At 49.0% G+C, this 136355-nt stretch overlaps 10 protein-coding genes across 20 annotated transcripts in view; 7 read left to right on the top strand and 3 right to left on the bottom strand.

Annotated features, from left to right (window-relative positions):
- The window catches only part of BCORL1 (BCL6 corepressor like 1), a 30219-nt gene extending 21136 nt beyond the window's left edge, over positions 1-9083 (top strand). The window contains exons 12-14 of the mRNA XM_029997092.2: positions 864-941; positions 5642-5795; positions 7476-9083. Coding sequence (XP_029852952.1) covers positions 864-941; positions 5642-5795; positions 7476-7752 — 509 coding nt within the window. The 3' untranslated portion in view covers positions 7753-9083. The remainder of the gene's footprint in view (positions 1-863; positions 942-5641; positions 5796-7475) is intronic.
- Positions 9084-13036: 3953 nt separating this feature from the next.
- On the bottom strand, positions 13037-14968 carry LOC115333746 (cytochrome c1-like). Its single transcript, XM_029997112.2, has 3 exons — positions 13955-14968; positions 13727-13796; positions 13037-13542 (listed from the first exon to the last, which is right to left on the bottom strand). The coding sequence occupies exons 1-3, from the start codon at positions 14954-14956 to the stop codon at positions 13421-13423; spliced, it is 1194 nt and encodes a 397-aa protein (XP_029852972.1). The 5' UTR covers positions 14957-14968; the 3' UTR covers positions 13037-13420.
- Positions 14969-15441: 473 nt separating this feature from the next.
- Positions 15442-18068, bottom strand: LOC115333900 (uncharacterized protein KIAA0754-like). The gene is made up of 3 exons (XM_029997474.2): positions 17604-18068; positions 17349-17477; positions 15442-17154 (listed from the first exon to the last, which is right to left on the bottom strand). Exons 1-3 carry the CDS (start codon positions 17706-17708, stop codon positions 15442-15444), a joined length of 1947 nt encoding a protein of 648 aa, XP_029853334.1. The 5' UTR covers positions 17709-18068.
- A 2252-nt stretch (positions 18069-20320) lies between these two features.
- On the bottom strand, positions 20321-39668 carry AIFM1 (apoptosis inducing factor mitochondria associated 1). Of its 4 annotated transcripts, none has more exons than XM_029997098.2 (17): positions 39267-39668; positions 37497-37639; positions 34336-34429; positions 33344-33373; positions 32101-32213; positions 31839-31969; positions 30350-30440; positions 29497-29581; positions 28742-28818; positions 27362-27470; positions 26554-26661; positions 25418-25506; positions 25197-25337; positions 24507-24649; positions 22512-22636; positions 21739-21935; positions 20321-20556 (listed from the first exon to the last, which is right to left on the bottom strand). In XM_029997098.2, the coding sequence occupies exons 1-17, from the start codon at positions 39634-39636 to the stop codon at positions 20485-20487; spliced, it is 2118 nt and encodes a 705-aa protein (XP_029852958.1). In that variant the 5' UTR covers positions 39637-39668; the 3' UTR covers positions 20321-20484. The 4 variants fall into 4 exon arrangements, with proteins under 4 accessions (XP_029852958.1, XP_029852960.1, XP_029852961.1 ...); XM_029997100.2 differs by lacking the exon at positions 37497-37639 and adding an exon at positions 36507-36637; XM_029997101.2 differs by lacking the exon at positions 37497-37639 and adding an exon at positions 36510-36637.
- A 114-nt stretch (positions 39669-39782) lies between these two features.
- Positions 39783-45617, top strand: MARS2 (methionyl-tRNA synthetase 2, mitochondrial; the record flags this gene model as incomplete). The annotated part of the gene is given in 4 exon segments (XM_029997473.2): positions 39783-40286; positions 44387-44764; positions 44766-45528; positions 45531-45617. Coding segments are annotated over 4 exon segments (1704 nt in total), but the record flags the coding sequence as incomplete, so codon positions are not given.
- Positions 45618-47835: 2218 nt separating this feature from the next.
- On the top strand, positions 47836-51984 carry RAB33A (RAB33A, member RAS oncogene family). Its single transcript, XM_029997121.2, has 2 exons — positions 47836-48326; positions 51473-51984. The coding sequence occupies exons 1-2, from the start codon at positions 48105-48107 to the stop codon at positions 51926-51928; spliced, it is 678 nt and encodes a 225-aa protein (XP_029852981.1). The 5' UTR covers positions 47836-48104; the 3' UTR covers positions 51929-51984.
- Positions 51985-52072: 88 nt separating this feature from the next.
- Positions 52073-55784, top strand: RBMX2 (RNA binding motif protein X-linked 2). The gene is made up of 6 exons (XM_029997119.2): positions 52073-52169; positions 52258-52373; positions 52463-52514; positions 52594-52723; positions 52883-53063; positions 54853-55784. The coding sequence occupies exons 1-6, from the start codon at positions 52165-52167 to the stop codon at positions 55287-55289; spliced, it is 921 nt and encodes a 306-aa protein (XP_029852979.1). The 5' UTR covers positions 52073-52164; the 3' UTR covers positions 55290-55784.
- A 363-nt stretch (positions 55785-56147) lies between these two features.
- SLC25A14 (solute carrier family 25 member 14) lies at positions 56148-64670 on the top strand. 2 transcript variants are annotated; one of them, XM_029997120.2, is made up of 9 exons: positions 56212-56377; positions 56451-56598; positions 57028-57122; positions 58492-58577; positions 59342-59437; positions 61582-61706; positions 62801-62936; positions 63334-63414; positions 64200-64670. In XM_029997120.2, the coding sequence occupies exons 1-9, from the start codon at positions 56314-56316 to the stop codon at positions 64239-64241; spliced, it is 873 nt and encodes a 290-aa protein (XP_029852980.1). In that variant the 5' UTR covers positions 56212-56313; the 3' UTR covers positions 64242-64670. The 2 variants fall into 2 exon arrangements, 1 of the variants encoding a protein (XP_029852980.1); XR_003920911.2 differs by lacking the exons at positions 63334-63414; positions 64200-64670 and adding an exon at positions 62270-62475 and having other exon boundaries at positions 56148-56377.
- A 5049-nt stretch (positions 64671-69719) lies between these two features.
- Positions 69720-73657, top strand: GPR119 (G protein-coupled receptor 119). The gene has a single exon (XM_029997118.2). It carries the CDS (start codon positions 69761-69763, stop codon positions 70739-70741), a length of 981 nt encoding a protein of 326 aa, XP_029852978.1. The 5' UTR covers positions 69720-69760; the 3' UTR covers positions 70742-73657.
- Positions 73658-73775: 118 nt separating this feature from the next.
- On the top strand, positions 73776-132954 carry ENOX2 (ecto-NOX disulfide-thiol exchanger 2). Of its 7 annotated transcripts, none has more exons than XM_029997108.1 (15): positions 73776-73818; positions 90865-91008; positions 96237-96371; positions 100917-101072; positions 109439-109645; positions 111471-111704; positions 112339-112551; positions 114156-114262; positions 120708-120822; positions 122401-122582; positions 124584-124691; positions 125528-125584; positions 126808-126916; positions 128446-128531; positions 132570-132954. In XM_029997108.1, exons 3-15 carry the CDS (start codon positions 96275-96277, stop codon positions 132699-132701), a joined length of 1803 nt encoding a protein of 600 aa, XP_029852968.1. In that variant the 5' UTR covers positions 73776-73818; positions 90865-91008; positions 96237-96274; the 3' UTR covers positions 132702-132954. The 7 variants fall into 7 exon arrangements, with proteins under 7 accessions (XP_029852968.1, XP_029852967.1, XP_040974996.1 ...); XM_029997107.2 differs by lacking the exon at positions 73776-73818 and adding an exon at positions 73848-73960; XM_041119062.1 differs by lacking the exon at positions 73776-73818 and adding an exon at positions 74277-74402.
- Positions 132955-136355: the final 3401 nt, after the last annotated feature.

Raw genomic sequence — 136355 nt, 5'->3', positions numbered from 1 at the left:
GGTTTAGAAGTGCTTGAGCAGCAGGTGACTGAATAATTTTGCTCTGTCCTGACGTGTGTGTGTGTGTTTACCACCAAAACTTTAATTATAGAATTGTATACTGTTTTCCACATAAGATACAAGTCACTTTTCAGTCTTTAATGTGCAAGGAGATGGTAATGCTGCGGTCACACAACTAAAGACAGTGCTGTGCATGAGGCTTGGAGGCACTGTTCCACAGTTCCCGGTTCTACTGCATAACCAAAGTGAACATATTTTTGCTGCCAAGTAATGATGCCTTCTACTCAAAAACAGCTCTGCCCAAATGCTGCCTGCCTGACATTGTTAGAAAGGACCATTTTGGATCCCTGTGGCCGAGAGTGAAGCATGCCTGCTCTCCGCACTGTTTGTGTAAAAGCAAGATGAGTGTTGTGGCTTCTACACAACAGCAAGGAAGAGACAGCTAGAGTAGCGGTGGTTCCCAGGTAGATACAAGGCAGAAAATCTCCAGTGTTGAAAAAATCTTGTTTGCCAGCTGTCTGTCTGAGCTCCTCCAGGCTTAACTATACATGCAGGTGTTGGAGATGTAATTTTGAACTCAAGACAACCCTAAGAACCTTTCTTTCCAACCCACTTAGTGTTGTCAGTTGTTTTCCCTTTTTAGCTTCTATTTCATGTTCTCAGGCCCAGGGTCATGTTGTCCCCCTCCCGAGTGTGGGTACCCTTCTTGCAAGTTATAGTTCAGCTTTTGCCACAACACCTAACTGCAAAGTGGGGAAAAGCAGCAGAGGTGAAGTGGCTTACCCAGGATCAATGGATATGCATGCCAGGATCATGCTTTGGCCAGTAGATAAGCATTAACCCTCTCAATTTTTTCTCTTTAGATTACCTTTCAGATCTCCAGGGGCGCACTGATGGAGATCCTCGAACAGCATGGGACTTCTACAGCAGCTCTGTGCTAGGTGAGTTCAGTCTATGCCATTTCATTTAAAGCAGCAGACAGAGAGAAGTAATGCTAGGTAATGACACATCATTCACTCGGGTCTGCGTCCCTCCCAACTCACGTCTTGGATAGAGATCTTGCTGTAATGTTACATGCTAGGAGTTGCTCCTGAAAGGGGCTTTTTGCAGGGGAAGCTGCACGTATGGATCCCTCCAAGCAGCCTGAACACAGCGTGCAAGACTAGACTCCAAGTGCTGCTGGCGATTCCTGAGTGTCTTTGGGTATCAATCCCAGAGCATGTTATTCTTGTAGCAGTTCCCTGCTAACCAGTCATCAAGATAAAACCAAGGAAGGCAGAGGACATACTTATTCCTTCAAGGTATAGAAGTCTTGAACTTCCAGGTTCCCAGAGCTGCCCGTCCCTCTCCTCTTCTTTGGAGGGGAGGCATTCATCCGGAGGAAGTCCTCTTCTTACAATGCCAGGCATTTCCCAGTGAAGGCATGACTTGTACCTTTTACTGTCACTTCCTGAAAATTGTGGTTACCAGATTAGAAGTTTTCTTGAAATGATACAGGGACAAGGTCCACAAATAGTTCACTGTCTTGTTCCAGTTCCCCTAGGGTCCGTGAATGAAGATGTTCTGGATCTAGCTGTGGGCCCGTGGCAGACTGCAGAGTCCCTCCCAACCAATTCTGAGGCAGTGGATCAGCACTGTCAAGCCCTTCATAAAGACTTGGATTATTTATGCTGGCAAGCTAAAAGGCTGTTGATTTTAGTTGGTCACCTCCGTCATTTCCGACATCCTTCTAGAAATGAAAAAAATCAGATACATATGGGAGGGTGCTTTTGGTAGAGGACTTATCCTTGGAGGACCCTGATGTCTCTTCATTTCAGAATAGAAGAAATTCTGTACTCCTAAGAACGCTTTGTTCATAGGCTTTTGCACCTCAGACATGCCAAGGAAACTGTTCAAACCACAGCCTCCTTCCTCTAGATTTCTTACATTGAAGCTATCACAATCCTTTAAGAAGCAGCCTCTTTACCAGAAGAAAAATAGCTATTCTTTGACTGTAATATTTTTAAAGTAAAGATATTATCCCTTTTGATTTATCACTGATTCCCACTTGGATTTCTCTGATAAACAAGGAAGGAAAATTCTGTGTGGTTTTGTGGGTAGGAGAGTTTGGCTCTCTTTGGTTACTGCAGCATGCTGAGTTCTTGGTTACCCAGCGACTTTATGTGCTTGAGTTCTAGTATCTGCTTATGTCCCGTTCATCAGTGTCCTTTCCTCTTGAAGATCTTGGCATGGGATTGTAGACTGCCAATTCTCATACCCTCTAGGAGACCCACTGCCACATGCATGTAATTTAGAAATGTGCCATCTTGTTTTTCCTTATACCCTAATGCCTGAAATGAAACCGGTGGATCTTGGAAAAGCAAGCTGATTGTGTTTTGTTCAAATTAGCTGCTTGTTTCAGTTCTTTCATTTCCATAGCCCTCAGCTTGTCTTGAAAAATCTTGTCTTGCATCATGTCTTCCCACATTTCTGTCCTCCACCCCTGTAGGCAAAAAGAAGGATTATTTTTTTCAGTAAGCAAACCACCACCGACTCTTTTGGTATTTCTTGGGGGAATGGAGGGGTATTGGGATGCCATCAGTGATGGCAGTTCACTACTCACAAGGGCCTTACTTAGACACTTGGCTAATACATGGAAAATCTCCACAGGGAGTGCTGGGGACTGCACTTCTTTTCCTTCCTGTGGACCTTAGTTGAGCTTTACAGAGTATTTCTTTATTTGAGGGTGGAAGAAGACTACCTTCTCTGTTAAACATGTCCTACCTCTTCCAGTCGGACTTCACACTAAATCCTAGCCACTGTGGATGTGTCTCTACTGGGTCTCTGTCATTCACATGATACCATCTGTCAGGTTTTGTCTTCCTTCTCTCCTGCGCTACCTGAAGTTTGTTAACAAGACAGACAAATCCTGCATTGATCTGCCTGTACCCTTCCCTAGAAACATCATTTCATCCTTGCTGCAGTGGAAAGATCCTTCCAGTGTTGGTTGTGCTAATGCTCGCATCTCAAGTGCTTCAGACTTTAACAGGTACCTCTGCACAGCGCTTGGGAGAACATACGTTCCTCCTAGACATGAGAGTGATGAGCCCTGGAGTAATGGCAGCCACACAAAATGTTCTGAAAGTCCATGGCTTTGGTGTTGCTTGTGGGATATTTCTTTCTGGCTCTGAGAGAGGACAGCAGAGATCCCAAGCTGAAGCACCACCACACTGCTGTCAGAGGGTCAGTCACGCTGCCCCTCCTTTTGCCCCTCTGCATGGAGCATTCCCTGTGCTGCTCTTGATGCTGCCTTTGGGAGGCTGCGTGGCAAGTTGCGGCAAGGAACTAACCCAGCTGGGAAGTAATCCTTTATCCTGCCAGGTCTGTTTTCAGTAGGCACAGAAAGGGACCTTCCTTTTCATCCACACCTAGGTCAGCTTACAGCAATAGTGAAACGGGAGTTTTAGAGCATTGTCACCTGTGCTTTGCCAGGCAGTACTGCAGGACGCTGTGTGAGTCGGCAAGGAAGAGCAAGATGCCTGAGCCTGAGACAAGGGCCTGGTTTCTTTACAGTGATTTTACTGAGTGTAAAAATCAGTTGGCTCAGTTACCTTCAGCAGTCGCCTCGGGTTACCAAGAGCAGATACTCCCCAGGGCAGGGAAGTACCTGGTTCTGCTCTGGAGTAACTGAGCTGCTCCTAGCTGTCACAGGCAGCAAACCAGCTCAGCAGAAAACAGTTCTCCTCCTTCAGTGATTCAGTCCTTCAAAGTTTCCCTTTCCATCAGATCCACCAGCTGAAGTACAAAACATTGCATGTCCCTCAGGGTGGAGGAGAAATCCCAGGCCCCTGCTTGATCTATTTCTATTCTTTGAGGCAGGAATGTTGTCCACATTTTCCTTTAGGTCTACAAATCTCTGGGGACCAAAAGATAATGAGGGAAGCCAGGGTGTGGGATCTCTGAGGTCTGAGTATGGTAAAGTCATCAGCATCTTGCACTTCATGCTAGTGTAGTTCCAGATACAAAGTCCCACTCCAGGGTTTTGTTCTACACCTGGGACTAGCATTGTTGTGCCTGATTGTCTCCCCGTTACTCTGCAGTGGTACAGGATGTTCCTGTTCTTGTTGCAGCCTTCACTTGGGCTAATGAACAGGACTGAGTGAGAAGGTTTTCAGGATAGACGTTGGACCATATTGTTGCCACATTGAATGCATTTAATTCTTTTTTCCTGGGTTGCTCAAGAAATTTCAGTTTTTTCAGTGATGGCATCTGAGCTTTGCCTAGCAGTGATATCAGGCCAATATTCATGTCGCTTATTTTTGTCCTATTCTGCAATAAGTTTTGAAGATTTAAGCACCCTGTTTTTCTGTTTCTTAGGGAATTTTTTTTCCTTGGCAGGATTAAGAAATTGTTTCATTTTTTTCTCCGAGACCCTGGTTGAGCCTATGTCTCCTGTCATCTGCTGTTGTTTCTCTATTAAAATAACATTCTTGCCGAGTGCTGCGTTTATTCGTAGAGCAGTATGGTGCGTGGAGCTTTCTCATGCAGCACACCATAAGATTATTTTTTTTTGCAGCCTTTTCTCTCGTGCGTAGTGTTGAACTTTTGCATGATTGGTTTATTTGCCTACAAGCACATTTGGTCTGACTTCTCTCTGTAGAATCTAAACTCTATTTTCTGGAAGTTTTTGGAGTTACATTGTATTATCTCAGCAGGTCAAAAACACTCTGCAAACCCAAGACTATTCATACCTCTTAATAATAAAATCCAGGCAGCAAGCTATTTTTCAACAGATGCTTTTCAGATTGGTGAATAGTAAATTTAACTGTCTTTAAATGGTTTATGGATCAAGTGTGCTACTCTCCATCTCCTACAGAAGCAAATCCTGCTGGAGCTTAGATACCTCCTGGGACAGCCAGTTTTAAGCCAGAAATCTGTGGGGCTGGTTCTCTGAAGTCATGCTTATTGTTGTTTGGTTGTATTAGTCTCTAGATCTGCTGCACAGTTTGGTGGCATAGCCTTGCAGTCCTTATTTAGACACAGTTGCTGGCATGCACCTCTGGATAACCTGCTGACAGTTGTCAAGAGCGGGATCTGCGTGGGAAAGTACTCAACGAGCAGAGCGCAGTGCCTTCCTTTATAGGTCCTGTGCAGACAAAGCATCTCATGCATCCACCTCCTTCCTCTCTGGCGCAGGTTATTCCAGGCTGAGGACAGCTGTGCTGGCAAAGGAGAGGGGGGTGAGGCTGTTTCAGGGACAGTCTGGGGGGTCAGTGTGTGGTTGACCCAAGAAAAGACTGCCAGTTGAAGTGGCTCATTTTGCAAGCAGGCAGTGCCTCGTCTCGCATGCGGAATCAGTGTAAACCTGAATGTTGCTGCTGTGACATAAGATTTTCTTTCTACCTAACCCAGTCATTGAGTGGAGTCTCTGTGTGCAGAGCAGCCAGTGCTTGCTCAGAGTTTCTCTGAGATGAGGGGCTGGAAGGACAGCAGGAGAAGCCCCTGGGACTTGGCTCTTACAGTTGCTGTGACACTGTGGGAAGGTGCACATGAGATTGTGGTGGCAGCCGGTTCAGCTGGGCAGAGCTGTTCCCCAGGGAGTGATAAGCACTGGCTGGTGTGAAATTGTGAGCAATACCAACGTCTGTTTTGCTTGTTGCAGAGGGGAAAGATAGCATTGGATGCGATCTTCTGCTCAACCCTCCAGGAAGTTCAGACCAGGAGGAAGAGGAGCAAGAAGCAGACAACTTCATGTTTGAGTTTTCAGACAAGCCACTGCTTCCCAGCTATAACCTCCAAGTGTCAGTCTCTCGGGGGTGAGTATCTTTTCCTGGAGCAGAGAGCATTTGGGTGACATTAATGCTGGGGTGGAGGGAGAGCTCACAGAACAAAGCCCTTGAACTCATGAGGATAGCAGCAGTACAACAAAGCCTTAGGCTGCCCTCCAGGTGAGGGGTAATGCGAGATGTTCACATGTCTGCCTAAAAGCCCAAGCTGACTGCGTGCTAAGGAGACAGGCCGCACAGAGTTGCACTTGTGTCCTGTAGATCTCAAAGCACTCCTCCAAAGGGGGAGATATGTTTATCCTTGTTCTCCAGGTAGACACAACAAAGGAATGGAGCTACTACATCTTCCCCAGGAGGAGCAAATTGCTGCTGGTGAGGCAGTAACATGCCTCTTGTGGCACACTACCTCATAATGAAGCATTGCATAGACTCTTTTTTTAGAAAAATGTGAGGGTAGAAACCACACTTTGTAAGCCCCAAGTCAGAGAAGCAAGTGGAAGATGCATGGTAAGATGGAATTTGTTTGACTAATTCTCAGAGGTCTACCTCTGAGGTGGTCACCTTGGTCTCTTGTTGCAGTCAGCAATGACTTGACAGCAGGATTTATCCAAACAAGGGCAGGAGTGAATGTCAGGCTGAGATGAACCACTGGGTGTGACTGATCAGCTCTCCAGTGATTGTGGAGGAACCTGGGGGGGATGCTCACTTGGATGGGCACTCCCATGGCTTAGAGAGGTCCCAGCCTGGGATTCGTTGGCTGATGGCTGGCACAGCAAAAAGCCTGTGAAATCCTTCAGTCCCTGTTTTAGTCTCCCTGGTCTTGTCCCCCAGAGTTAATAAAAAGAGGAGAAAGACTGAGGGGACTATAGGTGAGGAAGACCTATATGTGGGGGAAGCAAGCAAGGGAAGATCCCTTTGGTTTAAGAAAGGACAGGTTTAAGAAAGGACTTGTTTTAAAACAAAACCAAGAAGCAGCAGAGGTAAAGCCAAAAAGATAGTGGTTTTTGTGTTGGTTGTCTGGTGCCTGCTGTTCTGTACCATGGGTGGTCACAGCCCCAGCATCCCATTCACAGTTGGCAGCATGTCAGTCATTTCAGCTCCTTGAGGTTAAGAGCAGCTTGTGTGTCTTAGGCAGTTATTTTCCTTCAAATGTGGATGAGAGATCCTGGGCTGAAGGCAGAGCCTTGCAGGAACACCATCAGTGTCTGGAGATGTGCAGCTCTCCGGGTCCCACTCCTCGCGTCCCTGTAGAGCTCTGGCTGTGCGACGGCAGGGGAAGCACGGCTGCGTCGCTTGGGACAGACCTGGCCGTCCTCAGTGAGCAGGAGGGTGTAGTCAGGGCTCTCGCCGAGCAATCCTGCTGCATGGCCAGATGCGTTCTGCTGCCGCGTGGTGTCTCTGTGCCGTGCCTGCCAGGCAGCCTCCCTCTCTCCTCCCTCTGATGTTGCTCCTAGCCCCATTTTTCTCCGGCGATGGTCAGCAGCAACTTGCACTGATGGGGCCAAGTAGATTGTTTGCCCTCCGTCATGGGGAGGGCTAAGTCGGGTCACAGCGCTGGAGCAGTCCTCTCTTCTCCACCTCCTGTGACGCCACGGCTATTGCGTTGGCTTGGACTGCGGGGGGGGCGGGGAGAAAGGCGACTTGGAAGAGGCAGCAACAAAAGTGCTACTTTTCCGTTTAGTGAGTTTCCTCCTCTTGCCGTCCTCGCAGGCCCTGCAACTGGTTCCTCTTCTCCGATGTGCTCAAGCGGCTGAAGCTGTCCTCCCGCATCTTCCAGGCCCGCTTCCCGCACTTCGAGATCGCCACGCTGCCCAAGGCGGAGTTCCAGCGCCAGGTCTCTCTCAGCCAGGTGCTGGCACAGGAGGAGGTGCCGGAGAGCCCCGAGCCAGCGCCGGGCGCTGCAGAGACAGTGGAGCTGGTGCACTACGAGCCCGAGCTGCTGCAGCTGCTGGGTTCAGCGGTGGAGTACCAGGCCTGGAGCAGCTGACGGGGACGGATCGCTCCCTGCATCATGAGGCAATAATAAGGACCAACGGGAAGCGGCCCTCTCAGTGCCAGCAGCAGGGACCCGAGTCTTTGGCCAGCCAGCCCTCCTCTCCTCAGGGTCTTCTCCAGCTGGGGAGAGAGGACCCTCGCCTCCAAGGACTTCCCAGGGTCCCTTCGCAACGAGCGGTGGCGGTTGCAGCCGTCGGCCCCATCCGGCTATGGCGGGCGCTGAAGCCCCCTCCGCGGGGCTGCGTGAGCCGGAGCTTGTGGGGCAGTGGCGGCTCCGGCTCCGCCGAAGCGAGGGGTGGTGGGTGCCACTGCCCCTCCCCGCCTGACCCCATGGAACTGCGCCTCTCTGTTTGCCCCCCCTCCCCCTCCCAACGTCTTCCATAGTATTTATTTAATTAGTATTTAATTTGTAATGTTTCCTTTGTTGTTGCTGAGTCTGTATCACTGTGATGGTGAGCTCCGGGCTAGGGGACAAGGGCTTCCTCCGGCCCCTCTCCAGCACTCCCCGAGGCCGGCGCTCCCCCTGGACCAGCCAGCCCCTGAGCCGCGGACCCGGGGGGGGTCACGGCCCTCGAGGGTTGGGCTCTGGCACCTCGGCTGGGAGCCTGGGGACGGTCACTTCCCTTAGCTTTGGAGCTGGCTTCTGCTGAAGGCGCTCACCTGCCAGCCGAGAGCCAGCCCCGCTGCTCCATCCTCTCACCGGGCTCCTTCCCGCATCTCATTCGTGCTGCTGCTCCCACTCCCCGGCGGCCATCACACGGGCAGGCGCAGCCCGTGGACCCCAAGCGCACCCCATGCTTCCTGGCAGCTTGTCCCCCCGCCCCGGGGTCTCTCGCCCCCTCCTTGCCCTGCGCAGTGTCTGCTCGGCCTCCCCCCGCTCCCCGCGCCCCTCCTGTGTCACCAGGAGCAGTTCTCTGGGAGAGAGCGGGCACGGTGCCCGCCGCCCGGGTGCGGGGCAGGGCTGCTCCGCTCCCAGGAGATGGTACAGTTTTATTGTACAGGTGCTAACGGGACCGAGGATGGGACAATCTTGGTTTTTCTGGCTCTCCCCTGCTCTGCAGCGGGAGCGTTGGGTGGGTTTTTTTGTTGGTTCGTTTTTCCTTTGTGTTGTGTTTCTTCCCAGCCCGGGCAGGTGTTACCCCTTCCCCTTGGACTCCCAGCTGTCAGCCTCCCCTCTGGGGGCCGGGCAGCGCCTTGTTTAAGCCGAGGGTTTTTTGCCTTTGGGTGTGTATTCTGGTTGCTCTTTCTGATTTCTGTTTTATTATAAGCAGCAACAGGCTGTGGTGTCAAAAACACTGATGTACAGAAAAAACCTGCATCAGGCCCCCCGTCTCCTGCCTTTTCTTCCTTGTTCCGTGTCTGATGCCTGTTGCGGGCAGATTTCCTTGCGTGATGGCCCGAGCCTGTGGGTCAGCAAGGGGAGACAGCAAGGTCGCCTGCCCAGAGCTGCCCACAGCCTCAGCTGGCAGCGACGCCTTTGTGCACCCTGCAGCCATGGAGCAGGGGGATGTCGTTGTGTCAGAAAAGCTGTTGGGGAGACCCTGCTGCTCCTCCCGGCACACGGACACTCACTTCTGGACTCAAGCTGGCAATGGAAGCTCTGTGGCTGAGCCCAGCTGCACCCAAACACCACCAGTGATGGTCGGTGAGCTGTATCCAGCCCCGGTGCCCAGCAGCCCTAGCTGTGGGGCAGCCGTTCGCTGCCGGGCTTCACCCCCATGGGAGCAGAGGGGGCTTGTGGGGCACTGCTGGGATTTTATTTTTTTTTTCTTTTTTTTCTTGGAAACCATGCCTTTGAAAGAGCCATTTTAAACCTGTTTCCCCCCCTTCCCCAGCCCAGGGGCCCTTGAAGGGCGCAGGGATGGCTCAGCCTCTCCACGTGCCCACGATGCACCTGAACCCCAAAACAGCTCCCGAAGCGTCAGCAGTGAAGGGGTGCGCGGGAGCACGCGCTGCAGCTGGGGGCACGCGCGCGGCCACGGCACTGGTGGGGGGTGTGGGGGGGTGGGTGCGTGCCTGTGGGCAGCGGTGGGGGGGGGGGTGTGCTGGCAGTGTGAAAAACACGCACACACAGAGACACACACAAAACTGTTCTGCAAAGCAGCCGTGATTCTATGGCGTCATCATCCATCTGCGCCTTTCTTGATCATGCTGGCGTGATCCGGGTAGTCCAGGGGTGTCCTTTATTCTTCGTGGATGGCTTTAAGCTTCCAAGAAACAAAGGTCCTTAACTTCAGGGTGGGTGGGGGCTGTCCTTCTCCTCCTTGCAATGAGCTGGGGTCCTTTAGTCATGCTGACGGAACCCTGACTGCGCAGAACACAACGTACACTGTCTGCATCTTCAGCCAGTTCATACGATTTTGTACGATAAAGACTAATTGGTACAAGAGTGAGGGAACGGGATTTCCTTAACCCTGGCACCCAGCTGGCTGTGGCTGGGCTGTGTGTAGGTGTGCCCACGGGCAGGCTGGACAGTAGGGGGGGTGAGTGTTCACGGGGGCGTTATGGTGGTGGTGGTGGGGGGGGGTGGGTGTACGCGCACACAGGCAGCAGTAGCAGTGATGGGGGGATGCACAAGCACATCTGGCTGTGGCAGCGATGTCCACACGCAGAGCTGGCCCCTACGGCAGTGGGAGTCTGCGTGTGTGTGCACGTGCACTTTTGTGTGCACAGCCAGCCACTGCAGCAGCACGTGCGTGAATGCCTGTCTGTGTGTCCCCGGGCTCTGCAGCCCAGATTCACCCCAGCCCTTTGGGGGGGTCCCCGGTGTGCCAGGCCCCCGGGTTCCGCAAGGGCTCCGCTTGCACCCCCTCCCTTGCAGCACCCATGCTGGGGTTGGCGCTGCTGTGGGGCCACGCTGGAGCTGGAGCGGCTGCATCTGCCTTCCCAGGGCTTGCTGGGGTGGCAGGAGGGAGATGCAGCTGCAGCCCGGGTGTAGGTCAGACCCCCCCTCGCCCGAGACAGCGGCTGGACAGCTTTGCTTGCCAGCTATGCTTTCTCACCAGACCTCTCTGTACCAAACCAACGACTCCGGGGAGAAGTGAATATATTCTGTCAACAAGCCCAGCCTGGAGAACCACAGTGCTGCTCGCTCTGCTTTTGGACCAGCTGACCTGAAATAAAGCACCACAGCTACATGCTGCGGTTCAGCCTTGGCCTCTCCCAGGCTGCAGCTCTCATGCTGGAGCAGGCAGTGATCCCCTCCCCGAGGCCCTGCCACGGCCGCACCCAGCTCAGCACTAGTGGAAATACTGGCAGGAGATGCCAAAACCCGGCTGGCTGCCATGGCCAAGCCCTGCCCTGCTCCTCTGCTTCTCCTGGTTGCTGTTCCCAGGTGATGCTGGTGGTGCATGGGGCTAGCCCCGCCGTGGGACCCTTGCAGAAGCCCAGCTTTTCTGTAGGACTGGGTCCGTGCATGCACGGAAAGCAAGCTCGGTCTGTGGCAGAACATGCACTGGTTTTGGGTAAAGGGGATTTTCCTACAAGTGCCCGTGAAAGATCAGAGTATTTGCATGCCAGACCCAGGAGGTAAAGTGGAAAGGAGCGCTTGCTGTTTGTGGCAGTAGCCACGCAGCAGGTAAGTAGCAGTTCCTCATCCAGCCCTTGTATCTGCAAGCATTGTGTTTTAACAGCACAATTAAATTTCTGCCCAGCTTCAAAAAGCAAGCTTGAGGCAAATGGCCATCAAACAGTTCAGAGCCAAGATCAAAGGCAGAAGCAACTGCCAACAGGAGTGGTGAAGCAGAGAGCATCGGAGGCTTCCCAGGGATGATGAGGATAACATAGCTGGGGTTGCGTGCGGAGGAGTGTGCAACACCCAGGAACTGTCAGCTGGGGTGCAAGCCAGTGCAGTGAGGGCTGCAGGATCTGGGGCGGCCACAAAAGGGCAGGGCTGCCGCCAGAATGCAAGCTGTTCTAAGTGTCTGCAGGAGGTCACACCCATCTGCACAAACAGGTCATTTAAGGAGAGCTAAGGTTAAACCACGGACACTTTTCCATGCCAACTCCCTGCCTGTTCTGCAGCCCAAGCGCAGGGGCACAACAGCCAGCTGTACCCTCATCTCCCGCCAGCAACTGCTAGCTAGCTTCTCCAGCATGGAGACCACAGCAAACATCATCAGGTGCATCAGGTTTACCCCAGGGTGCTGAATTTTAGGAAGGAAAGATCTTAGAAGTGAATTGCTGCAGAAAGCCATCGAGGCCAAAAAAGTTCAAGTCCTTATAAACGATGCAGAGAGGCTTTAAGGAGAAGGGAGCAAAGAATGGGAAGGGAAGTTGGAGGGCAAGAAACAAGCCAGGGGTTTACAACAAGGTCCACGAGGGTGTTGGCACCAATCAATCAGAGCCACTTTAGAAAACTGGAGTGCAAAGATAGCAACAGAAGACTAAAGGAGAAAAGACAGAGGCAAAACTGAGTAGAAAATGGCCCAAGGTGTTGGCTGGTGAGAGCAGAAAGCCTTAAAACCAGAGACTAGATATCCAAGTCAGCAGAATAGATATCCAAGACAGCAGCATTCAGCAAGGAGAAAGAGCACGGCTGAGCAACTCGGTCATTACCTTGACCATAGCAGTGTGGAGGATGCCAGCTCAGCTTTTTGCAACACTGGAGGCAAGGTGGTGCCAGAGCATGGCAAAGGCGAGGAGGAGGAAGGGCTGACCCAGAACCCCACAGCAGAGATGGCAAGCTTTGATAGACCTGCAGGACACTGCCGGGCTGGTACATAAATGTGCTCCAGTCTGATGGAAAATAGCTGCTGGTCCAGGAACACAAAACCTGCCTTAATCTCTGCAATGAAAGCCTTAGCTGGGCATATATTCAGAATGAGAGGCTCAAGGCATGTGGTGGCTTCTGGCAGGTCACTGGCATGGCTGTAAAAGAAGAGACCAAGGGCGGCAGGAATGCCCTGACACCAGGACTGGAAAGAAAGTCTTGATAATGCACTGCCAGGGCAGGACTCACCAACGGGGCGCAGCGCTGCACTCACTGCTGTTGATGGGAGAGCACCAGAGCCATGGAGAAGGGTCTTAAAACTGGAGGGGCATGTGGCTCATATAGGTGCTCCTACATGCCCCTGCAATGGGGAGGTTCCTCATGAGACCAAGGTGAGGCAGTGCAGCGCGAGCAGTAGATAAACCAGACCAAATTTACAATAGATCTGAAATGTTCAAAGTCCTTGACTTGAATCGGAGACAGGCAGATGGGAAGGATCCAGCCAGACTGCCAGCTTCCTGACAGCACCAGCCCATGCCCCAAACAATGCCGAGACACCGTGACAACACAAATTGCCTCAAAATACTAGCACCGTGGAGCGAGGCCGGTGGAGGCCCCAGCCGGGCGGGAGCCGGAGCGCCGAAGAGGGAGCACAGGGTCTCTCCAGCTCTGCCTGTGGGCACAGGCCTTGCCTGCACCTGTCTTTCTTCCAAGACTGACCAGGCACAGACGAGCACTGGGGGAAGATCGTCAGCTGTTATTGGGCGCAGAAAGTGTCCACAGCCGAGCGGTGGCTGGCAGCATCATGTCCTCAGGGCAGCTGAGTGCCTGGGGTGCTGTCCATGCCCCCATCCCTCGCGTGCCTCCCCATGCCGCACCCTCGGGACGCTGTGCAGGCTCAGGGCCAGCTGCCTTCTCCGGGGACCCGCCTGGCGCTGGCAGCGGGGCACTACTGCTCTTGCTCTCCCGCCATGCAGGTAGAGCAGAACGCCCTGCGCAGAGCCCTGAGCGCCCTCCTGAAGAGGGAGGGCTGTCGCCGTCGAGCTGGGGCGTGCGGGAGGGCGGCGATGCCTGCGGGGAAAGGAAAGGAGAACTGTAGGCGAGAGGCTGGGGAGGCTGGGCGGCCGACGGCCAAGCTGCTGCCTGCCCCCCCTGCCACCGAGGGCTTTCCGCAGGGAGGGGTGGCCGGGGCACGGCCAGCCCCCGTGTGCGTAGTGCTGCCCTCGCCGGGGCGGCACTCGACTCGGGAACGGACCTGAGTCATCCTCGGGCACGTCGCTGCGGCCGGAGGATCGCTGCGCGTCGCCTCTGTGCTCGGAGGCCACCTGCACGGGGAGAGCAAGCGCACGGGTGAGGGAGGGAGGAGATGTCGGTGGGATGACACGGAGAGCACCAGCCATCTCCCCGCGGCACGCAGCCCGGGCGCTGCGCCTGCCTCCTGTGCCTTGGGATGCCCGGTGCCGGCCACGCGCGCCTGGCTCACCTGGTGCTGAGGGTCCCGAGCCAAGGGAGAAGCCGCTGCCTCTCCTTCCTCATCCACTGCTGGGGCAAGGTGGGGCGCGCCAGCATCTGCCGGAGGGTTTGGAGGCAATGAAGCAGCCACTTTGTCCTTGTGCACTGCCTGGGAGACAACAGTGGTGCTGGCCTCTTCTTGGTGCCCTCCAGACATGGGAAAAGCTGTGTCTTCTCCATCGTCGCGTGCCGCTGGCACGAGCGGGGCTGTGCTGGCCTCTGCCTGAGGTTCTCGAGCCAAGGGAGACTCCGGGTCCTGAGGTCCTGCAGGTGTTTGCGGTGCCATCACCGCATCCATGCTTTGTGCCAGGTCCCGCTGTTCTGTCGGCTGCTGGCTGGCTATCTCCTGTGCAGCCAGAGCCTCCATCAGGACCCCCCTCACAATGCGGTCGGCAACGTCCTGCAGAGCCGCGGTGAATGCTGCGGAGCTGTGCGGGGCTGGTGCCTGGCTCTCTGCCGCCGCTGCTGTGTCCTGCTCGCCAAAGACAGGAGAAGCCGGTGACTTCTTGGCTTCGTCCTGCGCTGCGGGAGCGAGAGGCGCGTGGTGCCCCTCTTCCTCAGGGGCACCGTCCAGAGCAGAACCTGCTGGCTCAGCACCCGTGAGCCCCGCTGGAGCAGGAGAGGCACTCTGCAGCTCGCCAGCCGCCTCTGCTGCCACCTCTGTGCCCTTGCTGCTGCGCCCCTCCTGGGGACCAGCGTGGGGGTCCTGGAAGAGCTCCGGGACCAAGGGGTTGACCCAGATGGTGGTGGTGGTGGTGGTGGTGAAGTCTTCCCCTTGGGACAGCTCTTTGTCGCTGTCCTCTTCCCACTCCTCCTCCTCGGCCAAGGCGGGCTGAGCCGTAGGGGCCGCGCCGCTGTCAGTTGCCCGGACCTCGTGTGTTGTTTCTGTCGTTGCGACAGCCACGCTGTGTACCCGGTCCTGCTGTTCCGCCGGCTGCTGGCTGGCTATCTCCTGTGCAGCCAGAGCCTCCATCAGGACCCCCCCTCACAATGCGGTCGGCAACGTCCTGCAGAGCCGCGGTGAATGCTGCGGAGCTGTGCGGGGCTGGTGCCTGGCTCTCTGCCGCCGCTGCTGTGTCCTGCTCGCCAAAGACAGGAGAAGCCGGTGACTTCTTGGCTTCGTCCTGCGCTGCGGGAGCGAGAGGCGCGTGGTGCCCCTCTTCCTCAGGGGCACCGTCCAGAGCAGAACCTGCTGGCTCAGCACCCGTGAGCCCCGCTGGAGCAGGAGAGGCACTCTGCAGCTCGCCAGCCGCCCCTGCTGCCACCTCTGTGCCCTTGCTGCTGCGCCCCTCCTGGGGACGAGCGTGGGTGTCCTGGAAGAGCTCTGGGACCAAGGTGGTGACCCAGATGGTGGTGGTGGTGGTGAAGTCTTCCCCTTGGGACAGCTCTTTGTAGCTGTCCTCTTCCCAGTCCTCCTCCTCGGCCAAGGCGGGCTGAGCCATAGGGGCCGCGCCGCTGTCAGTTGCCCGGACCTCGTGTGTTGTTTCTGTCGTTGCGACAGCCACGCTGTGTACCCGGTCCTGCTTTTCCGCCAGCTGCTGGCTGGCTATCTCCTGTGTAGCCAGAGCCTCCATCAGGACCCCCCCTCACAATGCGGTCGGCAACGTCCTGCAGAGCCGCGGTGAATGCTGCGGAGCTGTGCGGGGCTGGTGCCTGGCTCTCTGCCGCCGCTGCTGTGTCCTGCTCGCCAAAGACAGGAGAAGCCGGTGACTTCTTGGCTTCGTCCTGCGCTGCGGGAGCGAGAGGCGCGTGGTGCCCCTCTTCCTCAGGGGCACCGTCCAGAGCAGAACCTGCTGGCTCAGCACCCGTGAGCCCCGCTGGAGCAGGAGAGGCACTCTGCAGCTCGCCAGCCGCCTCTGCTGCCGCCTCTGCGCCCTTGCTGCTGGGCCCCTCCTGGGGACCAGCGTGGGGGTCCTGGAAGACCTCCAGGACCAAGGGGTTGACCCAGATGGTGGTGGTGGTGGTGGTGGTGGTGAAGCCTTTCCCTTGGGACAGCTCTTTGTCGCTGTCATCTTCCCTCTCCTCCTCCTCAGCCAAGGCAGGCAGAGCTGCAGGGGCCTCGCCGCTGTTGGTTGCCCAGACCTCGTGTGTTGTTTCTGTCATCGCCACAGCCACGCTGTGTACCCGGTCCTGCTGTTCCGCCGGCTGCTGGCTGGCTATCTCCTGTGCAGCCAGAGCCTCCATCAGGACCCCCCTCACAATGCGGTCGGCAACGTCCTGCAGAGCCGCGGTGAATGCTGCGGAGCTGTGCGGGGCTGGTGCCTGGCTCTCTGCCGCCGCTGCTGTGTCCTGCTCGCCAAAGACAGGAGAAGCCGGTGACTTCTTGGCTTCGTCCTGCGCTGCGGGAGCGAGAGGCGCGTGGTGCCCCTCTTCCTCAGGGGCACCGTCCAGAGCAGAACCTGCTGGCTCAGCACCCGTGAGCCCCGCTGGAGCAGGAGAGGCACTCTGCAGCTCGCCAGCCGCCCCTGCTGCCGCCTCTGCGCCCTTGCCGCTGGGCCCCTCCCGGGGACCAGCGTGGGGGTCCTGGAAGAGCTCCGGGACCAAGGGGTTGACCCAGATGGTGGTGGTGGTGGTGAAGTCTTCCCCTTGGGACAGCTCTTTGTCGCTGTCATCTTCCCTCTCCTCCTCCTCGGCCAAGGCGGGCTGAGCCGTAGGGGCCGCGCCGCCGTCGGCTGCCCCAACCTCATCCGTTCTTGCGGTCGTTGCGACAGCCGTGCTGCGCGCCCCGTCTCGCCGTGCCTCCGGCTGCTGGCTGGGTCTCCGGCTTGCAGCTGCAACCTTGCGCGGGACCTCACTCCTGAGGCACTGGGCTGTCCCCTTCACAGCTGCGGCACGGGCTGTGGGGCTGAGCGGGGCAGGCCTCTGGACCCGCGCCCTCGCGGCTGTGCCCGGGTCACCGCGGACGCCCCGAGCAGATGGGACGATTCGTCGGTGGCCGCTGGCTGCCGTGCCGGTGCTGGTTTCCCTGCCCCTGGCAGAAGACGCAGCGGGTGCTGCCGGCAGAGGCGGCAGCTTGCAGCAGGGGCTGGCAGCGCCCGGCGGCCGAGCCGCGGGTGCGTGCCTGGCTGCCGCCGCCGGCCTGGGGAGAGGCGTCAAGGCTGGCAGACGGGTTGTCTCCTCCCGCGTCGCCCCGCTGCGGGGCAGTGCCACCCTGCGCGCCAGACTGGCCGTCTGCAAGAGAAGCCGAGGAGAGAGGCTGCGTGACTGCGGCCCTTGCCCCCCTCGCCCCCACATCCCGGCTGGAAGAGGGGCTCCGCTTCCTCCGGGGGCCGGGCCCGCCTGTGCCCTCCCGCACCTCCCGCCTGCCTGGCGGCAGCTCCTGGGGTCGGGAAGACGTTCGGCCCCGTCTCCCTCGGGCTCCCTACCTGTGCGTGGCGGCTCCCTGTGGCCTGCGAGCGCTCTGGGCAGGGCAGCCGTGGCAGCCTGTTCCCACGGAGGGACGAGGCCTGCCTCTGGCTGCCCTGTGGCGCTGCCTCTGGCTGCCTGTGGCCCACCTGTAGGCAGGAGGAGGAGGAAGATGAGGAATGCGATGGAGGCGGCTGCCTTGGCACAGCGGCCCCCACAGTGCCGGCAAGCCCGGCCCCGGCACCAAGGCAGCCCCGTGTGGCCCCGTCCCTCACCTGGCGCCTCTTCTGCAGGCTCGGCAGCCCGTTGGCGGGCTGGGAGCGGGCGTTCGCCTCCTCGTCCATGGGCATCTTCGGCGTCCTCTGCCGCAGACCTGCCATGGGCACCCAGGGGAGATGCTGCCTCCTGAGGGAGGTGCTCTCCTGGGAGTGGGCGCCCCAGGGCTCTCGCTCCTTAAATACCCCCACGGGGACCCGTGTCACAATGGCCTCTGGGCACGATGAGGCCCCCGCATCACAAAGCCCTGGCGGTCACTGTGGAGAGGACCGGGACCGGGACCGGGACCGGGACCGGGACCGGGACCGGCTGTGCCAGCAAGTGTTCGGGCAGCACCGCAGGGAAGGGGTTCCTCTGGGCCCAGGGGAGGCCGTGCCTGGGCACCGGCTGCCCGGGGCCAGGCAGACATGGGCACCGTGGAGCGAGGCTGGTGGAGGCCCCAGCCGGGCGGGAGCCGGAGCGACGGGGGCATGGGCAGAGGCTGGAGAGCACGGGGGTTTTTTCTGGTGCCTGCAGGTGCCCCCAGGACAGGGAGGATGGGGAGAGGATTGTGCCAGACCCTTGGCGGAGGTATCTGTCTGGGCATGAAGCAATTTCTGTTAGCATTTAAGGAGAGTATCTTCCTCGTGTTGGTGGTTCAAGCACTGCTAGAGGGGCCCAGGCAGGCTGTGGGATCACCGTGGTTGCATTTATTCATACTGATGGGAGACATTCCTAAGTCTGGTCAAAGGGTTTTGTTAAACTCCATATGAAATGGGCAGCGTAGATCCCTCTTTCACATGCCTTCTCATTTGAGACACCTGCAGCACACGCTGTCACATCCTTTCCACCCAGGGCTGAGGAGTTTCTCTGCCTTCGCAGCCATGGACCCCGACCTAGGAAGTAGCTGGGCCCATGGGGACCAGGAGGGAAGCCAAGGCTGTGCTTGGCTCATGCTACACTACAGCTTCAGAGAGCTGGCTTCCAGCAAGGTTCAGTTGTTCTCCCTCTGCTCCATTTTTAGTCAGAAGCTTCGCATGCCAGCCGTACACAGAATAGGCAGGAGCACAAGGTGATTTCCCATCCCCAAAGATGAATCAAGAGCTCTGTCCATATTCCAGCTCAACTAGATGTTCCAAACCCCAGGCCCACCTCCCTGTCCTTCCTCTGCTGCAGCTCTGGGGACATGAGGCCATCACTTGGGGCAGCTGCAAGAACCCCAGTGCTCAGTGGCTCGGAGGCTGCAGGATGGGTAGGGGACCATTAAGCAGCATCACTTACTTCCCACTTCCAATTCTGCTTCTGGAAACACTGTCAGCTTCTCACTCAATTCCTCCAGTGCCTACATACACAAGAGGAGCAGGAGCATCAGAATCTCATGCAAGTGACCACTGCCGCTGGGGTCAGTGTTTTCCCCACAACAGGGTATGTTCCTCAAGAGAGATGAGAAATTTTCATAGCAGCCAGGGGACAGTCAACTCCCTGGCTCCAGGGAGATGGGTCACCCAGCACAGCCGTCGGCAGCCTTTTATACTAGAAGGACCATGCAGATGGAGCATGACCTGCTACAGCACCAGCTGGGCTTTGGCACAGTGCAGCTGGGATTAAGACTCTGCCACTGGGGCAAGATCCCAGGCTCGCCTCCCAACACATCCAATGGAAGCACACACTCCCACAAGCTCCGAACCCAGACCGTGATTCCTGCAGTCCAAGCTCAGTCGTGATTCTCTAATGGATTCTCCCTCCCTGCAGCAGCAATCCTGGACCCCTTCTCACAATTTACACTTGCAGCTCATCCTGAAACAGAGCAAGGCTGGAGGCTGGCGTCCTCTCCCGTGTCAGTGTCCAGGCCCTGCGAGGATGTGAGCTGGACCTCTTGGCCTGTGGCACTCACCTTCCCTGCAGCTGACATATCAGTTTCTCAGGCTGAGGAACAGCTCCAGCCTAAGCAGAAACAGTCGCAGACCACAGGATGAGCTTTCTGGTAACGCTGGAGCACTCCTTGTGGCAGGGCAAGCAGGGCAGCCTACAAATCCTCAACTGCACACCCTTCCCCTCACATGCCAAAGGGATCAACCTGTTTCCAAGTGCACAGTGAAATGCTACGTCTCCCTCCGACTCCCACCCTACTGTGAGCATTGCGGCCCGTTCCTGCATCCCTTTTACCTCACACGCACAGCTGAGAGCTCAGTGTTAAGAGAAAGCACCCAAATTCCCACATGGTGGCTGTAGACCTGATAACATGCTCCTGACATCATCACACACCCTGGGTCCAGCATCACCAGTGACTGCTTCTCCCCACCCACTTCAGCCTTCACTCTCCAATCCTACATTAGTACACCTCCTCCACTGCTCCCATAATTTAGTCCCTTATCTCCTGCCTTAGCAACTCTTAAGCCTCTCCTTCTTCTTCCCATTCCTATACCCCATCTTATACCAGTCACCAGGCTGGAGCATGCACCTGGCTTCAGATGCAAGATTACACAGGAGCCACTGCATCACATGCTATTTTCATCCCATCTGGATGTACTTTTCCTGCACAGGCAGTACTTGCTGCCAAGAGCACAGCTCTCCATGCAGCTAGCCAGTGGGACTGCAGCTCACCAGCTGGGAGGCGCTGCAAGAAAAGAGGTAGTTCTGCAGGCTCCTCCGTTGTTGATACAAGGGAAAAACTCACAACAGCAGGCAGTGTACTCCCCTTTCAAAACTAGCAACGCACAGGCACAGGAAGAAGGCATTTAACTTAGAACAATCTGATTTTATTGGTGCAAACATTAGAACTCTATGTGACTGGAAATATTCACAAGTACTCAGAGGAAGCTGTCCGAGATGAAGGGATGCAAACAGCCAACGGCCCCCACTGCCTTACTCACTCCTACTGCGGTGTTCCCATTCTGGAGTTTACTCTTCGTGGATGTTGAAAAGCTTTGCTACTTCATTGAGATCATCATGCTCCTCCCCATCTTTGATGATCTGAAGGAAGGAAGACGACACACTTTAAAACCTGCACATATTACAAACAACCAGTGCTGCAAGACTGTACACAGTCACCAGCCAATGTGATGAATTTCTTAACTCCTCTCTGCAGCTCTGCTGATGACAACTCACCAACTTAGGCAGTCCACGACATGACAACAGTACTTACTACAGCCAAATTTATATGGGAGTCTCAAACGTAGCATTATCTGCCTACAGGAATGGCTGGAGTTAAAACCAGCCTCCCTGTCCCTGTAGGATTTGTTTGTGATGTCTGGGTTTCCCTTTACAGCTGGGGAGAACGAGTATCTTGAAAAAGTGATTCATCTCAACTCTGAGAAGATGAGCCAGTCTCTCTGCACTGACTTAGAGGAGCCAGTATAAGTGGCTTAAACTTGCAAACCTATCTTTTAGACAATGAGACTAAGAGGCCAAGGATCCTGTACACACTTGGCACTCTGATTTAGAGGAAAGGTTGCTAAAAGAAGGAAGGAAAGGATCTCTCTTTCATGGGGATGGGAGAAGTAACAGGTTTAAACTGCATCATGAAAGTTTCAGATTAGATACCAGGAAACTTCCAACATTAAGAATAGTTCATTTTGGGACAGATCACCTGGGGATAGTGTGGAATCACTTTCATAGTTTAAACTACTGAAATTCTCCAAAGATATTAAAAAATAACCTAAGTATAGCTGATCTTACCTTGGAGGATGGAAACAGGCTATGGGGGATGAAGACAGACTAAGCACCTACTCAAGGCTGCCTCTAACCCTGACTTTTTGTGGCTGTGTATCTAGGATGATAGATGTTTAAGACTGTTTTAGACTCTTGTACATTAGACAAAGTAGCACAAAAATAGGACATTTCACTCTGATGCTCAGCCGCATGTGCCTGTACTTATTACAGACCTGAAATTTCAGCCATGCAAAGGCAAGGCTTGAAGCATAAATCTGATTCAAGTTGTTTCTGTAAGAACTTTGAACAAACATGCAGAAAAGCACAAGGACATCTCCCATAATTCACCCGAGACAGGGCTACCATTGGACATTGCACAGTTCTGCTCCAGACAGAACATCTGCATTTATTTATCCTCATTGTAAATTGGTAGATTGATTTTTCCACAAGAAAATCCCCAATCTAAGCAAGACTCACTGTTCAGCATACTAGTCCTGTACTGACCTTTCGAGCAATAGGCATCCTGTTGAAGATGTTCCATAATACGATTCCTACCACAACTTTATCCCTGAGGTAGAAAATGACACCTTTGCCATAATCTTCTCCTTGCTTTGGAACTTGAGGCGTTGGTGAAAAGCTTGGAGAAATGTGAACTTCTGAGGCTTCTGCTTCTGTTTCGCTCTCTGATCGAATACCTGTCCCTAATGCAAAGATATGAGATATCAAACATCCAGTGCAGAAAAAAGCAGCAGCTGTTTTCTGTGATGGTGAAAGCAGACTACACAGCAGGGTTCTGCAAGAGACTGAGGTGTTTTTCTTTAAGTTGTGTCCAGCAAAAGTTAAGTTTCAATAACACGAGAACGAAGCAATCCTAACATGAAGCACAACACTGACAATTCCCAATTTCCATCACCAAATGCAAAGGACAGAGCAGTCTACTTCTTCCAGGCAGCATATACAAAATAAATACACTTAGATCCACACAATCTCTTTTGTGCAAAAACTGATCACTTTATTGCTATGGAGGAAATTAAGCTTCACTGGCAAAAAGTTTTAATTTTGGTAAATGAGTTACATGATGTCTTCTTGGAGGAACGTTATGTTTTAATCACATTTTAATATCAAAACCAGCCTTTAAAGCTTTGTCTAGAAAAAGCAGCAGATTGACGTCTCCTAGTGCTCTACAGTGAGATCAGACTGATTCTGTGGCCACTACACAGAGCGAGACACAAAAACCTTCATGCACAGACAGCTCCCAAGCATTACTACAACCCTACCTGATTGCTCCGTTGCACTTTTCGGTGTATCTTTTGCTGTTGCTTTAGCAAAGACTCCTACTGTTGGCAAACTACTGTCAACAAGGCCAATGGCTTCATACCCTACGTTAGGACCTAGATCGCTCCTAGGAATGAAGTGGGAGGGGGGGAAATCATTTGTAGCGTTAGTGAGACAAATACAAGGCAATTCCATCCAGCCCCAAATCCCTTAATGACAGCATTGTGAGAGAGAGGTCATGGTACACAGGCTGACTGACACACTTTAGTCTTCTCTGCATACGTTAGGGGGGAACAAGGAGTCAAGACACAGCAAATCTAAGGCCATCCACCTGTTTCAGAAGAAACCAGTTCAATGAACAAAAAATACTTAAGGCCTTCTCCCTTGAAGGAAGCTGGGTGGCTTCCACGAGCTGCACGTATCTCAACCCTTTAGAAAGTCACACATCTGACCTCAGCATTCAAATGTGAGCATCAGGACACACTTAGTAGGTACTTGCAAAAATCTTCTATGTTGCTTGGTCAGTACAAATGTGACTAGGAGACAGAGTTGGGGTAGAAGCAAGTGTTCCTCCAGGTCCCAATAAGACCATTTGACCCAACTTCTGGCAATGCTGAGTTATAAGCACTACATTGTGCAGCACAGAATTATTTAGTGCGTACTTCACAGAGAGCATTTAAAGAAGATTAAAGAGAAGAACACACTGCTGTAACACCTCCTTGAACTGGGCACCTGCTGAATTTGAACTGGGGTGCTTATAGGAGACAAAGCAGCTGTGGTTTGGGACCCAGTAGTACAATGTGTCAAAAGTGTTCCCAACCATGCTGCAGAAATAGATGCATCACAAAAAACAATTTGGATATCTCTGTATGTACATCACTACCTTCCTGGCCAGAATCCTCCAGCATGGACTGCGGTTACTGAAAGGAATACCAACAAAATGCCAGTTAACATGAGTAGGCACCCAGCCACAGGTAAGTCAGAGCTCAGGAGGTGACCTGAACACCCTGAAAAAAATGTAAGAGGAGCTCCTGCCATTTCCCAGCTTTTTAGCGCAGGAGAAGGAACTCTCTCTCAGTGAGGGCTGGCAAATCCTCAGAGTTAACAACTGTCAACAAAACACAAGACTGCAACTCACAGTCCCCCAATTGCCTGCATCCGTGTCATGGTCAGAGTATCCTGAAGAAATACACACAATTGAAATGGATGCTTCTGTGTCCTTGTTTAAAAGTGAAGTGAGAAACTCTTCTGAGTCCAGAGTCCATGCAGTATAGACCAAGTGTTCAGGGAAATGACAGCAAGCCATAAATAACTATTTTTGAGGGGATTTCTCTAACAAAAGTAAAACTCTTTTCCCCGTATTTAAATTCCCACTAACTTTAACTTTCTGATCTTGAGCTAACAGGCTTTGGGATTTTTTTCTTTGTGGGTTGTTTTTTGTCTGTTTGTTTGTTTGGTTTGTTTTTAAAAGAACATCAAAAAGATACAGCAGAACTGCTTTTTTTCTCAATACCTCTCTCTGGAAAACAACAAACTTTCACATACACTCCTAGATGGAGCAATGCATTGCTACTAAAGCATCAATTCAGCTCAATTCAGCTGACCAGCAAAGGTGCAAGACAACAGAAACCAACAGATTGTGCTGGGGTACTTCAGATAACTGTAACAGAAAAGCTGCTGCTAAGTTCAACCTGTAAACTAGTCTGCTCTGAGGAAAGGGGCTGGTCTTTATTGCTACTTGCTTTGCTGAATGGGACTCATTCAGGGAGAAACTGGGATCTGCAGGAAGGAAAAACATTTCAGAGAGGTCAGGGCAGAACAGCAAATGCTCAAATGCCTTCCCATCACCTGAGCTTCTGGGAACAAGAAACTGTACAAGGTATTTGCTGAAGTAGTTTCACTACATTTGGGAAACAGAAGCCTTTACGAGATATATCTTGTCATAGCTCCTGCAACGTGGCCAAATAAGAAATACCAAAAGAAGAAATCAACGTTACCAGAACATGGACTGATGCCAGTAGGGTTTCGCAGCTCCTGTCATGTTTTCTCCAGCTAGTCTTCCACTCACAACAGCATGATCATGGTGCTCTACACGTCTCCTACCTAGTTTGATATCATAGAAGCAGGCAGCATCCCCTGCCTTAAAAAGAATCATTCAGTGAGGACTGAACATTGACATCAAAAGCTTAAATTAATGCACAAACAAAAAAGCACTGGGAAGAGAACAAAGTGAAACTATGACCTGAGTTCTTCTGACAAACCCAAAACACCACCACTTCCTCATACCACTCCCCAGGCTACACAAGTCCCAATTTCTTGGCATTTTTTACCAATCTTCAGAAAAATAAGACAGCATCAGGTACATTTTCCCAGAGGAATCAAAGTCTCGACTCCCACCAAAGGGACTCTTACGCAATAGAGTAATCCGTGCTATCTTTAGGTTACCCCAGCTCCTCTTACACAGCATAAATATTCAAACACTCGCACAGTCGTTACCACAGCAACAAAGTGTGCTGTGGTGCATGAACAGACTCCATGGCTGCCGACAGGATCTGCACTACGATTGGTCTCATTACTTGCTATTTTTTGACCCATTCACCTAATCGAGGTACACCAGCCCCCATAACTGTGTATTCTGATTGCATCAGCATAACCAGCAGACAGAAAACTCCTCTGCACATACTCACCACCCAGATATTGGAGCGTGCCTGCAGCTCTGCATTCACCCTGAACCCTCCAAAGTCAGAGTCCACCTCCAGCCCAGCTGACTTTGCTAATTCCACATTAGGCTCCAGCCCTACTGCAGCCACAATATGATCAGTCTCCACCTGTTTGGGAATTCATAATTATTATCTTAATTCTCTCAATGCCCCTGCAAACTTTACCCTCTCCCTGCTTTTAAATTTACCTTTCGGCCATCTTTCAGTTTAATCATCAGCCGATTGCCACAGACAGAGACAGACTTGACCACAGCGTTAGGCATGACATTAACACCCTCTGGAAACAAACATAGGAAACATAACTGCTTGCTCAGGGGTAGACAGAGTTCAGCTGAAGCAGGCATCTTTGATGCAAACAGATGCAGGCAGAGCAGGGGCCAGGTAAGGAACTGAGGGGGAGACCACCTTATCTTTGCTGCATGTGCCAGTACAGTTTTGAGTGAAGCATGAGGAGAAAGAAACCCCGCTAAAAAATTTGGAAGAGCTACTGAAATGACAATCAGAAGTACATGTCTTGTATGATGACAAGGTCATATCCAAAAGAACTCCCCAAGACAGGTTTTCAGGCACTAAGGACATTCAACTACCTATTGCTCTGTGACAGCCAGACCCAGAGGTCCAACAAGGCAGCTTCCATAAACAAAGTAACTCAGACCTGCGGGTTATCAGGCCCTGCCATCTGCAGCGCCAACTATATCCCTCCTCCCTCTATCCCCACTTCACTTACCAATGCACTGGAATATATTCTGCACTTAATATAACAAATGGAAAACAGGTATCTTGGATCTTACCAACTTTATCAGCTAAACACTACAGCAGCTGGCCTTACAAAGGTATATGCATAAGGCATAGGGCTACACAACCCTTCTCTCAAAGTGACTCTAGGATGACCACATTAGGCTGCAAGAAGTAAAATTATTCAAGGCTAGAGCAATTCAGAAGAGAACAGGCAGTTATTGTACGACAACTTTAGTTCCAGATTACAGAGGCCATTAAAGTAACTCGCAAGTATGGTAGCAGGGATCATTCTGTGCAGGAACAGCCAGAGGGAAAAATCTCACTGGCATCAGCATGCATATTTGCTTGGCTTTCCCAGAGGAACTGCTAAGAAGCCACAGCAGCTCTGTGTTACCCAAGCTGCCTGAACTGCAACTCGTTCTGTTCTGCACCTGGGCCACCCTGCAAGGGACCCAGTCTTCCTGAGGCTCCACTGACAAAACAAGCAGAGAGCTGTATTTCACAAGAAAGAGCTACACAACAGCCACTGGCCTGAACACCACAGCTCTGCCACTCGCAGAGGAAGAACAATGAAGTGCAGCTTCACCTCTTCTGACTTTCTCTGTGGTCCAGTTGCTCAGATATTCAGGCAAGACTTTGCCCATATTGCCGTTCTCTGGAAACAGCTGAATCACCTCCAGGCCTCTGGTTCGTGCTGAAAGGAAAGCAAAGAGCAGGCTTCTTACAACCCATGGATAAAGAGCAGCAGCACAGACTTCAGGACACAAGCATATGCTTTACTTTACACAAGGAACTTGACAGAAGTTTCCAGAACCAGGAGTTCTGGCTCCCAGGTTTTCCACAGGAGTCGCAAAGTGACTGACCACTGCTTCACATACACCTGCAAACTCTAGGATAACAGACAGCAGACTTCTAAGTAAAATGCTTAGTATTTTGGAGAAAACTTCCTTTATTAGAAAAACTACCATAAAGACACTGCTCAAAAAGCTGCATGCGCTTGAAAGTAAGAATCCAGCTGTTCACAACCTCTTTGAAATAATAGTTTTAGGGTGGCTTTTAGCACTGAGAGAGCAAATATAACTTTTTACAGGGTGGAATGACTTTACAACGTGCACTGGCCTGCAGAGCTTCCAGGAAGCCCAACTTACAAAAATCTTTGTGGTCAGGGGCTGGTTGACAGCTAGCTAGAAGGAAAATGGAAAACCAGGTCAGGCCGTATAGCCAACAAAGTACACATGCATTAAGGTTATTTCAGGCAAGCCACAAGTCTGTGCAAAAACAAAGCAGTCAGGGAATGAAAAAGAAGTTTATAATGTCAAGCTGCTTACATTCAATGTCTATCACTTCTGTCAAGGTGCACACTGAAGACAAGCTGCCTGCAGAAGCACACTTACCTCTTCTTCCCAGAGCACAGGCCAGCTCACTGCCGAGAAAACCACCACCAATAATTGTGATGGACTTGACTTCTCTTGAAATCTTCTCCAGACTTTTGAAGTCCTCAATCTGTAAGATTTATTCTCATTTCAAATAGCCTCAAACAGGAACGGCAGCAGAAGATATTTTTCTCCCTTTGAAATAAGAGCAACTCTCTCCCCAACTTAGAAAGGGAAACAGGTTTCCCCTTCCTCCTGTTTGCCTATTGCACAGAAAAAACTCTCTGGCTTTCTAATATTTGTGCAAGCTTTTCCCTGTCCAGGCAATCTCAGATTCCTGCACTTTCCCCTAACTTTGAAGAGCAACTACAATAAAGGTTCTAGACACAAATGCACTACAGCACATACAGTACTATAAGGATGCCACAGCTCACATCATCCGTCTTTCCCCTCCCACAGTTGAGCAGAGCAGACCTTAGGGGAAGTCCAGCACAGAGCAGAAAGTTCCCACGTGGCTTCTTATTCCTGATTCATTCCCTGAACTAGACTAAGGAGAAGGTTGCATGCCTGTTCTAAATCCCATGTTTTCAAGAAAACTGGAGCTTGTCAACAAAAACCAGCTCTACAGCAAAAACCAGAAGACCACTGACCAACTTCCATGTCTTTTATTCACTTTGTCCCAAGGTACAGGATGAAGGTGAAGTGCCACAAAGAAGGCATAGATATCAGTTTATTAGTTCATCAGAAAACGATCTAAGCCAGCCCAAGAGCTAACATGAACACTCAACTTCATATTCAGCTAAAATTTCAGAGCATGAGAGTGGTCTCTGTCCTGTCTCAGACCAAAGAGAGACCAAAGGCCAACCTCTTGCCTGTGTGCTGCAGAACTGTGGCACACACTTATTTGAGAGGGGTGTCAGGCTGGAGTACTAAGCTAGCTTCCTGTGTCTACTCATGGTCCCGAAGGCACACACTGCTTACAGTCCAAACTGACTTGCAGAGCTTACATTGCTTGTGTTTTTAAAAGGCCTGGAAGGTGCAGCAAAGTCATACAGGAGGGAAACTAAAAAAAAAAAAAAAAACCCAAGCCAAAAACCCAAAACAAAACAGAAAACCCAAACAAACAAAAAAAACAATCAAAAGAAAATTTAAAAACCCACACATTATTACAGCTCTCAGGCCTGAGGCAAGCAGATGAGTGGTCTAGTAGACTCTACCCTGTTTACCTGCCTGGGGAAAAGGAATAAATAGCAAATGGACTCGTGGTTACCAGCTGAGGAAAACAGCTGCCATGGTAAGGCTGTCCTGGATCCAAACCAGAAGAGTTAAAAAGCTGAAAATAGTGGTAGTGACTCTGTTTTTTTCAACCTCACTCCAGGACTAGCAGCACTTGGAGATTACCTTTCGGAACAGTGTCAGCCTTTGTTGTACATCTTTTCCTGCTCTTTCAATGGCGGGTAGGTTCCTTGGGGAACCACCTGAGAACAAGGGCGGGGGGAGGGAGGGGAGGGAGAGAGAGGGGGCGGGGGGAGAGAGAGAGACTAATGAGACTGTGGCCATGTCACTGGCTATCCAGATAATGCAAAGCTATCTTTAATCTGGACTGTGCTTTCCAGACTGCTACAATATGCTCTATTCCCTGTTGCTGTCTGGGTTTTTAACATGAAAGACCTTCTGTGTGGGCAGTAGGTGACCTAACAGTCACGCAGGGGAAAAAGATCTAATGCTATCCATACACCTCGCTCCACTGACTGGAGACAACCAGTTCCACTTTAACCACAGACGGCTGTAGGGTTAGATGCTGGAGCAGTGCTCTGCCCAAGCAAGAGCTGGTTGTTCTGCTTGCTACTGCTACAGGCAGGATTTGAAGAGGCTGGCCTGTACAGCAGTTCCTTTACTGAGCTGCTAGGGCAGTCACCTTTTCCTCCTTCCCTGCTGATTTTCACAGGGCGAAACCCTGAACATCCCAAAGAAGCTGGCTGACACGAGGCAAGTGAAAAACCCAATGGCATGGTTGTCTGTATGACTGTTCTTCACGTGACTGCTCTGCCAAGTGTTTGACACATACTGCAGAAACTTCCTTATCAGATAAATGCCACTGAAATAAAAAGCCTGGCACAAGACAAAGAACAAAGAGAAAAAACTCAACAACTCACCAGTGGCAATTAGACATTTGTCATAGGATATCTGGGTACCATCACTGAGTTTCACTATGTTTCCTCTAACATCCATATGCACAACCTGCAAAATTAAACAAGCAGGAGAGCTCAAGTTTCCATGCACTGTAGGCTATTCAAGTTAAACTGCACAGACTATTGATCAGAGAAGCAAACTTGGATGTAACATTCTCCCACCTTTAAGTTTAGGGGAGTGGGAGGGGGGAAGGGAGAAGACTGAAAGTAGGAATTGAGACAACTGCTTTGGCAGCCATCATAGATCAGGCTGATCTTCCCGGGATCTGAGTCTAAGAAATGGACTCAGACACCTAGTGTAGCTCAGCAGTAAGAGGAGTCACTGAAATCTTATTTTAGCAACATATAAAAAACTGAGGAAGCAAATATATTAGAAGCCTCACCATAAACTTTTCCACCTTCCTGCTGCCTCTGCACAATGCTCTTCCTCACATTATAACCCACTAACTACTCAGATGACTCTATTCTCCTTACCTCACCCTCTGATCAATATATAGCCATTTTGTCACACCCTGTCTCCAAGATCTACATATTCTTGTCCCATGCCCAAACTCTAGGTTTATCCTTCCCTCTTCATCTTCCCTCAGCTCACTACTATTCCTCATAGCTTCTCCCGTTTTCAGACTTCACTCATGCTGTCCTTAAGATTAGCGTAGTCCCTGCATCATCATACACACTGTTCCCAAACTTGTACACATTCTCTGCCTCAGCCAACCCTCCACACCACCATCTACAGTTGTTTAGTTTCAGCTTAGAGCACAGGCTCTGCTTGGGAAGAACTATATGATGCTAGAACAAGAGCTAGTGCTGTACCTACCTTCTTGCCACAGAGAACTGCTACTCCACCATTTTCTACAAAAGGCAGATCACGAACAGGCACATAGAATGACGGCGGCTGGAAATATATACTGAAAAAAGCTCCATTATCAAATGGGTTCCGCTTTCTCTGTGATACCAACTATTCAGCAATTACCAATGATACAAAGACAACTCTATGCATCCATAACAAGCTCCAGAATTCTTATTTATCTATTTGTAAGAATTAGGGTCTTCACACTGTTGAAGTTCAAGGGTTTAGATCAGTAAGGCTTTATAACAAAAGTCACAAGAATCAAATGTGAGCCAGGGTCCTTGAAGCTCTGCTCTAAACTGTGAAGCTACACCCTCACCTTTACTATTAACTTATTTCACAGGATTTCTGCCAGTGGTGGTGTATGTCTAAGAGAATCACAGCAAAATTCAAGAGGTATTAAGTACTGAGCTAACCCTCATGTGTGAAGCAGCACTCCTCTTGACAACTGCCAGCACTGCCACACCTTTCAATCTGCTCCTTAGCACTCGACTGACTTGCTTGTAACATCTCGGCATCTCTGGGAAGCCGCGCTCCATGAGTCTGCAGCCTACATCCTGGAGTCTCATGGACTCCACAGGGCAGTCAGTCAGCTACTCCAGTGCAAAACAACACACAAGCTCTGCACACAGCATGCAATGCCTGTCCCTTCTTCCCTCAGCCTAGTGACAATGCACACAGACACACGCACACCCCAGGACCCTCTTCATAGCAGACACAAACACAGAAATCTACCCAGTGATTTGTCCACACAGCACTCTGGGGTCCTTCAGAGCTCTGCAGTGGCTCTCTCACAAGAACAGTTTAATCACTGTCAGCTTTTCATTAAACACTCTCCTTTGCCCTTGTGTCCTGGTTTCAGTTGCGATAGAGTTAATTGTTTTCCTAGCAGTTGGTATAGTGTTATGTTTTGGGTTCAGTATGAGAAGAATGTTGATAACACACTGATGTTTTCAGTTGTTGCTGAGTAGTGTTTATACTAAGTCAAGAATTTTTCAGCTTCTCACGCCCAGCCAGCAAGAAGGCTGGAGCGGCACAAGAAGTTGGCAGGGGACACAGCCAGGACAGCTGACCCAAACTGGCCAAAGATGTATTCCATACCATGTGACGTCATGTCTAGTATAAAAACTGGGGGGAGGTGGCCTGGGGGGAGGATCACCACATGGGAACTAACTGGGTATCAGTCAGCAGGTGGTGAGCATTGTGCATCACTTGTATATTCCAATTCTTTTATTATCATTACTGTCATTTTATTATTGTTATCACTATTAGTTTCTTCTCTTCTGTTCTATTAAGCTGTTCTTATCTCAACCCATGAGTTTGACTTTTTTTTTTTTTTTCCCAATTCTCTCCCCCATCCAACTGGATGTGGGGGGAGTGAGTGAGAGGCTGCGTGGTGCTTATTTGCTGGCTGGGGTTAAACCACGACACCTTGCTACCCATAAGTGACACATACCTCCTCTCCTTGCCATTCCACTGTTTGAATCGCAGCGTCTCTGTCACATTTGGATCATCTGAAAACCATAGTTCTTTGGAAAGAGGTGGACGCATATAGGGCAGGGCAGGATCTTCAGACACAATCAGCACCTTTAATTGGTCATTAAACATATCAGCTGTACCGATGCCAGGCAAATGCCAACACACACTACAGAGGCTCTGAAGCAAGCACAGTATTCAGTCATCCCCACAAGTCTCCTCTAGAACAGGGCATCCCTTACCCGGGCACCAGGGTCACGAGCCCGAATGGATCTGGCAGCAGCAAAAGCAGCAGTTCCTCCACCAATCAGCAGGAAAGGAACATGAGATGGGACCTCAGGGCGAGCTCCCGGAGCTGCAGGTGACAGATTGGACAGCTTACTGCAAACACAGCAGGGAATATGGCCCAGCCCCAACAAATAGATTATGTCACCAGATGCCTTTCACATAGAGACTTCCTTTGGCAAATTGCCCTTCAAATACCTTCTCCTCCCCTTCCCTTCCACCCCAATATACTTCCCGAGAACAATGCTGCTGCTTCACTCAAAGCTGGCTCCCTGCATAAATCAAACTGTCAGATTTCAGCAAATTATTTTTTTTAAGCTAGATCTGCATAGCTGAGCTCAATGGCAACCTTAGAGTTTTGGAATAGGCCAGCAGCACAGCTTTTATCACATGGCTTTAGCTCCTCTATCACAGACCTGCTTTTCTCTGGTTTAAGATGTTAAGAACAAGAATGATCTACATAACAAGCTTGAAATACCACTATTTGGACAGGCTGTTAACAGGTTTCAACCCTTACTCTGAACAGGTGCTACTTGTCCAGCAGACTCTCAAAGAGCTTAATTTTATAAATTGATCTATTTAAGAATGCTGCTTACATTTGCGCAGCTGGGTGAAGTGGTTGCAAAGTCAAAGACCCACAAAGTTAATTTCCAGCATTAAATACACAATTTCAGAAGCTTCATATAAGATCAGGACATTCTCTGTACAGTAGATTTAGGATGGCAAAAACATGCTTGGCCTCTACTCTGGCCAAACACCACACTAGAGATCCAACATTCAGGTTTTACAGTGACAGTCTGCCGAGTTAGCAAGAGGGACATAGCCAAAAGATTATTCAAAACACCAGAAGAGATATGGCCTGGGCATCATTCAAATCAGAAAACAATTTTCAAAATTATTTGGAAAATACGAACGGCAAATTGTTCAATCTAGCTGCATGTCTTCTTTAAGAACACAAATCAACTTGTGAGCAAGACCAAAACTCTGCACTGGTCATTCAGTGAACAGTTTATAAGAAAAGTAAAGTTCCCTAAAATACCAAGGCATATTTTTCTGTAATTGTATTCTGAAAGGAGACCAACTTTTGAGTTCCTACCAGAACGCACTTCTTCCCACATGCAGGTGCTGTTTCTAAGCAACATGCAGTTAAACCATATGTAGGAATAAAACAGTCAGTTAAATATTACTATCAAGACTCACCTGCTGTGCCCTGAGAAGCAGCATCTGTATCTGAAAGAGAAGACACCAACTCAATTCAGTGAAGCACAGGCTATCAAGGATACTGCTGTTAGGAAGCTGCAGTTCAGGGCTGACTCAAGGAGACCATAGGCTCTCCACTACAAAGGGACAGAGTCTCCAGAAATGTAGACTTTCTAATACCTCTGCTTTCAGCATTTAGGCTCTCGCTTTCTGTCCTCCAGCCTCAACCCTGACAAATGCATTTTATCCTCTCCCTCAAAACAAAGCAATCAGTTTTCTGTCCTGTCTGCAGGATATTCTTTCTGTTGGTTTCCTAGTAAAGTGATGTAACACACCCTATCTTCTATGACCTAAAGCCACTGTTATAACAAAATATATCATCCTTTGGCTCAGTAGTTCAGACGCTGCAGTTTTGAGGACTCGTAAATTAAGAGAGACCTTCAACGAGCAACCTGTGGTCCACAAACAGCCTGCAAGGCATCAAGAGCCTCACCAATTGTCCCGATTTCTCCCGCTACACATGGCCCAAGCATGATACTTCTCGCGTGCCCAGCCCGCTATGTACAGGACAGGCATGTGGCACAGCACAGAGGATTCTGTGCTGGCAGACCACATTATCCCTTTGGAATCACGGTGTCTTTGCCAGACTGCGTAAGTGTAAAAGCCAAAAGCAGGGCTAACTCTTTTCTCCTTTTATCACAGAAGGCATAAATAGCAGAAAGGAGCCCCGAGAGACAACCTACTTAATCCTCATGATTATCTGTAAAACAGACCCTTGTTCTGGGTCATGGAAAGCTATCACCATCTTCTATGCTAGGAAGACATGGGAATTCACAAACAACAGAATGCACTGAGAAGTGACAATGCTGTGAAAGCTCAGCTTACGCTAATCTGTGATTTCAGAAGGGCTCTGTTCCATTTGTTTTAGAGGTCTCAAGTTAGCAGCTTATGAAAAACAGACCCAAACGTAGAACTAGCAGGCTAGTACCCACCAGAAGGAGACAATTCTTTTTCTTGAGATCGTGTAGTTATCGTTGTGACACGGCTGGTAAAACGCTCTTTGTTTTCTTTCAATGTTCTGTATACCTGGAGACAGACAAGGAGGTATTTACCTTGTATATCTTTCAGCATGAAGGCACCGTTCTGCTTCTACCCCCCGACAGGCTTTTGTCTATCCTGTTTGTTCAGAAAAGCCATCTGCTTTCAATTAAAGCACACGAATCAAAATATACCTCACTGAAAAAAGTGCCCATAAAGGTATATATATATATATATATATATAGCTACAAGATGAATGCACTCAGAAAACGATCTGCTCCACACACGATGTGATGAATCTCAGTTGTCTGGTTGCTTTCCATAAGCAAGCAATCAACCTTTCTGCAGATGTTTGGCCTTTGGGCTGCAGACCTGTTTCAAGAGGAACCAGATACAACAAAGGAAATGTAGTCAAACAGACCCCAAGGCTATCTGCAAGCTAGGCCATGGCACACGGCACAACACAAGACTGCAGAAAAGGAAGACAAATTCAAGGCAAAAAGCAACTCCCAGCTTCAAAAGCCGAGAGCAGCTGGACAGAACAAGCCAACAACCTTACTGGCTTTCTTTAGGCCAGATGTTACAGGCACAATGTTAGCAGTGGTAACATCACTGACGTTAGCAGTGCTCTTCAGACACAAGAGCATGGCTGTTCTAGGTAACAGCCTTCAGCGGGAAGACGTTCTTGTGTTTGAATGCTGACCTTCTGTTTATTTGTCTGTTAAACTCAGGATACAGTATGAGTATAGCCTGCATGTTGTAGGGATACAATTTAGTGGTACAGACAAGGAGGGAACATCACTTAAGACATCATGTTAACTTCCAAGAAAAAACTGGTAATGTAGAGAAGCAAAAGACAATGAGACTGCTGGAAGCAGGTCACAGTATGACATTTGCCCCCGCAGTTAACAAATTAGAGGGAAGCAAACAATTTTTTTAAGGCAAAACCTAGCCTTGCTAATAATCCATATCACATGTGCACGACATTAGCTTTCATTTTGCATTGCTCATAAAAGAGAAAAAAAACTATAAAGACAGTCTGAAACACAACCATCTATCCAATTACTGTATTTTGAATTGTGAAAGAATATTAAAACTGGAACATTTCCAGCAAGAAATAAAAGCCTCCTAAATGTGAAGGCATGACAGCTGCAGCTGATGCCAAACCACTTACTGTTTGTTAGCTAACCAAGTGTTATGACATCCAAACTATGAACAGAAGTTAATTCCTTTGGGGAATTGGAATCTCTTTTACTCCCTAGACATTTTGCATTTTACCAATCTCCACAATTAGGCGTTTTGTAACACAGCAAATAGTCTCAAACAAGAACTGAGGAATTTAATGACAGGCAGACAAAAGCATATCCAGGGAACTGAAACAATGTCAAAAATACCAGAAAACAAGAACTCGTCAGTGTTGAAAAGAATTAAGATAAAGATATTTTAAAAGCCTTTTGCTTAAACATATAAAAGTCAAGATTAACAAAACTACCTCTGCTTTTGCAAGCAGAACCATGAAGTTTTTAAGCAAGTCTGAAGGGCAGCATAAAGCAAATTAAATCTGATCCCTTAGGAGAAAAATGACTATTATAGACAAGCAAAATATCAAATCAGGTCTTCAGGATAAATTTTTCCAAAGGGACAATGCCAAGTTCTTTCTAGTCAGAAACATAGCTGTGTACTTTGCCAGCTAACAGAGTGGTATTTCAGTGCTATTCTCTGAAGAAATCACAAAGTTAGACAAGTTTTCTTTTCTTTCCTCTAGATACCTATATTTAGTTATTTCCTTTTTTTGCATGCCAACATTACTGATATCAGAATAGATGCATTAATTAATTTGTGCCTTTCTGATGGTTACAAATCAAAGATGGCCAGTTTTGGGTTTAGATTTATTTAATGTGGAAAAGTTAATACTGAGGCCATTTTCCCCACTAAAAACTACACTGAGAGTATCAAATCTGTAAACTTAAATTATTTGACAATGTCCCTTGAAATTAAACATCTGAGGCCAGGGAGCACAAAGACAGTTTAGTTAAAGTAAATGGCTAACTTGGTATGACACACAGAAAGGTACCCTCCCTCCACCCTCTCACCCAATTAAAACACATTTATTTAAGCATCTTACATAATAAGCTCCTGTCCCAGTGACTGTTCCTCCTACAATTAAGTATAACAATAGGTTGCTGCCAGCTTTGCCAGGAACACCTGAAGACGTCAGTGATCTAGAAGGGCATCTTAGATGATGACATTGCAAAACTGTAGGTGAGGACAGGCAATGAAAGAGAAGAGAGGGAAAGAGCCAAATATTAAGAAGGACTCTTGATTAAACAGATCTTGGGAAAAGCAGAATGTGCTTTGTAATTTCAGTTACCTTGTTTGCCAAAAAAAGTATAGCAGGGCACAGTAAAGAATATTTAAAGGGAATAGGAAAAGACTTCTCCTCCGTGCGCTGTTTTGAATTTTTTTTTATTTCTCGGGAGCCTTCTGCATGTCAAGTTTCATTAGGAGAAAATCAGGACTCAGAACTTTTAAGGACTATGATCCTCTAAGAGAAAGAATTTTGAAACAAAACTTAGGACCCATCCACTCCTAGGCAATGCTGCTGGGATTCAGCTGTCTGGGAATGTGATTTACTCTAAGTCAGGCTGACAAGCTTTATTCTTTTGAATCTTTTGAGTAGGAGATAAATGTATGTTCACCAATTTGGGGTTGATCTGGTATACTTACACAAGCTAAACACTGACGTTCTGAATTGAGATTTGGCAAAGAATGGTTTACTTTGGTATTAAAAGCATATGCCATCCAACTCTCCCTGAACTACATGCTACTATCACATACAAGACAACAGACAGAGCTGTGGTTGGTCACAGTATGTAAAAAAAAAAAAGAGTGCTTTTATAGTAAGGAAACCTAAAAGGTAACTGAAATTACAGTTAAAAAAAATAATTATCATAAGTAGTTAATTTCCAGCCAGCTCAGTTAGCTCCCCTTGAAGTTTTCTGAAGGAGCAAATAGCTACAGAGATAAGAAGCTAAGTAAAGTTAGCTGAAATACAGCAAATACTTGACAGGAGAGACGTATTGCAGCTTCTTCCGTGAACTACCTTTCTACTTACATAGGCACCCGCTCCTAATGTTGATAAGCCCACAATAAGGACAAAAACAGAACTATCGCCTTTGCCCCCAGGCACACCAGAGCTAGCCACTTGTCTGCTCATCTGCAGTTTTATGGGAACATTCCAGCGCTGCAACAAGTTGCCTGAGGAATACAATTTATTAGAGAAAAACACAAAAAAACTGTCAATACAAAGTTATGGGTTTAAATTTAGAGATCAAGTAATTTCTGAAACCAAGTAAACAAGCTACTTGTTTGAAAAGCCCAGTACCACATCTGAGTGACTGTAGTGAATTATTCTCTGCCACAACAAACAGCTCCAGGCAGTTGTGGATACCAAAACCATCTGTAAGATCAAAGGGTAACTGAACAAATTAATAGCAGGAACATCTACTAGGAAGCTAGAAAGACTATCTTCAGCTGCAGGAGCCTTCAAGCCACATATTGCTGGGAGAGTACATCGGAGATGCACGTGTTTGCTGCGCGTTTGCTGTTCTTACACCCTTCTCCAGGCCTCTCCTGTCCGAGGCAGGTGTCGGTCTAAAGATGTGTTTTGCTCCACCACGTGCGAGCAGAGGTTAACGTAACCTCGTTAGGACAAGCAGCAGGCATGGTTATACCAGCAAAAAATCCCTTTGCCAACACAGTTTATTCCACTGAGACAAACTACCAGCAGAAAGAGGCTTCTGCTGACAAAAAGGGCATCCCAAATGAAAAGGAGTAGCAAGGCTCGCCAATCCAGACGAAGGCACCTACCAGCACGCAAGCAAGACAAAGAGCCCAGCTAGCTGAACAGCTATATAACACTTTATTTTACTGTAGTTTAACCGCAGACTCCCGCCTGTCCCAATCAGGTCTCTAAACGGAGCAACCGCGGCGATGGCTCTGCGCGCTGTGTGTTTATAACGCAGCCGGCCAGCTGAAGCTTGCAGAAGTGGTTGGGCTTTTCTGCCGAATGGATTCCCCCCTGACGCAGAAAACACCCTCCTCCTCCGCTCAGGCGGCATGCAGGCTGCCATACCCCTTTGATCTCTTTCCCTAAAGGCACGTTGTTGCGATGCAAACCCGCAGCAACATCACACGCATCCAAATGGATAAAAAAATACGCTAAACAGCTCCACCTAACTTAGAGTTTCCCAAAACACACAAGTTTTCACTCCCGTTCCCGGGAGCCGAGCATCTGCACTTCCACCCCCCAGCACCCCGGGTCCATTCCGCCACCACACCATTTTCCACCCCCAAACCTCCTCCGACGGGGCTGCCGGCGGAGCCGAGCACCCCGTCCTGCCGCTGCACCGAGGGCAGACAGGTGCCCGGCGCCGATTTCGCCGCCAAAAGCGGCGTTTTGTCAAATTACCTCCTAATTCGGCAGCGCCCAACGCCGCCGCCGCCGCCGGAAAGGCGGTCCGGGTGCCCTCAGCCCAGCTAACGGGAACCGAGAGCCCCCGAGCAAGCTGCAGCTTTAGAAAACCGCGGTTCCCGACCGCGACCGGTTCCCCCGGGCAGCGGCCCAGCGGGGAGGGAGGGAGCGCCGCGCCGGGCCGGGCCGCCGCTCCGCGGGAAAGGACGCCCGAACCCGCGTATGGGGAAGAAACCAGCGGCAGCGACGACGCCCGCCACCCTCACCCAGCCCCGGGCACGCCGCCGCCCCACGCGAGACGCCCAGATCCGGGCCTGCCGCACCGGCAGGGCCCCGCCGCTCCGCCCGCCCGCGTGCCGGGGGAGACCGGTCCCGGTCCCGGTCCCGGTCCCGGTCCCGGTCCCGGCCCACCTGCGGCGGCGCGTCCCCGCGGCGCGGGGCTGAGAGGTCTCAGGGCTCGCACCAGGCCCCCCGCGGCGGCAGCAGCCACGCGGCAGCGGAACATGTCGCCGGTCTCTTCACGCCGCTCCCGGCCCCGCCGGCCCGACCCCGCCGACAGCACGGCGCATGCGCCGCCCGCCCGCCTGTTTCCCCCCCCCCATTGGCCGCTGCTGCCGCGCCTTCGCCGACCCTTCCGGGCGGTCTTTCTGCCCCGCCGTCTCTGTGGTGGCGCCGCCGCCGCCGCCATGTTGCGGCCGCCTCGCCGCCTTCCCCGGCCGCCCCGCCGCGCCGCCACCGCCGCCACCGGGCCCGGCCGCCGCCTCCTGCTCTCCACGCCCATCTTCTACGCTAACGGGCCGCCGCACATCGGGCACCTCTACTCTGCCCTGCTGGCCGACGCCCTGCACCGCCACCGCGGCCTCCGCGGCGCCGGCCCGGGCCGCCTCTCCACGGGTGAGCGTGGGCCCGCCGCGGCCCCGCGCCTGACACGCACCCTCCGGCTCATCCCCGGGACTGACCCGCCTCCCCCGGGGGCTGTCCCCGTTCCCCGTGTCCCCAGGCTCGTCCCGAGGCCCCCGTGTCCCCACGGGGGTGTGGGGGGAGGCCGGTCCCCGCGCCCCCTCCCCACGTCCCCCCGGCCTCTCTGCCGTTTCAGGGACCGACGAGCACGGGCTGAAGATCCAGCAGGCCGCGGCTGCAGCGGGGACGTCACCCCCGGAGCTCTGCCAGCGGGTTTCGGGCCTCTTCCGCCAGGCCTTGACCCAGGCCGCCGTCTCCTTCACTGACTTCACCCGCACCAGCGAGCCCCGCCATCAGCGAGCCGTGCGTCATTTTTGGGGTGCCCTCCGGGACGGCGGGTCACTCTACAAAGGGTCTTACGAGGGCTGGTACTGCACTCCCGAGGAGTGCTTCCTGCCTGAGAGCCAACTCACAGAGCGCAGGGACGCCCAGGGACGCCCGTGCAAGGTGTCGTTGGAGAGCGGCCATCAGGTAATGGCACCGGCACCGGCCCGGTCAAGGGCGGCCACTCCTGCGGAAGCACTGCACGCTCATCTGTGGCTCCGGTCTGGCCGAATTTGGGGGTGTTTAATGCTTCCCATAGCCGTTTGTAATTCATGTCAGCTGAGACTCGCCTGTGTTTCATAGGACGTCTCTTCTGTGTTTGTAGCGGTGTGTGGCTATGCAAGGGAGAGCGGCCAAAATCCCAACCAGCAGATGCAAATTTCAGCCATGTGCCATGGGAAGGATTCAGCTGCTGCTGGGTTCCGCAGGCTGCTGGCCTGGAAACAGTGTTTTAAAGCGGTGATGAAAGAAGTTCGCTGCGCGGAAGGATAAAGGTGTTTATAACTGAGGTGTTCATTGGGTGTCCGGAGTTTCAGACCTATTTTGTGAGGCAATTCAGTTTGGCCTGGGGATGCTTTTCATCAATCTTGTTACATGGATTTTGGCCCTGTGTAGAACACCGTGACGTCATCTGCCTGTGGTCTAGTCTGATGACTGAATCGCAGTGCAACCAGGAGTGTGGTACCTGACTGAGAGTCTCTGCCACTGTGTTTTCTGTAAGGTGTCAGGAGTTACATGATTTAATCCAGCAGTTGCAGATAATTGTGCTTCAGAGCTAAGCAGAGGTTATGTTCTTGTGATATTTGTACAAGGCTAGGGCATAGGAGTGTTGGTTCACACAGAAAGGGGTATGTTAGTAAATAATATCTCATGATAAAGTACCTAATGTAGGTGGGGAAAAGATAAGTTTCCAGGCAAAGAAATCATTCTTTATATCTAAAGTAGAGTCAGCAGGCTTCAAAGTCAAATATACACTGAGAACAGTTACTTGCCTTAGCTGCGTATCAAACTGTCCAAGAGAAACGGTAGCGTGCATGGTGCAGAGATGATCTTGCAAGGTGGTGGAAAGAGATGGTAGGTGTTTGTCTCCAACCAGAAAGAGACAGTTGGGTAGTTTGTTGGTTGAGGGTTTTGTGAAGGAAAAGGGGGAGTTTACAACATGCCATAAAACCCGTACTTCTGGTGAGTCTCTGATTTTTGGTATCCAGTAGAGCCTGGGGGTGAAAATGTATAGCTCATCTTTGAATGATGCTCTTCAGGTCTTCCTTGAACGCTGAGAGATCAGAGTCTGTTCTGTAGGAAATGATCCTGCTTCTTCACTCTGTTCCTGTGCTTTTGTGTCATTTAATGTGCAGGGAAGCTGGAGAGGAGCCACCAGAGGCTCCCAGTGTGGTCTGGGTACGGAGAACAGGCCTACAGGAGGTAGAGGGAACTGGGCCAGTTTGGCAAACAGGATGCGAAGGGACAAGCTAACAGCAGCCTACACCTACTTGCAGGGCAGTTACAAAGAGCACAGAGCCATATGCTTCTCAGGCGTGCCAGGTGCTAGACCAAGGGGTAATGATGCCACAAGCTGTGCTGCGGCATCAGGCTGGGCGTTAGGATAAGCTCTTTCCCCAGGAGGGCGGTGCAATCCTGGGGCAGGTCCCCAGCGAGGTGGGGGAGCCCCATCCTTGGGGTGTTCCAGCCTTGGCCGGCTAAAGCTCCAGTCACCCTTGGCTGGTGCCAGCTCTGCTGTGAGCAGGCTGTGGGGCTGGAGGGCCCATCCCATGTCCGCTGTTCTCATTTTACAGCTTTGTTCTGGTGTTGGCTGGTGCATTAGTTTACCTGTAGAGTGAGGATATGTTCCATTGCAGGACCAGGAACTGCACTGTTCTGTATTCGCTGTGAGGGGAGCTGCATTTATTGAAGTATTGCATTCATCGCTCAGGTCCAGTGGGGCGACAGTTAGTGCATGTCGGGCTGCAGGGATTCTCTTTCTGATGAGGAAATGAGCTGGAGCTGGGAACTGCCTGTCCATGGAGCACACTGAAAAAGCCCTGAGTGGGCTGGTAAACCACAAGCTGAACGTGAGCCAGCAGTGTGCCCTGGCAGCAAAGGCAGTCAACGGGATTATCTCAGGGTATACCAACAGGAGCAATGCCCGTTGGAGGGACGTGATTATCCCCCTCTGCTCGGCACTCTAATGACCGCATCTAGGTACTGCACCCAGTTTTCCATCCCCCAATACAGGAAACACAATTTAGAAACTGGAAGAATTTCAGTGGAGGGCCACCAAGATGGTTAGGATGCTGGAGCACTTGCCATTTGAGGAGAGGCTAAGGGAGCTGGCTTCTTCAACCTTAGAGAAGACAGATTTTGGGAGGGCCTAGTGGCAGAAGCTCCCCAATAGCTACAAAGAGGTCATCAAGAAGATGGAGCCAGGTCCTTCTAATCGTACATGGCAGGAGGGAGGATGAGAGAATGGGCATAAGTTCAAACAAGAGAGGTTCATACTGGCTTACAGTGAAACTTTTTCCCCATGAGGACAGCCAAGCAGCAGAACAGGCTGCCTGGGGAAGTTCTGTGGTCTCCATCTTTAGAAGTTTTCAAGATGTGCCAGGCTAAAGCTCTGAGTAACCTGTTCTGACCCCATAGGTGACCCTGCTGTGAGCAGGAGGCTGGACTAGAGACTTTCTGAATTATCCTGTGCTCCCAAGGTCAGGGCTGTTTGAAGGTCAGGAGAGACAGCACACAGACTTCTCTGCAGGGCAAATAGTCCAGTAACTGTTCACAGGCAAGCCTTGAGCAGAGACACCGGTTTTGTGGGTTGTTAAAATTACTCTGCCCTTTCTCAACCTCTCTGTGTGCTCCAGGCTCTGAGTTAGCACTTCTCAGGAGACAAGCCTGTTCCTAATCTCTTTTCCTCTTCCCACTGAACTACTTTCTACTCAGCTGTTAACCACCATTTCTGCAGATGGCTGGCTGGTAGGTAGCTCAGCTCTTAGCACTTGATGATGTGAGGTGGGCTCCTCAGAGCCAAACACCGGACTTGGTCAGCGTTTCAGAAAAAATGATTGCAGGTCCCCCTTTGAGATGACTTTTGCATCCTGAGTTGTTGCCAAAAGGATCACTGGATTGTGTAAAAGGGGATATTGGATGGAGGACATGGCATCAGCTCTGTGTGAACTGTTACTCCTGGACAGAGTGCTGAGAGCTGGTACCCATAAACTGAAAAAGATTATGGAAAAACATAAAGATTTGGGGGGGGGGGGGGGGGGGGAGAACCAAAACATTTTTGTGTAACTGGTTTATGATTTGTGTAGGGAAGAATATTTCTTTTGGGGTGACCTTATAATCAAGTAAGCAAAGGTAGTATTTGCTACTGGCTGCTACTGAAATTAGATAAATTCAACTACATCATAAAGCAGTTAGGGTATGTCAGCTTGAGGTGTGGTAGGCTCTTTACTGCTTGTATTGAGAGTGAGGCACTTTCTGGCTCACTCAGAAGTCGTCGGGTTCAGTGCTAGAAACTGAAACTCTCCTGCATGATGCCAAAGCCTATGCTTTCTTATCTTAGAGCCTTATTTAGAGCTGTAAAAGAATTCTTGACCTAGCCATAGATCTCTTGAGTGCCTTTACACAGCTCACTCATACTGTATCTACCCACAAAGTTTTCATTGATTTAGGTAAATATGTCATTTAAATGTGTGGGAGAAGTGCCGTCAGTACTTTAACATGATCATAGACTAAGAAAGTTAGCAACTAAGATGCACTAATGCTTAAACTGGGGAAAAAGAGGAACATAGCACCTAGGAGAAAAGCAAAGGCATGCACCAGGATTGTTAGTAAGGCAGTAATTAACAACGTCATTGTGTCTTTTCATAATTTTCTACTATTATTGCAAAACTACGTTTTTAAGAAAGTGTATTCTCATCTCCCTAATTCTTGCCTGATGACACATGAATCTGGCAGGTAGAAAGGTATTCCTTCCCTGGGGGCACGAACATCTTTAAAAGCAGAGTGTTGAGCCATCCCAAGTGCCTAAGTCCTTACGTGTTGCCTTGGGGAACCCAGGGAGGCGGTGTCTTAGCAGAGGAGATTCCCACCACTCATAGAAAGATACCAGGGGCTTCACACTCGGTGGGGAGCACACCCAAACGCAGAGGGAGTGTGCGACAAGCTCCACACTGAGAATGCTGTGTGCAGATTGTAAAACTGTTTGCAGAGCGTTTGGGCCGTAATTCTTTTCTCTCCTGCCTTCTCAGGTGCACTGGACCAAAGAGGAGAATTACATGTTCAAGCTCTCGGCGTTCCGGGATCCGTTGCAGAAGTGGCTCCAGGACAACCCACACGCCATTTCCCCTGACCCTTTCTACCAGTGCGTGCTCCGCTGGCTGGAAGAGGACTTGCCAGACTTGTCCGTCTCTCGTGAGAGAAGCCGGCTGCCATGGGGTATCCCTGTCCCCAGTGACTCAACACAAACTATTTATGTATGGGTAGATGCCTTGGTGAACTATCTGAGCGTGGTGGGCTACCCCGAGACACACGGTGAGTGGTGGCCTGCTGCACACCATGTTGTGGGCAAGGACATCCTCAAGTTTCATGCTGTCTACTGGCCAGCTCTGCTGATGGCAGCAGGGCTGGCCCCCCCCCGAGCGAATCTTTGTGCACTCCCACTGGACTGTCCATGGGCAGAAGATGTCCAAAAGCCTGGGCAATGTGATTGACCCCTTTGCTTGTATTGGACAGTACACATTAGATGGATTTCGGTACTTCCTGCTAAGGCAGGGTGTACCTGAGCGGGATTGTGACTATTATGATGAGAAGGTTGTTAAGCTAGTGAATTCAGAACTGGCAGATGCGCTTGGGGGGCTTCTGAATCGGTCGACAGCCCTCAGCATTAACCCCAGCAACACTTACCCTTGTTTCTCAGAGTCTTGTTTTCCAAAGGTCTTGGATTACAGGGGGACAAAAGGCATGGGTAGGGCTTCTGCTGAAGACTATGAGTTTGTGGCATCTGTGGCTTCTCTGCCTCTGCAGGTGGCTAGTTACTTTGAAGGTTTCCAGATCTACAAGGCTTTAGAGTGCATTGCCCTGTGCGTAAGGCAGACCAACGGTTTCTTCCAGAGACACAGGCCTTGGAAACTTGACCGAAAGGACCCCGCAGAGCAGCTCTGGCTTGACACCATCATCCACGTTACGCTGGAATGCCTGCGTGTCTATGGGACTCTCCTGCAGCCTGTGATCCCACACACTGCAGACAAGTTGCTTTCCAGGCTGGCTGTTGAGCCAGAAGAGAGAGGTCTCTCAAGTTTGACATTTCTGCCACGCTACCATGGGAAGCCATGTCCCTTTGAAGGGAGACAGCTTGGGCCTGACACTGGCATCTTATTTCACAGACTAGAGAAGTCAGGACGCCATCAGATAGAAACGAAGAAGCTCTAGTCTCTGATAAAGAGCTTCTGTAAATAAAAGCCTCCGGGAAGTCCCAGAAAATGTCGTCTTTGTTAAAAGCATGTTCCCCCTGTCTCTTGGTGGTGGTATGAAGTGGATGAGTGGAAAACCGGGCTGAGCAGGGCTATGCTGTCCTGCCTAGGTGGCTGGCATAGGTCTCTGCCCGATGGAAGCAGACACACTCAGGCAGATTGGTTGCATGAGCGGGGCCAAGAGCTAGGAAGGCTTCTTGGGTAACACCCTTGAAGGAGCACCTAATTAGCCAAGTTAGTAACAGAATGAGCTGAAGATACAGCCTAGGGTTTGAATGTTGCTGCTTTTTTTTCCCTGATGTATTTTATGGGACATAAAAAGCGGCTGAGGCAAATATTTATCCCCTTACAATAGGGAACTCTTCCTATACAGTCTTGGGGCTCCACTAGAGAGCCTTCTTGCCTATGTCTCATATCTTTACTTCCTGGCCCCTTTACCTTTTCTTTTCTGATGTGAGGAGTGGGTCAGGTGCTCTGCTGAGGACATTTTAAAGATGAATGTGGCAGCTGATGTGCTCAGGAATCTTTTCCAGAGACATCAACTCCCCAATTTGCTCACTCCGTCGCTCGCTCCAGGAACCCCTCCTGAGGCTAGCATTCAGGCTCACTCTCCAGGAGGATCGAACTACCCCTGAGGAAAGAAAGGGTCTTTCCTGGGGCCTTCTCGGTGTTGTCTCTACTCACACAGGGAGAGGGGCTGAGCAGCAGTTCTGCAGCTAGTGTCCTCGTCTCAACTTTGCCCCGCAGGTTTTTGGCCAGGCCAGAAGTAGCTGGGGGTAGTCAGAAATGGTTTCCTGGTAACATCTATGGGATGTAAGTCCAAATGGGTCTGTTGGGTCCATCAGCTGAGCTTCCTTTATGGGCCAAAACCTCAGTTCAGCTGATGTCTACGTCAGCCTTAATGGGGAGGATCCCTTCTGTGTGACTGCTCTTTATACAGCAGGCAGTCCAGTGAGACAGGATGGTTCAGTGGTCAAATGTGTGGTCTCGCTCAGCTGCATAGACCTGCAGACATCCTTCCAAAGTTGGAAAGGAGGGATGTATTTCAGCCCCAGTCTCAACTTTATGAGGATTTTCCGCCTGCTGCGTTGTTTATTGCACCTTCTTCGTTTCATTTCAGTGCTGCTGGAAGCAGGCAGCTGAGCACTGATACCCTGGGGCAGTTGTGACCACTTGGGGACCTCTGGGAAATCCTTCCCAGCCTTTGGCTCTTCCAGTTCCCACCAACTGCCTGCCCTGCAGGAGTCTTCTTGTATCGGGGGCCAATCTTAGGAGGCCGTGATCTCTTTTGGAGCTGCCTGGGCTGTGTTACCAGCCCCCTTGGAGCACTGTGGGTCTCTGCGGTCACAGGAGAGGGAAGGGCACACCACACCGCTTGTCCCTCCTATTGCCCTCACAGTTCTCCATGATGCCCTCCCTGTGCTGCAGCACGCTGTCCAGCCTATTTCGGATTACCTGTGAGAAGAAAGCGAGGTCCCCTCAGCCCCCTCCTGTGGCGGTAATCCTCTTCCCCTGTGCAGTTTTACCTGGTACCCCTTGCTCCTGCCATCCCTGCATGCACGCTTCGGGCTGCTGCCCTCCATGCCCTTGCGCTGTGAGTGCTGGCTCCCGGCGCAGGCAGAGGTGCCTGCTGCCCCACTCCACCCACGAAGGATGGGGGCAAGAGAGACCCCATCCCGTTCCCCATCATCTCTGATCCTGACGGCGGCCGTTGGGAGTGCCATCGCAGCCCTAGGAAGCCAGGGAGAAGGGCCAGAGGCCTGACTTGTCTCTAGCAGGAGCTGCCGCGTGTCCCCCTGCCAGCACCGGTGTGGGCAGCTCCATCCGCGCCGGAGCATCCGTGTGCTGCCTGCGTGAGGCTCTTCTGTAGACCTCAAACCCGAGGGTGGCAGCCCCGGTGGCTGTGGCCACAGGCTTTTTCTGGCATCGCCGGCCGTGGTGGGAGCAAGCGAGCGCCTTGGCATCTCTCGGCTTTTGAAGCGTGTGGGGGCTTCTGTCCCCCAGTTTCTGGTCCTGCCCCCACCCTCTTCCCACCACTGGCCTTGGACTGGTCTCCCTCCCTCCCAGGAGGTGACCTGTGTCGCTGCCTGCTGCCCTGCCGGTCCCCAGCCTGCCCGGGAAGGCAGCCGGTGCGGTTCCCGGGATGCCGAGGCAGTTTGTCCCCGCCTCCGTCGCTTGGCCCGGGGAGGCGGGGGCTCTGAGCCCGGCGCCGGTCGCCCTCACCCGCCGAGGGGACGCCGGCCGGGTCCCCGAGCCCAGGCGAGTCCCCGCAGCCTCGGGCCTGGCGGGGACGGCAGGTGGCTCGGTGCCGGTACCGGTGCGTGGGGCGCGGCCGTGCCGGTGCGTGGGGCGGGGCCGTGCGGTGCCGGTACGCGGGGCCGTGCCGGTGCGTGGGGCGGGGCCGTGCGGTGCCGGTACGCGGGGCGGGGCCGTGCCGTAGCCGGTGCGTGGGGCGGTGCGGCCCCATGAGACGGTGAGGCGGCGGCGGCGGCGCGGGATGGCGGCGGGCGGCGGCGGGCGGCCGCCGGGCCCCGACTCCTCGCTGGAGCCCTACGTGCAGACCCGCATCTTTAAGATCATCGTGATCGGAGACTCTAACGTGGGCAAGACGTGCCTGACCTTCCGCTTCTGCGGGGGCACCTTCCCCGACAAGACCGAGGCCACCATCGGCGTGGACTTTCGCGAGAAGACGGTGGAGATCGAAGGGGAGCGCATCAAGGTGGGCCACGGCGGCACCGGCACCGAGCCCGGGGCTGGCCGGCAGCGGCCCGGGCGGCAAAGGCAGCCCGTCCCTGCCCCAACCCCTGCCCCTGCCCCGGGTCTTTGCCCCCCAAACGCCCCTCGGGGGCTTTTCTGTTCTCGGTCCGACTCGAGGGAGGGGAAGAGGGGGAGGTTTCTCATCCCCGTGTTGCAGAGATGCTTTCTGAACCCGTCACTGCGCTGCGTTGTCACTATTTATGCGGTTTGCTCGAGTCTGCAGGCGGTCTGAAACCATAGCTTTGGGGTGAAACGCTGCTGTCCTGCTCTCCCGACACCCAGCGTAACCGGGTCCTCGAAGCGTCAGGGTGGCCTTCGGCTTCAGCAGCTGGACCAAAAGAGAGGCGAAGCTGCGGGGAGCTGGGGGAAGGAGCTGTATGCAGAAACCAATGTGTTTTCGGGGGAGCAGATGGTTGTAGGCTGGCAGTGGCTGCGCTGGAAGGCCAGGAGCTTGCACGAGCTGGTTGCAGTGGGCTTGGCAGCTGTGAGAGTAATGCTGAAGACTGCTGTCAGCGAGCACTGGGAGGGTGCAATTTCAGCAGAACTAGAATAGGACGGATTTGCTGTATGAAGGCCAGGGTGATACCTGGAAGAAATGCATCAGCCCAAACCTGAAGAGCTCTGGCTGATGTGCTGGAGCAGATCTGTAGATCTACAGCAACTAGTAGGAAACAGCCTGGGGAGCACAGCTTGCAGCTGAGCTTGGCCTGCCCGGTTAGGTGGATGAGCACCAACAGCCGTCTGTGTGTAAGACTGACTGCCGGAAGAAGCAAATCTTGCTATTTTGCTGACAGATGGGTGATCGAAAGTTGAGGGACTAATCACAATGAAATCAGAGCTACTATTGTTGGGTAAGAACTTTAGGTGTGCTTTTAATGTCCATGAACATTTTTGTCTCTCCTTTAAGAGGAGAGGTGCTCATTTTTCCCCTCGCCTTCCCCAGCTCTATCCAACACCACATAGCTGTGCTGTTGTAAGCTGTAGTGCAGGCTGGCATGAAGCCTGTCTTATTGCCACTAGTCAGAAAACATTGCCAGGCTTTCTACCTTTGGATATTATTTGTGCTTCAGCAGGCAGGAGTGGGAGGCAGTGCAGCAAATTGGCCCTTTCCTGGGGCCAGGAGAACTCAGAGAGTCACAGTCTAACAGCAAAGTGTGGGTTGGAAGGGACCTCTGGAGGTCATCTGCTCCAGCTCCCCTGCTGAAGCCAGGCAACCCAGAGCCGATTGGCCAGGACCACGGCCAGGTGGCTTTTGAGTATCTCTAAGGATGGAGGCTCCACAACCATCCTGGGCAACCTGTGCCAGTGCTCAGGCTCCCTCACGGTGAAAGGTGTTTTCTGATGTTCAGAGGGAACCTCCTGTGTTTCAGTGTGTGCCCACTGCCTCTGCTCTTGGCACTGGGCACCAGTGAAAAGAGCTGGGCTCTGTCCTCTTTGTAGTCTCCCTTCAGGTACCTATACACATTGGTAAGATTCCCCCCTGAGCCTTCTCTTCTCCAGGCTAAACAGTCCCGGCTCTCTCAGACTTTCCTCGTAGGAGAAACACTCCAGTCCCTTCAACATCGTTGTGGCCCTTTGCTGGACTCTCTCCAGTCCATGCCTCTCCTCTACTGGGGAGCCCAGAACTGAACACAGCACTCCAGCACTGAATAAAGGGGATGAATCACCTCCTTCAGCCTGCTGGCAATACTTTGTTTAATGCAGCCCAGAATACCATTCACCGCCTTTGCTGCAAGGGCATACTGTTGGCTCATGTCAACCTGGTGTCCCTCAGGACCCTAAGTCCTGTTCTGTACAGCTGCTTTCCAGCTGAGTGGTCCCCAGCAGGTACTGGTGCCTGGAGTTGTTCCTCCCCAGGGACAGGAATTGGCACTTCTATTTGTTGAACTTCATTAAGTTCTTGTTAGTGCATTTCTCCAGCCTGTTGAGGTCCCTCTGGAAGGCAGCACAACTATCTCACATCCTAGCTATGCTCCTCCCAGTTTGGTGTCATCTGCACACTTGCTGAGGGTGCTGAGGGCAATCTGGATGGTGACGCAGATCATTAATGAAGATGTTGAACAGGGCTGGGCCCAGTATTGACCGCTGGGGTACACTGCTAGTCACCAGTGTTCAACTAGACTTTGTGTCACTGATCACCACCTTCTAGGCCCAGATGTTCAGCCAGTTTCCAATCCATCTCACTGCTCAACCAGCCCACGAGCTTGTTGGCTTCTGTCACTTGGGTCAGGAAGTTGTCATCAGTGCCGTCCAGGAACCTCCTGGATTGCTCATGCCCTGCTGTGTTTCCTTCCAGCAGCTGTTGGGGTGGTTGAAGTCCTCCGTGAGGACCAGGGCCTGCCAACATGAGGCTGCTCCTATCTGTCTCTAGAGCACCTCAGCCTGCTGGTCAGGTGGCCTATAGCAGACAACCCTTACAATGTTGCCTGTGCCGGTCTGCTTTTTAATCCTCACCCACAAGCTCTCGGTTGGCTCCTCACCCATCCCCACGCAGAGTTCCATGCCCTCCTGCTGCTCTGTCACACAAAGGGTGGCTCCCCCTCCTCATCTTCTCCTTGCCCTGACTCCTCTGTACCTACCACCATGTAATTGTTGGGGTTCTCTTTTATGGCATAGGATTAGGTGGACAAATGTCCTGATCTGGTGCAAGAATGTCTGTGAAATGAGAAGTGCTTTGTGTGCTTCGTTTCTGTGGTGGGGATGGTGGTCAAGGTGGCATCGCGAAAAGGTTGAGAAAAAGGGAGCAGTGCTCCCTGAATGAAAGTGCTGATGTGATCTCTCTTATTAGATGAGCTGGGCTTGCCTGGTTGAATTACACAAGCACGTGCGCTGTCATAAACAGCCTTGGGCACTGTCAGGGTAGGCCCAAAAGCTTGTATAACTCATCCATTGATCCTGGTTCGTCTAATAAGAGGTTGCCTCTCCCTGTGAGGCTCGCCTGGCCTGCCTCCTGCCTCAGGGCTGTCAAAGATGGACCCACGGGAAGCCCTCCTGCATCTTCCTGCAGGGAGTTCAACGAGCCGGCCTGCGCCCGAAGCAGCAGGCCTTGGCCCGGGGCGGACGCTCGGCGCTCCTGTAGTCTTCTTTCTTGTCTGCTTTGCTTCCTAGGTGCAAGTGTGGGACACGGCTGGCCAGGAGAGGTTTCGGAAGAGCATGGTAGAGCATTACTACCGCAACGTGCATGCCGTCGTCTTTGTTTACGACGTCACAAAGATGACCTCCTTCACCAACCTCAAGACGTGGATCGAGGAGTGCAACGGGCACGCAGTGCCCCCCCTCGTCCCCAGGGTGCTCGTGGGGAACAAGTGTGACTTGAAAGACCTGATCCAAGTGCCATCCAGCATGGCTCTGAAGTTCGCCGACGCTCACAACATGCTTTTGTTTGAGACCTCGGCCAAGGACCCTAAGGAGAGCCAGAACGTGGACGCCATTTTCATGTGCCTGGCCTGCCGGCTGAAGGCGCAGCGGTCGCTTCTCTGCCGGGACCTGGAGGGGCGGCCGGGCCAGGCTCGCAGGCTGGAGCCAACACACGATGCCAACGGTAAAAACTCCTGCCCGTGCTGAGCACGGCTCCCGCCGCCATCTGTCACGGTCACCCCAATAAAGTCTCTGCGGCTCCAGTCAGCTCTGGGTGTTGCTTTGCGCGGCTCGGCTCCGCTCGGCTCGGTCCGGCTCCGCTCGGCTCGGTCCGACCCCGCTCGGCTCGATTCGGCTCGGTCCGCCCCGCCTCGGCTCGGGCGGAGGGCGGCGCGCATGCGCGGCGTCGGGAAGGCGCATGCGCAGTGTGCGGCGGCGCCACCATGAAGTAGGTCGGCGGGGCGCGGAGGGAGGGAGGGAAGGTCTGGGCCCGCTCCCGTTCCTGTTCTCGGTGCTGACGGTGCCCTCGTCCTCAGCCCCCTGACGAAGGTGAAGCTGATCAACGAGCTGAACGCGCGGGAGGCGGAGCTGGGCGTGCAGGAGGCGGTCTCGTGGCACGCGGAGTACAAGGACAGCGCCTGGATCTTCGTCGGTATGGGCTGGGGACCGGGGAGGGGTGGTGGGCCTGGGCCCGGCCGGGCCTGCGCGGTACGGGTGCCCCCTTCCCTCCTCTCCCCGCAGGCGGGCTGCACTACGAGCTGACGGAAGGGGATGTCATCTGCGTGTTTTCGCAGTAAGTGCCGCAGCCCCCCCCCGCCCCGCGCCCCCGCCGTGCCCCTGCCGCTGCCTGGGGTGCTGAGAGTGTGTTGCAGGTATGGGGAGGTCGTCAATATTAACCTGGTGCGGGACAAGAAGACCGGCAAGTCAAAAGGGTTTTGCTTTCTGTGCTATGAGGACCAGAGGAGCACCATTCTCGCTGTTGACAACTTCAATGGGATCAAGGTGAGTGAAGCAGCCTGGGATGCTGTCCTGCCTGCCTGCCGTGACTCCCGAGGTGCTGCTTCACATCATATGGGAGCCCTGACAGCCCGGGTCACTGGCGACCCGCAGCGCCTGGGGAGCTGGTCTGTGCCCTCGCCAACAGCGTGACTCCTCTTGTAGATCAAAGGAAGGACGATTCGAGTGGACCACGTGGCCAACTATCGGCCCCCCAAAGACTCCGATGACTTAGATGAGGTGACAAAAGCCCTCCATGCAAAGGGTTGTGGAGTTAAAACGCCACCTCATACGTCATCCGATTCCCTGTCGGAAGATGATGATGTGCCCGTAAAAAAGCAAAAAGGTGAGGTGTGTTCCTGCCAGTCTTGACCCCAGGTGGGAGTCTCTGCGCAGAGACCTCAGCCTCACAAGGGCCCTTTCCTCGGGGGAACACCAAGGACAGGTGTGCTCCTGAAAAGAGCCACAGCCCTAATGTCCAGGCTTTGTGTTGTGATCCCCTGAGGGGTATCAGAGTGCCTGTATTTAGCCCTTATCTGAGTGCCTGTATTTAGCCCTTATCTGAGTGTCCTCCCCCTGCCTCTGAAGAGCTGTATCTTGCAAACAATAACAGCGCTTTTCCTGGAAAAAGGCCTGCCAGGCTGCAGGGTTACTGCATGGGGGAGCAGTGCTGTGGGGAAAAGGGAGAGGGAAGGCTTAGGAAAAGCACCGCTTAATCTTAAAATCTGGGTGCTGCTACTGTAGGACTGGAGTGCTGTAGATGTATGGAAGGACCACTGTGTGGCCTATGCAGGATAACTGGATTGAATAGAACATAAAACCAGCAGATGTAGGTGAGATTCTGTGGCTGGAAACTGAAGCCAAAGAAAGTAGGGGGGGAGTTGGACTAGGTGACCTTTAAAGGTCCCTTCCAACTCCAACTATTCTTTGATTCTATGAAAGTAAACCTAAAAATGCAGTGTAAGTTAAACCATCCGAGTGCTTGTATACCTCCTGTTCTCAGTGGTTGCAGCAGGACTTGTTGCTCTATGTCTTTCAGAAGAAAAGGGAAAGGTGTAAAGTACATCCAAATTGAACTTGAATGAACGTGCCTCATAAAGAACCAGCCTGCGCAACTATACTGATGGATTTTTTTAAGCAGCCGTTAGGATTTTTTCCATCTGTGTGGCAGAGATCTTGAAAAGTTAGGCTTGTCAGAGCCAGCGGAGTGCTAGAAGCAGTGACTTGCAGTAGGAGCTGCTTACTGTGGCTTGCCAGCCACTTCCAGGCAGCATCCACCCGTGCTGGGTTGTAGCTCCCAGGACAAGCTGGTTAGGTGCGGTGACGGTGGGGTGGGGGTGTCTGTTGTTCTGAAATTGGCTTGGAGCTCACAGCATGGCGTGCAGAGGATCCTTCTCTCCCACAGCCAGGCTCTGCCGGTGGCAGACGGGTGTTAGCAGCAGGTATTTGGGGCCATCTTGTAGCTACAGCTGAGCCCTTCCGCTGTCGGGGTTTGAGACCTGTCTTTGCTGCGCTGCCGCCCCCCCATCAAGATTGGAGCTCAGCGCTGTGTTGCATGGAGGAGGACACGGGATAGATGGGGCCTTAGCATGGGGCGGAGGGGCATGTCGGTCAGGCGAGAGTCCTAGTTTGAGAGAAGGCTTGGAGGAAAGAAAATAGGCAACAAAACTAAGGGTGGGGATAAGATGTTGCTCCAGAGTGTCGAGGAAATGCACAAAAGTGAGAGGGGCAAAGGAGAGCGAAGAGGGAAAAGAATCGTTGGGTGGGGAGAAGAGAATTTCCACAGAGCAGATCACTATGTTCTTATTGCATGGACGTTACTGGGGAAAGAGAATGAAAGGAAGGTGCTTGATACCCCAAGCTGTGTTGAAGTGCCCGAGGGCAGCCTTGCTGGGAGGAACATGATGTGGCAAGTGTTAAAGAAGGAAGGAGGATGGCTCAGGCTGGAGGAGAGAAGTGTCGGGGTTGAAAGTGGAATAGGATCTCTCTGAGGGGGGAAACAGGCTGTGAAGCTTGGGTGGAGGGGGACAGAGCCTAAAATGGGAGGGGAGTTGGAAAGGTGGTAGGCAGAGCCTGGGGAGCTGAGGTGATGCTTGCAGGACCGTCTGTCCCAAAAGGTGAACCTTTTATTTCAGAAAAGGAGAAAAGTAGACAGGAGCGGCAAAAGCAGAGCTCACAGGCTGTGAAGAGGGCAGCGGCCGCAGAGGAGGCACACCCCAGGATCAAGATTAAGAAGGAGAAGGAGGACCCGGCCTACGACCGCTATGCCAGCGGGAGCCAGCAGCCCTGGAAGGGCTCCGAGGGGAAGCCTGTGAGCAGGACGCAGCGAGACGAGGAAGAGCGGAGGCACCAGAGGCCTTTGGAGAGAAGAGGGGAAAAGAGCTGCCAGGACCAGAGGGGACAAAGCGGTTTGTGGGAAGAGAGGGAGAAGAGAGAGGAGGCTGGCAGGAAGGGTGACGGACACAGTGCCCGGCGAGAAGAGTGCCCCGAGGGAGGCAGATCCCGGGAGCGCTGGGAGGCCCATCCCAGGCACAGGGAGCGGGGCTCCGCGAGAGGCTCCAGCCGCTGCTGAGCTCTGGGGCCAGCGCTCGGGAGGACCAAAAGCCTGCCCAAAAACCTGCTCCAAGCCTCCTCGGGGCAGAGCTGGGGGGCACCGCGGCTGGACTGTTCACCTCCAACAGCTTCCACTTGGTTCCTCATCCCATCCTCGGACGGGGCTCTCCTTGCTGCCTGTGCTGCGGACCGGGACGCGAGGGTTTTTTTGCCTCCTCCAGCCCTTTTTGCGGTGTTGGACTCGCACTGCCACGTGAAGATGGTCGCTGGGAGTGGCAGGATGCTCTCCTTCCCAAAATTGCCCAGTTCCGTCAGTCCTGGTGGAGGGTTTCCCCGCTCTTGGGCCGCAAGGAGAGAGCGGTGGGCGTTTTGTCGGCTCCACGCGCCGGCTTTGGGCCCTGAGCCCACCCAGCGCCTCTCCGGGCTGCTGGGCTGGATCCCCAGAGCCGCACTGCTGCCTGGGGGCCACTTACTGTTGAAATGCCTCTGAATAAAAGTTACCTGTGAACCAGAAGGCAGCTCTCTTTCCCACTGACCGGCGAAGGCGTGCGTTTTTCTGATTTGACCTGAAAATTGCGAGTGAGGGATAAGGGGCGGGGGGTGGGGGTGGCTGGAGGGGTGTTTTTTGGCCGGATCTCCTTGCTAGGAGAAATAACGGATCCTGTCGGGGGGTTATTACGGTTTGAGATAGTTGTCCAGCTCCGGGAGTGGAGGGATTTTTGCCCCCGCCCCGAGCAGCCGGGACTGGGCCCTGGAGGCTGAAAACGGGGTGGCGGTGGGGATCGGGGGGGGGGGGCTGTGTGTGTGCTCTGTGCCGGTGTCTGTGTCCGCTGTCCCCAGGGGCCGGGCACAGCGACCGTCCCGCTGCGGCGCTGGCGGCGACCGGCGCCCGGTTGCGGCGGGTTACCGGGTTGAGGTGGTTCCGGCGGGGCGGGGCCGGCAGGGGGCGCTCGTCACCGCCCTACGTTTCCGGTTCCGGGTAGTTGCGCGGCGGCGAGGCAGGTGTCCGGCCCGGTCCGCCGCCGGCCCCGTTCCGCCATGCCATGTCCGCGCTGAACTGGAAACCCTTCGTGTACGGCGGGCTTGCCTCCATCGTGGCCGAGTTCGGTGAGGCGGAGGGAGGGAGGGAAGAAGGGACGGAGCGGGGCCGGCGGGGCGCTGACGGCCGCTCTCCCCGCAGGCACCTTCCCCGTGGACCTCACCAAGACGCGCCTGCAGGTGCAGGGCCAGAGCGCCGATGCCCGGTTCCGCGAGGTCCGGTACCGCGGCATGTTCCACGCCCTCTTCCGTATCTGCCGTGAGGAGGGCGGCCGCGCTCTCTACTCGGGGTAAGCACCGGGAGGGACCGACACCGCCCCCCCCCCCCCCCCCCGGCCACTGCCCGCCGAACCGCTCCGCCGCCCCCCCCCCCGGGAGGCCAGCCGTCCCCCGAGCCGAGCAGGGGGCCGGGGCAGCGGTGCTGCTCTGCAGCCTTGGAGACTCCCGGTTTTCCCGAGGTGGGGAGCGAGGAGTTGCGTGGGTGCCGGCCTCCCGCGCTGGAGGGTGCGTGGGGGCGATTACCAGGTGCTTCTCGGGCGGCTGGGGTTGTTATCGTGGGCGCTTGATAAGAACTGCGCTTCTCGGCAGCGTCTGAGCCGCGGCAGGAGCATGCCTGGCCCGGGCTCTGCCCCTTGGAGTTTGGGGGCTGCTGGGGAGTGACTGGGAGAAGGACCACCGCGCTGGTGGGGCTCAACGGGTTTTTTTGTTCCCCCGCTCAGGATCGCCCCTGCGCTGCTGAGACAGGCGTCTTACGGCACCATAAAGATCGGCATTTACCAGAGTTTGAAGCGGCTGTTTGTAGATCGCATGGAAGGTCAGTGTCAGTAAATGCGTCAGTACAGGCACCTCTCGTCTCGCCAGAGGACTGGTGCAAAATCTCGTGCTCTCTGTGCTGTGCGGTTTTGCTCCTTCCTTTCTCTGCCCTTCCCGGCTATAGATTCCCAAAGAAATGGAGTTCTTGTTACTTCGCGCTGTGGTTTTGTTTGTACAGTAACAGTAAGGATGGGTTTCAACACAGATGTGAATCTCGCTGTGTCTGGCACTGCCCACAGTCCCTAGCCAGACACCTCCCTCCAGCCAGGCCTTTCCTTTCCCCAGCCTTTATCTCTGTCTGACTTAGGGATGGGATACTGTGAATGCTTTTGATCTCAGTGCTCTGGTAATGAGGGCCTCTGCGCTCCTGCCTAGAGAGCGGAGCAGCAGAAGTCTGCTACGTGTTCGCTGAAGGAGCACCAAGATCTGCGTGAGCTGTTTTAAACCCTGGTGTGACATGAGTGAATATTGTAATGCTAGTGCTAGCTGGGAAAGTGAGATGGGCAGTGCGGGCCAGTCAGCAGGGCAGCAAGAGGACCGGGAAGCGCAGCGCGCTACAGCTTCTTTCCAGGGCCTGCTCTATTCTCCAGTAACACATCTCCCTGCGCGTGGTTCTGTGCGAGTACACCGGGCCGCACGTCTCTCCTCGCTTGCTGTTTGCAGCATTTCCAGTTGTGAGTACCGTTGTCTGAATGTTTGTCTCCCTACAGGCCTGGGGCAGCCAGTGGCCTGGTCTCCTCTGGGAAGTGCTGTGGTCAGTACCAGCAAAGGGCTGTGCCTTTTCCCAACGTAACCATCACCCTAATACTGGGCCTGGAAGTCTTGGATTATTCCACCCGCCCCCCCGGAACTAATTGCATCTAACTTTCTCTGCCTGGGTTGCCTATTCTCTGTTTTCTCAAGGTGGCTGCCTATTCTGAGTGCGGCCAGCTGGGGCTCCAGATCAAAGCAAATTGGTATCAGGTTGCCTTGAGAAGTGTTGGGTTGTCCCTCTCTGTCTCCCTCTGTCTCATCTTGTCTCCATCATGAGAAGTGCATCACTGGACACTGAAATCTCAGATAATTGTTCAAAATTTTCACGTATCACAGTCTTTTCCTTGTCTGATCAACTAGACTCGTCAGTAAGACCCGCTTCTCTCTGAGAACATGTTTGCTGAGTGTTTCAGCTGCTGCTTTCTGTCTCTGGCAGGTGTGGGGACAGATCTGCCATGAGCTGATGGTAGCTGGCCAACCTCTGTGCTTGTGCAACTTCACCATGTGATTTGCAAAATGAGCTTCCCTGCTCTTCCCAGAGCTTCTCACTTGTTCAGTACAATCTCTGCACCTTCTCTTTTGATCTTTAGGATCTGACTTTCTCTTCTTGATTGCAGATGAAACGTTGCTAATCAATGTAATCTGCGGAGTGGTTTCAGGAGTGATCTCCTCTGCAATTGCCAATCCGACAGATGTGCTGAAGGTAAGAAGTGTGCATGGCCAGAGAGAGCTCCTGGCTGGCTGTGGTTTGACATGTAGAAGCTGCTGCTTTCCCGTGAAGATGCATCTCTCCCAGCTGCAGTGAGGTGCTCTCTGAGCCACTGCTGGCATCGGTTCTGCTAATCCGGGTTTTTAATGAATGGGAATAGAAGCCCGGAGCAATAAACAGATTTTTTTTTTTTAAAAGTGCAGCTCTTAAAGATCATGAAATCTGTTATGGCAAGGGGTGGAGGCTGTGTTATCTTAAGTGGGTGAGTGGGGTGGTAGCCAGCTATTTATCAGACCTTCTTGGCTCCTTTCCCTTTGGTCACTGTGCTGTGCTTTGCTGATGGTGCCGCAAAGTCCTGCCTGTTACGTGGAGTGACCAGAGTCCAGTGGGGACTGCCTGGTCCCCTCCATTCCCTACTGTGGGGTTACTGGGGTCAAGGTAGCTCTGAGCCTGGGGAACTTTCCCACGCTACTCCCTGTGTAGATCAGCCTTTCTCGGACTGCTTTCAGAGTGGGAAGGCCTTCCCCACCACTTCTCTGTCTCGTCTGAGTTGCACTGTGCTTCCACCCTGTTGCTGTCCCTGCTCCTTGCCTGCCATCATCATTTTCTGCGTGGTTTGCAGGGAGAGGGCACGTGGATAGCAGTGTCTGCTCCGAGTTGCTCTGTTGTCCTTTCTACCAGGAGGTCCATGGAGCTGGTATCTCTGCCCTCCTGGGCAGGCGCTGATGTCATCCTGCTGACTCTTGCATTTCTTTCAGATTCGAATGCAGGCTCAAGGCAGTTTATTCCAGGGTGGCATGATTGGCAGCTTCATCGACATCTACCAGCAGGAGGGTACCAGAGGCCTCTGGAGGGTAAGCACCAGCTGTTGGAACTCCCCTGACTAGCAGCAGAGCTAACAGCTTCCTCAACTCATTTGTTACACCCAGGCGCAGCCCTTGAAGAGAACTGTGAACCAAGGGTAGTAGCAAAGTTCTGGTTCTAGTTACCGGACAAGCAGAAGCATGTCTGTGGTGGAGATTGGGTCTGTGCTATGGCAGCATCAGCGCTGGGCCAGGCAGACCTGGTTTCCAGGACTGAAGCTGGTGTGCATAAAGTTTCAGATACATGAGTGTCCCTTGCACGGACCAGCATTTGGGGCTGAATCCTCTCCATGGTCTGCCTTAGGAAGGATGCGCAGCCTGTTGTATCTTGGAGTCAGTGGGAAGTAACCCTGCACGCAGTGAGCAGGGCAATTTACCTGCCTCTGGATACGAGCAGCTCAGCACCTCCTCATGTGGAGGAAGAGGAATCCTTCCAAGTAACCTGAGAGGCACTAATGACATACGGTAACTTTCTCAAGTTCCAAAAGGACAAATCTGCCCTGTGTCCCTGCCTACCCAGTCTTAGACCCCTTGAAACTTGCCCTCTGAGCATGCAAATAGTAGGAGACAGTGGTGGCTTTTGGGGAAGCTGGTGATGTAAGGCTCTTGGCATTGAAGACAGATGAGAGTTACCAGTGCTCAAGCCCTACTGCTTGGATTTTAGCAGTGGTTCTTTGGCTTTTGTTAGAGAACCTCACTTTGTCCTCCATTACAAGTCTTCCATACGCTCAGTTATCCAGCAGTCTGCCGAGTCGTGAAGTCAGGTGTGGTAACTACAGAATCCCAATGCTTTTTTCCAGGCAACAGTCCGATTTCTCACTGTGATGGTCACTGAAGTCTTTTACAGAAAGATAGCTGTTGCAGTGTCCTGTGTGGGAAGGGGAGGAGGAGTCAATCAGCTGCCAGTGTTGACACAATATTTACTTTGAGATTATTTCTGCTCTCTGGACAAAGACACACAAGAGGGGAAGAGAGACTAGAAAAGAAATTAAACCCTCTGTGTTGCTGATGTGTGCTGCAGAGAGCAGTCTTGAGGTGGATTCCAGTGATCAAGCTAGTCTTTCTGCTCTCTGGTCTGGGACAACCACTGTCTCCTCCCTCCAGTCTTCCCTCACATTGAGGCAAAGATGTTTGTGCTTACCAGTCTCACCAGTTCTGGCATTCATCTTGTGGGGATTTGAGCTGGCTGTGCCAGGACTGGATTAGGCAGGAACCCAAGAGGAGACTGTCAGGCGCTGCATTAGCGCAGCAGAGTGGGGACAGCAGGAGCCATAAACCTGAAAAGTACTTCTACTTCTCAGAGTTGCTTTGCTTTTGTGTGGTGAGAAAGCTGGCTGTCCTGATGGGCTGGCTCATAATGTGGCCACACTGAAGGGTCGCTCCCAGTCCCGGCAACCAGGGGGCTCTCTCATGACACTGTGGGTCTCCCTGAATTACTTGGATGGTGTTAACAGTTCCTGTGAAATGGCCCAACTCCGCATTGCTGCCAAGTTCTCCTTGTTCTGCAAGCCAGTAGAAATTTGCACGTATTTTTATCTGGTTCCTGATGAGGGGTTTGCTGGGATATTTCTCAGACAGAAGGTAGCTGGTTCCTCTTACCTAAGCTCATAGTTTTTCCAGTAATTCTCTTGCTGGTTCCCAGATCAATGTTCTGTCAGCAGCAACTCTTGTAATATGTGAAAATCTCCAAAGTCAAAAACCTTAACAAAGCAGACTCTCACTGCTGTTATGTAGCAAGGAGGACCTGGAGTCCCACCTGGCTCCCTAAGTAGCTGCTTTTCTTGTGGTGCAGAATCTTTTCTGGTATTGAAATTGGTGGGTACTGTTCAGTTAGGGAAGATGAGTGGATTATAGCCCAATTCCTGTGCGCTAGTGGCTGGGAGGAGGGAAGCAGTGTGTGGTTAATCTAGCTGGAGTAACGCTGCCAGAGTGGAGGAATCCTCCTTAGCTTTGGCGTAAAGTTGCGAGATGGTGAGCTAGTCTGCTTGAAGATATACAGCTGCAAGATACGGCAAGGAGGATACAAGGTAGATTGTCAGCAAAAGGCCCCTGGGAGGAAGCTGGGGGGAGATGTTATACTAACTGCAGTCCCCAGACAGCAGTTTGCACTTGTGACTGATGTTTGTGCTCTGCAGGGTGTTGTGCCGACAGCTCAGAGAGCCGCCATCGTGGTTGGGGTGGAACTGCCAGTCTACGACATCACCAAGAAGCACTTAATTATGTCAGGCCTGATGGGTGACACCATCTTTGCCCACTTTGTGTGAGTATTTGCTGCAGCTGCTGCACTCTCCAGGCTTGGTAGGGGCGTGTGAAGCAGAGGAGTAAGGTGGGATGTGGGGTGAGACCTCTTTATAGAGCAAGTGCTCTGGAGCTGCAGAGAACAGGCTTGGTACTCTGAGGGATCTGCTATGTCGACTGGAGCAGCTCAGAATGATCACGTATACCCAGAGACCTCCCTGGAGAAGGAGCCTGGCAGAAATCCTTTGGTGATGTGAAATGTCAGCTTGATTTCAGCTCGCTGATGACCAGAAATGCTGTTGCTCCATGTCTGTGCCCTGGTATGAACAAGGCGGGACTTCAGGTGTGTGACTACCTGTAGCAATCAGTTGAAAGAGCTGCTCCAGTCCTAGGTCCTCATCTGTACAGGCATTGTCAGCTTGTAGCCATTGCTGTAAGGGCTTTGTGAGATGAACAGAGACTTGCAAAGCTGACAAGACCCTGAGCAATCTGACCAAGTTTTGAAGTCAGCCTGCTCTGAGCAGGGGGTGGGTTAGAGACCTCCCAAAGTCTTTTTTCACCTACATTTTCCTATTCTTCTGGCAGACACTTTAGCTGGAGGTGCTGCAGTGCTTCTGTTGGGTTTGCCTGCTGGGGGCTGAAGGTGACAAGCACTAGACCATACGTGGAGGGAGGAGACTAGCAGCTGCATGCTCCCTCTTGCTGCCTTTGGTCCTCCTCCCTCCTTCCCTGCCCCGAAGAAATGTTTGCTCTGGTGAGAAGGATGTGCGCTTCCAAGAGGCTGCCTTCAGGTCTGTGTCACCTTGACAGCACCCAGAGACCCTTGCTGGACTGCAGGCTGCCCCTGTGGAGACCCAGCAGTGGGCTCTGACGAGGGTCTTGATTAGACAAAGCTGAGCATTTCCCTTCCCCTAGCTCTCTGGGGTCCTGAGGTGGTATGGTTCCTGCCTCTGCCTGTTTGCTGGGTGGGAACAGGTAGTGCAGCTAATGTTTATGGCTAAATGCCTTTCATAAAATCCAGGGAACGATATTCTCTTGTGCTTATGTCAAGGCCTGTCTGAGCCGGAATGGCCATCTTCAGAGCTGTTCCTCTCTCCTGTTTTGGTGTGTGTATAGTTCCAGCTTTACATGTGGGCTGGCTGGGGCCATTGCCTCCAACCCTGTGGATGTGGTGCGGACACGGATGATGAACCAGCGGGCAATAGTGGGCAGCACGGAGCTCTATAAGGGCACTCTGGATGGCCTTGTGAAGGTAAGGAGATTAGAGAGGTGGGCAAATCCCTGTCTTTAGGAGGCTGGCCAGAGTCCAGCACTGCACACCACTGATATGAGCAGTTAAATTTTATAGCAACAGGCTGTGCTTGTCAGTGAGTGTTTCAGACAAACCAGAGAAGGGCCTAGAGTCACTTTCCTGAGGTCACCGTCAGCTTGAGCACCCTCCCAACCTCCTGGGACAAAGCTTTGTCAGTGATGCAGTTCGATTAGGTTCATGTACTGTAAGTGACACTTCACACAACTTAACTGCATCTCCACTGGCCTGTCCGCTTACTGCAGCAGCTGTAAAGGTCCATTATATCACACATGTTACTAGGGAGCTGGGCATGGGCCTGGTGTGTCTCATAATTGATCTGTCTCTTCTCTCCTCCCAGACATGGAAGAGCGAGGGCTTCTTTGCACTCTATAAAGGTTTCTGGCCCAATTGGCTTCGGCTCGGTCCCTGGAACATCATCGTATCCTTCAGTGTGCTGCTGGGAGGTCATGGGTATGGACAGGCAGGGGAGAACCAAGCTGTAAAGGGAAGCGCAGAGCAGACACCTGATGGGACACCTCTTTGTCTTCCCTGTGGCAGCCCAAAGCTGACTCCCTGTCCTACTTGGACAGACATAAAGCTGTGATGTGGCTGCTGCTGGGTCAAGTGCCAAAAAATGCCACTGGTTGTGACTGCTGCTTCTAACAGCTCTGTAGGTGGCCAGTGCAGGGGCTTCCAGTGCAGCAGCACGGGTGGTTTCCTGCAGAGTGAGTGCTTTCAAGTGCTTGGTGTGAGACTTTCCCTTTGGCCTGAGCTCCTAGAGGTTCTGCGGTTTCTGGATCGGCTCCTGTTTCATGAGGGAAGCCTGGGGAATGTTCTGCTGCTCTGTGATGGGTGCTGACCTGCTCTGCAGAACCAGCGCTGCTGTGTTGCTGTGCTAGATCCCTCTTGCCCTCTGAAATTGTACGCATAATTTATTTTAAAGAAGTCCCAGTCTGGGATTAGAGCCACCTCACTTTCTCAATGGTCTAGGCAGGCCTGGGCCACTTTGCTTCTGGGTCAATCTCTTCCCTCTCCTGGTAGCTCTTGTCCCACAGCTCTCTCTTCTACCTGTGCAGATCTGTTTATGCTGCCTGGAAGAGGGTCTTCAGCTGTACTGTGCTGTTGCTGTACCTGCCTTGCTTTGCCAGGCATGGCCCCGTCCTGTCAGGAGGCCAGGTACAGCTGCCTTATGTATTTGGCCCAATTCCTTGACGTTCCCTTCAGTTTTTTATCACATACGAGCAGTTGAAGCGACTTCCATTCTGACAGCTGGCTTCATTTCACGAGAGTCATCTTCAAGACTTGCAGCAGAGAGCTTTGCTGCAGCCTTCCTCTTCATTTCGCCATCTCCATGTTTTGATGTTTTGGTACATGTGGGTGTGGGCTCTCCCCCTCCCCCAAATGCATGGTCCCTGGAGCATGATCTGGCTGAAGTGTAACTGGGAGGCTGATGGCAGGTGCTGCATGTTTTTTCACACGGAGGCAAGTATTAATGGTGTATAAGTGTCTGGGCCTGAAGCAATATCTTCTGTGAAGATCTGTGCATTCCAGTGGCCTTTTGGTGCAGCTGTGGTTTGTTGTTTGGCTTGTGTGCATTATTCTGCCATGCCTGCGGGGTGAGGCTGGAGGCTGGGAAGGGGTGCTGTCATGTTTTCTTGCAGAACTGTAACCTCATTAAATTATTTATTGACTGGATGGCTTGAGTTTGTGTTTGTGCAGATTTACTGCAGGTATATTCCAGAGCAGATGGTGTGTCTGCCTGCAGAGAGAACAGAAGCTATTTTTTCAGCACACTATACATATCTTTTTTTCCCCAGACTTATATATAGATATAAAACAATCTTTAGGATTCATTACAATAGAAATGTTTCTAAAACAAAGTTTAATTGTTAGTGTCAGAGAATTATGGTGTTGCACTCATAGCTCAGTTTTGCAAAACCTCAGTCTCTTCACCTTATTGCTTGTATTATTTTTGCTTATATAATTTTTAAAGCAAGGTAATGTGATTTAAAGCTGAACTCAGATGTCTCACTACTTTAAAGTGGTGGCTCTAACATTGCTAGTGCTAAGCAGAACATCAAGCAAGATATTTTGGTCATCCTCTTCTGTTTTTTTTTTTTTTTCTTTAATGTGTATGGCTACAAAAGCAAACAAGTCTTATGTTCCTACTCCCTTTCCTCTTTATGGGGTGACTTTAGTTTGAATGAAGGTCCCTTGTGGACCCTGTCTGGGGGCACTGTAAGTTGAGATTCTCTCTCTGTGCAAATTGCACAAGGGATGTTCAGCCAAATCCAACCCGGACCAATGAGAGAATTGTTTGCTGTAGTTTTGCAAAGGCATAGCTGCCTTGTACCAGCTGCGTACATAAGGAAGGTGACTCCAATAAGCTCTTGGACTTAAATCATGCCTTGAACAGAGGTATTACTGCAGGGCCGCAGCTCAGTAGGCTGGGAGGACCGTTTTCACGAGTTAAACTACACTTACGAGCTACCAGAAACGGGGAATGGTGGATTGAAAGTCGACAAGGTTGGTATGCCTCACCTGGCTTTACTCTTCAAGAGGATTTCTAAATATTACAAAGTAAATAAATACTTATGTAGTCTATGAATACAAGTCTATTTGAGAGATGTATTTTAACTGCAGTTCATTACATTCTTTTGGTTTTCTTCAGTGTTTCTGTAACTTTAGTTCTGGAGCCACTTCTTCTGTGCAGCTCCATGGGATGTTGCTGCTGCTGTTGATTTTTGGACTGATCCTCTGACAGTTCTTCGGTATTTGCAGTTACTGTCCTGCCCGTGTTCTTCAGGCTGCTACAAGGAGCTCCTCAGCAATGCCAGAAGAGCATCCCCATGGCCACTTTGCTGTTTGTGTTTCTCAGCTGTAAGGTGCTGGCGAGAGGCTCTTCTTTCCCCTCTTCTTCCTCCCATTGGATCAGCTCCCCTGGATGGCTTTGGAGATACTCCTTCCAGTTTGCCTGTCCCCAGCCCCTGGAGGTGTCCCTTATCTGAGCTCTGATTGCACCGGCTGTCGTAAATGTGCCACATGTCACTCTGCCTCACTTTGTCAATAGTAACTGCAGGTAAATGTACGGCGGTGGCGATCTCTGCGAACGTGACGGTGAGGTGGCGGCTGGTTGTGAGCATGCCTCAGCACCATGCCAGGTGTTTCCTGAAGGTGGTCATAAAGCCCTTTGTCCCTAAAGTATCTTGCCTTTGCAGCCAACAGGGAGGAAAAGCTGAGCTGCTTCACATTTCTCAGTTGGTAGATTAGTATTTTGCTAGGTGTTTTGAAAACAAAAATCCCAACCTGTAAATGGCATTGTAACCACTTGTGCAAGGGGGTAGCGCTGCTGGAGACCTGGCATTTTCTAAGGTTCGTTGCCTTAGGATGTCCTTCCTAGAAGCACTCCCTAAACATCTGGTTGTCTTATGTGCTCAAGCTTACATGTTTCTCTTTCTAACCTTTTCTGTGGCACGCCAAGTAACGTGTGAGAGCATAGCTGAGCAGTCTGTGTACCTACTTCTGTCAAGCACATGTTGATTCAGATCCTGCTACCACCCAGGAGGCAGCAGTACCTGAGCTTCTGCAGCCAGTGCTGCCCCACAGTCAGTGGCGTGGGCTGTGTTTGTGCCCTGAAGCCCTTAACATCTTCCTACCTTCAGTGGCTGAAGAATGATTGCAAGCACTGTGAAGACAGCGTAGGCATTAGTGTTAGTCTGCAGTACATAGGGTATGTATATATTCCAGCAAAGATGGACGCTGGAAGGGACCTTCCCCATGCACCTACAGAAAGGTCCAGGTGGTTTAACTCTGACATGGAGGTGGTATTCAAGGCACCCTGGAAAGCAAAGTCCTACCCAAATGTGGAAAGTAGAAATATTTCATGGTCCCTGCTATGTTAAATATAAAAATGGCAGTAAACCAGGTCAAAACCAAAAGAGGGACCATAGGCATCCACTTACCAAGGTAAAACCCCAAATCTGAGGGTGTTTCCTCTTTCAGATAGAAGGCAGAAGCCTTCCAGGGAGTCCCTGGGGCTGGTGGGCAATTGAGGAATGAAAGGACCACTCAAAAAAGCAAAGACTAGTAGACAAGCTGAAGATTGTCTGGTTTTACTTGGAAGAGCTTAAAGGGATTTCTGTGTTGGAGACTTCTGATGGGGAAGCTTGGGGGTAGGTCTCAAGCTGAAACATTGGCAGAGGAGGTGGGTAGGACAGGGTGTTCAGTGAACGTGAGCAGGGGGCTGGGCCTGCACCCCAAATTGTCAGGGTATCTGAGGATAAAAAGGCTTGTAGCCTCTCATTTAAAGTTCTCACATTAGGGAAGTGTCAAAAGCGTGGATGGGGTTCAAAAGAAGTTTTGTTTTCAGAGAACTACCAGCCAGTGACCACGATGTCTTTGCCACACTGGTAGAAACTCTAATGAAGACTTGCAACATAAATGACCAGGATGTGCTGGCAGTGCCAAGGGCTGGTGGATGAGGAAGAGGAGGAATCCAGACTTCAAATCTGCTGGGAGGTTTCTGAAGGAGTCAGCAAGTGTGTGGACCAGGACACTGGAGTTAATCTGGTCTGTCTGGGTTTCCAAAAGGCTTTTAAGTCCTTTATGAAAGCCATCAAAGCAGGTAGACTGTTGCAGGATAAAAGGGAAATGCCTGCTGGGGTCTAATAAAGGTCATGATTTGAAGTATTTAGGGTTGTAACTGGGAAAGCAGGCGGTGTTGAGCTGCAGAGGAGCACGGTGAAGTAGAAACACAAAGCGGCATGGCGGCGAGGAGGAATCGCTGCCAGTGATGGCTGGTGAACCAGCTGTGGTCTCACAACTTGGACATCCTTGCTGCTGAGCAATGGTCCTGTGAAAATACCTGTTCTGTCCTGGTGAGGTGGGATGGAGGAGCCCCTGCAGAGCAGGACTGTCCTGTCACGGTGAGCTACTGCAGCGCTACATACGGGACAGGGCAAGGATGTGCTCACGGGGAGGCACTGGCTCCAGTTTGTATTTGTGCTTTCTCCCCAGCTGTCCTGCCACTTCTCTGTCTGTCTAACCTCCCCTCCACCTTGATTTCATCCTGTGGGATTTGGACCCTCTCCCCCATCAGGGCTAAGGATCCCCAAATGTCTCCCTGGGCAAACAAAAGAGGAGGAGGTGTAAGGGTATAAGGACACCAGAGCCCTTCCCGCAGCCACCTGTGGTGCAGACCCAGGGTGTTCCAAAAGGGCTTCCCTGCTCCACAGCTCCATCCATAGTGGCCATAATTCGTACACCTGCTGCATCTTCCCTCCCCGTCACAGCACCCATGTCCTGCCCCTTGGCCACATCCTGCCCTGGACCCCGCTCTCAGCCTCTCCCTGTCCGCCTGCGCTCCTCAGGTTACTGTTTGACAGAGGAAGGCTTGAACCTGCCCTGTTTCCTGGCAGCTCGGATTTTTTCCGGCTCATGAGGCAGGAGAGGTGGCTTGTGGCACTTTGTTTAAAGGGATGGAGCAGTCCTGGTCACAGCCTGTGAGGGTTATCTACCCAGCGGGAGCGTAAAGGATGTGACAGTGGGTTCGTAGGATTCAGTAATACGCAAGGATGCAGAGGCTTTGTTTCTGTTTCTGAATTTCTTTGTTACAAGTTACTATTAGTAAGGTAAATACACTTATGACAAGTAAAGCAAGTGTGTGTATGTATGATTTTTTCTTTTTATTAGTAGCAAGTATATATATATTTAATTCAAAGTATTATGGTACAGTTAATTAAGCTGCTCCCAGGAGTGATGTCAATCAATGACAGATGAAGTCTCTCTCTGGAGATGATCCGTGTCACAGAGCCTGGAGTCAGCCAGGCGTCCCCGGTGGGTCTGAAGGATCACACAGAGGGAGGTCTCAGAGAGAGAGGGGCTCATTTTGGGTAGGTAGCCAGTTATTTTTATGTGGATCCATAAGTGGACAGAGGACACCAGCTCCTGGAAGAGCTGTTGCTGACTTCTGCTTGCTTAGAAGGCCCCTTTGTAGGTTATGGCAGTTTCTTTGCCCTGTAGGTTATTGCAGTTAGTTTTGGGCTTATCAAGGATGCCCTGGGCTCCTAGCTGTGCTTATTGAGGGCGTTGCAGTCTCCCACCTGCGCCTGCCAAGGATGCGCCGGGTTCCCAGGCTGGCAGACATTTTCTCCACCTGTATTAGCAGACATCTCTTGTCAGTACTTTTCCCCATTATAACCAGGTTGCCTTTGTGATTGCTGCTCTGACAAGGGATCAGTATTGTTCCCTTGGTCCCTGCAGGAAGAGGGTGCCCTGGGTCTGGCAGTGACCCCGCAGGAGCCCCACAAGCTGTGCCACCTACACGTACCAGTGGGGCTGCGCGCTGGAAACTCGCTTTGCTTGTTCCCTGTTACCAGCACCCGTGTCAAAGCAGGGCACTCACTCTGGTCCCTGGTGCTTGGCTGGGGGACGTCCACCATCCCGTGTGCCATCGTGGCAGCTTTCTGCCCAGGCGCTCGCTGCTCACTGCCCTGCTCCAGGGTTGTCTGGAAACGTGGCTGGAGGGGAGGGACCTCCGTGGGCACAGCGGGTGCTCTGAGTGCACCGGTTCCTTCCGCCAGGCAGCTGCTCGGCAGAGCTCTGCTTCCCAGCCTGAGAGACGCCACTGCAGCCAGGGCTTTCGCTGCACCACCCGGAGAGAGAGGGGCTGCACCCACTGCTGCCTGACTGCTGAGCTGTACGTACCGAGAAGCCTCAGGTGAGGGACGCCCTAGAATCGTGCTGGGGACGTGCCGTCCTTGGGCTGTGGCCCACAGGGGACAGCCATGGCTAGCTCAGCCCTGGGAGCCACCCTCGCTGTGCTGGCCTCGCTCATTATCACTGCCAACACGCTGGTGGCCATCGCTCTCCTTCGCCTCATCCAGAAGAGCAGCTCCAAGGGGCTCTATTTTGTCCTTAATCTCGCCGTTGCGGATGCCATGGTTGGCTTCACGGTCATGGGTCTGGTCATGGATGAATTTTCCCAGCCCTTTTATCCTCCCCAGATCTTCTGCGTTTTGAGAATGGCTTTCGTGACCTCCTCTTCTGCTGCCTCTATCCTATCCCTGATTATGGTTGCGTGTGACCGGCACCTGGCAATCAGGAAGCCTTTCCACTATTTCCAGCTGGTGACAGGCTTGCGGGTCGGGGTGCGCTTGGTGGGGCTCTGGCTGGTTGCTGCCATCATCGGCTTCCTCCCAGTCCTCAGTCCGAGCCTTCAGAAGATCTCCACCGATGAGAAGTGCTCCTTCTTCGGGGTCTTCCACCCTGCCTACATGCTCACCGTCTTCTGCGTCGGCTTCTTCCCAGCGCTCTTTCTCTTCATTTATCTCTACTGTGACATGCTGAAAATTGCCTCTGTGCATGTGCAGCATATCCAGAAAGTGGAGCACGCAGGGCTGGCGGGGGGCTGCCCCCCATCCCGCACCACCAGCGACATGAAGGCCATGCGCACTGTTGCCATGCTCATCGGGTGCTTCACACTGTCCTGGCTGCCGTTCTTCATTGCCAGCATCGTGCAAACTGTCTGTCTCGAGTGCTTCCCCTACAGAGTCATTGAGAACTACCTCTGGCTGCTGGGACTGTGCAACTCCCTCCTGAACCCCCTGCTCTACTCCTACTGGCAGAAGGATGTGCGGCTGCAGCTCTCCCAGCTGGCTGCAGGCATGAAGAGGAGAGTCCTCCTCCACCTGGGGAACGGCCGCCGTTTCCCTGGTAGAGGCACCAAGTCTCTCCCCACTGTGTCCTGTCTGCGGCTCCAGGACTGACACGTTAAGGAGTGGCTGTCACCAGCTTTCCAGCTCATCTCCTGCATCTTGACCAGGAACCCGGGGCCCGCCAGCTGTGGAGGAGATCACAGACGGGGTGGGACCAATCTGGATGCTAATTCCCAGACAGCAGCATGGCCAAATTCCAGCCTGCCCACAGAGCCACATCTCGGCCTGTTTTGCACCAGCCCCAGGCACCCCAAATTGCAGGTGCGTGGCACACATTAGATTTTGCCTGGAGAGCCTCAGCAAGAGCAGCCTTGTGTTTCCTGGGACCAAGCCCTCAGCATTCGCTCTGCAGGCTAAGATCCTTCACCCATCGCTGCCCAGATTCCCCTGTCCAGACCTGGGATCCACCTGCCCTCCCCTCTGCCTGCAGCACCAGCTCTCTGGGCAGCGAGCCCCAGGCACTCGGGGCAGGGCTGCTCACACAGCGGTGGCTCTGTCGCCTTTGGCTCTTGGCCCAGGCAGCAGAGGCTGGGAGGTGCGTGCTTGTCCTAAATCTGTCCTGGACCGCAAGCGCTCCCAGTCGCTGCCCCTCCTAAACCGAACTCACAATCCTACAGCTGCAGCCTAGGCAGTCCCCCAAACCTGTCCGCTGCTGCAATCAAACCTGCAGCCAGAGAGGTGGCAGGGTCATCCCTGCTCCAGGCTGTGCCCACCCGAGGAAGAGGTGAGGGGTATGGGTCTGGGCTCCCGTCCGTGGCACTGGGGGCACAGAGAGGGCTCCCGCTGTTCCTCGGCAGCAGCTGTTATCTGCATGGGAGCTAGCATGGTGAGCGAGGAGCAGCCCCAGGCGCTGCATGCCTGGCAGAGGTGCAGAGCAGCATGGGCTGTGCTGTTGCTGTTTGGCTTGGGCTGTAAAGTGAGTTAATGAGTAACTGGCTGAACGCTGAGCTGTGGCAAGGGAGCGGGAGGAACGGCTGCCCTGGAGCCAGGGAAAACCCCATACAGGTGGGCTGCTTCATCCCACCAGGGCTATAGGGCTGGATTTGGGACTGCAAGGGTCCCTGTACGCTGACTCATCCCATGGGAGCACTGCTGCATGCCCTGCCACACTGCAGTGGTGGCCAGACTGCTGACCCTGCCAGAGCCTATGATGATATTTAATAGCTTCTCATAAAATCATGTCCATTAAACCATTTCTTAGCTAAGAACGTACCCTGATCTGAAAATGAGGGTGCTATGCATAAAATAGCAGTTGTTTCCACCTCTGTCATTTGCTCTACCTGTTGACATGAAGGCTCAAGGCCATATCCAGAACCCGCCTTGGTCCTGCGGCCTTCTCCATCCTAGAGTAAGAGGCAAAAATAAAAGTGCCTTTAAAGAAACTCAGACCACCAGGCCCTCTGTGGCATTCACCTCCTCCTGGGAAAGGCCTGAGACCAAATATCAGATGGTGGATCCTGTTCCTAGCTGTACAACACGGCATGAGCCTGAGAGAAGGCCTCTGTAGAGCAGTCCTGGCTCTGTGGGTGGACTGATGCCTCGTAGGTGGATCTAGTAGGTGGATCCAGTCTGATTCAGTTCTGGGGATTAACACATCATCTGTCTGTACAATGTGTTTGCTGTCTGTACGATGTGTTTGAAGCCTGAGCTCCACCGGCTGTTGCTTTGCAAAGCTGACCCATCCTCGCTGAGCCTCCAGTAATGCCGAAGCCATCCTCTGCCTCCCTCCAACGTGCTTCCTGCAGCGAGCGTCGTGGGTGGGTACCCAGTGTGAACGGAGACACTTTGCACGTGGGCTTGTGTTGCTGACTGCTGCCTCTGCTGCAGTTTTGCTGCCCACGGCCCTGCAGCAGGGCCAGCCATCGGCAGTGTTTGTGCCTGGGCACAGAACCAGATGAGACTGCAGATCTGGAACAGCGTGAGCGACCGGAGCAGGAGCCCTTGCTGTGCAGGACTGTTGTGATCACAGCGTCCCCATCCACAGCAGGGATCGTGGCTCAGGCAGCCTCCTTGGTGCCACAGAGACACAGGGCTGTGGCTCGGATGGGAGAGGAGACACTTTTGCCAAGCTCTTGTGTGGGTGGAGGACACAGTACAGCTGGAGACCGAGCACTTCCCTGCAGTGGAGGACGCCTTGCTAGGCATCTGCACTCCGGCGCTGACCTGCGTCTCCTCTCTCTCTAAGCCTTGTGCCGGAGGGGTTGCTCCGCAGGCTGGAGTAGCTGGGGCTCTATTCCTGGCAGACACCTCCAGATCCTGCTGGGACAGCACGGACCGGCAGCCGTTCCTCGTGAGGCCATGCCTGCTTTCATCTCTTGTCCCAGAGAGCATCTGCCCCCCTGCTCCGCCGCTGCTGCCCCAGCCGCGCCGTGACCCCGCGGGCGCCCAGTGCCGCCCATCGCCCAGCCGCTCTGGGGAGGCCGCCGGAGCGCGGCCGGACAGGGGTGGGTGCACCTGAGGCCGTGGGGTGAGGAGGGACGGTTAAATCCTGCCCCAAGGGAAAAGAAACAAGAGGGAAAGGCGAAGAGCACTTCCCCTGCTTGCTGACCTTCAGCTGAATAAACCGCATTTCTGCCAGCCTGCTCTCTATTCCTAGTAACCGGGGGAAGTCGGGGCTGCTTCTCCGGGGTGGGCGGCCAGCGGCCCGCTCTGCCTGCGGCCGGTGAAGCCGGGGAGCAGCAGCACCGTTGCCAGACCCCTCACCGGTCCGCACCAGCCCCTCTGCTTCGGGGCTCTCCGTCCCGCTGCTCGCTCCTCGTCCGCCCGGGGACGCGGGGGTGCAAAGCCGTGCCCGGGGCGAGGGGCAGGCGGGCCCCAGCTCGCCGGGAGACGACGGCGGGCGGGCGGGGCCGTTGGTGTCCCGAGAGCGCTGGGGGCTGCGGGGGTGGGAGAAACGGCGCTGCCGGGGACGCGGGGGAACGACCCGGAGCCGGGGGACGGCCGGTACCCGCCGCCCTGACACACCGCAGCCCTTCGCCTCAGCGGCGGCGGAGACCGCCACCGTCCCGGCGTGCTGTGCGCGCAGCACCCCGCCCCCTCGGCGTAGCGGCAGCCAATAGGCGGCCGCGGCGGGGCGAGCGGGGAGGGCGGCCGCGGCGGGGCCGGGCCGGGCCGGGCGGTGAGGGGAGGTGAGTGAGCGCGGAGCGGGTTCCGGGCCTCGCTGTGTCCGGGCGGGTCGGTCCGGTCCCGTCCCGGGAGAACTCCCGGTAGGAGCGAGCAGGGCCCGGCCCGGCCTGCTCGCTGCGCCCGCGGCCCGGGGCTGCCCGCCGGGTGAGACCGTGGGTCTTGACGGGTTGGGCCTTGGAGCGCTTCAGCGGGCCGGGGCCGGCGTGCCGCTCCGTGTCTGCGGGTCTCTGCTGCCGCGTTCCCCGCGTTTGTGAGGAGGAGGGTCGGCGGCGGGTCCCGGCCTCCGCCCGGGGCTTCCTCCTGCCGCCTGTGGGGCCGCAGCGTCGTCCGGATCGCCGGCCGGCCGGCCGCGGGCCTCGCTGGGCCGAACCAGCTTTCCCTCCTGGCCGCGCAGGGGCTGGGGCGGGGGGCCCGGTGTCCAGAGACGGCGGTTGAGGAGTTGGCCTCCTGCTCGGTCGGGTCGTCGTAGCGCATCTAAGAGCGACCGTATGGGAATCTTCAGAACATCGGGAGAGCTGGTGCTGGTGGTGACATCGCGAGTGCTGTGGTGGTGGCCGTTTGGGTGGCGGGGAAGCTGTTCTGTAAGGTCTGTGCTGGGTGGGAAGTCTCCAGGCTGCCTTTTGGGTTCAACGATAATTAAAACGTCACAAGGTAGCACAAGAGGGAGGGAGAAATGACTTGCGCTTAAGGAAATTATTGAACTGACTGACTGTTATGCAGGCTGCTTCTGATGCTCCAGGAGTGGTTGGTTTGCAAAGGGGGGGTGTGCGTGTGTGAAGGTGGCAGCAGCTTCTCACCTGCTGGGTGTAACTGGTTGGGTGTCACTCTCGGGTTCTCTGTCTTCTGAATGCTGGGCGGGCTCAGCCGTGCCCAGCCGTGTAACTCAGCTTGCGCTGGATCCGTTCTGCTGCAGCCAGACTGTATGTAGGAAGCACTGTGAGGTTCGGACATGCTCAAACCAGTATCCACAGCTACCAGTGGGCTGTAACTCTCCCACAGCCGCACTCCATAAAGATCCTTTGGCTATGATTCATACGCATGTTCATGCACGCATTTATTTGGTTCCTTAAGCACAATACTTAAGCTTCTTTATGTGTTTCTTGCTGTCGTAATTATTTTGCTCATATTTTGGTCATGTGTGTGTTAACAACAGTGTATATTCAGATCATGCTGCATAGAAATGCTTTTGTTCTCTAGTGCCACACACACTTAGCATGTTACACAAACATGTTAGTCCTTGGATAGGTTACTCGTTAGTCCACACGCTTTCTAGCTCCCCTGTACTTCACTTGCACAGCTACAATAATTAGACACCATATCTTTCCGGCCTGCAGAACATTGCAGCAGAGCTGTGAGATGATGGATAAAATGCTAAGGCAACCTCGGGTAGGAGTTTGTCCAGCAAACTTGCATTCCTTCTTACTCCAGCCTTTCACCTGTCTCCAGCTCTGGAAGCTGACTGGTTGGTTTTTCTGTTCCTTAATGTTTTGTTTTAGGGATTTTGTAAGATCTAATTAAAAAGCCCCCTGCGTTAAGTTGTTGAAAGCTCTGTCTGAGCCACTGTAAGGTCAGGTTTCTTAGTTTAAGGTCATGTTTTTGGTATGGGTGACTTGAGCTCTTAGAAGGGGTGAAGTTCAATCATCTCCAAGTAATTTCAAAGATAAGGTGTTGCTAGAGAGGCATTCTGTGCACCTTCCAAAGATGGTGTGAGATTTCTTCCCTAATCCCCAACTTTTCTGCTGGCATTCTTCCAGTGCCAATGTGTCCGTCCCAAAGCGCTGCCTTCCCACTGCATCCAGCTGCTCTGCTCTCGGCCAAGACGAAGCTGTTCAGGTCTGTGCGCTGGTGCTGCCCCTCTGTGAGGCTCGCATCTGGAGAGCAGCACTTGGCCCTCAGTCCAGGTTTTTGCACTGAGGTTGGTGAGGACTGCTGAGGATTGCCCATAGAGAAGCAACAAGGGTTGAGTGTCTGGGTCTGTGCCGGTGTACACACGTATGTGCATGCACACACTGGTAAGGAATTTTTTTCCTTTGTTTGTTTTTGGTTACAACAGTAAGCAAATGGCACAGCTCTTATGTGACTTGATCAAGTCTCTGTGTTTTTGCTGCTGTGGATATGTATTTGTGAAAATATGCCATTCTCTTGAAAACATGCAGGTAGCCCTTTGGTATTACTGAACGCTGTGTTTTCAGGGTCAAATTACAAAGGGACTTTTTGTATCTGTTTTTCTTTCTTTTTTTTTTTTTTTTTTTGACAGTGCCCTGCTAGAATAATTAGCTTGTCTGAAGTTAATATTTCTTTTGAGTACAAGCTTCCAGAATCAAGGAAAGCGAGCAGTGTGCCTCTTACCATCAAGGATTACCAGAACTTAATCTTTCTGTGCAAAGGCCACTAATCTCAGGCATGCAAACAGGGTTTATTTAACTGCACGCCAGCGCTTAAAAGCATTGATGTATGAAATCCCTTGCAAATTCAGATGTACTCGCTGCTAATCACTTCTCCACCTGCTTGTCCACCTCCGTCCCCTGCATCCCAGAATCCGCCTATCGGCGTCAGTCACTGGAGACTGATGGTGACACATGCAGCTGCTGTTTGCCAGCTCCAGTCCCAACCTGTGCTCTCGATGCCTGAGTTGTCGCTGCCTGCCTGCGGGGCAGCGCGGTAGTAGTTTTACTGTCATTAGGACCCAACTTGCCTTTTGAGCTCGGAGGCTTGCGTGGAGCTGTGCTGAGTGTGGGAGCTCAACCCTGGACTCTCTTTTAAACAAATAAACAAGCTGGGAGCAGCAGGAGAACTGGCTGAAATACTGAAATATGATCAGCACCTTGCCATGTTTCTCATGCAGTATGCGGGTAAAGTATGTGTTTTGTGTGCTTTTCTTGAAAGTGTGCTTCTCTGATAATGTCTCGTTAGTGTTGTTAGCATATAGGATTATGTGGAATTGACAGAAGTAACTATCAAAAGTCTGCTGGTCTCATCAGTGTGCCTAGCCAGCTTCTGGATCAAACTGATGATTATAAAGCTCTAACCATGACACTTAAGCTGAGAGTACAGTAGAAAAGAGTGCACAAGCCCAACAGTAGTTTCTGAACCTGGGAACTAGTCTTGGAAAGCAAATGGTTGATATCAAAATGTAACTTCAAAGTCTCAGTGTCTTCTCTCCTTTCCCTTCCTTGCTGTTTTCTTTTCTCTGTGTTTTCTAATTGATTACTGCAGATGCTATGTACTTCAGTTTCTTCTAAAGTGCATTTCTTTAGAGCTTAAGACAAGTACTATGTAATCAGATGGCAGATTGTTTCCTGAAATCCAGTTTATTTCTAAATTGCATTTCTAAACATGCAAAAAAGAAAAGGGACCCCTGTTCAGGCTGAGCAATACTTATTTCATATATCTGCCAATGTTGGCAAAAGGTAAATCCATATTTATAGTAAAGCCTGTGTCAGCCCATTTCTTAAGTTCCTCTTGATGCTGGCTGAGAGAAGTTTGATGAGTGGGCATAAACTACACGGGCTTTTTAAGTGTATCATTAAAATGCTTTTAGGTATGTGAAAGTCTCAGAGTACTCGTTACGAGTTTTTTTTGTCTTTGAGTTACAGGGCAGAGATTTGTGTACCTGCTTCTTATTAACTAGTTGGACGTCAAGAAAACTGTTTGAGTATCTGACTGGCAGCAGTGCGAGGTTGCTGTCAAACCGTGTAGTTCCCTTGTCTGGCTCCGGGTGAGCTGGTTTGCGTGCCTTTAAAGTGGTGCTAGGCTTGTGGTCGGAGCTCCTGTTGGCATTTGATTGCACATTAGTAAACCCAGCAGGGAAGATTTTGCAAAAATCTTGAAGTGGGAGCCCTGTTGGGGTGCTGTTTTCTTATACAGTCATAGGAGCCTTGCACAGTGAACTGCACAAACCCGCGATTTGGGTAGAAGTGCTGTCAGCATGTTCAGCTCTCGGTAATAGGAATGATCCGTGAAACAGTGCTTTTCAGTTCACTTTGTTGACCATTTCTAATTTCTTTTTTTTTTTTTTTGCTGGTCATTAAGGCAAATGGCCAAGCTCTGTTAGCAGGAACTAGTGGTTGGAAAATGAAGTCCTGTCCAGGGTCTGGCATGGGACCCGGTGAGAGTAGATACTTCCCTTGATTTATGCCTGGAACATTGAGATCTTTCCTGTCTCTATCCAGGCCCTTTCTAAACGTGTGCTGTGAAAGCTACAGCCATATATAGCATCAGCACAGACCCGAATCAATACCTACCCAAAGGGATAGGCGGGGCTGTGCATTGCTAATGCTATTTAGGACAGCGGGAAACTGCTGCGTGTTCTCCCATGAGACACAACTCGGCATCTATTTCCAGCAGTGAAGACCACCTACAGCAACCTGCTGCTGCTGTGTGAGAGGACTTGCTGATAGTAATTTTCTGCTCATCTTTAAACATCTTCACTTCTTTTCCCCAATCCATTTTTCTTGTGAGGAATCTTCTAGTCCAAGTTGATTTTTTAAAATTATTTTTTATTTTTTAATTTTTAGTCACTGCACGATGGCAGCTCCTGATATCTTGCTCCTAAAAATTCACTCGTCTGAAAATCCCTGGAGGTATATACTGCCTGTGCTTGGAGGTAAAGGGCACGCTAATGCCTGTGCCATGTATGGCTCTTTAGAAATGCTGACACTGGTTTGACACTTGCTGAAAACCCCAATTTTTCTCCTTCTCCCCCACTTACCTTTCGCATAGCACTTCACTGCAAATGCAGAAATTTGCTCATTTCTGCCTTTTCTGGCTAGCTTGCTACAGAGCCTCAGTAAAACTGAGTAAAACCCTGAGGCTTGCTCCTGTGCTGTTGGTCCCTTCCTTCCTGAGCAGGCCTGCTCAAAATAGCCAAGGATGCTTCATTAAGGTTGTCACAAAGGAAAAGTGCTTGGGCTTGTGCCTCACAGTCGTACTGTCTGATTCTGTCAGATTTTATCCTGGTCTGTGCCCAGGAGAGAAGTTGTTCTGCAGCTTCAGCTTTCTTCTGTGCATGTTCTTTGTATTTGGTGGGATGTGGTTGGAGCTCAAGCTGAATGGTAGTTCGCTGAAACAGTAGGAGGCAATCGGTTCTGAAGGTGGCTGTTGTCCATGGCATTTACCAACTGTAGGGTGGAAAATCTGACATAATGAGGGGTTTCTTACTCTAAAGTGCACTGGAAGTCTTCTCTCTGGCTTGGTTTAATTCTTGGAGCAAACTCCATGCTGCAAGAGAGCAGCAAGCAAGGTGCCTGCTTTTTTTGCTGCTTCCATTGCCCACTTTTCAATACTCCCCTTTTCTTTTGTGGGTCATTTACTTTTTCTCCATCTTGGGGAAGTGAGAACAAAGCTTTCCCAAGATGTTTTGCTTCTCCACCTTGAGTGTGCCATAACGTGCCTGTGTATGGTAGCTTGCCCTGTCTTGGGGGGCCCTGGAGACCCGCAGGCAAGGACAAGGCTGCCTGCTCCAAGTCGCATGGGTGCTTCTACCCAGAGCCTTCCAGCTGCTGGCTGCCAAGTACCTTGTTCCTGGCTGTAGGCAGGCTCTTGGGACAGGCAGCTGTGCACAGGGACTTTTACTGCTCACCATAACCACCCTCGCGGAGGTCCGGACCTGTGTTATTAAGTAAATGATAGTTTCTATAGATGAAGGTGACTCAGCGACCATCAGCAGTAGCTCCTGGCTTTGTCTGCTCACAGAGCCTGGAGCAAAACAGGGCAAAGTGCCTGTGGAAGTAGGTCTTGGGATCCTGGAAGTCCTTGTTGGAGGAGCTACCAGGATCTCTGGTGTGAGTGGGACTAAGAATAACTGCATCCTTTCTAGTGCTGTTTCTAGACAACACGACGCAGAAAATGCTTTCATTTTTGCTTATGGCTTGTGAAAGAGCTACTCAGTTTCCAGCCTGTGCCTGCAAAGAAAAACATGTTGCAGTTCGTGATCTCATCAACTTCCACTTTCTGTAACTTCTGAATATTTCTGACTTGTGGAATTCTAGTCTGAGGCTGTATAAGGTCAGTAGCGGGCTTCTCTTCCAGAGCACTTCCATGTGCTCTGCATGCTGTAATGAAGTTGTAAATGCAGAGGGTTAGCTTTAAAACCAAGGAAGTCCTATTTCTACCTTTTGAAGAGGTTTAGGCACTATGGAGGAGCGTATCAAATGAGAAGAGTAGCTCTAAACCAGTTCTTGTGTTGAGAAGTCGTTGGCTTGGAAGAAAAAAAGCTGTAAATTGGAATGGAAGTTTCACAGCAAGGGTGCAAACTTTCCTCCTTTCCTCATGCAGTAGTGGTAATGTTTTTATACATGAAGCTTGATTTGAAGCAATTGCATTTTAGCTCTAAATCTTGCATCCCAATGCAGGGAATCACAGGAAGGAATCTTTGCTGCCTCAGCACTGCCTCAAAGTGCATCATTGGCCTGTGAGGTATCAGTTGGAAAAAAAGGCTATAGGAAAGTCAATCGCTTATTCTGGAAATCTGAGAGCAATATAGTAGTTTTTGGTTTCGTTCATACTCTTGTCCCCTCATTGTATTGGTGTGGCTGTTTTAGGATTGCTCTGTAAGACACAACTGTTGTTACATGGCTTGAGGTTGAAAACAAACCCAAATCCTCCAGTGGGAACAAAATGAGGGTTTTAACTCTGACCTCTTTGCTGATCTTGGTGTGGCCTCTCAAATAGGATGACCAAAGCCATGTCTTGATGAGACAGTGAACCTGGATCTGGATTCCTGGTACTGGTGCCTTAATCATGCCCTGTGTGGTCACCTTTGAGCATTAATCTGACACCATGAATTTGTACCAGCACAAGAAATGTTGCTGCATTCATGTCTAGGGATCGTGTGTTGCATCTGTTAGAGAGCATATCTGATTACATTTAACGGAGAGCCCATAAATAATAAATTTTTTGGAAGTAGGATATCCATAAAGTGGCTGGAGCAAGCCCACAGTCCGTTCTCCCAGAAGTGTCTCTGGTTGTCTTTATGATGATTTTGCTGGGTTTTGCCCACATCTCTCACAGGTAGTGAATGCACGTTGGTAGTTAGAAATGTATTTGCTGAAGTAATGCTGAGCTGAACGCATCCTTGTCCTTTAGATAGTCATTGATCTCGGCCTGGACTTCACCTGACTTCCCCCAAAAGACACTCCACTGAAATTTAACTTATATTACTGTCACCCTTAGGCAGTTCTGATAACAAGAGTCCCCCACGTTGGGGAGGAATGACCCCACGCACCGGTACGTGCTGGGGACAAACTGCTGGAAAGCAGCTTTGTGGAAAAGGTCTTGAGTGTTCTGGTTGACATCAAGTTGAACACGAACCAACAATGTACCCTCGTGGCAAAGGAGGTCAGCAGCATCCTGGGCTGCATTAAGTTGAGCATTGGGAGAAGGTTGAGGGATTGTTCCCTTCAGTGCTGGTGGGGTCACACCTGAGTGCTGTGTCCAGTTCTGGGCTCCCCAGTACAAGAGAGTCATGGATGTTCTGGAGTGAGCCCAATGAAGGCTAATTAATGTGGTGAAGGGATTGGAGTATCTGTTAGCGAGGAGAGTCTGAACGAGCTGGGATTGTTTAATTGGGAGAAGAGAAGGCTTGGGGTGGGGACAGAGGGAGTCTTATCTCTTAAAGATGATGAGGTCAGAGTCTTGTCAGTGGTGCCCAGTGAAACGTCAAAGGGCACACATCAAAATACAGGAAAATTAAACTAAATGTGAGAAATCTTTGCTTGCTGTGAGGGTGGTCAAGCACTGGAATGGGTTGCCCAGAGAGGTGGTGGAGTCTCTGTCCTTGGAGATATTCATGGTGCAACTGGACAGTGCCCTGAGCAATCTGCAGGAGCTGACACTGCTTTGAGTAGGGGTGTTGGACTAGGTGATCACCAGAGATCCCTTCCAATGAGAAATATTCTGTGATTTGCTTCTAGAGAAGAGAATGGTTGGGTTTCACAGTGAGTCCCCACTCATCTGTCTGTTCTGATCTGAATTTCTGAGCAGAGTTTTGCTTTATTCAAGATAGCTTTGGACCTGCTAGTGATATTCCCAGTAGTTTGAACACAAGTTAACTGATGGAGTGCAAGACATTGCAGTGTGATCCAAAATATTCTGTTCGGCTTTGCTTCTTTATCAAAGAACATGACACCAAGGGTAGTTCTTTGTCGTTTTTGCTGTGTGTATTTCTTGCCCATGGATTGTGCTTTGCCTTTCTTGGTGAGCTGTTGGAACAGTATTAGCAGTCTCATGTCTTACTGTCATTAATAGCTGGCAGGTAGAAGTCTGGCTGATCAGCTCTACGTCATGCATCACAGCTGGCCTGTCCTTCAGCAGCTTTGCTGTTCTGAGGTGCCCGACTGTAGGTCTGGGATTCATTTCTCCCTGAGGTAGCATGTCTGAGCTGGCCAGTTGTGTCTTGCTCTGTAGTGAATGAAGAGTTGTCACCACTGGCAATGGTGTGGTTCCTGTGAGCAAGTGTGGGTGGGTGGATTTGAAATGTTCCTAGGTGAGCGGAATTGTACTCTAAGCTCTGGCTGTGCAGATAGCTGTTGGCTGTGTGGGTAACTGTTCTCCCCCCTCTAAAGGGAGCTTAGGGTGACCCCATCCTCTGCTGCAACACCGTCACTTGTTGGTTGAATCCCCTTCTGTGACTGTTGGGTAAGAGTCTTGCTTTTGGTTTTACTGTATTCTTGTAATAGCTGTCTTTCTGATGTCTACACGTGGCTCCGAAAGCTCCAGCTGTACAATGTGTTCAGGTTGCTCTTTTGTTTCTCCTGACAATGTCACAGCCCTTATGAGTGCATCCCCTTTTGATGGTATGACTTGATTATTGTAATTCCAGCTCACGAGGGTCTTCAGCAGGACTCTTGCCCGTGGCTTGCATGGGCTGCAGCAGCACGTTACATTCCTGGCATGGCACACTGTGATTGTATTATGCCCGTTTAGCATTCTTTAAATTTGCTGCCTATTAAGTAGCAAATTCAAAGTCAGCTTCATAATCTTGCAGTTGAAGCCTCAGTCCATATGCTAGCAAACCATTTCTTACTGTTCTTCAGAGCTATATAGGACAGCAGTGTTCTTTGCAAGGAAAGCACACAGGTATGCTACAACATGTCGTGGCTTGCAAAAGTTTTCAGTGGCTGGCTTAAGGTGTCAATGTTTAGATGATCTTGAAGATTTGTAGGCCCGCAAAATGTCATCTAAAAGAGTAGACAACCATGTAATTGCAGAGCTCCGGGTCTTTGTTTTCATCCAAAATCTTAAAACTTAGAAGCTTTGGCCCGGCTTGCAGAGTTGATCCTATGTGACTTCTTACAGCGTTCAGGAGAGCATGGCCCTGGCAGAACACACTTTGTGTCCGGACACCACAGCTCCTCAGTGGTAAGTGTGACCCCCAAAAATCTAATAGGAAAATAGTTTCCTCAATTTACTTTGTTTAGAAACAGCAAAACCCCCAAACGTAAGCCCTCCCCTAGCCTCTCTGAGGAGAGTAGGGAGGAAGAATCACAGCGAAAGCCAGGGCTATAGCACTGGGATGAAACGTCAGTACGCGTATGGTGTAATTTAGTGTATGAAAGGGCACATGGTTTTAGTCAAGGCCCTCAGAGCTGTGCAACTAGTGAGAACAACCCTCTTCTTGGAGACCTTGGTATCCCCTTGCATGTGGGGAAAAGCTGCTGAAGTTGCAGGTTGAGGTGAGAAATTTGAAGTGTCACAAACACAGGTCCCAATAATTCAGCAGGACATGCGACGCATTACAGACTGCTACCTATTTTTGGATAGCCTTGTTTATTTTTATGGAGTAGAGCACCAGCTTTGGCACAGTTTAGGGTCAGGATGCCTCTATGTCCAAGCTGGAGGAGGAACCCCTCTCCTAAAGGTTCCATTCTCATCTTAAGGGTTAAGGCTGTGTTTGAGCAGCACAGTGGAGTATGTCCAAAATGGTATCAACTTTTAAATTAGTGTTAGAAGATGAGAGTTTAAGTCTAGCTGTTCAAAAGGTGGTTATCAAGGCTCCCTCTGTAGAGTACAAAGACGGAGAGCTGCCTCGAAGGTACGGAGACTCCCCCTTGAGGTCCCTCTGAACGATGGCACAGCCATCTGGTGTACAAGTCTGAAACATGCTTTGGCTTTAACTCATCTGAATTGGTTTCAGGCCTGAATGCTGGGGCTGAGGCTCTTCAGAGGCAGCCCCGAGAGGGGCCCTGACAGGGTGTCCTTGTGCATCTGTAATTTGGGTTCACACCTGCCATTGTGCTCCTCTGGGCTTGTGGATATGGGCTTTAATGGACTGATGACTCTCCTGTGATGGTCCTCGGAGAAGTTGAGTCAGGTGTTATTCAGGCTCCCCCACCCATCACTGCCTCTCTCTGCTCCTTTGTGCGTGTGCAGGTGAGCTTTTATCACATAACCTAACAGTTTTAACTCTGCAGTAGTCCTTTTCTTGCTGGCAGGGAAGATTGGCTTTGAATTAAGTGACTTCAGATTAAAAACCTGTGAGAATGCTTTGATATATACAGGTCTCAATGAATATCTAGCTCTTATTTCACTGCAGCCTTTTCTGCTGTGACTCTTCCTTTGAAAAAGTCAACTTTGTGGGCGAGCACCCAGTGATTCCTGGCCTGCTGCTCATCCCAGGACGTTGGCAGGTAACACAAGGTGAACTAAAGTCTCCATGTTCCTTGTCTGGTCTCCACTTGTATCCACCTCATCCTCTTGCATGTGATGAACTTCATTCTGCTGGTCTTCGGGCACACGCAGCAGCTCCTGTGTGCATTTGGTGTGCTTCTAGAGGTTGGTGCCAGCAGTGCAAACTCATCCCTGTGCTGCAGAGCAGATTTGACAGGTTCTTAGGGCAGCAGTGAAACTTAAGGTGAGGATCAGCCAAGAAGGGGGAGGTTGAGGGGCTGATTTGAGATTTCCTTACTCCATCTCTTCTTAATGACATGTAATGCCTGGAAGAAACTGTGCTGCAGGCTTAGCCTGCTGCTGCTAATCACCCTACTTTGGGAACGACCCTGGGAGCTTTGGGACAGTGTCTGTCCGGTCACGAAGTCAGCAGTCATGTTCCTGTGCCTGTTCAAGAGTGTTTTGCTAGCAATTGCACCAGCGTCCCCTTCCCCTTTGCTCCTTGCCAGCTGTTTCAACAAGCTGTCATGAACAGGTTGACCTTTTGGTGCAGGAGATAACTGGGAGGAGAATTCCCCAGGAATGCTTTTAATGACTTGTTGGGGTTTAACCCCAGCCAGCAACTAAGCACCACGCAGCTGCTCGCTCACTTCCCCCCCCCCCAAGTGGGATGGTGGAGAGAATTGGGGCGGGGGGGGGGGAAGTAAAACTCGTGGGTTGAGATAAAGACAGTTTAATAGGACAGAAAGGAAGAAAATAATGATAATAATAATAATAGAATTGGAATATACAAAACAAGTGATGCACAATGCTCTCCACTTGCTGACCGATGCCCAGTTAGTTCCCGAACAGTGATCCACCCTCTCCCCGGCCAACTCCTCCCAGTTTATATACTGTGCATGACATCAAATGGTATGGAATATCCCTTTGGCCAGTTTGGGCCAGCTGCCCTGGCTGTCCCTCCTCCCAACCTCTTGTGCCCCTCCAGCCTTCTTGCTGGCTGGGCGTGAGAAGCTGAAAAATTCTTGACTTAGTATAAACACTACTCAGCAACAACTGAAAACATCAGTGTGTTATCAACATTCTTCTCATACTGAATCCAAAACATAACACTATACCAGATGCTAGAAAGAAAATTAACTCTATCCCAGCCAAAACCAGGACAATGACTGACCTGCCCTCCTGGACTTTTCACAGGGCTTGATGAATACCAGGAAGATACCTTTCTTTTCTTTTTTAATTACTCTGAGGTGGCTGCCTTTGGGGCAGTGTTTAGTGCCAGCACTTGAGGTCTGGATGTTTTCAGGTAGAAATGATTTAAGACAAGAAGAGAAATGCTTGCTAATTACTGTTCAGTTCTCGTCACCATGGTCTCTTCTCCTTTTATAGGTCTTCTTTTGTTAATCTGCATGCTGAAAGCAGGAGAGACATTGCTGGCTCACAGCTGGTCCGTAGCAAGTTGCCTGCTGGTTTGCAGCTATGCAGTGCTTCATTCACAATGGTGAGGCAGTGGATAGTCAGGGTCATGGGACCTGATGCTGAAGACTTAAGAGCATTTGTAGGTCTGTTTCTGCTCCTTCCTATATATGTCAGGTTAGGGTTGGAGCCTTCTGTGAGCAATTTAGATATACTAATCCTAGCAGAACATTATCCATTTCCCAGGAGCTGCATTAATTTCTGCCCGGGGTGTGAGGGGAATCAGGTCATGGGAGGTCTCCAGGGCTGGTGTGGGTGCACGGGGTGTGTTGGGCAGCTGGGAGCAGGGTTGCCTCCCTTCTGGTCTGGCATGAGCTGTTCACTTGGTTCAGGCACTTTTTTACATCTTGACTCATGACCTAACTAATGGCAGGGGTGCTGGCTGTATAGCTGTGAGAACTTCCTTTGCTTCCTGTAGACCCCAGTGTTTGTCCTGTAGCTAAGGAATCTGTTGGTTTTTTCCAAAATACATTAATAAAAATTTTTTTGCAAAGAACGCCAGTAGTTTTTCACTCCTTGTTAGCTCACCTCTGCTGGAGATGGCTGCATCCCTCCCCAGCACAGTCATCAGAGCAGATGCAGGATCAGAATGCTCCTTCTATACCACAGAACATAATCAAGCATCCTAGCTCAAACTGATGATGGAAATAATTGGAGTAAGTAGCTGCCTTTGCTCTTCAGTGGGTTAGAAAGTAATTGCCCAAGTGGTGTGTGTTAACATTCAGGTGTTGGTTGATGCCGAGTGTATGGTGTGTCGTCTTCAGCCAGGGCAGGGGCATCTATCCATTTCAGGCCTGGAGGCACAGGTGTCCAGCTGGATTGCTGCTTGTCCGCATCCTTCCCTATGCCCAAGCATGGGAAAACATGCTTTCAAGTTTAATGTTGCCTTTTCCATCAGCTGGATAATAATAGAGGTAAATCTTACAATTGCTCCTTTTCTGTTGTCCCTGTTTCTTTGCTGCACACAGCCTCTCCCTATTTTTAACCTTCTGCATTCGAGATTTGTTTTCCTGAGCCCTCATGACCTCAGTGATATTTTGACTTTGGGGTATTTAAGAAGCAGCATTGTAGGCATCTTGCATAGTCGGGCGTGACTATTGTTGTTGCCAGCCAAATAGTACTTATTTTTTTGGCTTCTTCTTACGTTCTCACCTTTCAGTAGCTAAGAGATGAGCCCCTTCAGGCTCTCTGTATCCACTCTCTTGTCTATTTACAGCTGTACACAGCAACTGTGTTTATTAACAAGTTCTTGGAAGTGGAATCCTCTAGAATAGAAATCGTGACACTGCAGTGTGTCTAGAGAAAGATTTGGTACAAATGCCTTGGCCTGTCAGTGCATTGAGATGGCATAATTGTAATCTTTGGTAGTCCTGTAGTTCTCCTGATTCCGCCCCTTTCCAGGAGCATAGGCATACGTTAGCAGAAATGTAGCTATTTTTATCACTTTATATGGGTCCACAAAAGGGATTTGTTTGTTTGTTTTTGCATTGACTGTTCAGAGTGAGTTTGCTGAGACAAAGATAAATCAAACTGGATGTTTTAATGACCCTTTAGTCTTGCATCCCTGCAAGTGCTGAATATGACAGAAGGTGGAATAATGAACTCAGTGCTCAATTAAGGGCAGTATACCTTTCTAAAACTTGCTGTGGTTAATTGCATACTTGAAGCTTTATGTTTGAAGCCTCTGGTAATTTGGAATTGTTTACAAAGTAATTTTTTCTTGTTACCTGTAGTTTTCAGAAACAGACCATTTTAGAGAGCCAGGAATGGTGGGGACTGCATTCTGCTGGCACATAAATGCGATTGATTGACCATCACCTGCAATTTGTCTGCTACAGATCTGTGGAGGGTGATCATCTAAAAGATGGTTTAGCACAGAATTACTCTGAAATGTCTGTAATACCTTGAATTAGGAAATATACTGGAAGCTGCAAAACAGTTTTTCTGCAGTCCTCTGATTCAAACCTGCATAATTAGCTTTTCTCACTTTATATAGTGGTTGATTGTTTAAGGATCTGTTTGCCTTTTTACTCTGCTTCATGGTATCTCCTAGAGACCTCCAGTCTTGCCCAGTTTTGTCAATTGTCTATTAAAGCCTTTCGACCCCCATGTGACTGAATGGGAGATGACCTGAAACTGTTATGGTTGCTTCCCTCTGCTCCCCCAACTCGGGTGCAGTGGACAGGTTTTGCCTTGTTTTTGTAGAGCCATATGGTTGGGTTTCTGTAATACCAGTTTTATTTTATTTCTCCTTAGAAATGCTCTCTTATGGTCTTAGAAAAAGCTCCAAACAGTATTTCCTCAAATGTATCTTTTTTAAAAACCCAAACTGTCCATTCCTTTAAAGCTGGCTCATTCAAATGCTTCTTGTGTCAAAAAAATTTATTCCTTTCCCCAGTTCAGTTCCACTGTATCAACTACCACATCAGCAAGCTCTGTTCCTCTGCAATTTTTTTTTCCTCCATAACTGAGTTTTCCTAGAAATCTTTTGGCTCTCATTACAGGGCAACTAGGATCATCTAGGGAGATCCTGTAACAACTTAAACATCTAGTTGGCTGTAGTAGGATGATGCTGGAAAACAACATTGGGCTTCAAAGCTCTTATAGATGCCTGAAACTGTACTCATGGTGCTCACAGGAGAGAATATGGGAGCAGAGACCAAAATCCAGGTTTAATGCTCCCTGTGGTAGCTGTTCTGGTTCCCCTCTGAGCTTCTCTCCTGGTGCTGTGCCTTGACAGGAGTGGGATTTGGCCCACATTAATTAGCCTTGCCTCCTAGGAAGTAGGAGGTGGGGCTATAGACACCTTCTCAGGGATGTTGAAGAGGCCAGTGAAGATAGTTGCAATTTGGTCAGCCAGGTGGGGCAACATTGGAAATTACACTCCAAAGAAGCTATTTCAGGAGAAGAAACCATCTGATGACTACAGTCATCCAGGTTGTAGGAGTCTGGCAGGACTGTATGCTGTCAGTGTTACAACTGGATGTTCTTCCTTGTGCTTGGTCCTTCACTTTATGGGTTTTCTGAAACTTCCTTTTTTTGACATGTCCATTAGGCAATTTCTTTCCCCCATGCAACTTTTTTCTGACTGACAGCCTAAGTAGCTATAGGAGTCTTTTGTACTAAACCTTTTGTACCAAGGCAGCGAGACAGTACAGCGCATCCGTCTGCCTTCTCGTGATTTGCTTCTGAAGGTTGTGACCTATCAAAACACAAATATTAGCAATGAGGCTTCAGAGGCTTGTGGGCTGATGCTGGATCCTGGCAGTGGGGACCAGGTTGCCCCGGCACGTGCAGCCTTTGCATGGTGCAGTGGATGCTCTTCAAATGCAGCCAGCTCCGACACCGCTGCTTGCCTCTGCCAGCTGTGTGAGCACGAGTATCCAGGCTTCAGCTACCTGTTGCTTAAGTGCTTGGACATTTAGGGGGCAGAGAAAAAGCCATCACACCAGCCAGCATTTACCACCGGCAGCTTTTGTTCTGCTTCATCATAATTCTCCTTACTTGTACTTCTTAACTGTTGCTTTTTCTTTACTTGCATGTAAACATGTGCTTGGATATTTCTTGTGAAACTTTGACTCGACACTGAAGTAACTTGTCCTGTGTAGGGATAGGAATGTTTGTGAATGAGGAAAAACTCAAAACTTCCAGGAAACACGAAAAAACTTTATCCGAGTGATCAGCTAAGCAATTTTTGAGTAATATTCAGACTATTGGTTACTTGATATTTCAGAGTGTGCTTTATAGTTGGTGAATTTTTAAAAAGTTGCACTATTTTTGAAACCTAATTCTGGTCTTCTTGGGTCTGTATGGGCCTTTGTGTCTCCATCAGGATCCTTCCTGGAAAACCTGAGTTATGTTGGTATTCTCCAAGATCTTGGAGCTCATAAGGTGGATGGTGGCTGTTAAAAAGATGGACAGCTGTGTCTAAAACCAACATACAGTGTGCTTATCAGCAAAAGGGTGTCTCGGTGGTGCATATCATCTTAACTGTTCTGGTTTTATATCTTTAGATATACTTAATTTATATGGGTCAATCTAAGCTTGTTCTTGAGTAAACCTAACTTGGTGGTAGATCTGCTCTATCAATAACAAACTCTGAGCAACAGGACTCAAGGCACTCTGTCTTTGAGTGCTCTGGTTCTTAAAAGGAGTGTATGGAGGCACTGCTAGCATCTCCTGTGGCACTCGTCAGCCTGCGCCCAGCGCACAGAGTGGAAGGTGATGGTATGGCTGAGGACTGATGGAGTGGGAATCAGGGACAAGTTGGTGCCTGCAAAGGAAAACCTGTTCCTGTACTGCAGGGTAGGGGAGAGGGAACTTGAGCCCTGAGGCTGAAGAAGTTTGTCTGGACCCTGATAGTGGATCCAGCACTTGGCCGAGGAGGAGTTTGGCCCAGTTGGCTGGGTCTGTGAACTCCCCTCTTTGGGGATGCGTGTTGTGGAGCACCCTTCCTCAGCTACGAAGCGGGACAACTGCTTGCCAGACTCCTTGAATAAAAATTACAGTAGCGCCTTATGTTTTTGAAGGTCATCTAAGATGGGCCTTGTTTTTTGCTAGTAAATAACTGCAGGTGAATTCACAACTGGTGACAAATTGGGTGAAACTTAAGTAATTATTAAAAATGTATTCCTGGATTGGAAGAAATAAAAAAAAAATTCTGGCCTCTGAGTTTCCAAACATGAAATACTGTACAACACAGGGGAGAGGCACCCCTGGTTTACAGTATCAAATGGTTTGATTTGTGTGGGTGTTGGGATTAATGTTTGTGAGTAATATTTTAAAGTGGTATCAGTGTAACATTAAGATCAGGTGTAGCTGGGGATGGTAAACAGGAGGCATAGTTCCTCCAGGGACCTGAAGGGCTGCTTGTACCTGGTACTGGGCGTTTCTCTTCATACTGTGATCCTGAAGCATCGCAAACCAATTTAAAGAAAATCTCTGAGTGTATTCTTCTTTTTTAGGCTTAAACCATCTGTCCTTTGATCCTGCCAGCAACAACAAATCTCTGCAGTTTGGCAGCACTGCTGGCCCACAGGTATCGGAAAGCCCAGCCGAGAATGGAAGCGATCCAGGCAAGAAGAGGAAGAGAGCAAATGTTACTCCAGGTGAGCCGAGTAGCAGCTCGGTGGCTGGCGATAGAGAAGGCATCCACTTAAGTGTATACTGAAAACAGCTGCTATACTAAGATGTTAATGCAGAAGGTGGACAGATGGAAATGAAGTTGTGGTCTGGTACTGCTTGCAGCCAGACCAGTGTTCATGGTTCCATGCTTGCATGGCCTTGGGCGAGTGCTCGTTGCTGTTTCTGTGCAAAACAACTTTTGTATTACTGGTTGGTTTTTTTTTTTAATAAGCATTGTGGAATCTCTATATCTGTTCCAATAGATTTATCCTTTTTTTCTAATTGGACAATATCTCAATATTCAAATCATGACCATAATAAAAAGCGTAATAAGGCAGATCAGCCTGAATGACTGGAGACATTAATGTTTAAGATAACTTAATAAAAGCAAATTGTTAAATGGACCATAATAGCTTATGATGTTATAACATCAGATCTAGGAGTCTTACTGAAGCTGGTATCTAAGAAATTTTCCTTGTATTTCTCACAGAGTGATTTGGAAAAAAAAGAGAATAATGTATTTGCAGATTATATTGTGGTTGAAAACTGCAATCCCACCAGTGCGGCTGGGGAAATGTGGCATCTGCTTGTGCCATGAAGATGAGGTGTTACGTACATCATGTAAATAGCAGTCTGTGGGACTTAGTTGTGTAACTTTTCTGTAGAGAGATTCCAGGTGCAGGAGGGGGAGGTCTAGGCTGGACTGGAGGCAGAGGTGCCATTTTGCAGCAGAAGGCCATCTCACTGTGGGAAGGTGATGTGCAAAGCATACAGCTGCAGAAAGAGAAGTTGAAATGTAATTGTGGAGAGAGAAAGTCCAACTTTTGTTTCCCTGAAGAGAAAAATCCTTTAAAGGAAATTTGAGGGAAAATCTGGAACTTTACAGGTAGTAGTCCAGTGCAGTTTAGGGACGGTTTTTGAGATGCTGATAGTGAGAGCACAGGAGAGTTCCACTGGGAGTGTGGAGCTTAGCCTCTTGACCGAGGGCTTATCCTGTCCTAATGTGTCTCCTTCTCCCTCCCTGTCCTTCCCCTTCTCATTTGTGTTGGAGCAAACTCTCTCCTTTATAATCCCTTGAGAAAATACTCTTTTTTGCAGCTGGTCTCTATTTTTCTCTCTAGATTATCTCTGATAAGCCCTTTTTGGTTGCAAATGTCTGCTGTGTTCACCCTTCTACATCCTCGTTTCTTGATTCAACTAATCAACTAAGGTGAATTTCCCTAAGATATCTGCTTGCAGCCAAAGCAGGACTCCTTTTCCTTTTCTGAGATCCTGTTGTCTCTGTGATGCAGTCAGCAAGAAGATAGCTCTCTCATCTCTGTAGAGATTTTGTCCAACTGTGGAACAAGACGTAACTGTGACTTCAGTTTTGCAATGTGTAATGTAATGTGCTACAAAGTTGTGATCTCCCTGTTCTGTACCGAGAGCTATTGAACATCAGGGGTCCTTCAGAGGCGTGACAGCCCGAGTGTTTCTTTTGGGATTCAGGTAACATATTGATGGCATGTGAGTACCTCGCCTTCCAAATGCATGTACCTTGCGCTTGGGTACCGCACCCAGAGGTGTGTGAAGCAGATGTGGGGCCTGTTCAGAGGTGCAGGAGGAGGAGGAGGACTTTAGAGGAAACCTCCTTTGTCCCTCTGGGAAGGAGGTGGTGGTTTCTGCCTCTCTGCTATCAGATGTATCCCAGCTGATGGGAGACTGAAGTCAGCTTGCAAGTACAGATAATGTAGATACAGCCCCTGCAACTGTCACCTGCCCCAAAGGAGGCATCTAGGACTGCTGGAAGTGGGTAGAGTCAGGAGTTTATTTTGTTCCTTTCATTTTTTTGTGTTTCCTTTATACACCTGGAGGTCCTTAAATGTCTCGAGTGCCTCTTGTACGTGCTGGATACACAGTCAACCTGTGTTTCTTCTGCGCTGGATTGTGTCAGTGCAGATCTGCTTTTTAAGCATCAAGATCTGATTGTTACTGTCAGAAACGGTGAATATCCAAGTTCTTCAGGCTGAGCTGTGCAGTACACTGTAACAGCGCGACTTTCAGTACCCTGACCCTTCTGGCAGGATTTCTGTGATTGGGGCAGCCTTGCAGAGGGCTGTGGGTTGTTCTGGCACAACCTTCAGCTGCCCACATTGTGATTGCAAGATCAAAATGTTGTTTTCATTTGGGCATCTGGATGCAGAGATGTGAGACCAGGACCTTGCACAACTTGAATAACATGCAGTGATTTTATTTATTGAATAATACCTGTGGTCCTGGACTGGGACAGGTATGCTTGGGATAGGTAGGTGAAGCACTGTTTTGCGTGTCACCCCGGTGCAGTCTCTTCTGGACAGACACTTACCAGACAGCGAGGGAACTGTCAGCTTTTTGCCCTTGTGCAGTGGGATGATCCATGATCTCACTGCATTGCTGCCTTCTCCTGGTTATTTTGGCTTTCATGTTGGTGCTTCCTTTTTTTAATCTTTGATTTAATTTCTTTCCTTAAAACTAGGAACTGCCAACTGGGTAATCCCATTTCTCTTCTTTGGTATCCTCTGTTTCTCTCTTTGTGCCCTACCTGGTAGCCTATGAGCTCTCACATTCACAGACAAGTGGTGATAACTAAAGTTCAGGTTTGTCCCAGATCTCCTGAAACAAATGAGTTACAAAACTGGGACAGCTCAGCATTGATTTTTTTCAGGACAGGTGGGCCACAGGTTGCAAGAGCTGATTGTTTGAAACACAACTGAGGGAGACCATAGAATCATAGAATAGTTTGGGTTGGAAGGGACCTTTAAAGGTCATCTAGTCCAACCTCCATGCAATGAGCAGGGACATCTTCAACTAGATCAGGTTGCTCAGAGCCCCATCCAACCTGACCTGGAATGTTTCCAGGGACTGGGGCATCTACCACCTCTCTGGGCAACCTGTGCCAGGGTTTCACCACCCTCATTGTAAAAAATTTCTTCCTTAGGTCAAGTCTGAATCTACCCTCTTCTGGTTTAAAACCATTACCCCTTGTCCTATTGCAACTGGCCCTACTAAAAAGTCTGTCCCCGTCTTTCTTATAAGCCCCCCTTAATTAAGTAGATAATGCTGAGGATTAGAGATTTATACAAGTATGAAAGGAATAAATGTTAGTGTTCTTATGCTGAGGTAAAATGGATGTTCTTGTGCCTGTTTTTCCCACTTAAAAAGCAGTGGGTGAGCATGTTGTCATAATAAAATGCAAGTTAGTGTGATCTGTTGAGTTCACAATAGTGTTACTGCCTCTAATTGGTGAACAAATACTGTAATTAAGTACCCATTTCCTTCACTCACAGGCTGTGATGTGCTGTAGAGCCTGCCTGTCGTGTTGCCATCTAACTATATTGCAACACATTGCTACAAACCTAGAATAGTCAGTCTTTTTCCAAAACCCATGCTTGAAATTAGGTTTCATCATTGACAGCTAGAGAGCTGAATTTTCCTTTTTTGGGGGTGGAGTATGTTGTTCTATTGATGCTGCTTTAATTCATATTTGACTTGACTAAGTCTGCTGACTATTGAGCATCAGGTCTGAGCTATTTCAAAGGATGTCCTGTTTTCCCCCAATCAATAAGATCTGTTAGATAAGGAAAAAATAGAGGCGTGCAGGTGGTATTTTGTACATATGTTAACTCCACTGTAGGCATTTGGCTAGTGCATAGAGCTTGGCTAATGTAAAAAGCGAAATGGGTGATTTGTTTGTACTGCAAAGGGTGGTGGGACTGGCAGTGACAGGAGGGAAAGACGAGGCCAAGGCTAGGTGTTTGACCTTGGCAGTGCTTCATTTAAGTTGAGCGTGGGAGATGAGGATTTTGGAGATGGCCCAAGTGATACATGGGTTGGGTGGTTACGAGAAGATGGGTGGCCATTGCAGAGGGAGACTTCTCACCAGGGGCACAGAGGTGGCATTTCAGGGAGGTGAACTGATGTCTTGTCCCCTCTCTGAAGCCAAGAGAGGAGTGGTTGAATGGGGTGGGAAATGGAAATTCTGAATCATTAAATCACAGGGTGAGATAAATGGTCAATACATTTCCTCCTGCTGGTGTGTTCTGGAGAGCTTTGGGAGTCTGTGCACTGGGTTGTATAAGATGGGGGAATATCAACTCTGCTGAGTTTCAGGTTAGAGCTGGGAAGTTTTTCATATAGCTTCTGTCAGTGACACTGTTGATATTGTCCCCTCCCCAGTTGTTGAAGCCAGATTTTTTTCAAACAAGCATTCATTTATGAAAGCTTCATCAGGGAGATGGCATGTGAGACAGTAGTCTGACTGCAGATGGCCAGGGTTGGTGTTGCTGCTCTGATCTGGGCAATTATCTCAAGCTCTATCTTTTTTTCCCAGCAGAGAAATGCCCTGGGCACTGGGTTTGGTTTTTTTTCGTTTTTTTTTGTTTTTTTTATTATTATTTTTTATTTTTCCCCCTGTGCAGAGTTAACCTTGTGCTAAGCATTTTTTTTTTTTTTCCTTTTTGAAATCAGATATTTTTGCATTTGGGCACCTCTAGTTAAAACCTGTGCAAACAAAAAGAACAAGCATATATCTTGGTGGTACATGGAAGTAAGCAGCTAAAGGCATGGTTGACCCAGCTAAATCGCAGAAGAAGATTTGAATGCTTAATTAAGCCATATGTTGGTATAATGTTAATGGTTCTACCTGGATTGCCAGACAACTTTGCTAGACCTTGAGTAAGTAACACTGGTACTGCTGCTGTCAGCAGCGTGACATTGTTCTTTGCTTCATTTCCCCTTTTAGCATGGAAGAGAAATGTCTTCAGATGGCAGTGGAAGTACTCTCTGCTGGAACACACTGGCCATCTCTGTTATATTCAGTGCAATTATGACAATTTATACCTGCTGAATGTTTGTCCTTTGTTCATCAATCTCTTGGGAGGAATCAAAGTGTACCCCTTACCTTTAATCAGTGTTCCTTTAAGGCCCCTTGGAGCTGTTGATTGTAGTGGATAAACCGTAATTTAGATGCTCTTGGAAGGCAGTGTTTTCATAGACCTTGCTTCTATAAAACGTCTGCTCGAGAGGGACAGCACTGTTGGTTTGTTTTTGTTTTTTTTTTCATTTGGCTCTTTCCTATGTGTTAGGTTCAAATCTGTTTTTGGATGCTGACACTGCAGAGCCTTGCTGGGCAACGTATGCCCTGCAGAAAAGTTAAGATACGCACTAAGCTGTTAATCACTTTTTTTCATCTCAGCAGATGGTGGCAGAAAACTAAGCCTCGACTCCATTCCGATGGGCTTGCCAATGTCAGACCCAACTGCCTGGGCCACTGCAATGAACAATCTAGGGATGGCTCCCATGGGGATGACAGGACAGCCCCTCCTGCCTGGTACGTGAGCTTATCCAGACTGTGCCCACCTTTGCTTTCAAACATGTCTTTGCTAAGAACCTATTTCAGTTGAGGTAGATAAATGCCTACCATGTACAAAAACCATTAATAAGCTGTGTTTGAAATGCATTAATGTCTGCAAGTGATTTATTTAGAGACCACTGTTTTAAAACTGATTTCAGAGGAAATGAGAATACATGGGTTTTGATGCAAATAATGGTTATTGTGGGGTACCTCTAGATACTCTGCAGTGGACGAGCAGGAGGAGGGTCCCGCACAGAGCTCAGGAAACCAGTGATACCAAGTAACACATTATTCTAAGATGAACTGGAACTGCTGAAGAGGAAGGATGGGAGGGAGATGAAGAGGAAAGCAATAGGGCAGTAAAATGGATGTGGCAGAAATTAATGGAGGATTCTGCTCCAGAAATTACCACCTTGTAGTCCAGAGTACAAGTGCGTGGGTCAGTCCAGGATTTGTTAAAGAGCTCCTGTGGGAACAGAGCTGTGCTGTACCTGGTTTCTCAGCAGTGCAGGATGCCTGTGCATCAAAATCCTGACATGAAATTACTGTTTCAGTGCTTTACTGCATTAAGCACTTGAGAAGGATGCTGTCTCTTGCCTGAATCATTGCCTACTCACCTGGGGAGGGAATATCTGTGTTGGCACCACTCTACAATCCTATTTCTGCTCTTGTGGCATAGAGCAGGTAGTTTGCTGTGCAGCTGATACTATATTTAACTAACAGCATCACTTAACTTGCCATAAGTTTTGCATGCAGTCTGTACTCTTCTGTCCCCTAGGCCTTGTTTAACTTTTGTCTTTGCTGTAGGGGTGTGGTTTTCATGTCATTCTCCTGCTCACATGCTTCTGTCAAGTAAAAGTCAATAGAATTCTGTTCTAGGAGAGCACACAAGTTTGAAGCCAGTCTCCCATTCCCTGTTGTAAGAACATGGGAAGCTTTCTTTTTTATCACAGTTTTCACCAAAAAGTATGTGCCAGGTCTGATATTTTTGAACTCTTTTGAGTCCTTGAGGACTTTTTTCTTCTTTTTTTTTTTTTCCCCCTGTTAAAAATGGAGACTGGCTCTTCTGAATCTGCTTCTTAAGCCTCTCGGATGCTGTCCTGTAGCCATGGGCTCAGCTTCTTAACAGAAGCAGCAGATCTCTATGCAAGGTGGCAAGTTGTCTTGCACATTGCTCGTTGAGCAGTAAACAGTGGGGCTCACCACAAATCCAAAGACCACTGTTTGCCCTTGCATATACACTTTCTACCTTTCATTATACTGTGGTAGTTCATTACCCTGCCAGTTCTTTTGCTTCTGGTACTTATATCCATTCACGCTTTTAGAAAGCTGTAAGTCTTGCTTTATCAGAGAAACGCCCATCTTGGCTTTCTCCTCCCTTGAATTCCTTAAGCTCTGTCCTGCATTAAGGAATTTCTCTGACTGGCATCCATACCTATTGCTGTCAGCTAACCTTCAGGCAGTAACAAATTACCAGGACAAAGTGAGACTGCTTTCGTTGGCATGAAGAATTATAAAATGTGAAGGGACTGAATTTAGAGCCTTGCAAAAGTTGTAGCAGGGGGTTCACTTGCCTGTCCTTGACATGTGGCAGGTAGCCCAGCATGACCCCTGGCACCTCTGGCTGTAGGGCTGGGAAGAACAGCCACCACCCTGCCAAGGATGGTGGGGAGGTGGCTGAAACACACCTTGTTTTGCCCCTTTTGCTGCCAGCACTGATGTCATACTCTTGATCTCGTGGGTTTACCTATATGAAACTGTGCTGGGAAGACAAATGGGATCTTGGACTCTAACACGTGAATATTTTGAATGGTCTCTGCATTTTCCAGCAGATCACTGTGTGCTCTGTGTATCTTCCATCCTCTGTGCTGTCTCAGCTGGGAGAGCTTTGGCTATTCCTCTTCTTTCCAGTCGTTCTTGATAGGCAGCACTGGGCGAGGTCCAGATTGCTCCCTGCTGACGTTTTGGAGTACAGCTCCAGGAAAACAAAGAGTTTCTTTACCACCTCAAGAGTGCTTTAACAGGAGGATACCAAGGCTGTGTGTAGCAGGGCACAGGCTGTGGAGAGCTGGTGTCCTGGGGCTGCACTCCTGTGTGGCATGGCTTCTTCTATACTGCTTAGAGGGGTACTTCAGGGCCTGCTGTGGTACCTGCTGCATGCCCAGGGTCTGGCTGGCCCCAACCAGCAGCATTTGTGAGACTGGTCTAACGCTTCACAGCTGGGATTAAGTTTACTGGCACATACGTTGCCGAAAGGGAGGGAAGTAATGAGCATCCCAGCCTAAACCTGGGAAATCGAAAGATGTATTGGTAAGTTGGAGGCCAGGATGCTGGTTTTGGCAAGCATTCTTCCATCCCTTCAGGAAACAGGCTGTCCTGCGCTTGTTTCACTTCAGTTTGCCTCCAGTGGCAATACCTTTGTTGCAGGTTGGATCAAGATGTTACTTGCTCAGGACTAAGTCCTGCAATTTTTCTCCAGCTACCTTGCATCTTCAGTGAGTTTTGTCACTGAAGATCACAGCCATCCACAAGGTGACCTTCATCTCAAACTTCAATTTAGCAATATGTGAATTTAAACAGCAGAGGTCTGGGATGGTGTAGCCTCTCCCCACCCTCCCTTCCCTGGTCCAAGCCTGTGAGCCAAGCCCCAGCTCAAAGACCTCTGTGCCCCGAGGTAGCAGTTGTACAGGTATAGCCTTGATCGTTCAGGCCAACCCTTGTCGATCCTTACAGCCCATTTCCTCTGGAAACGTGTATGCAGTGTGTTTCAGGGAGTCCAGGGAGCAGTAAGGCCATCTGTGCTGTGGAATGGGGCTCTGTCTAAAGATAGACTTGCATTGTTTTTACATTTTTTTTTTAAGACAGGTGAAAATATGGTATAATCTCTGGAATCTACTAGTGAAAGTTTAAATATTAAAATCCTGCAACTTTAATGCCACACTTTCCAAGCCAGGTATCATAGACCAGGCCATCCCAGCATCAGCTAGCTGGTCATGGATAAGGATACAATTCACATGTATCCCTACATCCATATTTCACAGTTAGCTACAAGAAGATTTCTTGTGCCTTCCTCTGAAACGCCTGTTTCATGACAGAGGATTTGCCTTAAATCTGTGTTTTTACTGTGACTGTTCATGCGTGATGTAAAATGAACAGCAACACTTGCACCGAGTACAAGGAAAGCCAAATTGGGCAAGCCAAACAACGTACATAACTTTGTAGGAATGTAGCCCCAGGTAAAGTATTTCAAAATACAAAGGAAAACAAAATTCAGCTACCAAAATCAAACATCCAATCTGGACGCTAAAAGTTGTCTTGCATCTGGATTACTGTAAGTAGTGATTGTGAAGAGAGGAATACAAAAATGTTTGCCTGCCTTAGGGATATGAATAGCATCTGAAATAATGCCAGCTTAGGATCAAAGGAAAATGCTGCCTCTGCACCACTGAGTTCTGCCTATTTGTAACTTTTGTCTGTGCCCTGGAAAATTAATTTTATCAATCTAATCTCAAACAGGCAGCCAGATTCAAAGGCTCTGTAGTGCTCAGGATTGCATATTCTGTGGTAGTGCCCTCTGTTTTTTTGGGATTGCCTGTGTCTTCAGAGCTTCTGCTGCAAAGAGAGTAGTGGTGGTAGAGGGTAGGGAAGATGTCGTGCACTTGCAGGAGGGAGTTCTTCCTGAGATCTCACCCTGATAGTACCATCTGGCCCTGCTGGTACTGGTTGTCCTTACAGCTTAGCTGCTGAGATTCTCAGACTCATGAGCCTTCTCTATAAGGCATCTAGGTGTACTGTTTCCATTTTGGCTGCCTACAGGTATCGCTTCCCCAGGGTTCGCAACTTCTGAACAGATAAAATACACCTCCTTTGACAGCTCTGTTTAGTTTTATTTGGTGTTGGAGGCAAATCTAAGAGCAAAATCAAAGTAAAATGCTACTTAGATATAGTCAGAGTGCTAACAAAAGCCTAGAAACAACTTAAGCAGGGTAAGACATGCAGTAAGGTATTTCCTTAAATGCTTCTGTGTGTTTTACCCAGAATTATTCTGGCATGTTCTTAGCTGCTGAAATTGGTACACTTGTCTAGTTTGCAAGGTGATGTCCTTAGCCCTGGGTCACAAGCTGCCTGCACTACTAAACTACTTAGTGAAACTGGACTGGGTTAGGTTTTATACTGTTTCCATATGTCATATCTATGTGGATAATATAATACTTACTGGGGAAGGTTTTGACACTAGATGGGAGATGGTGTCTACAGAGTGGAAAAGGACATAGTTTATTTGAACAGAGAATATCTATTTGGCTGAGGCAATCAACAGCGAAACAGTTTTTAAGAAGTTGTTCTAAGGGCACAAATCTAAAATTCTGGTGCATTGTATTACAGTGTTCCCTCTCTATTGCTGTTCATTCAGCTAATTTTCACTGGCACATGTGGGGAGAGTACTCCATTTGCTGTCTGAATAAACAGTTACTGTATGAGTCCAAAACACTACCTGACTCCCTTATTCTCTCCCTCATTTAGATTTTGATCCTGCTCTTGGGATGATGACTGGAATCCCTCCGATCAACCCCATGATGCCAGGCTTGGGGATAGTCCCACCTCCCATCCCTCCGGACATGCCTGCTGTGAAGGAGATCATCCACTGCAAAAGCTGCACTCTCTTCCCACCTAATCCACGTAACTGTCTATGTTTTGTCCTGTTTCTGTCTATATAGGAATACCTCTGTGTGTGTATATATATATATTAAAAAAAAGTGTATATGAGAGAAGAACCATTACATTGCCTGGACATAGCAGCTCTGGGGTTAGCTCAAGCAGGTGATGGAGCAATAGGAAAAGCCTGTTCATGTCACTGAATGTTTACCATTTCCATAAATAGCCTTTTCTGTTGTTGGATTGATAAGGACTGGGGAAGAAAGCATTCCAGTCTCTGGATATTTGAACTCTAATTTTCATGGCGTGATTCTTGTATGTATTATCTAAGGCTTCAAAGACAGCGAGCTCTTGGAGGTAAGGAGATTGGATCAGCCAGCGTGGTCTGTGCTGAGAGACGGGAGTGCTCTGGGTTTTGCAGAATGTGATGAAAGGAGAGCAGAGGCAGTTGGAAATAAGACAGAAGACTAAGAAACAGGCAGTCAGGGCTCATTAGACTATAGCAAGAAAGAAGGATCCCCTTCAAACTAGCTGACTGACCCTTTCTCCTCACTTTTATTGTAAAAAAAAAAAAAAAAAAAAAAAAAAAAAAAAAAAAGAGTGGGGGCAGGGGAGACATCATTACCTGTCAGTTGGCTGGGCTTGTGCAGGGAAGGATGAAGGAGATGAAATAGCCAACAAAATGTAGATGTGATGGAGATAAGTAGGAGATCTCATTTCTTGGCTTTGGAGGATATCTTTAGCCATTGCTGTTAGGACAGACGTTTATTGGTTACTTACTTAGCATCCAGTCTGTTCCATTTCTTTGTTTTAGAGTTTGGAATTTTTCTGGCTGAGGGACTTCTTGGTACTTGTGTTAATTTCCATTAAAAGATTCTAGATTGTCTTGATTTACTTTTTTTTTTTTTTTTGTCAAATCTTACTTTGCCCTCACTCTCTCTGCTTCAAACTTGTACATATCTATAGTAATCAATTCCTTTCCTGTTTCTTGCAGACTCTGTATGTGTATTTCTGAAGTCTGTTTTGGAGGGGTTACTGATCCAGTCAGGCTTGCAGGGCAAGGCTTTTTTTTTTTTTTTTTTTCTTTCTTTCTTTGACATACAGGTTCCAGTTTATTTATTGGAAGCTTTGATTACATTCAAGTCCTTAGAATGTTTCAGACCAGTTCCTTTAATTTCTTAAAATTGCTGCTATGAAATAAAAGCCTCTTCAGTTACAAAACACGCAGTAAAAACATTGCTTTTTTAGCTTTTTATTTCAATTAAAGTGGATCAGCTTGTGGTTGCTCCATCAAGATTATTTGTTTTAGTACTAGCTGTTCTCTAACATCCTTAATACTTATAAATTACTGCCCCGTGGATTTCAAGTGTCACTTCTTATTGGCTCAAGAACTACCTGATGAAATGTATTGACTTGTCATTTGCAATATCATTATCAATACATCTGTTCTTCAGCTTTTACCTGAGAAGCTTGATGTCATAGTCACAGAGTTCTTCACAGAATATGAATTATAGAATATTCTATTAATCATAGAATATAAATTTTTAGAATATTAAAAAATATTTTAAAATTTCTAGTGTTATCCAACTCTTCTCCGTAAGCACTCTGTGGTCCAAGTAATTTCTGATTTTATCCATGGTATTCTTTTTTTGCTATCTCACAACTGAACCACAAAGCTGTACCACTAATTTCAGTCCTTCCCGCATGTACCCTTGCTTCACTTCATTTGGAGCTTGCCCATTTTTCTTCCAACAACGATTTTGTTCCATGTTTTAGTTTAACAGGTTTAAGTACTCTCATTTAGGTTTCTAACTGAAGCAAGTGCAGTTGTTTCTCCACTTTTCTCCTCTTGCACAGCTTGGCATTTTCTGAATTTCTCATCTCCGTAATCCTGGCCAGGCACAGCGCTGAACTTCTCTTGAGGTCAAGTCTGCCTTTGTGAAAAGGGTGAGGTCAAGGCTGCCATGTAAAAACCATCTTAAATTTGGTCAGTTACTTTCAAAAAATGGTTGCTTCTTGTCTACAGGTTGCTTGTTCTTGGCAAGCTGCTAAAACCTCTGTTTTAGAGGGCAGTGCTTTGCCTTCTGACTCATTGCCCTGCTCCAGCTGGAGCCCTGGAGGTGTTAGGCTGTCCAGGCGGAGACTGCTTAGGAATCTCTTACCACTGTTCATTCTCTGAAGGGGGGCAAGAAAATCAGTATTAAATATTGCCTTTTCAAGGGCAACCCCCAAGGAAAGCAGCTGGGACTGGAAGGGTTCAGTCTCTCTCTCCTCTCAGAGCACTAATACATTTGGTCCACAGTGGCAACTGCAGAAATAAACAGTGGTGGTTCATCAGTGCCAGCCCTGATGGTAATACCTCCCGAGTGCTTGGTGAAACCTTGGCCTTATCCCATCGTCACAGTCCCATATGCCTCTGGGAGAGTGTTGGAACGACACTAGTTTTGTTCTGCCATGTTCTGGTATGCGTGTGTTAGTGTGAAGACCTGTTTATGACCTCTGTCTTTCCATCCTGAGAGTCCAGATAGCAGGTGATTGCAGACCTCAGTGACTGTCTCAGAAAATTAGAGGAATATTTCCTTATTTTCCAGAGATCAAAAAGAAGGAAGCATAAATCCTAATGCTGGTTTTGCTGTTAAGGATTTTAACTGTGCAGCCCCTTTGGACAAGAAGCTTTATCCCTCAGCATCAGTTCAGCTTCTCATCCCTAGTTAATCATTCTTCATCCTTTTGACTCTTCAAGCATCCCATGTTGACACTCAACTGCTTGTGTTTTCTCCCCAGTGACATACTTGCATGGCAGAAATGATTTTGCCCATACCAAATTTGTCATTACTTTTGTCAGGATAATCCTGACAAATTTTACTGCCAGGAATGGCCACTCGGAAGGAACTTGAGATGGTCCAGGTGAACCTACTCTTACCTTTATTTCTAGGCTGTCCTCACCATGGACCTTTCTATTTAGAGCCTGCAGCCCCTTTGGCATCACTGGAGAGCAACTGGTGGAGTTTGGGGGAGTTTGTATAAGCAAATGTTTTTGTCTCCTTTTGAGGAAGATGAATCTCCCCAGGCTCTGCTGCCCAGCTCTCCCATGATTATAAGGGGAGCACAGAGTGACTCGCTTGTGGGGAAACCTATGTTGAAGGTATCTAAAATTAGGTGAAGTGTGTTCCACCTCAGCATAAATGTTTACTATCTGGATTAATCTTCCAGACTCTCTTTACAGCTGAAGGAGAAAGGTCAGTATTTGGTTACGATTCATCTATTCTAGATGTCTACCTACAAGATAAAGCAGTGCTTCTGAAAGAGCCTGTTTTCATCCCTTAGCCATAAAAGAAACCTAGACAATTATCTCAGGTATAGCCTAAATTACATAGATATCTATGTGGACATGTCTTTCATAGTACTATGGATCTGTGTGAGCAGGTGTAGCTTGAGCAGGTAAGTCTAAAGTGTGCGCAGCTGCAGTACAAAGTTTAGTTGATATTCTAAGTGATGGTGTGAAGCTGGTTCCCGGTCTGGTAATTAGTAACAAACTGTTGTGGCCATGAGACAATCTGCTTCACCTTAAGGCTGATCAATATTTTTATTCCAGCAGCCAGCCAGGCTGTAGCCTTGAACTTGTCAGTATTTTACCAAATATCACTGGTGATGAGACCTGATGCTGCTTTGGGGAGAGCGGGCTTACAGTCTTTGCTAGAAAGCAACTTCAGAGCACACCTTATGTAAAAATGAAGTGCAGTTCTGTCTCTTACCATGTATTCTAGTGACCTATCTCTCTGTGGCCCAGGATGCAATCCCTTATGCTCAGCAGTTTTTCCTGTTAAGTCAGATATTGCATGAGGGAGGATATCATAACGCAATAGACCACTTTCTTCCTGCTTCTTCAAGCTTTCTTAATTAACATTTCTCTTGTTTAGCTTGCTTTTCTACTTGTAGACTTTAAGATGCTTTCCTCTGTTGTATGTATCATGAAGAATATGAACTATGCAAGCTGCTCTCAGAGTGGATGATACGCAGCTTGCCACGAGTTAGGTATTGGGTCCACACCATATCTGGGCAACGCTGCCAGGGCTGACCAGCCAGGCTTCCCTGGGTCTTTGTGCTTTACAGATTTAGGAGGGACCTTCAGTATCCTGTTATACGTAGGGCAAGGTTTGCTGTGTTTCATGTTGTCCACCTGGGAGGCTGGCTGGACAAGGCTGTGCTTGTGAAGGGCACATTAGGCAAACATGTGCCTTAACCCAGTAACTATTTGCAGCGGTGATCAAGTCTGTCTCCCCAGTGGGAAGAACATATGAACTCCATGGGGATAGTTTGTTTTGATGTGATCTCCAGACTAGCTGGGGCCTTGCTTGCCCCTTGTTACACAGCTGTTTGCAGTATGGTAAGTAACTGTGTTTGACTTGGAAAACCAAGGGGCCTGTGACCCAATGTGTCACCCTCAGAGCAGAGTGTTGGGCTGTGGCACTGTAGCGCTGTATTACTACTCTGAGCAGGCCAGTGTCAGTGGGAGGCTGTTGAAGGTTGAGAAAGGACATAATTCTTGGCAAAATCAAGATTTAGTAATTTACAGACTTGCAGGAGCCCATATGTGCTGTCAGCAAAGCTCATGTCTGCAAAGTTGATGTCCTCAAGCTGCAGGGACTGGTTTGTTTCATAGCCAACTTAGTGGGAACAGAAGCTGTAGCTCTAGTACAGTGTTATCAGTGTGATGTGGGCTCATCTCACTTTATTCATTACTCCCCTAGACTGATTTGAGAAGGAGGAGATGCTGGTACTGGGGGAGAGGGCAAGTGTCTCAGTTTTCTGTATGAAGAAAATAAGAAAGATACTCAACACCGACTAAAACATCTGCCTCGCTGTGCTTGTCATGAGACTGGATTTCTCGGCACAAGATGCTTACTTGCAAGCAGACTTGGGAAATGAATTAACAGCTCTTAATGGCCTGTTTGTCCCCCAGAGAATGAAGCAGGGCACCGCTGACTTGGTTCACACTTACTGTGGTCAACAGGAGCTGCACAGAGTCATGGTCCCCTCTTCTGCGCTCTGCAGTGGGTACCAGGCCATGGCAGAGCCTGGCAGCAGCAGGTTAATGCATGCAGCTTGGCAGTAAGTGCTCTCCTGGTCTTGGTGGTTTCTGAGACTACTCTGCCTGCAAACTTTGCTTTGCTTGTTATCTTCAGAGAAGAATAATAAGTCAGATCCTATGAGCTGTGTTTACTGCCAGACGAGGAGAGAGTGAGAAGCATTCCACCCCATAAAGCATTAACGATAAATTCTCCAGTATAAAATTGACAGAAATTACAAACTGGGGAAGGTAGGAGCGTAAGTGCAGTCTCAGGTGTGCTTCTCCCCGCAGTGCCTGCACAGCCCAGCCATACCGTTGGGGCCCCGCAGAAGTCTGTGGGTCTGTGTCAGCACAGTACAGTCTTGAAATTACTGATGGAAAAACAAGGACTTAATTTTTTCAGAAGCAGTGCTCTTCACTGGAAATAAGATGCTTTCATTATGCAGAGAAGTTGCAGGAGATGTTTGTGACTGCATGTCTATATATAATTCATAAGAAGGTACCAGCAGATGGCACCCGAGCCTGATGGGCTCCCAGCAGTGGGAGTCTGTGGTGCTCCTGTGCCCAGCATTTTAAATAAAACTCTTGCAATGCCCAGCCTGATGATTTATCTCTTAGTTCACCATCCCCAGAAGATGGGGATGTCTTGCTGTCCTGGAAACACTTTTGGATTGGGTTGGGGTTTTTTTGTGTGTGTTTGGTTTTGGGGTTTTTTTTTATTGGGTTTTTTTAAAATTAAATACTCATTGACAAGCCAGTTCAAGAATTTTGAACACTGTGATAGAAGGAAGATGCACTGTTAATCCCTTTCTGGCCTCTGAACATGTAACAAAACAGTGCACTCTCTTCATGCTGACAAACAAGTAACCATCACGGAAACACTCAGACACTGCTTTTGAAGTAGGTGTTCCTCCCAGATTTCTTCTACCCACACTCACAGTGGTTTTTCAGCCTAAGGTCTGCATACATGGTGTAGACTGAACTCCCACCGGGGTGCTCCTGCATGCATGTCTCCTCCTGCTCCCCTTCTCCTGTGTTTGTATTCTCCATACTCTACCATTCTCATCCATCAGGGCTGCTAGCATTTCTTGGTGCTGCAGATTGCTTACAGTGATGGTTTATCTGCTTTGAAGATCTTTCCCTCCCCTTCTTGTAACAAACTGGCTCTTGGCCATACATTTCTGTTCTTGGCTGTGTGGGACTTTTGTCCTCTTCTGGTTCTCCTGGTGCTTTAATCCCTCCTTTACTGTGGCCTTGTGAATGGATGCAGTCTGAAATGTTAATTCCTGGCAAATATCTGTCAGGGATATTTGCCTGGGGGGGGGAATTTCTCTTCCTCTGAGACAGTCTAGCAGAAAATTTTAAAAGAACTCCTATTCCCATTATTTTGCTAAAGACTTATAGAATCATAGAATCATTGAGGTTGGAAAAGACCTTTAAGATCATGAAGTCCAACCGTTAACCTAACACTGCCAAGTCCACCACTAAACCATAGAATCATACAATCATTTAGGTTGGAAAAGACCTTCAAGATCATCGAGTCCAACCATCAAGCATGCCCACTAAACCATGTTCTGGAGTACCCTGTCTACCATGTCCCTAAGCACCACATCTACATGTCTTTTAAATACCTCCAGGGATGGTGATTCAGCCACTTCCCTGGGCAGCCTGTTCCAGTGCTTGACAACCCTTTAACTTAAAAACATATTTTTTTGCAAAATGCAGGTGGTGTATGTTCAACACCCTCTGTTACAGCTATTATCTTATGTTTCATGGATTTTATGACAGACCTAACGTACATCTTTCCATCTGAGATATGGTCCATGCAAAACTCTGTTCATTACAAATGTTAGACTGTGGAGATTGCTGTTGAAATGTGATTAGGGCTGGTAATTTAGGAAGTTTCCAAGAAAAGTTGATATTGATAGCAAAGTAGACAGAGGGAATGTTTAATAAGTTTATGAAGGTGTACTGGAAAGAGGATTAAACTTGGATTTCAGGTTTTCAGGGAAAACCTAGCAGTTGTGGTCAGTGTTGTCCTGAGAGGGGAACCTCAGCATCTTGTAAAGCTTATGAGTCCTTCCTGGAGGCCCTTGCTACAAGCTGGTACTGGACTGCGCAAGCTCCTGGCTGGCACTGCCTTGCAGCTTCTGTTCTTGTGAAGTAAGAGTAGGACGTTAAAAGGAACTGTTGGAGCAGAAGGACTGGGGTTTACAGAAAAGGTTAAGGATGTTGTTTCATAAGTCTGTGGCAAGTCAGTGGTCAGGCTTGACATGGGACCCAAAAGGAGCCATTTCCAAACAAAAAGAAAATAATCCTAATAATTGTTTTTGGAAGAACTTTGCTGGAAACATGCCAAAGAATTAAAAGAATGTAATACAACTATTTTGATAAATAAATATGTAAGTAGTGTAATTCTGTGAACTTAACCAGGGTGATGGATCTCAGCACTGAAATTCATTTAGGATTTTCCAGATGTTAAGAAACACCAGGTAACAAGTGCACAATCCTTCTCAGCCTTCACGTACTGAGTTGGGAGGGTCTCACTGCACTTGCCAGGTGGACACTGGAGTGTGGAGATGAGTTAGGTGCTGGAGAAACACTTCTCCAAGTCACAGCAATTTCACGTAGTCTCTTTTGTGTGCTGCAGTGTTACAGGTGGGTAAGTGAGTATACTCAGCAACCTGCTTCTGGCAAATTAGACTTAACTTTCAGCCTGCTTTTATGTGTTCATTTTAACCATACAGGTAAAAAAAACCCCATTAATTCCTTCTACACCTCTTGGCTATACCCATTTCCTTCATCTCTTCCTTCCGTAATATCTTTTTAGTCTAAATTTGGTTCATGACCTTCCCTTAACATTAATACTCTTGTACCCTTTACAGACTGCTGTATAGATTTTTGCCCTTTAGGATCCTCTGTACACATTTTCTACATATTCTTTACATAAGGACAGTCCTTTAAGCTGTGCTTATATAGCACGTCCCATGATAAAGTTTTGAGGTCCTGGTGCTGCTCATGTTCTTTGACAGGAACTCAGTGAGCCTTTGCTTGCGCTAGGGAGAGTGTTTGGAGAGCTTCAGGCTCCTGAGATCTTTTGTTTGGAAACAGGCTGGTAAATGTGCTTATTCTCATATAGCACCTTAGCAGTGCTATAGATTTACTGCTTGGTAAAGTCAAATGCAGCATAGCTAGGTGTAGGTTTGGGGGAAGCCAGGAAGGTAAGGTTGTCTCTTGGGTGAGGTGGGCAGATGAAAGGAACGTGTGCTGAGAAACCAAAAACTAACCTGGTCTGCTTTTTCTCTCTTGCTCTCTTCAGATCTTCCCCCTCCAGCAACAAGAGAGAGGCCCCCAGGGTGTAAGACGGTGTTTGTTGGAGGACTGCCGGAAAACGGAACCGAGCAGATCATTATGGAAGTATTTGAACAGTGTGGGGAAGTCATAGCTATTCGAAAGAGTAAGAAGAATTTCTGTCATATCCGCTTTGCTGAGGAGTTCATGGTGGACAAGGCGCTTTATCTTTCCGGTAGGTTTATTTCTGTCTCAGATGGCAGCTTAAAATTCTGGGACAGAGATGTAATGGCTTTTTTATGGTTATAATGATAGGCTTTGTTGCCATTGGAAGATTTTTCTAATGTTGTGTCAGTTTGCCTCTTCTGCTGCTGCTACTGCATTTCTGCTTAAATACATGAGAGCAGCTCCTGATAGTAAAGATAACAATGCTTTGTTACCTTGGATACTGCAAACATCTACAAAATATTGGGATGAGGTACAATCAGAGTCTATCCTCATCTTACCTGGATAAATGTCCAGCCAATTCTGTAGATAATGCTTAAGGGTCCTACAAAAATTTGCAGTTGCTCTCAATTGCTTGTTAATTGGATAGTGTGCTTGACTTTCATCAATACTTTTTCAGTTAGTCATTAGAGCTGAAACACCTGGGCCAAGGGAGCCCCTGTTCTGCATCCGTAGGGTTTTAAGAGGTTTGTTTCATGGAGGACAGAAACCTCAGAGTTGGTGTTCACAGACTTTTGCGTGGCTGGCAGAGTGTGCGTTTCCAGTCAAGCTTGCATTTGCTGTGCTGGTTACATCTGCCCTGAGCAGTCAAGGCTCTCCACCTGACTCTCTACCATTCTAGAAAAACACAGTAATACTTTTTATTTCCATGCTAAAATCCCTTCCAAATTAATTCTTTTGTAGAATCATAGAATCATTTAGGTTGGAAAAGACCTTCAAGATCATTGAGTCCAACCATCATCCATGCCCACTAAACCATGTTCTGGAGTACCCTCTCTACTCGCTTTTTGAATACCTCCAGGGATGGTGACTCAACCACTTCCCTGGGCAGCCTATCAGTACATTAACAAACCAGTATACTGCCTCCAAAGTACGTACTCTCTCCAGAGAGATGAGATTGGCAAGATAAGCGAGGGAAATGTTCTTTGCTGTTTAAAATAATGGAAACTTTTCCATAGTCTGTTTTGACTGATTGTAAGCATTGTGTCTCATTCTGGAGACTGTTGAATTGAGTTAGACTTGCAATGCCCCATTAGTGAGAGCTGTATCTCTTTGCAGTTACCCCTTCTTCATAGCCAATACAGCCTCTTTAGCTGCAGACATTCTCTGCTTGTAGTTCCTTCTGCCCAAAGCCATGGTCATGTGTGCAGTCATCAGTGTCCTCCACACGCAAGCATTTCTGGCTTTGTTCTTTGTCCAGAGTCTCTCTGTAGTTCAGATTTTCTTCCATACATCCCACCCGTGCTTTTCTTAATCACATAGGAGAGCCTTCTAGCATGTTTGATGTGAAACTCCAGAAAAGGAGTCCTGCAAACCGTGTTGGTGAAGAAGAGTTCCCACACAGTGGATGTGCACGATTGCTGACCTTATTCCCGCTCCCACCAGATGATGGGGCTGTTCCAAAGGTTACCGCTATCTGTCTGCTGTCCTCTTTGCCGTGCCTCACCTCTCATTCCCCCCTACCCATCCCCAAATTCTGGAGTTTTTGATAGTACGGAAGAATCCAAGGCAGTTCTGCCTTCCCCATGTGAACAGCTGGGCTTAGTCGCACAGCCTGAGAGGTTACGTGCAATTAAACTGTTCCTATTTGAGACCCGGTACCTGCTAGTGTTTAGACAGGAACAGCCTGTGTAAGATCTTGCCTAGCATGCGCAAAACACAGGCAGATAGCAGCAAACCCCCAAGCAATGTTTCCTTTTCCAGCATCACTCTCTGTGCACTAAACTCTTCTGTTCAGGGGCTTTCTGGCTCTGTAGGAATGAGAGACAAGCACTGGTGGGTGGTTGGAGCCTAGGGTAAGTCACCTGCCTGCCCACTGTTGTCATCACTGCCAGGCTATCGCATCAGACTGGGCTCCAGCACTGACAAGAAGGATACTGGGCGCCTGCATGTGGATTTTGCTCAGGCTCGGGATGATCTGTACGAGTGGGAATGTAAGCAGCGGATGCTGGCGAGAGAGGAGCGCCATCGCAGGAGGCTGGAAGAGGAGCGCTTCCGCCCGCCCTCCCCACCTCCCGTCGTCCATTACTCCGACCATGAGTGCAGCGTTGTTGCTGAGAAACTGAAAGGTAAGTGGTTCTGTGGGCCACAGCCACCCTTCTGTGCAAATGCTGGGACAGAGATTTGTATTCTCCTGTGGTCGTGTTGCTGAACTGAAATGATGGTGCCAGGTAGACCTTGCAGAGCCTGTCCAACTGAGCCCTCAGCCTGCACACAACAGCAACCTTAGCCATGTCTTTTTCAGAATTGTTTGTCTTTTTGTAAAAATAAACCCATACTTGAGTACAACAGTTTCTTCCAAACCATTTTTGTTCATGTTAAAAGGGCTAGTGTAAGTCCTAAGACCTTCTTTGAAGCCTAAGACCCATGTGTGGCCTGATTATTTTGGAGCTGGAGGATATTTTCTCTCATGAAAGAGTACCTCTGAATAAGCATATGAAGTTTTCCAGTAGGTTTCTAGCAGTTGGTCATCTTCTTGTTGCTCCTCAACAGATGTTTTGCTCTATCAGCTTGATGTTAGACTTGTCTTCCTTTGTATAGCCTTGTATTCAGATAATACTGTGCTTTCAAGAATTGTGATTAGCTGCCTGAAGTAAGTTGACCTTTGAAAAATCTCAGTTCAGCAGTGCCAGGGAAAGAATCTAAAAGCTGTGCAGGCAACCCTGTACTTCTGTAATGTAAAGGTGTCCTTTCTTGCTGCAGATGACACAAAGTTCTTGGAAGCCATCCAGACCTTGCTGACCTGGATAGAGCGTGGAGAAGTGAACAGGAGGACTGCCAACAACTTCTACTCCATGATCCAGTCAGCCAACAGCCACATTCGCAGACTAGTGAACGAGAAAGCGGCTCATGAGAAAGAGATGGAAGAAGCTAAAGAGAAATTCAAACTTGCTCTCTCAGGGATTCTGGTTCAGTGTGAGTAGTGTTTCTGTGCTGAATGTTGGTTGTCTGTTGTAGGGAAGATGCTTAATTTCTAGAGTCTGGAGAGGCCACACTAAAAAGGCTCCAGGAAGAGAAGTGGCAATCGCTTCTGTGCAGCTACAGTTAATTTATAAGCATATATCATTAACTTGGCAAAAGTTTCTTGTGGTACATTTTACTGGAGCAAGAGTCCACATCTGGGGGGAGGAAAGAATGAATTCTTAATTTTTTTCCTCTCTTAATTGTAGTCTATTAGTAGTTCTGTCATCTTTTCAACTCCACTTCTGTGCACAGACAAGGTAAGTTCCTGGTAATCTGGTGCCTCAGCGAAGTGTACAGGATTTATTCGCCAAAGGTAGGATGCAGCAGAGTGTTCCTAACACTCTGTTCTCAGTCACAACTGAAAATGTGTTTCAGAACAGCATTTCAAACCTGCGTCTTTCAAATCCCAGTCCTTTATTAAACCGTTAAATCAAGGAAGAGGCACAGGCTATATTAGTTCCAAGATGTGATTTATAAGAGTTCCTCAAACCATTCATTGCCTCTTACACATCCTTTCTTTAGTAAGTCTGAGTGGTTCTTTTTTTTTTAAGGGTACCTTTCAGAGTACCTTCTCTACAATTGTACTAAGCCTTCTTGAGCCCCTTGGCTAGGTTGTGAACATTCTTAACTTTTGGTTTTATATTCAATAATTTTGGCTTTTACTTGTTTGACCCTTCATTTTAAAAATTTAAAAAAAAAAAAAAAAATCCTGTTCATGGTAAAAAATATGAGCACACACTCCAGAGGGAAATACAGTAAGCACTGCAGAGTAAGTAGTAATAGACAGTAGTATGCAACTCCGCTCTATAAAACACCCACTGATATCTCAGCTACTCTTAGGTTAATCTAAGTAGCAGAATGCTGATTTTTGTTTTGTAAGAATTATACCTACTATAACATCACAGGCATAAGAAAAAAAAATAAAAAAATCAGGAGATGTGCTTTCTGCTGTTGGGTGAGCTCTCATCCAAGGAGAGGCACTTTGCATTTCCAAAAACTTCTGCAAATTTTCTAGAGAAATAGAAGGAATAAATCTCCAGAACAAAAAAAGTTGATGGCTGATGCCAGAATCCTTTTTCTGTTGTATGCATGGGCGGGATGCAGTCGTGCTCAGGCTGTGGCACTGTTCTTTGGGACTGTGCCCACTGGGCAGAAGAACATCCAAAGTGCCAGCTTTCACAATTGTACTTCATCATCCCATTTTAGAGAGCGAGCGCTACCTGTGTGTACTTGTTACACTCATATGCAGTGTTGCGCAGCATATTTGATTATTTTTCAGCTCAACGTGTGCCTTCCTTTTTTCCAGTTGAGAGCAGATGCTGTTTTCCCAGTTGATCATTACTCTGTGAGCATTTGACACTGGCCTGGTGAAGTCCACACTTTCCTTTCCAGGCACAGAGTCCCTTTCCTGAGCATGGCTTCAGCACAGTACAGTGTTATAAGAAAAGGTTAGCCAAACCACCTGCCTGATTCCACTTTTTTACTCCTTTACTCCTCTTGTTCGCCCTCTCTGGATGATATTCTGGCCTGATTTGACTGCTGATTTGATACTACAGTCGAGCAGATAGTGGCCGTGTACCATTCTGCCTCCAAACAAAAGGCTTGGGACCATTTCACGAAAGCTCAGCGTAAGAACATCAGCGTGTGGTGCAAACAAGCAGAGGTTGGTAATTTTTTATTGTGTTAGATCCTCCAGCACAGTGTCTTTCTTGTCAGGATATTGATATTAAGCTTGCACAATGCTCGCATGGATAACACCTTAATTCACAGTGTAAGATGGGAATTACTCAGTCGTCTCTTGTGTTACAGGTAATAAATTTTCTCTTGGTATTTGTGTTACTAGTAGCAATACATTGAGATCTGTATGCTGATTGAAGTTGTGCACAATAATAATAATAATAATTATTGATCTGTTTTCTGCTGGTTTTAATGTTAAAGCAAGAGGGATTTCTAGAGAGATGTTAAAAAAAAAACCACCCACAAACCCTAAGCATCATCAGAGATCTGTTTTATCGCATTTTTCACAGACTTGAGAGGTGGAAATAATTACATTCTAGAAAACTTGAGGGAGGATGTTCTCATATTTATGTATTTATTCCATACAGTGACATTGCTAGTGAAATACAGGATTTAAAGGCGGTGACAAGGATGGGGTTGATGGAGGAAGACATGTCACTCAAACTGCTCTTCCTGCAAGAGGAAGAATCATTCTTAGTTCCTTATCTGATCTTAACAAATCTTATTGGAATCAGACACCATGTCAGAAAAAAATAAAGCTAAAGTAGAGAAAGGCTGTCTCTTGGGAAAGTGATGGTTTTGGGAGATGTTTGTCTTGGAGTCTGTGATGAAATACATGCTGCCTTCTGTCACCTGCAGACACTACAAGTGTTCCTATGACAGATGTGTAAACAGCCGAGAGGGTGTTGTCTGCACGCACTGCTGATTAGTCAGGTTTGGGTGACAAATCCTACTCTGCCTGATAGCTTTGGATTTTCATTTTTCATTGTTTTGGTTCCCTTGTTAGTAAAGTAAAGGTTGCTGACTGCAACTGGACCTCATTGTGTGGCTTTCCAGAGCCCTGTGCAGCCAGTAATGAATGTACCCTCTTGAGATGGGGAAAGGGGAGGCACCAGAAGAAGTGTTTGCCTAATGTTGCCCAGTAATTCTCTGGAAGACCAGTTTTTTGGCTGCCAGTTGTGGATTGCACTCAGTACTTCTAGCATGCAACTATCCTGCAGAAGCATGCCTGTGTCTGTGTAGATTAGGTAGAGCTGAAAGTCTGGAGGTACTTCATGACACCCACCCAGGTGAAGGTGGCAGGTAAAAGACAAGTGTGTTCTGAAGTGCTTGTTTATCTCTAGGAAAAAGGACTCTAATATGCAAGCTGTAGAGTAGCAAATAAAGAGCAAGGTTAGCTTTCAACCACAGCATCTTGTTCAGTTACTCTTTCAGTATAATGCTGAAATCCTGTTCAGCTACTCCTCAGATCTCTCTTCTGCAATTTTCAGGTGTCTGTCTCAAAAGTAGAGCCCCAAGCCAGAGAGCATATATATTCTACCCAAATCCTTGCAGTGTGCCAGGCCATCAGGCAGGTACACTGATTTCTATTCGGGATTTGAAGGCTAGGCTATACTAAAGTCGCCTGTGCAGCACATCAGTGCCATGTGGGGTGTTCTGATGCATCTGGAAGTAATGAATTCAGTCATCGCTTCTTTCCTGACAGCGCTCAGAACAGGGAAGAAGTGGCATGCAAATATTTTAAAATACTCCATTTCCAATACATTGGTATTGGAAAATGAGTGTTAAATGAGTTTAGTGATTTCCTTAGGTAGTTACAACTCTGCAAGAACACCAAGCTCACAGAGCATCACTTGTGAGAGCTCCAGAGGTGTTTTGTAAGTTGTCACCATTTCCTCATGCAGTGCTAGGCACCATGTCCCAGACCCACATGGATGCTCCTGGTCTTGTCCCAGTGTGAAACAAAACAGGTTTGCTTAAACCACCTCTGAAAACATTAGTCTAGGTTGTTAGTCTCAACTGTGTTAAAATGCCATCTTTTTTTAACTGAGCCTGTAATAATGAGTGTCTAAAAAGAAACCTGTTACTCTGAGGGGTGTTAGTTTCTGTGAAAGACATGGGATTGTCTCAGCCAGGGCATGGAAATGAAAGAAGCAGATCACTATGTACTTTCATATAGGAGGGATCTTACAGGGTTGCTTTTGGTGAAATGGTAATTAATCTAGCACTCTTGGGTGTTAGTGCAAAATGTTTGTGATGTACACGATCCTTATTTTCTAGCATATGTCAATGTTGATCTTTAATGAAATGGTGACACATTGATATGTGTAACATTAACCAACAGAAAAAAGTGCATCAAGTGGCTGATTAAGCCTCTCTCCATAGATCTCATCTGCAAAGGCATAAATGACAGATTTGAGATAAGAACATGATTTATAGACAGGAGAAATTGCTTTTCTGGAAGGAATTTGTACATGTATCATTCTTGTTCCTGTAGAGAAAGAGGTCACATATAAAAGCTATATGGGCTTTGCTTTCTTAACCTTCATGATATAGTAATAAAGAACATTGAACTTTGTCTGCAAAGCAGTAACATGGTAAAGTTTTCTGTTTGGTTCTCTTAGGTTATTTCTGCTAAGAACTTCCATACGGCTTCTTACAAGATTTGTCTTCCAGACTGCTTATGCATAGAACCACAGAATCACAGAACAGTTTGGGTTGGAAGGGACCTTCAAACACCATCTAGTCCAACCTTCCTGCCATGGGCAGGATCATCTTTCACTAGATGAGCTTGTGCAAAGCCCCATCCAGCCTGACCTTGAACACTTCCAGGGACGGGGCATCCACAGCTTCTCTGGGCAACCTGGTCCAGTGTCTCACCATCCTCATCGTGAAACATTTCTTTATATCTAACCTAAACCTACCCTCTCTTAGTTTAAAGCAGTTGCCCCTTGTCCTGTCACTTCCTGTGGTTCTGTGTTTTTCTCAGGTATTGAGTTCTTTGTTACAAACTTGGAAAACAAGTCTATCCCAGCAAAGCCAGAAGTTGTCTTTCACCTTTAAGATTATTTAACATCAAAAGTAAATCTGGGCAAAGTTGACGGGCTGGTCATCCATGATCACCACTAGGTTGGGTATATGCAGGCCACTTTCCCATATAGCTGTGACCTGACAAAAATCTGTAGAGTCGGATAATACCCAGCCAGTGGCCTTCTGGTAAAAAGCAGATGATTGATCCTCCACAATGTTGGAAAACTCTAAATGTCTGTTTTCCTGGGAAGTTGCCAACTGCGGTCTCCTCATGAGACTGCACTTCTGGGACTTTCGTTCCAAATCCTACTGAGTCAAACCTTTCACAGTAGATAAAAGAGGAGCTAATGTTTTGTTTTATACCTGATAAGCCAGGTGGAGAGTCTGATTCAGATTATGCCTCTACATTGAGCCCTAGTGCTCCTGTTCTTTCCTGCTTACTGAGATTGCTTACAATGACTGGGGTGGGAGCGCTCTCTCCATTTGGAGCTGTCTTTTTATTCCAAGGTAAGTTCTTCCAGTGGGAAGAGGCTGTGAGACCACTGGTGAGGCCTCTTCCAGGAGTACCTGCTGCTGGGCTCAGCCTGCTGGTCTCCCCCAGCTTAGGGTCTTCTCTTAAAGGAAGGTGGACCCACAAGACACATCTTCTTGGTACAGCTTTTGGCAGAATTTAGTCCTGTGGATCACCGCATCAGAGGAAAGCCTGGCAGGCAGCTCAGGGAATGGGTATGTTTTGGGGAGTCATTAGGCTAGGCCAGGGTTTTATTTTTATCAATGGTGACTTAATGTGGTTTTCCCAGGCAGTGCCGGCAAGTCCTGTAGCTGCAGGCAGCTCTTTAAGAAGCCATGGAAGCTTGAGACCTGGTGAACGACCGTGCTATGGTAGCTACCAGCCAGCATATTCCCTTGCTTAGGAAGGCTCTCAGTCAAGTATTTGGCTTCTCTGATGCTCTTTCCTCTCCCATCCAGGGCTCCCCCTTGGGCGCAGTCAGGGCACTGGTGAACCACGGCATAGCCTGCTGTGCAGCCCAGCCAAGCCTGGCCCCGCTGCGTGCTGTGCTCTGCGCAGCCTTCTCCAGCTTCGAGGCCACTTTAGGCTTTCAGCTGTTGAGCAGAGTCAGTTAAAGATGATGGGAAGATTTTCCTGTGATCTTCAACCCCACTGCCCTTTTATGGGTGGTCTCTGGGGCAGGCAGCAGTTGCTTTGGAAGTGTAGCCAGCACTGCCCATCGTGCTCTGATTTGCCTTGTTTCTTGCCCTTTCCCTGTTGCTGTCTCCAAGGTGTCCATTCATCCAAGCTGAAAGCATGGTCGTTTCCCCTGTTGGCTGCTCTTGGTGGATGTGTGCTCGGTGCTGGCAAGCAGAGTTTTTGAAAGTTTCAGGCCATTAGAGTAAAATCTACAAAGAACTGGACATTAATTTTATTTCATAAGCAAATCTTCTCTATTTTCTCCTATGGCTGTTTCTGGGGTATGTAATCCAAGTGAAGTTGTGGTAAATTGACATGGGGTAGGGACACTTGGCCGCCTGTGCTAGCCTCTAGTAAGTATTGACATCTCCATCTCCTTGAATAACTGCCTGTTGTTTTCTGGATGTTGCTTGTCCTGCTCTGCAGAGAGGATGGAGAGGCTGAGCTAGGTGTTTCCTTGCCTTGCAAATGGGCTGATGCGTGTCTGTGCAGAGCTTGCCCTCTGCCCAGTGTGAGCTGGCTGGAGCAGAGGATGGAGTAGGGGATCTTGTCCGGAGGAGCGGGTGGGGATGGCCAGCTCTGCCTGGACAAGGTGAATGGAGCAGAAAGGACACACACAAGCGGGAGCTAGGGTGGCTCAGGGACAAGCGCAGGGGTAGCATCTCTGTTCCTTTCTGATCCCTAATGTGGACCAAGGTTGTGGCAGAGAGCAGAGAGGATCCTGACAGCTGGAGGGAGAATCACTGTGGTGCAGGCTGAGCACTGGTGGTTGGCACAGGGGGGGAGAAGCTTGAAAGTGCACCAGCACTGATAAGGGTCAGGAGGTGGCTGGGCAGTCTCTGGCCTCTATCTGTGTACTTGCAATTCCCACTTCTAACTGGCATGACTTCTGTCTCAGGTAGGTTTTGTTTGTAACCGTGCAGCTGCATGGAGGAGGCATGGAACAGGGAGGAATGGAGTGGGCAGCACGGAGCAAGAGAGGTGCATGGTGGGCAACATCTAGGCCAGTGCTTGGAAGGTGCAGGATATGTTGTATGGCAGGAGAAAGAAATGCCAGGGAGATGTGTCAGCTAGCAGCCGGGCTACATGTGTCAGGAGGGGATATCACTGGTGGAGGTGCTGTCACAGGTGAATTATTAAGAGAAGTCGTTGTTATGGGGTTAACTAAAGGAGTTTTATTGATGATTAAATGATGATCAAATGATAATTAATCAATGATTGAATGATAATTAAATGGTAATCAAAGGGTGATTAAGCAATAATTGAGTGGTAATTAAATGGTGATTTGACAGTGGTCAAACACTCTACTACTTACTACACTTCTAAATTAAGCTATAGCTGGAGATACATACATACATATATATATATATATATATATATATAAAAAAATGTTACTAGCATATAATATACTTTTAGGTGTAATATAAAACACTGCTTACCTCGTTACAGATACCAGATGCTGGGTAAAGGGTCTCTCAGCCTTGAGGGGTAACCTTGAGAGGTGTCCCTGCTCAAGGGAGATCACCGCCATGCAGTCTGCTGCCATGCAGGAGAGCTCAGTGGGCTCAGGAGGGCTACAGATATTTGTAGTGTCAAGTAATGGACTTGTCTTCAAACCCCCCTTTGGAGTATGTGCAGGTGTGCAGCTGTGGTGGTTTTAGTTTTGTCTAGACCCAGCTCAGGCTGGTGCTGTTAGCTCCCAAAAAGATACAGCCTAGCACAATTTGTCACAGTTTGCAAAGCAGGGCTGACTTCAGGCATACTTGTCGGTGATGGCTGAACCAAAGCACTGCTCACTCAGTCAGAGTGGAGGCATCTGTCACAAGTGCTGGGCAGGAGAGCATGGGGTAGGAGCCCAGCAGGGAGGAGGCAGTGCAGAATGGCATCAGGGAAGGGTAAGAGTGGTAAAACCTTTGGGTGTGCAGGGCACAGGGTAGTACTGACAGAAGTTTGTGGCAGCAGGGAGTTACTGACCTAGATGTGTGCTGTGAGCAAGAAGACATGAGGTAGTGATCCGGTGGAGGTTATGAGGTTGGGCAGTGCTGAGCATAGGAGAGAAGTGTGGATGTCAAGCAGGGCAGATGAGGGGAGAGGGTTCATCGAGAAACTACACTGTGGGCAAGGCTAGGTGCCTGCCCTGGGGCAAAGAGTAGAAGGGAGATGAAAGAGTCAGTAATACCAGTAGCATTGACAGATTGACTTACGCTAGATATTGTCCTTATATAATAGTCTGTGCCAGATTTTTTTTATCATTTCCCCTTTTTTGTACCATGGAGTTGCATTTTGCAGACTTAGATTTCAGCATCTTTATCCAACCAATCTGTTCCTTGTAATCTGTATTTAAGAAAACCCTCTATTTTCTGAACCTTAGGAAATTCGTAACATTCATAATGATGAACTAATGGGTATTCGAAGAGAGGAAGAAATGGAAATGTCTGATGAAGAAATAGAAGATCCATCAGAGATGAAAGAAACAGAAGAATCAGGTAAAATCACTTATTATAGCTCATAAAGTACTTGTCCCTTCAGTGGTTTCTTTCAGGAGCCTCATTCTGACTGTTTTGTACCCCAGAATTGTCACAAGCAGAACAAAATCAACTGCAGTTATCTGGAGTTGTTTTCCTTTTGATGCCTAGTTCTGTAGCCAGTGTTTGTCACTCCTCCCTGCGATGGTCAGGGTAATCTAAAGCTGTGTCTGAACCGCAGCCCCTAGAGAGGTGTGTGGGGTTCACGGTGGACCTGTAAGCACCCTGCCATGTGTGCAGGTAATGGCGGTGTGTGGCAGAGGTCATCTGCACAGCTGCTCTGTGCAGAGCACCGTGCTTTTGCAGCTACACCGCTGTCGACCTGAGCTGTCCTGTTTCAGTATGCCAGTGATGTCTGCCCAGCACTGGAAACACATTTACACAGCAGCAGATCCCCATCCCAAGGTGCTGGGTTTCAGTGGTACTCTGAGCAGCAGCTGGGCCAACAGCAGCGCTTGGAGAGGGATCGGCAAGGGAGTGCAGTGGTACATGCGGCTGTAGTCTTAGCATAGAGCTGTGCAGTCAGCTGAGTGCTCCTGTATTGTACAGCTTGAAATGCCCTTGGCTGGGACTAACACGGGAACTGCACTGTCCAAATACCCCTTCTCCCTTTGTCTGCAGGAAATGAAAGATGAATAGTCCAGAAATGTGCTGAAGGACTTTCCTGGATATTGAGGTTACAAAGTCAAACATTCAGTCTAGGAAATGCCATCATGAAGGTTGTGTGGGAAATCTTACGTTCCGGTGCTGTAACAACATAGCAAATCTCAATGCCAACTCATTATACAAGGGGAGAAACAAAAGTGGAGCCATACAGATTTATACCTTCCTTTTGAAACCCGTAGCTGTGCAGAGTGGGGTCCAACACATATTCACTGGCTGGGAGAATGAGTGGGGGCAATTAGATAAAACCCACTCAAAACCCACACTCTTCCCATGCAGCATGTCTTGTCTGTCTTCCCTGTCTTCCGAGTACAGCGTGTGAGTCCCAGGCAAACGTACCTCCACATGATCTGGCCGTTGGCCGAAGGACCAGAGGTTAATAGCAAGGCCATGGGATGTCAGGCTATGCCCTTCACATCATGGGCATGTTTTGAAACCTGCTGAAGCTGTCTTTGCAGCCATAATGTTATATAATCCCATTCCTGAATTTATCAAGCCCTGTGTGGACGCCAGACTGATAACGGTGTTTCATCCCGTGACTTGATGGAGACGTTCTTCTAGCTGAAGGTGCCAGTGGAGCCTGTCCCAGGGTCTTTCAGCTTTGCTGGTTAGGAAACCTGCTTCCTTGCCAGCATGGTCCTTTCACCCCTAAATGTTCTTTTGCTTCTTTTTTTATTCTTCCAACTTAAATACTGCATTCACTACTGAGAGGTGCTATTTGTCCAGAGGAGCTTGTTTTCTAAAGAGACATCACAAACAGTGATTGGGAGAAATTTGTTTTGGTACTCTGGATTTGTAACTGGGTGCTGGGGGAGAGCACCCAGGGACTTGCCCCCAGTTCTTCGACTTTTGATCTCTGCCTGCCTTGTTCTCCAGCACTGGTGTCACAGGTGGAAGCCCTGAAAGAAGAAAATGACAGTCTGCGCTGGCAGCTGGACGCCTACCGGAACGAGGTGGAACTGCTAAAGCAGGAGCAAGGCAAAGCAAGCAGGGATGAAGACACAACCAAGGAGCAGCAGATGAAGCTTCTCCAGCAGGCTCTGCAGGGGATGCAGAAGGTGGGCCCAGACCTTTCTATAGCTATGGTCTTACTATGAAGGCAGAGGGGCTGGGATGTGGAGCAGAAACACAAGCAACGGCATTTTGTTTTTCAGTGGGATCAAAACTGGAAAATGGGAGCAACTTTCTGTCATTTCCAGTGTTGCCAAAAAAACTCCCAGACAACCAAACATTCAAAATGGTGATTGCTTATGAACTGATAAGTCACATGGAAGCAATCCATAGCTTATGGATTCCTTGTGTGCTCTTTGCTTGACCACACCGTGACTTTTGAAGTATCGAGTGTGGGCTTACCCGCTCTGTAACCATGTGAGATCCTGGTTACCAGCATAAGCAAGAAAGTGGGAAATTCCAAGCTTGCTTTGACACCTTTTCTGAACTTTACTGGGCTTTCATTCTCACAGAAATGTGGAGAGCATGCCATGTTCTTTGGGATTTCCCTGGGCTGAATATCAAGTGGTTTGGGTCCTTGTAAACCTTAACAGTAGCCCTTGGGATATTAAGCCAGACTGATAACCAAACATATAGAGCATATAATAGTTCAGGTAAGTATTTTGTTAAAATAAGAACCTGTAGCAATGCTGTGAAGGCTGTGGTCATTCACTGGATGAACCTGACAGATGAACTTACGGCAGTGGTGTTTGTGACGTTGGAGCTGGCAGGAAAAGCCTTCTGTAGTCAACATCAGCCTTCAGTGCAGGAGGAAATGACAGGCATTGCAGGACATAAAAGATTTCCCGTTTCACAGGTGTCAGGCAGGTCAAGTTTCTCTTTATACTGCTACCAGGATGAATGGTGCTGGGAGAATACTCTGGAGGAGCTGCTTTGATGAAAAAAGATGCTGTTTGTTTGCAACTATTAATGAATAGGATTATGAATCTTTTTTTTTCTTTTTTTTTTTTTGTCTTCTAGTTGAGGGAGAAAAATATTGAACAACTGATTTGGGGTGTTTTAAGCATGGAAGAAAACATTCACTGAAATATATATATATATATATATATTTATGTATCCTGGTTTGACTTAGGAAAGCTGCTAGGCTAGTGCCTTTGCCATATTAGTCTTTAAGGTTTTCTCCCTCTGGTGACTTGATCTTGCCCATTTCTGGGAGGCCTGGTGCTGTTAGCAGTTTGCTGAGCACTGTTTTCTTCTGGCTCTAATAGGAGATCAATCGCACTTTTCCTCTGTTGCCTGTGTTGGTTTGTTGTACTCGTCTGCTTTCCTTATGGACACATTCAAGAGTACAGATTTGCTCTGAGAGCAGACTGTTACGTCCACAACCACAACTTGGTTCTCCTTGATAGACACCAGGTTGGGCTTGAGGATTTCATTCTGCTCACCTCTGAGATGTGGGTTGTGATTCACTACCCAACCTTTCTCCTGAGCTTTGCTAGTCAGGGGAGTCCACAGCTTGTCGTGGTGTTTGTTGCAAGCACCCTGCGCCGCTGGGCTGATGCCCAGGGTGTGGAGCAGTCATCGCGTTTTTCTGCAGTGTGGAATTGTGCAAATAATAGTGCAAATCTAGTAGCTGTTTCAGAGTATTTTCTTAAATTGCAAGACACCTCTGTTAATGTGGGGCTAGAGATCTAGGAAGACTAAAATGGCTTCCCCAGGTCACTTGTTTCTGTGCTGCTCTTTCCCATGTGCTGACTGTTTGTACAGGCATAGTGTAAACCAGACTGGTGGAGAGGAAGACTTAGCTTTGACATGGGTCAGACCCACAGTCTAGTGCACATGCTTTATTTCAGGGACAGTGAAGGCTTGTTGATGATGGAATTACTGCCCCATGTTTACAAAGGCATGGGTTTTTTGTATGCTAATAGGCAAAGACATTTCTAAGGTACATTGTAGAAAAGATTTCTTCTTGTTGTATGCTTAGCCTTTTAATTGTTCTGAATATGATCTGTCTGGTCTTCATGGAAAAGCCCTTACTCATTTTATATTCTTTAAATAGTAGGAGGTGAAAGGCAGGTTAAGAACTGAGTTTATCTTTTCTCTTCCAGCATCTTTTGAAAGTACAAGATGAATACAAAAAGAGAGAAGCTGAGTTAGAAAAAGTGAGAGAAGACAAACTAAAAATAGAAACATTATTAGAAAACCTGAAGGAGCAGGTATGTGCCATCCCAGTGCTTCCTTATTCTCAGTAGTAAATGCAGTCCTTGGATTTCGTGGTCCATTGTGAGCACAGTGAAGGACTGCTGTCCTACACTCTTGTAGAAGATGCCTAGCCCTGGCTTAGGAGCAGTTGTCTTTGGAAAGCTACTAAAAATGACCTGCCAAATTGGAGGATGTACATCAGTAATGAAGTTGCTGATTGCTTCATGTACCAGTGAGACAATCTACATAAGCAACTGTATAAATAAAAAATTAACTTTCATTTTATAGTATACAGTGGTATTGCAGCTGAAATGTCTTTTTCTAAAACTTGAGCTTTAGAAGATAAGAAAAAAGGGTCTCAGTTATCAAACACTGATTTTTAGATTTGCATTTCAGGGACATGTTTTGATCTGACCTCCATAAAACACTATTGAATTGAAAGTTTTTGTCGGTGTTATAATATTCTGGATTTATTCTAAACAAATACGTACTGTTTCTTGTCAGGTGTGATCCACTCTGTCTTTCGACTGCGGACCCATGCATGAATCTATACTTGCTTGGTCCTCTCCTCTATAGCACAGACACAATTATACAGGGTAGACAAGAAACATTATGCAGCACTTCTCAGTGAGGACCATAGAGCCAAATCCTAGGTCTTGTCTCAGATTTTCAATCTTTAGCCCCACCTTTTCGTGCCACAAGCTAGGGAAGATAATAAATGTCTTTCTAGAAATTAAAAATGGCTTTGTGTCCCAGTAATCTTCAGTGCAGGAGCTTCAGTGCCTGGTATCAAAGAACAGAAATAACAGACTATCATCAGTAATCTTTCCTTTTCTTTACCTATATATAGCAAAGCATAGCGGATGAAGAGGACAAGGAGAGAGATGCAACTGATTGTCAAGGGAATGTAAGTCTAAGAGTTTCTTTTCTGCTACTTTAGTCAGAATATCTTATTGAGGGAAGTAATGACACCTCATTGTAAAATGAGCAATTTTTTTAAGTTTGGTTTGTTGTGAAGTGTATAAGCATGGTACATATAGACTGTCTTTATGTACAGATTAATATCATCAAGTTATCCATTGCTAGCAGCTTCTGGCTGGAAGAACAGTAGGTATTTGCAACACTGTGGTGTAGAAATGGGTTTTGGTGTGCAAGATAATTTGTTGCACTGTTATTTCAACTAGCCTTCAAAAATATCAGTTGAATCTCTAAGAGAAAGCAGGCAGCGCATTTCCAGTATAACACTACTGGTTGAACTTCAGTCCCTGTGTCAGCCTGAAGCTAGCTCCGTTTCCACTGTGCAGACCTTTACTTTCTCCTGCAGAGGCAAATTATAGCCTCCTTAGGCCAGGACTGCTCATTTTCAGTTGTGTGTAGTTGAGAATCGCATATGCGTAAAAAGCTAAGCAAACCCAAGGGATCGTTTAATTCTGTCTTTGTTATTGGCCCAAGTCCTATCCATTTCACTAGTGACTGGAGGCTGTTTCCAATTATAGCTGTCTGTAGCTCTCAGACCACTGGAATTCCGCATAAAACTTAGGAATAAAAGGAAGTCCTGCTTTTAGTGTACCCACGAAGTCTTTGCATCACTGGCAGTCTTGTGTTTATTTGGGCCATAATAAATTATGCAAAAATTCTGTTTTAATTCAGTATCACAAACTCAAGTCAAGGACAATCTGATCCTAAACCCTTTGCAGCCATTAGGCACTTTATTAATCATATTGCTTCAGTTTAAGCATCTGAAAAATAAACATCTGTAGCTGAATTAGTCACTGCAAGGCTTTCTTTCTAGACTGTTTTTTCTTTTATTATTTAAAATAAGGCCCTTCTAGAGCAGACGTCATACCAGTGAACAGGGCTGATAAAGTGTGTGTTGTGGCATCTTGCTTAACTTCATGGGCTTTTAATCTAATTTGATAATTCAGACAAAGCAGCATGAACATAGCTGTGCTTTGATGGAAGTATTTTGCAAAATGAACAGTAGATACAGCAATGTGATGAATGCAATGACTCATAGAAACAGGAAAACAGAAATACAGACTCTGTCAAGCCTGACCAGCTGCTGCTTGATATGTAAGAGTGCCTGCTGTGCTGCTGGTGTGTGGAACGGGCTCTGTGATTTTTTTGCAGGAGAGCAGTACATCCAGAGTTTGTGCATGCAGCCAGGAGAAGGAATGTCCGGTTGAGAAGACATTGAGCAATAGTCCTGTGAAATCTGAACGAGAAGTTCTATTAGTTGGTAAGTTCTTTTGATGGGCTTGATGATGATGCCGGAGACCTGAACTGAGTGACATTTACTTCAAGGTGGCCTCACAGCTCCCACTGGCCCTGTCTTGTTCCTTTGGTTATGCCAATGGAGGTGGGAGTCCTGGAATGAAGGAAAGCCTCGAGCTTTGGTGGGGTCAAGGTTTCACCTTGTGCATCAGTCATGTGGAAATCTTGTGCTGTGCATCTTTCAGTCAAAACCACACACACGTAAAGCGGGCTTGTGTGTAGTGACAGTCCAGGTCAGCACGTACTGGAGTGCAAGCTGGTCTTCTGGGAGGCATCACTGAAGGTAGTAAGTTACAGAGGGAGGGTCTGCCTTCATTCGGTTAGAGCCTAATCAACCTTACAGGATCCTAAGCAGTGTTGCAGGCTCTAAGACTTTAATCAGCTTGAACATTGCAGCACCTCACAGTGCGGATGACATTTGTGGACCCATACAGCAGTAAGGCACACTGTTAGGTCAGGTATGGTGTGCCATGAACTCCGAGCAGATAAGCTCCTCTAGCTTTAGAAGCTGTAGGCAGAGAAGAAGGGAAGGGTGGCAAAAGGCAGCAGGGAGAGAAGGCCGGGCTCAATGGGATGAGAAATATTGTCAGCGTTTTCAACCGATGTTCACAAAGGGATTGGTGACTTCTGATGTACAGCACAGGTGTATCTGCTGCCCTTTTTATTTCCTTTCCCCTTGCCTGCCTATTCCTAGTAATACTGAAAAATAACCTAACATGGCATGCTATGACTTTTCAGCCCAAAGCGCTGCATAGTTGGGGATTTTCTGGAGCATTGAAAAGGAGGAACAGAAGTCCTTGTCTTGATGGAACAAGGCATTTTCTTTACCTCATTGTCACTCAGCCAAGTTCTCCTTAGCCATCCCTCTACATCTGATTTGAGAATAACAATAAATCATTTATTGTTATTCAGATGTATCTGTGCCAGATTGTGGGCTGGTTTCTGCATTGAGAGGGAAAGGACTTTGGGGAAAACCAAAGGCACAGCCTTTTTCTGCAGATGATTGTCGGAAATGAAAGTCTGTCTTTTTGATATATAGTCCTGGCCGTGAGCTGGAAAGGAGTCTCTTCATGACAGGGTGCAAACTTGGGTTGCTCTATTTAACTGAGTGCTGCAAAAGCCACTGCTGCTCTCCCCATTTGCCTTCTGTCTTTTCCGGCTCCTTGACCTTTGAAGGTACAGCTGGAGGAGAGCTCTGCTTTCCCTCTCCTTGGGCCTTGCATCCCCACATGTATGATAATCTCAGTGTGGTTCATCACTGGGCACATTACCTGTACTCGGCAAGGAGTGAGAGTGGTGAGGTCTGTTTTAAGTGCTAACCAGCTGCATTGGTTAGCTGTTGTTTCCTTTGTAGTCTGAGACAAAGCTTACTGTACTTAAAACCAAAAATGCCCCATTAGATCCCTCTGTGCAGTGCCAGTAGTAACAGAGAGCTGGTGTTCTCAGCTGGCTCTTGTCTCATGAGAATGATGTTTGTGGTGTTCCTTTCCCCAGGAATAATTTCAACGTTTCTTCATGTGCACCCATTTGGAGCAAGCATAGAGTACATCTGTTCCTACCTGCAGCGCCTGGACAGCAAAGTAGGTGTACCACCACTTCAAGTTCCCTGAGCCAGCCTGGGCGGTATGTTTGTGCCCCAAGTGTGTTCAGTCTGTGTGGCTGGTAAAGAGCTTCTCTCCGTCCCTGAGAATGGTGGGGGGACAGTAAGAACTGGTGTGTATTAACTGGAATAATTTGCTGGAACAGGACAAGGGAAGGGGTGAACTTTCTTAGAATCACAGAATGGTTTGGGTTGGGAGGGACCTTTAAAGGTCATCTAGTCCACCCCCGTGCTGTGGGCAGGGACCTCTTTCACTAGGTCAGGTTGCTCAAAGCAACCCAGCTTCTAGCTTAGCCCTTGTACAGCATAACGTTAACATAAATACAGAGTTGAAGATGATGTTCTTACTGCAGATGTTCATGTGTAATCCTGCTCGTAATTCAAGAAAACCCTTTGACGGTAGCTGTATTTTGCAGCAGTGAATTCCATCTTTAAAATCTCCATCTAAAATGTGTTTTTGTTTATTCTGTTTAAGTTTGCTGCCTTTGTTTCCCTTATCCTTATGACCTCTAAGGAAAAGAGCAAACAACCCGCCTTTTGCGTACTGTTTATTATCTTGTAACATCTGCCATGCCACTGTTTGTATATATTCTCTCTAAAGTGAATAGTCATATTGGTTTTGTGTCTCTGTTTTTCCATATTTCTGATTTTGTAGCCCTTCACTGAGCCTTTTCTGTCTCTGTTTTGATATTGTCAGTGAAGTCATTTTTAGGAGGGTGCTGTGCAAGGGCCTTGTACTACAAAAGCATAAACAATGAATCACAGTCCCTGCTTACAGGGGTCTGTGCTTAGTGGAGGGATCAAGTCCTGGGTGCAGGGGTAAAAAATGGCAATAACAAGAGCAGTGCTCATGCATTTTCCTTAGTACAACAAGAAGCTGCTATTTCCTGCAGTATTTCTGTGTATTGCTGGCTTCAGACACCTTTTCAGAGTAAACGGGGAGGGACTTTGCAAAGGCTTTTGAAGGTTCAAGGAAATTACATCTTGCTCTTCTACTGTACTGTTGTCTTCTTTAAAGTGCCCCAGGAACAGGAGACTTACCAGCATGGGAATCATCTCTTGTGATTGGAGCTTCCTGAGCTGCTTTTGTTTATAACTTACTGTTTAATTTTCCCCATTCTAAGAAAGCACATGTCGCTGGCCTGTGTTTCCCAGGCTCACTCCAGCCCTTTAAAGACATATCTAATAATTTATCTTCTCATTCTAGTTCTGAATTTGTCTATGAGGTGAACAACTGCCTTTATTTTTCTTTGGAGCTCCTAAAGAAATGCTATCATATCGTTCATCTGAATTCTGGCACTTCCTCTTTGGAATCTACAGTGTAGAAAAGGGCTACTGGAAGTTTCTACAATAAGCTTAGCAGAAAAGCCCTGTGAAAAGTGCATCCTTTAACCTCTGCAATGACATCAGTGTTTTTTATTGTTTGCTGACACTCAGGTAAACACATTAACCTGCTGACTTGCACAGGTCTTTTGTGCCTGGTCTCTTGAAAGGAGGTCTTACCATTTGTTCTTCAGGTTAGGTCTTTTGTCTCCCTCTTGGTTAATGCAGGAGCTAGGTATTAGTTGGGGGTGTTGCTTTTAATGTCTAGCAGATCTTTAGGCTTGAGGTGGGGTAGGAGTGGGGGGGGGCACTCGAGAGCAGAATCTGCTTTCTTGAAGCTGCTGACAGGAAAGGAAGAGGAATATCTTTCCCCTGTTCCCTGCCTATCAGTCTCACCAAGAAGGCCAGCACGTCAGCAGACAGTGCAGAAATTAAGATCGAGGGTGGTTTGAAGCCACGAAACAGTCCTTACAGGAACTCTGTAGCACTGTGAGCATCGCAGGGGCTGGGCAGTGTAGATGATGCTCCTCCTGGGGTGTCCAAACGCTGTTTCATGTCTTAGATTGGACCTCTCTGCCTTACCAAACCCATTGCCAGCCTGAGCTTGGGCTATTTCTCTCTCTCTCTCTCTCTCTCTCTCTCTCTCTCTCTCAAAACTTGGACTGTTGTCTGCCTGGTTGCAGAACAGCGTGATGACAAAAGCACATCCACCAAGCGCAAATCCATCTTGCAAAGCAGGCGCTCTTGATCTTTATCACATGTTGGGCATATTTTGAAAACTGTGGGCCTGCAATTACTGCCAAAGGGCTTTCAGAGAATATACTTGTGCACTAATGAAGGCTTAAAAGTGAACATACTTCTTGTGTACATTGTCTTCCCAGTGGTAAATGGTACCCTGCACTCTTGGAAGTAAAAACCTTCTCCCTACCTAAGTGCTAGCTGAAAACTGTAATTCATGCTGGCATACACAGGAAGTAAGTGAATTAAAAGAAAAAATGTAATGCCTCCTTGAGAAGGTCAGGGTGAAACGTGAATTTGGAAGCATGGTAGGGTAAGTGACTCAAGATTATCTCCTGGAAAATCCAGTTATGCATTGTATTGCAGACCATGAAGTGTGGGATCAGGCTTGACATTACAGAACAGTCAAACTGAATCCAGTGTGGCAGGGGTGAAAATGAAACATCCACAGGAGGAAGCGCCGCTGAAGTGCATGGTTGATACGCACCTGGCTTAAAGTACAGCCCCTGGAAACTCCCAGTGCTGCAGCTACAGAGCTACAAACTCTGCAGACTGTGAAGGGAGTTAAAAATAGAGACAGGGACTGGTAGATTAACAGAACATGTGCAAAGGATGTTACATTGTGCCGCACTGTTGGAAAATATCCATGTTTTTATCCAAAAATACATCCTAATGTTCTACCTAACCAGCAGGTGGATGAGTTTATTGTGCAGAGATAGCTCTGAACGTGTGTCCAAGCAGTCCCAAATACACAGCAGAAGCAATCTTGAGTTCTTGTGAATATAAGAAATAAGGTCTTAATTTTTCTGCTGCCATAAGAAAACCATTGCAGGCAATTGAATGTAAGGTGGACACAGCCTTTGCATTTTTCCTATGTCCTGAAACTGTTAATTTGCTTAAATAAAACTTAAAAATTTTTCACTTGCTGAACTTTAATTGTATCTAGTAAATGCCTGAGCAGTCAAATTTACGGGCCTGCCCCTCTATGCGTGATTGACTTTTGATGCAGATTGGATAGCTGGCGTGTGACTGGGTAAAGATGCTGGCAGGTACATGCCCTGCTTCAACCCCATGAAAACACTACAGAGGCTTTAGTTTCAGCTCTTACAGGGCACGGTGTTGAGAAAACACGTAACTTTGCCAGTGTTTTTAGAAGTAAGATTCAGCTGTATGAGAAAACCATGTAACACGTTATGCTTCCTACCACTCGCCGTGTTAGAAAAGCTTAAAAAGCTACTGCAGAGAGTGCTTCCCAAAGAAAGGTGCCACCAGTCATCTTGAAAGGCAGCAGGGTGACGTCCCTGGGGCTGTGCCAGCGCTCTGGTCTGGTTAGGGCCAGGAACTGGGTGGGTCATTCTCCACTATAGGTCACTACCTGAAACAAGAGTCTGGCTTGACAAGCCTTTGGTCTGAGCCGCTCTAGCAAATCTGTCCACCTTAAATGTTGAGGTTTCTTTTCTGCAGTGGTGTAACCTCCAGATCTTGTATCTTAGCTCTATTTGTATCTTAGCTACTCCTGTGTGGTTAGGGACATGGTAGCTGCACTGTAGATGAATGCTTGTGACTGTTCAGAATATAAACTCCCCATGTCCCTGATTTCTATACCCAGTAACGGAGAGCTCTGTTCTTGCAGTGGTAATAAAAGTAGTCACTGTTCAGTTACTTAAATGCTTGGGAGTTCTTAATCCATTATCTTGCATTTCACAGTGGAAAAAATTAGGACAGTCCCTTTACCCTTATTTCTATTGTTTGTTGTATCTGCAGCCATCTCACCCCAAAGTGTGACAGTAGCACAACTCCTGCTGTCCCAAGATTATTTTCATGAGTATTTGGACAGGGATAGCCTATGTGTACTTTAGCAATTAAAAGTGTTAGAGCTTGAATATCACCAGTCATTACAGGGCTTCCCTAACCAAAAGTGTCTTCATTTTTAGTGACATTTTCTTTGTTTTCACAGATTTGCACCGCGGAAGTGGAAGTTCTCATGACTCGACTCCAGAACACATTCAGGCAGGAGCTGAGTGGGGTTGGGGCCAGTCTAGAGAAAAGGTGGAAGTTTTGTGGCTTTGATGGACTGAAAATGACTTGAGCTTTGACTTAATGCTGAAAACAACAGCAGGATGTGTACGCCAAGAAAACCTGGGATGCCTCTTACCTCTGTTCATGATGATTATCTTGCACGCATCACGGACTTGGGTGGGATAATATGTAAGTGAAACTATAAGTCCCGAGCAGCACTGGAAGAAACTTCAAGTCCTGTAGCCTCTTTGATCAGTTATTTGTTAACGGGCAAGTGCGGTTCAATATATTTTGTGAAAAAAGTTCACGTCTGATATTTTTAAGCACAGCGTGTTGACTATATGTTTTGCCAATGTTGTATGTGATTTGTGTGCCCAAGTCTCTCATCCTGTACCTTCTTTTTACCAGTAGGAACAGCCATAGACTGTCCTCTGAAGCAACAACAAAGAGGCATTTTCAGGTTTCTAGAACCACCAAAAGGGGGGGGGGGGGGGAGGCAGCTTTTTTTTAGGCATTTCTATGATTAAAAACTGAGGTATGTTTAAACAGAAGAAGATTTAGATGGCTCAGAGTTCTCTGAGCCAAACAATTGGTTCTTTTTCATGCTATTTTCTCTACTACTGGTTTAACAGTTAAGCTAAGATGAAGGCAGTGTCTCTAGGAGCTGAGTGTGATTCTGGCAGTGCCACTGGTGGTCTGTGCACTGCAGAGCTGGTCTGTAAATAATTTTTTACATGGGAAGGGTATTTAATTTTCTATTGATCTGAGTGGAGCAGAGAGCCTACATCAGACCTCTGTTTTAGTAATGGCTTACCACCAAATTTCTCCACCCACTTTGCTTTGGAGACCGAGCTTCTGGAAGTGCTACAAGCAGCAGAGACTTTTCTCCTCCTGAATCTTCCCAAAGGCTGTTCCTTGTGTTCTCAGAAAATGCCAGGCTCCTCCCCAGCCGTCTGCAGAAGGTTAGTAAGATGTAGGGTAAAATGCCTTGGCCCATTGATCCAGCCTGTCCAGATCCCTCTGTAGAGCCTCTCTACCCTCAAGCAGATCAACACTCCTGCCCAGCTTGGTGTCCTTCGCAAACTTACTAAGGGTGCACTCGATCCCCTCATCCAGATCGTTGATAAAGATATTAAACAGAACCAGTACCAATACCGAGCCCTGGGGGAACACTACTTGTGACCGGCCACCAACCGGATCGTCAAGCTCTAAGGCGGTCAAAACTCTCCATAACATACAGGGCTATCCCACTGCCTTTCCTTCCTTGCCTATCCCTTCTGAAGAGTTTAAAGCCATCCATTGCAGCACTCCAGTTGTGTGAGTCAGCCCACCAGGTTTCCGTGATTACAAATATATCATAGTTTTCCTGCTGCACAGCAGCTTCCAGCTCCTGTTTGTTGCCCGTGCTGCGTGCATTGGTGTAGATGCACTTCAGCTGGGCTATTGATCCTGCTACTTTTTTTTGGGGGACAAGCCCTAATTCCTATGTGACTGTTCCCAGCGCTTCTGTGGTTTCTAACACATCAATAACCCTTGCGTCTTTGCTGCCGCGTGGATCTCCATCCTCTATCCTCACTGAGACGGCTAAGGTGCTGCGCACATTAGTACAGGGACATTTCAAATGTGCTCCAGTGTACTCAGCACATTGTGGAGCAGACAGAAGGACCTCGCTAGCACACCGTCCCTCAAATATTGGTGTGCTGCCCCAGGCTTATCTTTAAAGAGCCCTGGTAACTCCTGCACAAAGATCCTTTTCTCCCTTTGAGACAGGCATACCCCATCTGTCACCAGCAGGCCTGGTAGACCTGCGTAGACCAACCCATGATCAAAACCAGCCAAATTCTGCCGGTGACACCAGGCTTGGAGGTAGGTATTGATCTGCTGGCTCTTCCTGTTTCTCCCCTCATCATTCCCTGTAACTAGAAGGATAGAGGAGAACACTATCTGTGCTCCTGATCCCTTAACCAGTCATCTCAAGGCTCTGAGGTCTCTCTTGATTGCCCTCAGACTTCTTGTTCCAGCTTCACCACTGCCTACCTGAAAAATCAATAATGGATAGTGATCTGAGGGCCTTTCCAGGGCAGGAAGCTTTCTCTTCCCATCTTTAACCCGGGCCCCAGGGAGGCAGCAGACTTCCCTAAGAACTGGGTCCAGTCTGCATGGGCCTTCTGTTCCCCTCCGAAGGGAGTCTCCTATGACAATGACCTGTCTTTTCTTCTTTATGGAAGCAGTTTTGACACAGGGCATAGGTCGACTTAGCCTTGGTAGCTCTTCCAACCTAGATGAACCATCATCCTCATTTTTGTTCGGTTCCACTTGCAGAGCCTCATACCTATTATGCAAGGGCACCTGGGAAGGTGGGTGGTCATGGAGGAGACACACCAGCTTCTCCGGGCAGGAACTTGTCGCCATTCCCCGCTATCCCTTAAGTCACCGTGTTCAGCCAGGTGTAGAGAGGACAGGGTAGCCTGTTCAGCAGAGACCTCTCCTTTGGAAAATGAGGAAAGAAACTTGAGAAAACTGGACCGTTTCAGAGCCCAGAGGGCAGACATGGTCAGAGCACACAGGAGTCAGGAAAGGCATGTCCTTGACTCTGCATCCAGAGATCAGCTGGATGAGCAGGGCGTGGTGGCTGGATTTAACCTAAAATGTGGAAGCTAATGCAGCAGATGGACTCATTAGGCTCTAGTCCTCCGGAGTGTCGGCTGCAGGGTGTGGGGTGGGAGTTGTGATTTGGACAGGCCATCTTGGCCAGCAAGAGACCCCTCTTGTGGGAGCTGGTGTGGCTGGGGGGAACTCCTCTGCAGTGTGGCCGAGGCTGTCTTCTGCAGTCTCATGGTGGACCAGCCAGGTTGTTCTGTGGGGCAGCGGGAGGGAGTGGAGCTGGGACCTACAGAGTGATGGCTCTATGCTGTAAAAGCAAGTGAAGGCCAGATGAGTCCTGGGTCCTGCTTCTTCCCCTCTCCAGGCTTTCTTTACCAAGGCCCTTCCAGAGGGACTGGGGTCTCCCTGAAACCTTGTGTGCTCTTTGCCACCAGGAGAAATCCGTTCTGCAGATGGGCTCCCTGGACAGTGAGGAGGCAAGTGGGATGCCACTGCAGGTACCAAACCCTCCCTGTCTCTAGAGAGAGCTCTGGGAGTGGGTGCCTCCTGGAGCTGGAGCGGCGGGTGAAGACCCCGTGCGCAGCTCACTTGGGTGCAGACAGCAGGAATGGGTGAAAGGAACCTTTCTGTCGGGACCGGGCTGCCTGCTCTTCTTGCTTCTGACGCTGAAGGCTTGCTACACTGGAAGCAGATGAAAACCCTTCTAAAGAAATGTTCTGAATAGTTGTGTCACTGCAGGTGAACGTTGTATTTTTAAGGAATAAACATTTTTTATGGGCGAATCTTGGCCCTGCTGCTTTCTTTTTCTCACCTACCTTATGTTGCTGCTTTGGGAAAGGAGGTGCTCCATCCCAAGTCCTCTGCCAACGTGGGGCTTCACTGTCCTTGTAGTAAGTTTCGAGAGCGTTCATAAATAGTGGGCCAGCAAGTGATTAGCCACAAACAGCTATGAAACGCTCCCTGCTTCCTCTCCAGCCTCTTCTGATGTTTTACTCAACAGGCAGTGAATTCAAGGTCCGTGACCTCCTCCTTCCTTCTTCAAAGCAGATGGAGTTTGCTGATTATGGCAATGTTTGGGGTGGATATCTGGTGCAGCACAGCAACACCAGTTTATACTTGG

Source organism: Aquila chrysaetos, chromosome 21 (assembly GCF_900496995.4).
Source record: "Aquila chrysaetos chrysaetos chromosome 21, bAquChr1.4, whole genome shotgun sequence".
NCBI classification, from domain to species: Eukaryota; Metazoa; Chordata; class Aves; order Accipitriformes; family Accipitridae; genus Aquila; species Aquila chrysaetos.
This window is presented reverse-complemented; position numbering and strand designations above follow the sequence as displayed.

What these genes read in the sequence shown, in the direction of transcription:
- SLC25A14 (XM_029997120.2), top strand. Translation starts at nt 56,314, where the DNA reads ATGTCCGCGCTGAACTGGAAACCCTTCGTGTACGGCGGGCTTGCCTCC. An exon ending in GGCCGCGCTCTCTACTCGGG is followed by an intron (nt 56,599 to 57,027) that starts GTAAGCACCGGG and finishes TCCCCCGCTCAG; the next exon opens with GATCGCCCCTGCGCTGCTGA. An exon ending in GTTTGTAGATCGCATGGAAG is followed by an intron (nt 57,123 to 58,491) that starts GTCAGTGTCAGT and finishes TCTTGATTGCAG; the next exon opens with ATGAAACGTTGCTAATCAAT.
- GPR119 (XM_029997118.2), top strand. Translation starts at nt 69,761, where the DNA reads ATGGCTAGCTCAGCCCTGGGAGCCACCCTCGCTGTGCTGGCCTCGCTC.
- AIFM1 (XM_029997098.2), bottom strand. Translation starts at nt 39,636, where the DNA reads ATGGGCGTGGAGAGCAGGAGGCGGCGGCCGGGCCCGGTGGCGGCGGTG. An exon ending in TGCTTCTCAGGGCACAGCAG is followed by an intron (nt 32,214 to 33,343) that starts GTGAGTCTTGAT and finishes TGTCACCTGCAG; the next exon opens with CTCCGGGAGCTCGCCCTGAG. An exon ending in AACTGAAAGATGGCCGAAAG is followed by an intron (nt 25,338 to 25,417) that starts GTAAATTTAAAA and finishes ATTCCCAAACAG; the next exon opens with GTGGAGACTGATCATATTGT.
- LOC115333746 (XM_029997112.2), bottom strand. Translation starts at nt 14,956, where the DNA reads ATGGAGGCTCTGGCTGCACAGGAGATAGCCAGCCAGCAGCCGGCGGAA. An exon ending in CTCGGGACCCTCAGCACCAG is followed by an intron (nt 13,797 to 13,954) that starts GTGAGCCAGGCG and finishes CTCCCCGTGCAG; the next exon opens with GTGGCCTCCGAGCACAGAGG. An exon ending in CGTGCCCGAGGATGACTCAG is followed by an intron (nt 13,543 to 13,726) that starts GTCCGTTCCCGA and finishes CTTTCCCCGCAG; the next exon opens with GCATCGCCGCCCTCCCGCAC.
- ENOX2 (XM_029997104.1), top strand. Translation starts at nt 76,647, where the DNA reads ATGTTTCTCATGCAGTATGCGG. An exon ending in GTTTCTCATGCAGTATGCGG is followed by an intron (nt 76,669 to 90,864) that starts GTAAAGTATGTG and finishes CTTCTTTTTTAG; the next exon opens with GCTTAAACCATCTGTCCTTT. An exon ending in CAAGGCGCTTTATCTTTCCG is followed by an intron (nt 109,646 to 111,470) that starts GTAGGTTTATTT and finishes CATCACTGCCAG; the next exon opens with GCTATCGCATCAGACTGGGC.
- RAB33A (XM_029997121.2), top strand. Translation starts at nt 48,105, where the DNA reads ATGGCGGCGGGCGGCGGCGGGCGGCCGCCGGGCCCCGACTCCTCGCTG. An exon ending in TCGAAGGGGAGCGCATCAAG is followed by an intron (nt 48,327 to 51,472) that starts GTGGGCCACGGC and finishes TTTGCTTCCTAG; the next exon opens with GTGCAAGTGTGGGACACGGC.
- LOC115333900 (XM_029997474.2), bottom strand. Translation starts at nt 17,708, where the DNA reads ATGGCAGGTCTGCGGCAGAGGACGCCGAAGATGCCCATGGACGAGGAG. An exon ending in GCCTGCAGAAGAGGCGCCAG is followed by an intron (nt 17,478 to 17,603) that starts GTGAGGGACGGG and finishes TCCTGCCTACAG; the next exon opens with GTGGGCCACAGGCAGCCAGA. An exon ending in CAGGGAGCCGCCACGCACAG is followed by an intron (nt 17,155 to 17,348) that starts GTAGGGAGCCCG and finishes CTTCTCTTGCAG; the next exon opens with ACGGCCAGTCTGGCGCGCAG.
- RBMX2 (XM_029997119.2), top strand. An exon ending in CAGCGCCTGGATCTTCGTCG is followed by an intron (nt 52,374 to 52,462) that starts GTATGGGCTGGG and finishes CTCTCCCCGCAG; the next exon opens with GCGGGCTGCACTACGAGCTG. An exon ending in ACAACTTCAATGGGATCAAG is followed by an intron (nt 52,724 to 52,882) that starts GTGAGTGAAGCA and finishes CTCCTCTTGTAG; the next exon opens with ATCAAAGGAAGGACGATTCG.